General features: G+C 38.1%; 1 protein-coding gene, 2 long non-coding RNA genes and 1 other non-coding gene across 12 annotated transcripts; 2 read left to right on the forward strand and 2 right to left on the reverse strand.

Annotated features, from left to right (window-relative positions):
* Positions 1-9,861: 9,861 nt before the first annotated feature.
* On the reverse strand, positions 9,862-43,742 carry LOC109111364 (GTPase IMAP family member 7-like). Of its 3 annotated transcripts, none has more exons than XM_042722420.1 (3): positions 43,406-43,553; positions 11,286-11,321; positions 9,862-11,194 (listed from the first exon to the last, which is right to left on the reverse strand). In XM_042722420.1, the coding sequence occupies exons 1-3, from the start codon at positions 43,437-43,439 to the stop codon at positions 10,281-10,283; spliced, it is 984 nt and encodes a 327-aa protein (XP_042578354.1). In that variant the 5' UTR covers positions 43,440-43,553; the 3' UTR covers positions 9,862-10,280. The 3 variants fall into 3 exon arrangements, 1 of the variants encoding a protein (XP_042578354.1); XR_006154562.1 differs by lacking the exons at positions 9,862-11,194; positions 11,286-11,321 and adding exons at positions 27,783-28,035; positions 28,960-29,080 and having other exon boundaries at positions 43,406-43,742; XR_006154561.1 differs by lacking the exons at positions 9,862-11,194; positions 11,286-11,321; positions 43,406-43,553 and adding exons at positions 27,783-28,035; positions 28,960-29,080; positions 30,028-30,136.
* Positions 22,612-26,288, forward strand: LOC109089828. Of its 7 annotated transcripts, XR_006154565.1 has the most exons (6): positions 22,614-23,423; positions 23,893-23,937; positions 24,052-24,111; positions 24,208-24,298; positions 24,468-24,622; positions 25,758-26,288. It is a non-coding gene; the product is annotated as an uncharacterized LOC109089828 (long non-coding RNA). The 7 variants fall into 7 exon arrangements; XR_006154564.1 differs by having other exon boundaries at positions 22,612-23,423; positions 23,893-24,111; XR_006154568.1 differs by lacking the exon at positions 23,893-23,937 and having other exon boundaries at positions 22,616-23,423.
* A 28,663-nt stretch (positions 43,743-72,405) lies between the features above and the next one.
* On the forward strand, positions 72,406-72,573 carry LOC122137293. The gene has a single exon (XR_006154748.1). It is a non-coding gene; the product is annotated as a U1 spliceosomal RNA (small nuclear RNA).
* A 60,021-nt stretch (positions 72,574-132,594) lies between these two features.
* LOC122137059 lies at positions 132,595-133,642 on the reverse strand. Its single transcript, XR_006154572.1, has 3 exons — positions 133,531-133,642; positions 133,342-133,413; positions 132,595-132,840 (listed from the first exon to the last, which is right to left on the reverse strand). It is a non-coding gene; the product is annotated as an uncharacterized LOC122137059 (long non-coding RNA).
* Between the last annotated feature and the right edge of the window lie 10,537 nt (positions 133,643-144,179).

The following is a 144,179-nucleotide window of genomic DNA, read 5'->3' on the forward strand; positions in this document are numbered from 1 at the left end:
AAGAGTGTTAAAGTAAATGAGATAATTATGTGCATTATATTAATCATCTCCACAAACAGCATCACCATCTTCATGCAATGAATGTTAATATAGACTTTCAATGAATGAATCTCCTAATTAGTGTTTCAAAGATGAACGAATGCCTTATGGATTTATAAGTGCTAAGTGATAACAGCATTTTTGGATGAACTAACCCTTTAATGCTCTAAATATTTAATACTTTGTGTTTATATTTCATGTCATAAAACAGCTTCTGTACCTACTCAATGTTTTTGTTTTTTAGATGGAGAATTGTGCAAGCATGGGATCGGCATTCAATTTCCACAGAGCTTGGGAGGACACCACAGCAGTTATGGATAGAAGGGCAGTTACAGAACAGCAATCAGATTTGTGACCCACGGTCTGAGGAGCTCTGTTAATGAAGCTATCTTAAAATTTCAAATGTAATTGTTATGCTAAGTTAAGCAGTTTTTTTAGGCAAACGCTTGAACAAACCCAAAACATTGAAACAAAAATGTAGTTGTTGATACCCCCTCTGTAGAAATCGCTTTCCATGGGGCATCACAATATGACCAAAAAGGGCATTTCATGATTAAAGGGGCAGGAGCTCAAGCACCAGGGACCCAAAATGTAGGGCTGACACCATAACACATTAAAGATGGAGAATACACACACACACATAAATAAATGAAAGGGTTAAATGATAACACTTAATAAACTCTAATCATGCTTACACAAATTTATATTGTAGATATTTGAAATAAATTATAGGTATAAAATTCTTAGTGAAAGTCTCCTCTTTATAACACAAATTTCAGCTTTCCCATTTTATCCTAATGTGGCACAATTGTCAAAACTGGTATCTTTTAAGATAAATGAACTGATGAATTTTATCAGTGCGATTGTCGATGTTATAATAGTGATTTTATCATTTGTAAACATGAATCATAGCAGTGGTTCTCAACCACATTCCTGGAGGACCCCCATCACTGCACATTATGCATGTCTCCTTAATCAAACACACCTGATTCAGATCATCAGCCCATTAGTAGACACTCACATGCTGTGTTCAAAATGCCACACTATCATACTACTCTTACTATTTCTGCAGTATCCAGTATGTATGCTGTGCATAGTGTGTAAATTTTCTGTATACATGGAATACCCAGATGACCTATATTTACCAGAATCTGCTAAATATAACTCAAGTACACTGAAATCAGTACAGAAGCTGTGTTCGGAATGGCATACTACCACACAACTCCTACTATACTGCATTATGCTGTGTGCAGAGGTGGGTAGTCCAGGGGCCAAAGTGTAAAAGTCTTGCCATATTTTCACTTCACCCATGAACTCAGCAGCTGATTTCACCAGAGAAGGAACCAAGTCATTCCTTTCAAGTCACAAACAAGTCTTGAGTCAAATCCCAAGTTCTCAAAGAGTTAAAGTTAATGAGATAATTAAGTGACTAATTAAATGATGATTGTGCATTAGTGATGAACACCTGCTGTTATTGAAAATTACAAAGGATCAGATGTTGATGGTTTATTGGTTAAAATGATGGCACCATCACGGAGATCAGTGTTTGTTTTAGTTGTGCTCTTCACCCTGGACTTTCTGTGTTAGATCTTTCTTTGTAGCTTTGCGTGTAATGTTGTGAAGCAGAGAGATCGGTGATTATAAAGTCACGATGAGCTGGTTTGATTATATCCAAAATATATTTTTTTTGTTTTTGTATGTTTAGGTTTTGAACAATCAATCCTGTGTAACTACAGCATGCAAACAAAGTACTACTCTAATATTTACAGCAGATCAATTTTAAATCTATGTAACGCATATAGAAACTCCAGTACTTTTTAGACACACACACACATCAAGAACCATCATATGAATCTCAAGAATGGTGACAATCAACAAAACAGTTTTTTTTTTCTTAATATTGAAGCATTATGGTGGCATTTGCTTAATGAGGTTTTTCTTTTCTTTAATAATCATATGTCATTAATAAACCAAAGAGATTTAAATCAAGAACATACATTTATCAAAAGCATAAGTTAACCTGCTACTTCAAGGTTTGTTTCAGCATTATACAAATGTTTGCTGTGAAATAACATTGCAATTACTTAGAAGCAATTTTTTTAATTGTTTAAAGACTCAAGACCACAACTGAAGCAAACACTGACCACTATTATGGTGGCAAAGCTTCTTTTTTCTTCTTCCAGTTGATTTCATCCAAGGCTGTGCCTGGAGTCAGTTGTAGTTCTTGTGTTTCTATTTTCTTCAGTGATGTTGATTGTTAAAAGCAGGTGTTCCTTACTAATGCTCAATCATCATTTAATTAGTCACTTAATTATCTCATTAACTTTAACTCTTTGAGGACTTGGGATTTGACTCAAGAGTTATTTATGACTTGAAAGGAATAACTTGGTTCCTCCTCTGCTGAAATCAGCTGCTGAGTTCATGGATCGAGCAAAAATATGGCAGGACTTTTACTCTTTGGCCCCTGGACTACCCACCTCTGAGGTATACTTTCTTCTATACTTCTATACCGCAGGTATACTTGCTACTATACTGCTATACCGCAGGTATACTTTCTTCTATACTGCAGGTATACTTTCTACTATACTGCTATACAGCAGGTATACTTTCTACTATACTGCAGGTATACTTTCTACTATACTTCTATACCGCAGGTATACTTTCTACTATACTGCTATACCGCAGGTATACTTTCTACTATACTTCTATACCGCTGCTATACTTTCTACTATGCTGCTATACCGCAGGTATACTTTCTACTATACTGCAGGTATACTTTCTACTATACTGCTATACCGCAGGTATACTTTCTGCTATACTTCTATACCGCAGGTATACTTTCTGCTATACTGCTATACCGCAGGTATACTTTCTACTATACTGCTATACCGCAGGTATACTTTCTGCTATACTTCTATACCGCAGGTATACTTTCTGCTATACTTCTATACCGCAGGTATACTTTCTGCTATACTGCTATACCGCAGGTATACTTTCTGCTATACTGCTATACCGCAGGTATACTTTCTGCTATACTGCTATACCGCAGGTATACTTTCTGCTATACTTCTATACCGCAGGTATACTTTCTGCTATACTTCTATACCGCAGGTATACTTTCTGCTATACTGCTATACCGCAGGTATACTTTCTATTATACTGCTATACTGCAGGTATACTTCTAAAGTTTTAGTTTAGAATCTGTTACACTGTTGATTGTAATGTGTTAATAAACATTGTTTATCTTTACTGCATTATTTTCTCTTTTATTGCAGTCCTCTATACTTTACTAACTGAGAAACAGTCAAGGTTTAATACTTGGGCATTTAATTAACATAACATTTCACAATGTAAGGGGTAGTTCCTATGAAGTTATCATGTAAGAACACTGATGGCACACAGCAATGACCCTAACAATTACACCTGTCACCCTTGATTGACATGACAGAGGTGTGAGTAAATCAAAAGATCAAACAGATGTCAGATTTGACTTTTGATGTATTTATTACTGGATATATGATGGTTGTATCTCTAACCAGAGCTGTGGGGGGGGGGGGGTTCTGTGGAGTTCCTTCCTGAGCAGTTACTCACTTCCAGTCAGGAGGAGGTGTTTGGGTTCTTCCTGGAATAAAATGGCTGAGCAAACGTGAGTGTATTGACACCTTGACAGGATCAATGTTTGTTTGATCTATATGGTATATGTTAATACCTAGACACCAGCAGTGTGGCTACCGACTGGTCTACATCTAGCCCTAAGCAAGGAGGTTGTCTGGGCCTCTGGCTTCTGTGTTTGTGTTTTAGGTTGGAGGATATCCAGACACGTGACCATCTCAAACCTCTAAACGGTTCAGTTCTGCTTGATCTATAGGCTTAGCGTTAGATCCTTTAAAGAAGCGAAAACGTCTTTTAAATCCTTACAGCAATGATGGGATTATGGAAAGGTACAGATAAAGCAATTCACACAACATACTCAAAATGTTACAAAAGAATTTAATCGTTCTGTAGAATTTCGTGAAAAACAATTAATAGATTTACAAAAGTTGTATCAATCCTCGGGTGATAGTAATATTTTGGAAACTTAGGAAAAAAGCTTAACTTAAGGAGCTATTAGAGTTTAAGGCACAAGGTGCTTTAGTTCATGCTCATTTTTTAAACATTGATAAAGCACTCCATGATATGGAGTCCGTGAAAGCTCCAGGTATAGATGGGCTTCCAGTGGACTTTCTGAAGGTTTTCTGGTCGGATTTAGGTGCTGACCTGTTAGAGGTATTCAACGACAGTTTGCTGAAGGGTGGGCTACCGTTGAGTTGCCGAAGGGCAGTAGTTACTCTCCTTCCAAAAAGGGGGATCTTTCGGAGATCAAGAACTGGAGGCCGGTATCACTTCTGTGCAGTGATTATAAATTACTTTCTAAAACTTTGGTTAAGAGAATGACTAAGGTAATGACACAGGTGATCCATTCAGATCAATCGTACTGTATACCTGGTAGGTCAATATTTGACAATATTTCTTTAATTAGAGATGTTATACAGGTTTCCAAATTATTTAATATTAATTGTGGTCTGTTGTCTCTTGACCAAGAGAAAGCTTTTGATTGGGTTGAGCATGAATTTTTTATGGAACATGGTGTGTGTGTGTGTGTGTGTGTGTATCGGGTATATCCTGTGAAGAAACAAGCTTATAAATCATACAGAATGAAGTATTTTTGAAAATCTTAAAATGAACAAAGTTTTCTGTAAGGGGTAGGTTTATGTGTAAGGTTGGTGTTTGGTGATTGAAAATACAATTTATACAGTACACAGCAAAATCCCCAGTGTTAATTTAACACTCTGAGTGTGGACTCATATAAACACCGAAGTAGTGTTAAAAGTAACACTGAAGCAGTGTTGAAGTTAATGAGATAATTAGGTGATTAATTGAGTGATGATTGACCATTATTGAAGACACCTTATTTTAACAAGCAGAATCACTAAACGAGAAAAACACAATTTGTGTGTCACCATTATAGTGGTCAGTGTTTGCTTTAGTTGGGATCTTGACCCTTAAGTTGATAACTTTATATTTTGTGTGGCTCCTAAAAACCAAAAATAACATACATACAAAACATAAAAAAAGTGAAAAAATACAATTGATTATGTTTTGAACTAATTGTCATGTAGTGACCTGAGCACCTAAATTGGGTTTACTTTATGTAAATTAGGTGAAAAAATACAAGATCTGAAATTTTTGGGGTAGTCAGACATCTTTAAAAGTTACTTCAACATAAAAAATCAATAAAGCACTGTTTAATTTAGACACACAGACATCAAGAATCAGCATGAGCATCACAACAATGGTGACCATCAAAAAAGCATGTTATAACCAATAAAAACTCATCCATGGCTCCCATCATGCATTGTGGCATGAATAAATTATGAACTGAATTGTTTTTGTAACTTTTATTGTTACTATATTCTTTTATTTTTGCTTTTTTTATGTGACACTTTAATAGCTTGTTTTGTGATGTTCAGAGTTGATCTGTTTATCTGAATATGCTGTTTGTCACCGTTATTGAGATTCATACACTGATTCTTGATGTCTGTGTGCCATAAAACATAAAAATCTTCAAAATAAAAAAAATCATAAAAGTTTGCAAGAGACCTGTACCAAATGTACAAAAATTACACTTCCACTGTGGAATCAAAGCTGTTGTAATCAATAAAAGAGACATAACTCAGAGAAAAGACCCTGAATGAGTTCAGTGACTCAAGTCACATAATGATTACATTAAAACATAATCATCACAACCTGATGACTTTTACTCTCGGCTTATCTGTCTGTTACAACTCAGTCATATCAGCCAAACAAAATTTAGTGTTAAAAAGTCAAGGGTCAAGATCCCAACTAAAGCAAACACTGACCACTATAATGGTGACACACAAATTGTGTTTTTCTCGTTTAGTGATTCTGCTTGTTAAAATAAGGTGTCTTCAGTAATGGTCAATCATCACTCAATTAATCACCTAATTATCTCATTAACTTCAACACTGCTTCAGTGTTACTTTTAACACTACTTCGGTGTTTATATGAGTCCACACTCAGAGTGTTAAATTAACACTGGGGATTTTGCTGTGTATAAAAAACCATTACGTCTATGGGATGTCCCATTAAACATAGAAACCCAACGTGTGTGTGTGTGTGTGTGTGTGTGTGTGTGTGTGAGAGAGAGAGAAATAGAGAGGGAGAGAGAGACCAAAGAATTAGCTAAAGTGTTGATTTGTTTAAACCACGGCTTATTTAAAATTTGTTTTGTCTTGTCATATCATGTTATGTACTTTGATTTCTTTTAAGCAATATTGTTCAGCACCATGGTCAACCATTGTTGTTTTATTGTGCTTTATGAACTGAACTAAAGCATGATTCTGTGCGCATAATATAAGGTGGATGTTGTAAAGCCATTAACACAAGCACGTAGAAGATACTATTACCCACTGTCAGCTAGACACCTTCACAGTCAGGAGTAAATTGTTAGGTGAGGTGGATTTGGTGGATAGAGATGGTGAGGAAGGATGTTGAATCATTTTTAACTAAAGACTCCTCATAAGTTTATCTATTCAACCTATTCAACCAATGTTGTACATTCGTATTGCCAGAGCATTCCAGTATTGTTGCAAACAATCAAAACAGTGATGGCTTAGCTATCAATATTGAGCCTATAGATCAAGCAGAACTGAACCGTTTAGAGGTTTGAGATGGTCACGTGTCTGGATATCCTCCAACCTAAAACACAAACACGGAAGCCAGAGGCCCAGACAACCTCCTTGCTTAGGGCTAGATGTAGACCAGTCGTTAGCCACACCTGCTGGTGTCTAGCTATTAACATATACCATATAGATCAAACCAAACATTGATCCTGTCAAGGTGTCAATACACTCACGTTTGCTCAGCCATTTTATTCCAGGAAGAACCCAAACACCTCCTCCTGACTGGAAGTGAGTAACTGCTCAGGAAGGAACTCCACAGAACCCCCCCCCACAGCTCTGGTTAGAGATACAACCATCATATATCCAGTAATAAATACATCAAAAGTCAAATCTGACATCTGTTTGATCTTTTGATTTACACACACCTCTGTCATGTCAATCAAGGGTGACAGGACCCAGAGACATGACAGTCACTGTGACAGACAGGCCCTATAGCCATAAATCAACTCATAAACCTGACCATGTACACACTGGACATATGACAACCTGTCAATCAACACTGACTGGACCCTCCATAACTCAGGCCATAAATCAGGGTCATAAATCAAAGTGACACAAAGGATATGATAACACTACTGTTGTTACATGTGAGTAGTTACACAAGCATTACAGCTGTAGATAATGTGTACCAGTGTGTACTTTGGTTACATGCTACGTACACATCTAGTTACCATGTAAGTTCACAGGTATTAGGGACACTTGATATAAATTGGGACCAACTTATTTGTGATTCCTGCTGCTAATAATATCTGTCACTAAAATAAATTCTCACATAATTCAAGAAATATGTGCCTACAAGAACAAATATGACAAAACAACTGTACCAAGTTCTTTATTTACAGTATAAATGCTTATTTACAAGAAATATAACAAACCTCTGAAGAGATAAGAGAAACATACAAAATGTGGACTGGGATTGAGAACCACTGCTATTATCTATAATGCTTTAGTATTATGTGAAGCATTCATAGTTTGTATTTTTAAGTTTATGTATAGATAAACATTATATATAATATGAAAAAAAGTGAAATGGAAAAAAAGTGAAAGTAAAACAAAAAGTGCAAGTAATATATTTATAGTCAAAATCTGTCAGTAGGTTAGTTGTGTATAGGTTTAGTATTATGTGAAGCATTCGTGTAGTCTGTATTTTTTAGTTTATGTACAGGTAAACATTTATATATAGTATATTAATAGTCAAAATCTGTCAGTAGGTTAGTTGTGTATAGGTTTAGTATTATGTGAAGCATTCATATAGTCTGTATTTTTTAGTTTAGGTAAACATTTATATATAGTATATTAATAGTCAAAATCTGTCAGTAGGTTAGTTGTGTATAGGTTTATACTGTTTTACTTCATTGTTGATTGTCTGTATTTATGTAGCACCGTGGTCCTGTGAGGCACGACTCGTTCCACTGTATGTCCACACATGTAGCGGAATGACAATAAAACTCAACTTGAACTTGCTGTAGACTGTAGTTCATAGATAAATGGTACATATAAATGATAAATGGTAGTCAAATGGTACATATTACTAGAGCCCGACCGATATGGGTTTTTTGACGCCGAGGCAGATAACAATATTAGGGAGTAAAAAAAGGCTGATATTGATATACCGGTCAATATTCTTGGTGTATATTATAGTACAGTACCAGTCAAAAGTTTGACACTTTCCCATTTGTGTGTCCAAACATTTGACTGGTACTTTTTTGCAATGATCACCATGGTTGTTTAAGAAATGAAAAGCTACACACTGCTAATATACCTTTGTGAATAAATACAATTTAAGTTCACCCTCCGCGCGTCGGTAGCCCTCGGGATCGCTAGATCAGTCAGCGCCGGACCATGAATGTAACCACCCATAACTCCTGAACCCCGGGGGCTATTGATGTGGGGGTGGTCTCATTCGAAAGAGTAACCTCTAGACCTACACTTGTTCGAGAGGGTTCCTCGAGCTGAAGGGATCCCCTGAATTTGGTGCAGATTCGTCACGCTGTTACGGAGATATGGCCATTCAAAGTTTCAATGCACAGCAAAAAATCCAGAGTGAAATTAACTCTGCTGGGAGTACATGTGAGACCACACTCAAGAGTGTGAAAGTGTTAAAATAGGAGTGTTAAATTAACACTGAATCAGAGTTAAAGTTAATGAGATAATCAAGTGATTAATTGAGTGATGATTGACCATTATTGACGAGACCTGATGTTAACAAGCATAATCAACAAAGACAAAACTAAAAAAAAAATTATGTCACCATTATAGTGATCAGTGTTTGCTTTAGTTGGGCTCTTGACCCTTACGTTTTTAAAATTAGATTTGGTTTGGCTGTTATAACTCAGTTGTGATAGAGAGACAAGCAAAAATAAAAACATGATTATGTGATATTAGTTATGTTTTTACATAGTAATTATTTGACCTGAATCACCGAACTTATTTAAAGCCTAAAACATAAAGGAAATTACTAAGACAATCCAGGTAATAATTTATTCATGCCACAGTGCATCATGGGAGCCATGGATGAATTTTGATAGGTGGCACCCAGAATGCACTGCAACACAAGTCTCCTGCAACATGCTTTTTTGATTGTCACCGTCGTTGAGCTTCACAGGTTGATTCTTGATGTTTGCATGTCTAAATGAAAGACTCTTTTGAAAGATTTTTGAACAAACAGCTTTTAAGAAATTCCACAGATTGTATTTAAAATGCTGGTAATCCTATGCTGAAGAATCATTCGGCCGCAATAATCAACAATGAAAGTTTAACTCAGTGATTCAGGAAAACCAATATTTTTTGTTTGCCCGTCTGTTTTATAACTCCATTACAACAGCCAAAAAAAATCTGACTTTAAAATATTAAGGGTCAAGAGCCCAACTAAAGCAAACACTGACCACTATAATGGTGACATTAAAATAGTGATTTTCGTCTTTGTTGATTCTGCTCGTTAACATCAGGTCTAGTCAATAATGGTCAATCATCACTCAGTTAATCACTTAATTATCTCATTAACTTTAACTCTGATTCAGTGTTAATTTAACACTCCTATTTTAACACTTTCACACTCTTGAGTGTGGTCTCACATGTACTCCCAGCAGAGTTAATTTCACTCTGGATTTTTTGCTGTGTGGTATTCCATAGACTTAAGCTTTAAAGTGTTCACGCTCTGCTGGACAAAGTAAGTAATTACACCATTTCAAGCATATTATCTGCATTATATATTCTGTAAAAAAATGTTCATGTCGACGGCATATTCGCTGATACTGATATATTGGCGACAGGCTCATATCGGCTGATAAAATCGGCAAAGGATATATCGGTCGGGCTCTACATATTACAAATGTGACACATACTGTACAGCAGGGGTTTCTAAGCGTATTGTTCTGCAGACTTCTGTTCCAATGTAATTAACACACCAGTCTGTAATTATCAACAATCCTGTACACCTTGATGCTCCAGGTGTGTTTGACTGGGGCTAACACAGATAGACATATGACCAGAATGTGATTAAGATTTTATTGTGAGAATCTTCTGAAAGATCTTTTGTATTATATTTGGATGAGTACAGGTCTGTTCTGCCTGCTGTCTGGCCTCTCTGAGCTTGGTTTCATAATAACGCTTGTACTCTGTCATTTTACACTTGTTCAGTTGTTCCAGCTCTTTGATCTTGTCTTCTTTCTCTTGCTCAGACGCTGTCAGTGTCTCTATTCTCTCCTGGAGTTTCTTCATCTCTTCAGCAAATCTGGTCTCCAGGTCTCTCTGTATGTCTTGTAGTTTCTTCTCATACAGCTTCTTCAGTTCCTCTGGTTTAGTTTTCAGCATGAGCTCCACGTCCTGGTAAGAGTCACTGGTGTAATGTTCACCTCCATTAGCAGTGACTATAGCATCTACTTTCTGCAGGAGCTCCACCACCTGATTACGATCCTCCATGTCTTTATTGTTGAACACATGATGTCTTCCCCCACAGCGACTCAGGATTTCCTGCAGAGCCTCATTGGCTTCCATGAATTCTTCAATAGAGCCGGTCAGTTCATCTCCGTGAGTGAAGAGGACGATGGTGTGTTTATCTGCTTCTTCTCCAAATATGGCTCTGATCTTCTCCACTGAGTGTTTCTCTTCCTCAGTGAACATATCCACTTTAATGACCAGGATGATGGCGTGAGGTCCAGGTGCGGTCATGTTTATACACTTACTGATCTTCTGTATCAGAAGCTCCTCCTCTGAAATATCGGTGTCAAACATGCCCGGTGTATCTACTACTGTGATCTCTCTTCCAGCCACATCCTCTGTCTCTTTCGAGCACTCTTTAGTCACAGATGAAGGGCTTGTGAGGACTCTGAAGGCTTGTCTGCCCAGGATGGTGTTTCCGGAGGAGCTTTTACCTGCTCCAGTGATTCCCACCAGCACCAGTCTCATAGACACTGAAGAACAGTGAGAGAAAGAAGACGAGCTCATCAATGAGCTACAACAGACTGACTGAGAATCAAGTGATTTCTCAATGTTTATACTCACATTTCGGTGGTTCAAACATAGACGCAGGCCTTCTTCCTACAAAGAGAAGAAAATAATTGAATTCATTTTCTTTATCTTTTAAAATAATCAAAAGTGTCCGTGAGGCAGCTTTTTGATTAAATACAAAGTCTAGTTTAATGCCTGATGTAATGAAATAGAATCTACTCTAAAGATATGCTTCTTTACACATCGTGACAGTTCTATTTAGAAGCGTATCATTCTGAAGAACCGTCCATATGCCCAGATGTTCTTTGCATTAGACTTTATGGTCTTTTTGTTTTTCGAGTCTGTAACTGTCAAAGCCACATCATCACTGGTTTTCTGGAGCTCGAGACAGACAGTCAACAGTGTACTTATCTTCTCAACAGAAATATTGAACTTATGATCCATGTTGTTAGATCTATTTATTATTTTAAATATTACTTTATGCATAAGCATACATAGTTTGTCACTGAGTATGCTTATGCATAAAGTAATATTTATTTATGTTATAATCTTTAGTTACTTTTAAAAGTATTTCATTACAGATTACAGTATTTTGTTAGATTACTTCATTTCAGTAATTTAATCGAAACTCTTTAGAATACTTAAGGGGAATCCGTGTATCATTCGTTCTTTCGTTTTTCTAATTGAAACCAAAAATGAAAAAATAAAAAAAAACGACTTTTTTTTTTTAAATCTGTTTCCAAAACCAAAATCTACCAGTCAACCGGAAGTAATCGTTACCCGCGAAATACAAAAAAACAAGGGCTACCGAGCGAGTAGATTTGAGCAGAATGGCCGGGTTGGAAGAATGTTTTGAGAGTGGCAAAACTATTATACATTATTACAAATATTTATATGGTAATTTGAATAAACATTTATGTAGCCTATTCCAATTTAACCCTCTGGAGTCTAAGGGTATTTTTGGGGCCTGGAGAAGTTTTGTCATGCCCTGACATTTGTGCTTTTTTCAGTTTCTTATAAATATCTAAATGGCTAAAGTCTAATCTCACTGTAATCAGCAAAAACTAGGCTATAATAATATGTGAGCAGCATGTATGTACATGATGTGTGTTTTTGAGAAAAAAAAAAATGTTATGCGTGGTTAGTGAAAAACTAAAAATGTTAAATCACTTGAATAAGGCAATAAAACACATACAGAACATTGGTTCCCGGGACTTTTGAGAACTGGAGCTTGTAGCCTAGAATTTTTCTTTCTAAATGATGTGAAAATCATCTTGTTTACTCACTTACAGGAAACAATATATTGATTTAAATTTTCTAAGACACTTTTTGTTGGTAAAAGTCATATGCGAGTAGGCGTCAACTATCATGAATTCACACCTGAGAAGACAAAGGCCTGCATAATGAGCTGCATAATGAGCCATTCAGTCAGCTGTGTCACTGAGAGGGATGAGTTACAAGAAAGAATGTGAGGACAAAATAAATCTATATAATTTTATGTTTGTAGTTTATTTAGAATATATTTAATTATCCCAAAACATAATTTAATATTCACTGGTGAGTGCAGTTAAACAGTTTATTAGGAAAAATCAAAGCTGACTTTCAAACTGAATTTTTTGCATCATTACTCCAGTCACACAATCCTTCAGAAATCCTTTTAACAATCTTATTTTCTACAAAAAAAACATTTATTGTGATTATCATTATCATTATTATTATTATAATTATTATTATTAATGTTGAAAAGAGCTGAGAATATTTTTTTTAGGTTTTTTAGAGGGGATAAATTGAAAGAACAGCAATGAATGTTACATTTGTTACAGTTACATTTATTGGTACATTTATATTATGTACATCAAGCTTTTGAATGGTATAGTAGTGTATATTGTTATTGAAACTTCATAATATTTCACTTGATTATACATTTAGTCAGGAATTATAGTTTGGAAAAAGTCTTTGGAAAAAGTCTAACTAGTAAAATGTTTACACGTTATGTGAAAACAAGTACAAGTAAATAAATCAATAAAAAGAGACTTACTCATGTTTATGATCTCTGCTGAATAAAGTGCTTCATTCTTTTTTCTGAGGAAATCCAAATCTCAAATCCTCAACCACATCACATCTTTTTGGGGTGAATTATGTCTTATTCCTCTCATCGCGAAGCAAACAGTAAAATAAAAAAAAACTTGAAGAACAATCTCGCTGCGTTGTCTTCTGTTGCGTGGTCGCATTAGAAGATAATGAAGGGAGACGTGAAAAACGGACATCGCGTTGTTTTCATATGGATTACTTTATCACAGAATATTTGTTTTCAGCAGCACTTGTTTAGTTTAAAAGTAGACATGTCAGGCTTTCTATAGATATCTCTCTCATGTCTCTTCGTTGAGTATTCACAGAGTTACAGTTCATTTTAATGACGCATTTGTAACTGAAGATCAGCGCAGACAAAGGCTGCAGACAGCACTCCTTGTTTGTTATCTTTATTTTATAAGTGCACAAAGTTTTGTTGTTATTATGTCTGTATACAAAAAAAGTAGACCCTTTACAGATTCGATTGATGTATTGCACTTATCTGTACGATCAAAACTGAAAGTGTAATTTAAGTTCTTTTCGGGGTCATCAGGAGAAAATACCCCAAAACGCGTATACGCGTTAATCGACTCCAGAGGGTTAAAATTTTATCTGGTCTTCCAGATGCAACTTTCAGTGTTGTGATGTACTATAACATGTCCATATAACTGCACTTTTCCATTATCACTAATCTTATGCTGTTGTTAATATCCAGCAAGATCATCACGGTCACAAAGGTATTACTGTTAGTATAGTGGTTGTAGTACTAATTTCTATATTGTGGCACATATCTTCATTATGGTGAATGGTCTCCAATGTCTCCAAGATACTTCAAGAAACCCACCTGCAAAGCTACAGTACTGTTAACCGTTTTAGGCACTTGTGTAAAATGCTGTAAAAAATAGCACAATATATATATATATATATATATATATATATATATATATATATATATATATCAATTAAATTAGTTTGTCATGTTTCTTGTGGTATCTTGGAGACGTGGCCACAGTTCTTCTGGATTGAGTCTGTCTCTGTTTCTTCATGTCATTCCAGACAGACTGATGATGATCAGATCACATCTCTGTGTAAAGCACTGGCTGTTGTCAGACAAAAATCTCAGTGGATTATTACAATTAATGTCAAAATAAATGTTTGGTGTTTGGAAATGTATACTTCTATTTCCTACTGACACACTACAGCAGAAGAAATAATTGACATAAAGGCATTCCTGAGTCTGTAGAGTCCGGGACACTTCTGGAAATGACTCGGCTCGGTTCAGTCATAGATGGTTACATTAATATAGCAATAATTAACAAAACTGTTTTAAACTTGACTTAAGACCTTTACAGTATCTTATAATGTTAGCTACATGTTTAATGTCGTGAATTTGTCAGAAACTAAATATCTGCAATAAAATGTAAAAAAAAAAAAAAAGAAAAAACCTATATTAAAAGTGCTTTATAGGACAGAACATTCTCTAATATTCATAACAACAGCAAATCTATATTTACACAACGCAGCAGGTCCTTCTTATATACGCTTGCATGTATGTATTTTGAACTCTCTTATTGCGCTCTCAGGTGAATCATTCACCTTCACTCGCGCAGCGTGGGCGGAGTCTCGTACCTGTGCTCGTGAAAGCTATGTTTGTGCGGTTTGGATGCAAACACAACGATGGATTATTTACCAAGAGATATGGGTGTATGGACTCATTTTGATAAAACACTTCTGGATAAGTATCGTTGAGTATTTATTTTGAGTATTTTACTAGCGACGGCGCTTCCCAGACAGCAACATAGTGTTGGCCCAGATCTGGCCCTCGTGAAATCCATGCGAGCCAGATGTGGGCCGGACCTGGCCGACACTTGTTGCTATCCGGGTTATAAGCTCATAAAAGACTACAGAGAACGCAGCTTACTTGCTTTGTGTGAAAGTTAAAAATAAATGACCGATATGTTTTTCATCTTTGATCTAAGTATTGTTGTGTGGGTCTAGAGTGTTTATGCTGCAGAAAACTGATGAGCAACACTACGGTCCCTACCAAACAAACAGATGAGGAAGAGGAGGATGATGACGGTCCAGCATATACGAAGAGAAAGGTTTGTTTGTATAGAGAATACGAACCTACGTCACACTGCGTTGCACGCTGGGGCGGAGCCGTCATTATAGCAGGGTGCTCTGCTAGTGTTAACATCGATACCTTTGATTGTGCAAAGCGTTGAAATCTTGATGGAGAAGGAAGTATATGAAGAAGTGAAAAGAAAAGGGAAGTGGGCCCTACCAGGACAAACTAAATGTCAACGCCAAGCAACGGTATTTCCAAAAATGAAAGACGATTAACGTCGTACTGTAGATCCATACGTGTTGCCAGCCCTAGAATGGATACAGAAGGCACAACAATTTTTTTCTTTCCAGTTTCCCAAACAGAGATAATTCCACAACACTTCACAAAAAAGGTCTCTGGAACATCTTCTCCTCTAGGAGAAATCCAGCTGAATAATGTGAGAAAGACTGGTAACAGATGTAAAAAACAGAATGCAAAGAAACAAAAACAGCACATGACTTTCTTTCTGCAAATAAAGTGACGGACTTTACTACAAATATTTTTTCTTAAAATGTGTAAATTGGGGATGGAATGATGTAAATGAAGTAAATGATGAGAGAAATTTCATTTTTAGATCAACTGTAAGTTGAGTTATTTTGCACAATGTTGTGTTACAAACATTGCACCTGAGTTCAAAGTTATTACTTTGATTACAATTTATGTCTTCGGACCAAAGCTGTGATTTATTTATTTATTTAATTTGTACTTTGCATTTTATCATTTTTATTTTGGAATAATGGCGTGTTTGTTTTGCTTATTGTAAGGTAATTCTATAACAATCTGATATTTATGCATTTTTTTTTTGCTCACTTTAAAAGTTATTTTGCACATTATTACACAAGTGTTACAAACATTACACCTGAGGAGTAATCTATGTAGTACTACTGATCACAATGTCCAGCTTGTGTCCAAAAATGTCATTTGTTATTTATTTAGTATTTTATATTTGATTTCATGTATTTAAATGGTTAACAGGACACTAAGTAATTTTGGTTTGGTAATTGTAGTACCATATTTATGAATTTTTGATCAATTCTTGTTTTTGAAGAAATAAGATTTTGCTAATGTCATTTCAAATTTTTATTATGTTTGATTCATGTATAGAAAGTTGTATAATACAGTTCAGTCAAGCATTAAATAATATTTTTTCATCAAAAACATTGTACAACTGTTCAATGTAAAGCACACAAATTCACATGGCTTCAATGTTTAAAGGAATAGTTCACCCCAAAATGAAAACTGTCATCATTTACATACCTTCATGTTGTTCCAAAACTGCATGAGTTTCTTTCTTCAGCTGAACACAGAAGATAATATTCTGAAGAATGTTGGTAACCAAACAGTTGATGGTAGTAATCCACTTCCATAGTAGGAAAATAAAATTACTACAGAAGTCAATGGGTACCGTCACTGTTTGGTTCAGCTGAAGAAAGAAACTCATACTGGTTTGGAACAACATGAGGGTGTGTAAATGAGAGAATTTTCATATTTGGGTGAACTATTCTTTTTAGTAATTACTGTACAACACTTGGACACGTTTGTTAGCGCACAGCAAACCGTTACAACTTTGTCTAAAAATGTAACATCAAACAACAATCCCACACCCTCGATCCACTAATACCAAGTCATCTGGCAGTAATTTGTCCAGAACTCCACAGTTCTCAGTAGTTTGTTTCTCACTGGTGTACCCACCCCATTCTTCCTTTGGAGCTGAAAGAAATGACTCTTTGTGGAGTAATGCTTATTAGGTATGTCAGCGTGTGACTGTGCTTGTTCCTTGAAAATGTCTGTGCCCTTGCCTGAAGATCTGAGGGTCGTTCAATAAAAATCTCAAAGAAGTCCACGATTTCCAAATGCCTCCACAGACTGGTGTGGCATACTGACAAGTGGAGCTGTCGGTCTGTTTTCATTTAGCAGCGATTTATTTCATCATGTCGAAACTGACAGAGCTCACATTCCTGTGCTCTGTGGTCATGAGGATTGTGTACTGAGTCATCGTCCTGTCGTGTCCGCTTCCTCTCCACCACATCCTGTCTTCTCACTTCCCTCTTCTCATCTTCTAACTTTTTAAAACATTTTAAAACACAGCAATAACTTTACAATTTTGAAATAAAAAAAAGTTTAACTAAACTTTATGTATTCTAAATAAACCTACAAAGATGTTTGGAACATAGCAAAATTGGTTTTGAGTTACAACATAAAAAGGACAATATTTTTCTTTTGGAAAAGTTGTGTTCATATACCATGCTACATTTTAAACAATAACATGCATCTTCTCTTTCAGCTGTACCTCTTCATCATCTTGGGCTTTCTCCACTGCTTTCCTCTGCACCGTCATCCACTTCCTCTCCTGTCCGGACTCCAGACCTCCCATGACCTGCAAACCTGTTTCGGTCTGAAACTTTCACTTCACTGTGGCCCAAAAACAAAGATGGTGCCCAGTCAGGATGGGTGTCACATATTTCATACGCTGGCTGTCCTATACACATAGAAATTTCATATGTTATCCATGCTGATGGAAACCTTTACATCATTTCAGCAGTATCTCATGCTGACAGAAGACCCTAACAAAAATGAACCATGGTTTTACTACAATTAAAATATGTCAGCACCATTGTTTTGTCTCAAGATGCACACCAGTTTGGTGTTTTTTCAATGTGTTATATATATATGTTTCAATATATATAAAAGCTGCTTAAATATCCTAATTTTAACTAAGGGCTACTCCTGGCTTAAGCTAAGCCCTGTAAAAGTTTGTACTTCATAACGTCATAAAACCTGTTTCTTGAGGAAATTTCAGAACAAAATTGCAAACCATGGGACTCACCTGACTGAAAATGCAGAGAACACACTTTCATTGACTTAGAGATGTTGCTATAACTTATGTCTTCGTCTTGTTGCAATCCACGCCATGCGACGTCTTCTCGTTAACTCCTCATGTCTTCCTTTGTCTTGTCGGAAAAGTTGAAGAAGTTGGACAACAGAAAAACTTTCCCATTGTTGAGTGTTTTTCCTGAACGACTTTGAGACTTGTTATTGCACTTTTAATGCAGCAGGAATTACCAACCATAGCGATATTTTCCAAAATCGCAAAAGCAAATCTAAACTCCGCATCAAAAACACTAGCAGAAAATAAGTGACGTCACATTCATATTCTCTATTTCTAGCTTTCACATTCTTATTTCTGTTAATGCAGTTGCAACAAGCAAACATTGTTTTTCCCATATTTCTTAAAGTATGTACGAGTGAAGATTTCTTTTAGTGTGTATAAGGTCGTTGTTTTCAAATAACCTCAACTGAATTCTTAATCTAGATTCAGTTATTTTTATGATGAGAATGTACTGCAGTCATATATGCATCAGTATGTCTGAGATCATCTGCAATATCTCTGTTCTGCTTTTACTGATGCTAAATGTAAGCAGACTGTGTCTCTACATCCTGAGTGAAGAAGCAATTCAAGTAGCAACAAAGGTGATGAACTGTGATGCTGTGTTTGTGTTGTAGTCACATGTGTTTTGGCAGAGATGAGCATCTGTACGAGTATACACTCAAAAAAATGTTTTGGTCTAAATTTACATTTGATGTAATTCAATTGCATAACAATTTTCCATCCATTTAGATTACATAGTTTTAACATAAATCAATAAACTTAATGTGACTCGTATGCGTCAGTCATACGTGAATGAAACAGGTAAGATTTATTACAATGTCGTGGAAAAGTTCAGTGTATTAAATAAATTCAGTGCACACAGACTGAAGTAGTTTAAGTCTTTGGTTCTTTTAATTGTGATGATTTTGGCTCACATTTAACAAAAACCCACCAATTCACGATCTCAAATTAGAATACAATGACATGCCAATCAGCTATTTCCTTCCATTTAGATTACATAGTTTTAACATAAAATAAATTAATAAATTTAACGTGAATCATATTCGTCAGTCATACGTGAATGAAACAGGTACGTTTTATGTAATAGTTCACAGCAAAGTCCCCACACTGCCCAGTAGGGGTGGAACGGTTTCACTTTTTCACGGTTCGGTTTGTTTCGCGGTTTTAGAGTCACGTTTCAGTACGGTTCGGTATGTGCTAGGTTTATGGAAAAACTATACTTAAAAAAAAAAAGAAAAGAATATTCTATCTAACTATAAGCAACAGCACAAATAAATACAATAGAGTAAAGATACAAATAAAATAAACAGTGATTTTCAGGTTTTTTAGGGAGGTCTAGCATTAGTTTTTAGGTACAGAAATTGAATAAAGTTATCAAATGTAAAACAGCACTGCATACTGGACTGTATAAATTAAAGATTGTTCTTTATTAAAGTTACAAAAGCTTTACAATCAAGAGCAGTGAGTGATTTATTTGTTGTTGCTGTTCGATTTATATAAAGACTGTAACTCAAAAGACTCAAATTTGGATTATCTTTGTTTAACAGAATCCTGGCTTCACAGTAATATACCAAATAATATGATAAACATTGCTGGATATCAATGTTTCAGAAAGGACAGAAATACAGGCAAGGGGTGAGGAGTTTTGATATACATAAAAGATCAATTTAAATGTCACATAGTTGAATTGAAAACAACTCTGGAATGTCTAGCTTTGAATGTTATTTTTAACCTACAATGAATTTTAATGTTGTTATTTATAACCCACCTTCATATAACACTGCTTTTTATGATGAATTAAGCCTTGTAGCTAAACAACTTGATTCTTATAGAGAAACTGTATGGTATGGTGATTTTAATATTAATTGGTCGGGAAAAATTAAAAACAATTATGACAAAATTTAATTATCTACAAATGATTAAAGGGCCCACTAGGATAACAAGGCAGACCAAGACCCTGATTGATATGGCGTTTACCAATAAACCAGAACATATAACAAGGACTTACAATCTGATAACAGGTCTCTCAGACCACAACATGATTCTGACAGTTAGAAAACTGACCAGAAAGCGGCTACAGTATTTTGGCAAATCTGGTTGTGATAAATTATCATTTATCATTCCTGAAGCTAAAACTGTGCAGTTGGGAAGAGAACTTAACTTAAATTGGGAGCAGATCATGGCTGTGGATGATGTAGATGAGTGCTGTAATTCTATGACTACAGCTATTTCAGGATTAATAGACAAATTTCTAATAAAAAAAAAAGATGTAGTAAGAAAGACACTGTACCATGGATAAATAATGAAATCAGAAAGCTTATGAAGAAGAGAGATCTGGCTCTGAAAAAATCATTGTGCTCAAAAATGAATACTGATTTGTTAACCTACAAAAGTCTAAGAAATAAAGTGGTGTTAGAACTACGTAAAGCAAAAGTTTCATATTATACTCAACTTATAGGTAATGCTAAAGGCAATAATAATTCCATTTGGAGACACTTAAACAATCTGACTAATAAACCAAATAAACAGGGGATCAAGGAACTTAACATAAACGGAAAGAACATAAATAATAACGCCGTTATGGCTAATGAATTAAATTCATATTTTGTGCAATCAGTAGAAGAACTAATAAAAGATTATAATCCTAAAGACTTCAATAATACAACTGGAGTGACTTCTGTAGATTCGTTTCATATTACAGAGGTTCCGGAGACAAACATCTTAGAAATTATTAATAAATTGTCTAATTCCAAAACAAATGATTTATATATGATGAATAGTTGGTTTTTAAAAAAATATGTAACAGTGTTAGTTAAACCTCTTACATATCTTGTCAATCTTTCTATAAGAACCTGTACATTTCCTTTAGGATGGAAAAAAGCAGTAATTGTGCCAGTATTTAAATCAGGAAGTCAGGACTCTATGGTGTAACTATCGAACCATATCTATTTGACCTATTTTATTTAAAGTTATTGAGAAAGTTGTAGCAGCACAAATGGTTGATCACTTAGAAGCCAATCAGTTCCTCCACCCACAGCAGTTTGGTTTTAGATCAGGTTATTCCACTGAAATTGCAAACTGCTGTTTTATTGAAAATGTGAAGAAATCACTGGATAGGGGTGATGTGGTGGGAGCTGTTTTCCTTGACCTTAAAAAGGCATTTGATACAATCAACCATAGTTTACTTTTAACTAAAATGTCATCTTTTAATTTTTCTACTAAGGCAGTACAGTGGTTTGCGTCTTATCTTCAGGCTAGAGTACAGTGTGTTAAAGTTAACCAGGAAAAATCCTCACTCTTGAACATCAAAATGGGCATACCACAGGGCTCCGTACTTGGTCCTTTGTTGTTCAGTCTTTTTATTAATGACCTACCATTACACTGTTCAGGCGCCAGCTTCCAGCTCTATGCAGATGATGCAGTTCTTTATGCACCCGCTAAGTCACCAGAGTTGGCTGCTGATGTTCTCTCTGCATGTATGGCTGATGTCGGACAGTGGCTCAATCAAAATCAGTTGGTGCTAAATTTTACAAACACAGTCTCTATGTGTTTTTCTATTAAGAAACTTGATCTAAATAAAAGATTTAAAGTTCACTTGCAAAAGGAAAAAATTCAATCTGTAACAGAATTCACATACCTTGGATTGGTTATAGATCCTCAACTTAATTTTACTAAACATATCAAGAAAATCTCTAAAACAATACAAAGAAATCTCAACTGTTTTAAATTAATCAGACACTATATACCAAATCAGGCAGCCCTACTGTACATGCATGCTATGGTGTTTTCACATATTTCATTCTGCATGACAGTTTGGGGACAAGCAGCTCCGTCTGCAACAAAACACATTGGTTCACTTTACAATCGAGCAATAAAAATTATGGATAAAAAGCCAATCCGCTATCATCACTGTTACATACTGGAGAAAATATAAAATATTAAGCTTTGAAAGCTTTAGTAATTTATGTTTCCTAAAATTAATCTTCAAGTGTATTAATAATTTAGCACCTGAGCCTCTTAGTAAATTTATTGAAATACAGAACAACCAAAGAGTTACTAGAACTAGTACAAATCATAACTGTACAATACCATACTGTAGGACAAGCTTTGCACAGACTGCCTTTTCTGTTAAGAGCTGTAGGCTATGGAATGCATTACCATCTGATATTAAAAACTTTGTTTTTTACTGTAATAAAATGTTGAAATTATAAATATTTTCTGTGAAAACAAATAAATATGCATACATTTTACAATTAAATATTGTAATGTTGAAAATGTCTGAAAACCTTAGATTTTACGGTATTATTTGACTAAAACTACATCTTTTGGGGTTGTGCACATTGGAATTCACAGTATAAATCTGTAGATTTTTAAGCAAACAAAACATTCATTTTTACAGAAGCAAGATGTTAAAAAATAGGGTCCACCATAATAATACAACCAGTAAATACAATTTAAAAAAAAGCAAATATCAGCAGTAAAAGACAATAAAATTGATAGTATTTTTTATTTTAAAATTCAGATACTGATATACAGATTAAAAGTTAGGCCTGCAGTATATCATTGTTAACCTTCTGATAAAAAAATCAACAGCAAAAGAAGATGTTTAAAATAAAGTTCATGGTTGTGAATAAAATTGATTTCAATAATCTTTTTTAAATATTATTTTAAAACAACTTTATGTTATGTTTCACGCCATATTATCAGACCACCTTAAGTGGGTCCACCTTCAATTTTGAGTTTGTGTGATCGCTGTTGATTGGTTGCTGGTAAACTGTGTACAGACGTTTTACGTTCGAATTGCAGAGAAAAAATGTTTTCTGGTAGCAACATTGTGCAGTATGAGCGAACCATTTCACAAAAAAAGGGGAAGCAAGGCAAGACGTGACTTCTGATCAAACCTCCTCCTAAAGAAAGAAAGAGCGACATCACATTACGGGATGACGTCACCTGAAAATGACGCTGCTGAGCTGTGTGCCGCGCGCTTTTTTTTTCTTGCAGGAGACTTGTTGGCTTCGCTAACGGACGCAGTTTTGAACTCGTATTAGCGCCATTTATAGCTGCTTGGACCAGCATCTTCGGAATTTGTAGACATCCTGGCAACTTACAATTAATTCGAGGTGAGGTGAGTTCATGCAACTTCAAGTTATTTCTGTTATAAAAACCCACCTGCCCAGCTTTTATAGATAATTTTAGGAGTTCGTTTTTTATGAGTGAGGCTGTGAATTTAGTTAGAGTTTAAACTAACGTTATTTGAATTTTGTATTGCCCTAATTAGCAAACAAGTTAAGTGTTGCACTGAACTGTTAACATTACTTGCAAACATTACTTGACTTTAAGTGTTATTATAGCATTTTGTAGCTGTAAGGTTCTGCAAAATTGATGTCACAAGCTTATGTGCTTGATTACTTATGTAAAGTCATACTTTAAAAATGATGCTATTGCATTTCTTGTCATTTATTCATTGAATATATTTGCAATATATTTGACTAGCAGCAAGTGTGTCTAGGTCAAAATATGTTCAAGACAATAAAAATGTCAGTGAAGGACATCTGAGGTTTTGTTGCAGTGGTTTTCTGATGCATGTGTTTAAGGTTTAAGGGTGGTGACACAGCTAAGACCCCAGAGTCTCTTTCAAGGTTAGTAAAGTAAACAGATTCTAGAAGATATTTTACACATTTCTCTGTTGTCTCTAAATCTTATTTTGTCTTTATTATGATTAAAAAGGTTTGTTTTGTTCCTGCCCTTTTCAGACACTGAATTTGAGCAGAAACCATAAGGATACTCAAAGGACCTGTGACTCTCAGGAAATGGTGAGATTTCAGGTCATAATCTTTTTTTTTTTTTTTTTCATTAAATTAATTTTCCTTTGTCCCTTTACAATATTGCTGTTTTGTTTTTGTAAACAGCATCAAATGAGAGTGACAGGTGAAACCGTTTCAAGACAATGGCAGGAAAATCATGCTGAAGATTGAATCAAACCTTGGCTGGAAATATTTGGTATGTGTTTTACCGTAAATCAAATTGTTGAAAAACATTCAGCTACACTGCAACACAGGGAAACTTGTTTTGCGCTTATTTTCTTGTTACTTTAATTTCTTGTCTCATTATTTTTGTCAGTTATTATTATTTATGGTGTATGCCCTTTTTGTTTTCTTTCTGAATGCAGAAGGGATCTAGCCAGAACACAATGAAAGCTTCGTTGCCCCCCTGTGAGTCTTCTGGCAGAAATGATGGCACCTGTATATTTTGGTTTCCCTAAACATCACATCCTGTTTATACGAGGCTCTTCAATTAAGTCTGCACCCAAAGATTCAATAAGAGGTAAGCAGTGGTATTATTCAAGTTTTGCAAAAGAAAGATGGACAGGAGACACTAATCTTAATCAGCCGAGCTCAGGTTCATGTCCAGGTGAGCAGTTTCATACGATGAAAGAAACTGATGCTATAAAATGTAGATTGAATGATAGGTCTCATCACCATGCATTCAGTCATTAACTTCAAGTTCTATGATAAATCAATAGGAAACTTAAATACAATGTTTTCCAACAAATTATGATTGTGATTAGGGCTGCGTTGTCAATGTACATAAGTAGATTTAAAGAATTAGTTCACTTTAAAAAAAACTTTTGCTGATAATTTACTCACCCCCATGTCATCCAAGATGTCCATGTCTTTCTTTTTTCAGTCGAAAACAAATTAAGGTTTTTGATGAAAACATTCCAGGATTTTTCCCTATATTATGGTCTCCATAATATAGGGAAAAATCGTAATTGTGCGTAATTACGTTTAAAAGGTCACGCTTGAAAAATTTCTGTCCTGAAGAAAATTTTCTTTTAGGCTTTTTAATATTAAAGCACCCAGGATACGCACACGAAATGGGCATTTTAAACGTTAAACTGACACAAATACATTTGAATATGTGGTGCCGCACATTTGTAAACACGTCAACTTGACCTTTTCAACGTAATTGCGTATTACGTGACGTCACTAACGCGCATCACAGAACAGAGCAAGGCGAGCATTTGTGCTTATAAAACTTAAACTTTATTTATTTTTGAAATGAGCGATCGTTTCGCTAGATAAGACCCTTATTCATCGTCTAGTATCGTTTAAAGCCCTTTGAAGCTGCACTGAAACTGTCATTTGGACCTTAAACTGTTTGGGTGCCATTGGAGACCATAATATAGGAAAATATCCTGGAATGTTTTCATCAAAAACCTTAATTTCTTTTCTACTGAAGAAAGAAAGACATGGACATCTTGGATGACATGGGGGTGAGTAAATTATCAGCAAAAGTTTTTTTAAAAGTGAACTAATCCTTTAAGAACTGCATACTTTACACCTAAGAAATCATTTATCATTAGATCTGTTTTTGACAGCACGTTTTGTTCATTTCTGTGCATTTTGCTCAAGCACTGATCAAACTTTTGAAACTTTGTCAATTTTTTTTGCTGCAGAGGGGATCCTGCCAGTCCAAAGTGAACTCCTGATGGACATTGAAGTACTCCTGCAGAGCTTGTATCTTCGACACCATGCGCATTAGAAACTCCACTGAGTGCTTTCCTTCACCAAGGCAGGACCCAGTGACTCATTACTGTTGATCGGTCAGGGGCAGGTCATTTTATGTTTCATGTTTATTAATTTCTCCATGGATTACCAGCCATATATATGGACACATGCTGTATTCTCAAGATCTATGCTGTTTGGTAGGAATAGAGAAAATGATATGTTTAGTCTGTTTTCAAATGGTATGTCAAATTTTCTCATTGTTTATCAGTAATATTCACTACCTTGGTTATATATGAGCATCTTTAGATTTTTCTATATTTTTCTATATTTAGCGGTTGCAAATGTAAAATGTACGGTAAACTATTTATGTTCCTCATATTGTACTGTATTTTTAGCAGTAAAATACCGGCAGCTGTGGTTGCCAGGAATTTACCGTAAAATGTATCTGGTCAAAATAAAATGCTGTAATTTGTTATACAGTTTCACTGTGTTTTTTACTGTCAAAGGTTTTAATAAGGTTTAACATATTTCTGTTATTTTTACAGTTATTTACCATAATAGGGTCTATCCTATTACTGTTAAATTAACAACAAATTACTGTATATATTATTATATTATAACTTTTTTTTACTGCAAATATCCGTAAAAAGCTATGGAAAGTTGCATTTTTTACATAAAATTACTGTATAATTGACAACTATATTTGTTTTTTTCTACCATGATTTTGGTAAAAAAAAAATACGTTGTCTACTGTAAAATTTAGGGTTACAAAACCAGTATGCCGTATTGTCTTTTACAGATTCCACATTTTTTTCACGGTATATTCCTGGCAACCACAGCTGCCGGTATTTTACCGTAAATTTGACAGTTTTTTTTTAACAGTGTATATATACATAGTTTTGTAGTATTTCTTGTTTTTATGTATGTATTTGTTTTATAATGTTCTTAGAAATGCCCAACCAGGGACAGGAGTTGAAAATTAGCACTAGCTATAAACTCTATATGCTGCACATCAGTTACAGGCTTTGTATTGTAACTATGTTTGCTTGTATGGTCCCTGTTAAATAAACTTTAAATAAATAAATAACTGTAAGAGAATGCACTGATCCAGTGCACAGATACAGTAGGCCTACGTACAGCCGGCTATGTCTGCTATAACATACATACCAAGACGGGCATTTTGACATAATATTTGTCTGAATTTGTCCATTCAAACACAATACTTCAGAGAGAGTATCAAGTGTTTGTTTTACGTGCTATTTATAGCAAACCATATTACAGGTGCTTAATAAGGTTTAAGTTGAACCGCGGTCCCAGCGCGTGTCGAACCGTGTGTGGAGAACCGAACGGTTCGATTTTTTTCAGCGAACCGTCCCACCTCTAGTGCTCACCCTGCTGAAAAAACAATAGAAACCATTACAGAAATTCTAATGGTTTCCATTACAAAACCATTACAAACCATCAGCAATTAACCATTAAAACCATTACCAAATGGTTTCCATTACGTAGTGTGTTTTGGCATATTCCATTAGGATTTATTGGTTTGTATAGGTTTCCATCACAGTTTTGTAATGGTTCTGATGGTTCCATTACAAGTTTGTATTGGTCTTTATTTGCACATATTTAATGGTTTCCATCACAGTTTTGTAATGGTTCTGATGGTTCCATTACAAGTTTGTATTGGTCTTTATTTGCACATATTTAATGGTTTCCATCACAGTTTTGTAATGGTTCTGGTGTTTCCATTACAAGTTTGTATTGGTCTTTATTTGCACATATTTAATGGTTTCCATCACAGTTTTGTAATGGTTCTGATGGTTCCATTACAAGTTTGTATTGGTCTTTATTTGCACATATTTAATGGTTTCCTTTGCAGTTTTGTATTGGTTCTGATTTGAATGTTTACCTGATAACTGGTAATTAGGCCATTGATTAATTAAATAATTTAAATTATTAATACAACTATACACAGGTTTTGTCAAGAATATCATTTTTATTTATTTAAACTACATACCAACCTTTCAATAGCAAACAGTTCAGGTTGTTTTGCAAAGAATTAAGAATATGCACCTAAAATCAAATTATTCACAGAATACTCAACATAGCTGGAATTAACACAAAACCTTGACATTACATTTTTCTTTTAATTATTGTTATTCATTAATGCATTATAGAAATACAGGAACTATGAACTGCATTTGTGGCTTCATTGTAGCTGTCTTAGACCTGCAAAAGAGAAGGAAAATTTGTTAGGACAATGTACCACTTAAACCACATTACCCAGTATGTGAGATTATCCATACATATATTTATATGGCAATCTCAAAAAAGTTGCAAAAACTTAGTTGTTGACAAAAACATCATCATGTTTAAATTCGTCCAACACTTTGGGGCACTTCGAGCAGATTCAAATTCTTGACAGATATGAACTTTTGTCCATTACACATTTTATGTTTATAAAATGTGTAATGGACACATTTTTTAAAGCAGATAATTTTTAATTTATCTTATGCACTGCTTTAATAGATGCATATTTTCATTAATTATTGTCCGCTGTGTTGAATATCTCAATGGTTTAGGTGTAGTTCAGTGTTATTTGTTGTTATGAGTGAGTGAATAAATGTGCCCCTGGAGCACAAAAGCAGTCTTAAGTCGCTGGGGTTTATTTATAGCAATAGACAACAAAACATTGTATGGGACAAAATTATCGATTTTTCTTTCATGCCAAAAATCATTAGGATTTTAAGTAAAGATCATGTTCGATGAATATATTTTGTAAATTTCCTACCATAAATGTATCAAAACTTAATTTTTGACCAATAAAATTCTCTCAATATTAATATAAATATTTATCTAATTTTTTCAACATTTTTGCTCCCTCAGATTCCAGATTTTCAAATAGTTGTATCTCAGACAAATATTGTCCTCCTAACAAACCACACATCAATGGAAAATTAATTCTTAATATTATTGATATAAAAATTTAAATTTTTAAAAAATTACCTGTATAATTGGTTTTGTGGTCCAGGGTCACAAATAGTCTTGAATAAATTACATTGTCTACTTTTTATGGTACATAGTCTCTATTCACTTCAAATCATATAAGAGGTTGTAGTAATTACATTCATATATGGATATGTAAATACTTACCACTGACAGTTTTATCTGGTTTATGTCACTGATCTTCTCAGTCAGGTATTTCCGTACCCTTAGGAGGCGCTTATTTCCTCTGAGGTGTGGCCTCTTTTCTTCAGCTTCTGAGACAGACACTCTTGTTTCAAACACACACACACACACACATAAACAAATTGAAATTCAAGAACTGATGGACTAATCTCAGACTTTAAATCTGACCACTCTCAAGTGGAAATTAAGTAGCATGTGTGACCTGTGCTGTCACAATGAGCAAAAATTAGTTTTTTTTTTTTTTATTCTCATTAATAGTCCTTCAAAATGATGTATAATTTGTTGAAATCTGACAAAAAAAATTACTGAGCTACACCAGTTTGAAGTTGAAAGAGTTGGCAAAGTCAATTTTGAGAAAAATCAGGTTAAAGTTTTCTAAAGGTTCCAAAGCAAAATCACAGAGCAACATTGCATCTTTTCCTGCAGTTCTTTTCTTAATAATAATTCACTTTTTATTTTACATCTGAACAAAAGCATTCAAGTAAAAAAAATAATAATAATCCATTGTAAAATCCCTTTATTGTGTTCATTACAAATAAAGTAATTATTAAAACTATAAAAGCAGTTCAATAAAGATCAGAGATTGACTGTCATTCTGTGTATGGTTTATCAGGATATATATAATTGTGTATATATATCCTGATAAACATTTGAATGTCGGATTGAAATGAACGCTGTTTTGATAGTTAATTGTTAGTATAAGTGTTTAGTGTTAGTATAAGTGCAGCTAATAATAATAATAATAATAAAAAATTAATTAGCATGTTTTTGTGTTTTGCTTTGGTACTGAAATTGGTACCGAGTACAATGGATTTTCACTGGTACTGGTACCGAATACTGAAATTTTGGTACCGTGACAACACTAATAGTTGGTAAAACCTGAAGACCTTGATTAATGTGTTCAGGTGCAATGCAGGTTGGAGCAAAACTCTGCATATAAGTGGACCTTAAGAGACAATGAGAGATCTCCTGTAATATATTCTGAACATGACACTTCAAAGAGGCAGGATGACTTCTAGATTAATGACTTACAACACTGGTGTCCAGTCCTGGGCTGGAGGACCAATGTTCTGCAGAGTTTCTGGTGATCCTTGATCAGCTGCCCCGATCTGCTTAACTGGGGTTGGAGCTAAACGCTGAAAAAAGAGAAGACAACCAATATTATGATGTTAAAAAGATAAAAAAATTTGATTCAGAAATATGCACAACGTCTGAAAATGCACAGAGATGAGAATAAAGCTATGTGTTTAATGAGAACTTTCAACCCACTGAAAAATAAGAAGCAATATTACAGTAAGTCACAGATGCATTTTTATTTATTCTTATTAATATTGTTTAAATATGTTACAGTTACCTTGTGGTTTATCGATGAAATAGAAAAGATCTATCAGTGATGAATGGCATCATACATGAATCATATGTAATGATATTTAATAAGAGGTCTAACACTGTGTCTACACTGGACGGCACAACAAAATACAACAGAGCCTATTATAATCAGTAATGCTCTCTACACTGGATGTGGCACGGCGCGACACAACAAATCACAGACGGTAAACTGATGCCTCTTTCTATTTATGATGTACTGACACAAAGATTAAATGATTTTCAACAGTCACTTTGGTGCGTCCAGTGTAGACACGGTGTGAGAGTATGTAGCTTGGAGTTAGAGAATGGGAATCTACTTCATTGTGCATTGCATTCTGGGTATACAATACAAATCACCAAAGGAAAAAATTACTATTTACATTAATATTTGTAAGAGCTTCTTGCACTTTATTAGAATGGACTAATATTTGAAGGATTGTGTGACACTGGAGACTGGAGTAATGATGCTGACAATTCAGCTTTGATCACTTTTTAAAACATACTGAAATAGAAAATAGTTATTAAAAATGGTAATTTCACAATATTACTATTTTACTGTATTTTAATCAAATAAATGGAGCAGCGGTGAGCATAAAATATTTATTTTACAAATCTGACCCTTACATTTTTGAATGGTAGTGTATGTTTGAGGAATTACTTACTTTTTCATGGTTCATAATGTCTAAAAATGTTCTTCGACAGGAGATATGACTCTAGAGCACAGCCATCAGCATGGAAGAACCTAGAACATAAACATACTGTCACAGAGACAACAATATTCATTATACAATGACAGGTTTATTATAAATAAACTATAGCAGAGGTGAAGTGCAGAAAACATCTCCTGTGTCATAGAGGTTTTTTTTTTCTTTTCTGGCACTTCTGAAATAACAGAACAAGTGGTATTTATGTGTTTACCATGAAAGATCAAAACCTGAAGGTTTCAGTCCATTGTAAGTGATGTAACGTTAACTGTACAGTGCATACATTTAGGTTAAATTAATTAGCTTACTTCCATTCATCCGTTGAGATATATATATATAGAGAGAGAGAGAGAGAGGGAGAGAGAGAGAGAGAGAGAGAGAGAGAGCTCATCTACACACAAGATGACATTAAAAGCCCAAACTTAATAAATAAGAGCTCAAGTCTATCGTTACCTCTTGTAGTTAGCCTTACAGTGGAGATGCTAACGGACTTTTTCTCTGACGACACTAAACCATTTCTATAAAGTAAATATTAAACGGAAGCGTATCATTTACATGAAATAAAGTGTCAGAAACACTTTAATGTATTATCTGTGTAATTAAATAGACGAAACTTACCTAAAAAACAATAGTGAAAACCACACTATCTGCTTGACGGTTGGGCTGCCGCCTCGTTTCCATGGTGACGTCCTCCGCTCCAGTTCAGCGCGCGCGCCCATTACAGCACGTAGAAGTCACGCAGAATTTCACTGTTATTTCAACATCTATTTTTGGCCTAAATTTGGACCAAATCAGATGGACCAAACAAAACCTAATATTAAACATAGATTTTGGGGCTATATTTGAACCAAATCAGACAGACAAAACAAAGACCATTGCTGATTTTAGGGCAAAATTTGGACCAAATCCGACGAAACAAGCAAAGACCAACTTTCAACGTCAATTTTTGATCTAAAAGAAGGCCATGACGGGCCGAGATTTAGCAAAAAATGTCCGAATGACGTCTGGTGCTGGGTGGGTACCAGCAGAAGTTTCCAAAGGTGTTCTTTTGGTCCTTAACGGTATCCAATAGACAATACATGCCACCAATAAAAGAAAGCAAATTACAAATAGAGACCCATAGGGACCATTACAATGTCCATTAAAACCAACAGAATTCCCATTAGAACCATTAAAACCATTACAAATTCTGTAATGGTTTCTATTGTTTGTGTGTTAATTTTTTTTTTTTTTTTCAGCAGTCTAGCCACTAAGACCATTACAGTTTTCCAAAGAAACCACTTAATTTATTGGAGACATAATAGTTTCTACTTGTGTCCAGTAGATACCACCAGAAGTTTCCAAAGGTGTTCTGTTGGTCCTTAATAGTATCCAATAGACAATACATGCCACCAATAGAAGAAAGCAAATTACCAATAGAGACCAACAGAGACCATTACAGTGTCCATTAAAACCATTAGAATTCCCATTAGAACCATTTAAACCATTACAAATTCTGTAATGGTTTCTATTGTTTTTTTCAGCAGCAGTGTTCATGTGTTTCCACACTACAGAGTGTGAAAGTAGCATTGAAGCAGTGCTGGAGTTAAGAAGATAATTATGTGATGATTGACCATTAATGATGAACAGATGCTATTAACAAACAATCACTGAAGAAAAGAGAAACACAAGAACTACAACTGACTTCAGACACAGACGAAGATGAAATCAACTGAAACAAAAAACATTAAATCTGAAGCAGTGTTAAAGTTAATGAGATAATTATGTGATTAAGTGCTGATTGAGCATTAGTGATGAACAGCTGCTATTAACAAACAGAATCACTGAAGAAAAGAGAAACACAAGAACTACAACTGACTTCAGACAGACAAAGATGACATTAAATCTCTCAAGATCTGATTAAACAACTCCTAAAACAGCCTCACCAGCTTCTCATTATTAGCCAGATTGACTTTATTTCTGTCAGATGTCTAGAGAAGATCTTATTGAGAATTAACAGAGGTTTAGATTAGAAGTCAACCGATGTATCGGTTTTGCCGATTAATCGGCACCGATAATTGATTGCTGGAACAATCGGTTATCAGGAATTTTTTTTTTAATTGAAACGTTTGTCTTTTGCTCTAATAAAGTCTGTATGTTTCATTTATAGAGCTATAATATAGATCGCTCTTTCCGTTTGCTCCATTTTTTTAAACACTGAACTTCAAACTTATCTATGCCTCAATGTTCATTCTTGAAGTAAACTTGTGTCCGTTTGGTGAATAAATAAACAGTTTTAGACCGCTGCTCGAGTTGAACGCGACGCATCCGGAGTGTGTGATACCGGTGAGTTCTCTTAGACTCAGAGCTGCTCTTTTATTTTGATTAGATAATCATCAAGTGTTCAAGAATAGAAGCAGTTAAAGTGTGAGAGTATACATTGTGCTGGTATAATAGTAGTCCCCTGTGATTTCCGTGATGTGGAAAACACGACGGAATCCAGTCATAAAAACAGAATTCAGTTTAACATGGAATGTCACAGAATTGGTCAAATTTTGAATGAATTAATCAAAAGTAGGTCATTACACTTAAATCAAATCGTGATATGGACTAGTATCTGTAACTATTAAGCCGCAAAAGTCGATTCAAGTATGAATCCTGCATGTTCTGCGTGACTCTAATGAATGGCGCAGATGCGAGGTTTCATTTATACTGAAGCGCATGTGACGCTTGCGGTGATTTCAGCTTCTGTCATCTCTCTAAACGAGGACGTAAACACATGAACAACATCCCTAGAACTGCTCTGAGAGAGCTTTCATGAGCTTCTGACCGTTTGATTTGAGTAAAACTAGCCTCATATCACATACACAGAACTGTAAAGGTATTCACGGCAACCCGTCAAAATAAAAGTCCGGTCTATTTTTCAGTACATAGCCTACTACTAAAATGAAACAAACATGATTTTTTTTTAAGGAATAACCACACAATATTTCTTCCATGTTTTAATTTTAATATAGTAAGTCCCATTTGTTTGCAAAAAAAAGTTAGCTTAATTTTCAGTAATTAAAAGATAAATTAAATTAATATTTCATGCATTAATTTGGTAACCAGAAAAATTTAAATACACAACACAGAATTTTTGAGGGTAAAAAATCATAAGGCTTCTTAAATAAAAAAAATTAAAAATTAAGTTGTTTTATGCATTCATATAATTAAACATGCTAAAATGCAGAATTTGGTAACAATAAAAAAAAATGGTGATAAAAAATAAAACATTTCATAGGACCCTAAACATTAAATTTGTTCAACTTTTATTAAATTGATGTGAAAATGTATAAGTTTCATGGTTTTATATAATTAGACTTGCTTTATGATTAATACACTTTAATTTAACTATTAAAAAGGAAGTGGAAAAAAAAAAAAAAAAGAATACAGAAAAATTAAAACAAATAACGGAATTTGAAAAAAAAAATAAAACAGATTTCACAGGGCCCTATCAGAGTGTGGTAATTTCAACATTTACTATTACTATTATTATTACTTTTGTTATTACTACTACTACTAGTATGGTTCAGAAGGTTTTTTTTTTTTTTTTTTTTTTAAATGAAGCACTATTTTAGTTTTTGTTCAGAATGCATTTTAAAAACTATCGTTTAATTAATCGGTATCAACCACTGTGGTCCAACCTAGACTTTGTTATCGGCAAAATCTACTATCGGTCGACCTCTAGTTTAGATGTTATATTGTTTTATTTGAAATCACCATCAAGGAGATCGGTGTTTCCTTTTGTTGGACTCTTGACCCTTGAGTCGTTGGTGTTAATGTTCCGCTGCTTGTTTTAACAGTTCATAAAAACACATTTATCTGAGCCAGGAAAACAAAAAAAAAATTTGTGAGCAGATGATCCACTGACCTCATTTAAAGTCCAGTTTCTGATTAAATGAATGTTGTACTGCTTTATTACTAATACACTGTAAAAATGATTTGTTGACACAACATGACTTGGTCAAGTCATCTTGTTGCATTGACTCAGTTAAGTTTAGCCAACATTAGGAGTTAAGTTCACTCAACTTATATTAGCCAACATACTGTATCAATTAATAAGCTTTTAGATTTTTTTGTTAAGTCAACTTAAAAACATATTAGTTGAACTTAAAGGGTTAGTTCACCCAAAAATGAAAATTCTGTCATTAATGACTCACCCTCATGTCGTTCCAAACCCGTGAGACCTCCGTTCATCTTCGGAACACAGGTATAAGATATTTTAGATTTAGTCCGAGAGCTTTCTGTCCCTCCATTGAGAATGTATGTACGGTATACTGTCCACGTCCAGAAAGGTAATAAAAACATCTTCAAAGTAGTCCATTAGGATTTGTTGAAACATCGAAAATACAATTTGGTCCAAAAATAACAATAATTACGACTTTATTCATAGGGGTGTAATGATTCATCGATATGGATCGATACATCGATAAGATGTCTGACGATACGATGCATCGATGCCACACATAAAATATCGATATCTGTAGTATAAATAGGCACCTTATTTGGCACTTTCCACATTTTCACATAATGTCCATCTATGCATTACCACCAACGCGTGCATTCTCGCTCAAACTCAGGGATCAAGACTCGTATAAGGACTGCTCAAAGGCACAAGACGCTTGGGATTGTTTGTGGAACAGTCGAGCGCTGTGTGAGAAGTTTTCAGCGCACATATCTGAAGTGCACGCACACAGATAGCCGCACACGCAAATACTAAATTGAGCTCTCTTCCACTTTTTTTGTGGATGGATGAATAAATACAGACAAAATTACATCAAAATGCTCATTTTGGTGAATTTCCTAGTAAACAGTCGTTTAGTCATATGTCTTAACATAAACAGTTGAGAAAGAAAAGGCGTGTGTATATTAAATCCGTGCTTGGTTCTTAAAAGTGAAAGCAAACTAATAATAAATCTAATACTGTCAAAGAAAAATACAAGTGTTCACTGCTTCTGACTAAATAATAGAGTTGAGCCGGATACTCGGCTGAAACGAGTATCCGGTACGGATAAAGCACTTTTGCCGAGTACAAGTATTATACGAGTAATACGAGTCAATATCTGTGCTCGGATTAAATAAAAAATCTCATTGGGTTGCTGACCGTGTCTGCGTTCTGTGATAGGCTAGTCACAGTGCCCCTCCCCTACACACATACAGATTCACGCTCTGCTCACTCACACACAGAACACTGAGAAGAGAACAGCGCTCTCTCTCTCTCTCTGTCTCTCCCTCAGTCACTCAGGTTCGCGGGTCTTTTGGGGGTTTTCCGTTAACGTTTAGGTGTTCTTCAGCTTCAGGTTTGTTTTTTTACTTTGGTTTGTAGTACTTACTTATTAACCAGTAGAGTTTTGGTAAACGTGGGGTTTGTTTAGGCGTGGCGCTTGGTAGAATGCGACTCGCGTTGCGTCTCTGCCTGTTGGAGTTTTTTTTTTTTTTAAACGTCAGCTGGCTCTAACCAGTTTTTTGACTTCATGCACTGTGACACTTTCTTGCTCTATTTCATAAAAAAATAAAGGTAGTTGTGGTATAAATAATATTACAAATTAACACACACAAACACACACACAAACACCCCCCCCCCCCCCTCTCTGTGGTGGAGAGGAGAGGCTTCAAGACACTTGTTGGCTTTTTAGAGCCCAGGTATAAGATTCCTTCGAGGCACTATTTCAGTCGAACTGTAGTGCCTGAGCTGTATGAGGCAATGAGAGGGGAGTTGGTCCAGTCACTTAAGGCAGCTGAAGGAGGTGTCATCAACCTCACTACAGATCTCTGGACCAGCAATCACAACGCACATGCATATCTCTGTCTTACTGGGCACTGGTGTGAACGTGTAGGGGAAGCTTCAGTACAGAGGAAAGCAGGGCTGCTAAATGTTGGTGTGCTGGACATTGAGCACACATCAAACAACATTCTGTGCTGCCTTAAGGAAAAGATGAGAGAGTGGGAAGAGTCTGTTGGTCAGTCTGTCACAATACGGTTTGTTGTTTCAGATAATGCAGCGAACATGGTGAAAGCTTTGACTGAATATGGGCACATCCGTTGCGTATCCCATACGCTTCACTTGGTGGTGATGAAAGCACTGGAGAAGGACAGGGTTGTGACATCCCTTCTCTCCAAAGCCAGGAGCATATCTGGCCATGTTCATCGCTCAAGCAAAGCCAGCAACAGACTACATGAGCTGCAAACACAGTTGAACCTCCCCCAGCACACGCTCATAACAGATGTAAAAACAAGGTGGAACTATACGTTCTACATGCTCCAGCGGCTGGTGGAGCAGCACAGGGCTGTGCAGATCATGACACAGGAGTCTAACATGGGTAAAGCTCCAACAATCATCTATCCAAATGAGTGGGGGTCAGCATCAGACATGCTCACTGTTCTTAGTCCTTTAGATGAGGTCACACGGGCACTCTCAAAACACAGCGCCTCCATCTCTGAGGTCATCCCCTCCTGCATGGCCTGTGCTCCATCATCAGGTCACTGCATGCTGGTCTCTGAGGATGAATCTGATCAGTTCATGGCTGGTGATGATGATCAGGATGCCACAGTGTTGCTGGGCCAAGATGTTGCGGCTGAGTCCAGGGAAAGGTTAGGCACAGCAGCAAGGAAACTGGCAGCCAATCTGAGCAAAGAACTAAAATGGCGTTTTGAACCAATTTTTGCAAACTCCACATTTCTGCTTGCCACTCTCCTTGACCCCAGATATAAGGCCAGCTGTTTTCAATGTTGATGTGAAGGCACTGAAGAGGACATTACTCCTCAGGATGGAGCTCTGTGACCCTGTGGCTACACCTGCAAGAAACACAGAAGAGACACCTGCCACCAGCAGCACTTCAGTCTTGTCTTTCCTGCAGAAAAAGAAATCGGCTATTCCAATGAGGACACATTTACCATCAGGTGATGTGGAGGCCTACCTGGCAGATGGGGACATCAGCCTTACTGATGACCCAGTGAAATACTGGTCAGGCAAGCTTCAGTGCTGGCCAAATCTTACACGCTTTGCACTGCAGCATCTCAGTTGTCCACCTACAAGTGTCCAGTCTGAGCGTGTTTTTAGCACAGCTGGAAATGTGGTCAATCCACAGCGTGCAAACTTAGACCCTAGCCATGTGGAACAACTGGTCTTCATTAAAGTCAATGCAGATCTGAAAAACAGCGTCGGACTATTGATCAGTAGAACACAGTCCCCCCCGCCCCCCTCTCTCTCTTTCTCTCTCTCTCTATGTCTCTCTCTTATTCACTCGTTCACTCACACACACACACACACACACACACACATACCTGGTGTGAAAAAAAACAAACAAAAAAACAAAACAAAAAAAAAAAATCACACTGATTATAAAAAAATTAAAAGTAAAAAAAAGAAAGTTATGTTAAGATGAAAACTCTTGTTCATTACATTAACTTCATAATTGCAACCGCATGTGTTGTATTCATTGTTGAAAAACTTGTTCTGTATATAGTTCGTTTGTTATCGTGATCAAAACCATTGATCTGAAGCTCAATGTTGATGCTGTCATGTAAATAGTTTTCTAATCAGCAATAAATATAACAATTTCTGATCAACCCCTATCAATTGCATGCTTAAAATAACATACCGGTTAAAGCCCCGCCCGTTTTAAGTCAACCAGACCCACTTCCGGGTTAAATCCCGCCCACTTTCGGGTTAGGCCCCGCCCAGTCCGAGTACAGATACAGATAATTCATATGGTTAACAGATACAGATACAGATAATGCTGTACTCGCTCATCCCTACTAAATAACCTTTATAACATCAGAAATGATTAATCTATATTTAATTTATACAGTGAAGACTATGCAGATATTTTACATTTAATTACTACATTACCATACCTTAAAATGTATTTTAGACTGAGCTGAAAACCTGAAAAGCAGTTTATTTAACTGTTTTAAAGTTTATTGAACTTGTGTCTTTGTTGTATTGTAGTTATTTTCTACTATTGCTCATAATTTGGTTACCTGTAGAAAAGATTTTTAGCACTGAGCCCATAGTAGCAGCCAGAATAGTTTTTCCAATTGTTTATTTTCTGTATTATAAAAAAAAAAAAAAAAATGTGTAGGCCTATTTTTTTTGTTGTGAATGTCCCAACTGAGGTACAGAATGTGAAAATTTCAGATAAATGTTCTTGTTATATATTTTGTTTGCATTTGTGAGTTAATAAAAATGTAGATGGTTGTTTAAAATAGATGTATAATATCAAAATATCGATATATCGATCGATATACTTCTGTATCGAATCTAATCGTAATCAATGCTGAATAAAGTAGTAGTTTTTTATATTTTTGGACCAAAATGTATTTTCGATGCTTCAATAAATTCTAACGGACCCTCTGATGTCACATGGACTACTTTGAAGATGTTTTTATTACCTTTCTGGACGTGGACAGTATACCGTACATACATTCTCAATGGAGGGACAGAAAGCTCTCGGACTAAATTTAAAATATCTTAAACTGTGTTCCGAAGATGAACGGAGGTCTCACGGGTTTGGAACGACATGAGGGTGAGTCATTAATGACATCATTTTCATTTTTGGGTGAACTAACCCTTTAATTTTTTTTTACATGTTTTCACAACCATTAACCAAGTCTAATTGACATAAAATAGTAATTTTTCCTCAACATCACAACTTAACTTTTTGAGTTTACTAGACTCCATTGCTTGCTTTGACAAGAAGTTCTAGATATCTACCATGAACCAGATTTTTTTATGAAATCAACACAACTGCAAAATTGAAACTCTCAGTGTTTATTTTTTTAAACATGCATTGCACCCAAAAACACAGACAAAAAGAATTAGCTTGCAAAGATGTAAAAACATCACAAGAAAAACCCTCACATTTTTTCAGCTCACACAAGCACGTGCAAACTTCTTTATGCACAGACCCATCTTAGAGCCATTCTTAGAGGAAAGTACAAATAACTCTCCTTGTCACTATCACGTATTTTCATCGCAGGAAAAGGTGTACATGAAGAATTCACAATGAGCTGTGTTTAACAACTTCAAATAAAACAGTGTCTTCAATCAAACGTCAAACATGACAAGGAAAGAGGAAGCAGGACAAGGGAAAAGAAAACAGTCTGTCTGAAAAAAAATTCAAGAATACCAATGTTACACTTATAACAATGAGATCTAAAATAACAATGCTCTTAAACTTTAAAACAGTGTAACAGGGTAAGTGCTGTAGCAACCCCTAATTCCTTTGGGTAGTCAAGGTTTAATGTGTACACCAGGCCCATCAGGTTCAGAAAAGCATAAGGTTTATCACTTAGGTGACGCATCACCACTTCTTCCTCAATCACCAGAGCAACGTCATTGTAAAACGCTGGGAGAGGTTACATCACATTTTCCACAACCACTAGGATTCCGACACCACACCCTTGATCACATCCTCTTCACGGTCACTGGGCTTTGTAGAATGAAAACAAAATGAAGGTACTATTACTTAAAACCAATTCCACCCCCTCCCTCTGTCTTGAAAAATAAAAACATTGATTTCAAATATGTACACTTGTATACTTTTGTTGTAAATAAATAACCAATGATGTGGTGCAACAACAGTTGTTCGTTACCTTTTTGTTCAGCACCAAAATAAGATTTAATAGTGGATGTAACCAGCTCATGTCACTTAAACCAGGAGTGACTAAGGGTGCTTTCACACTGGGCTCGTTTGCTGCGGTCTGGACTCCGAGCCCGAGCGTGATTGTGATATAAAATTTTATAGTGCTGTAAATATAGCTCTTATTATGTGAAAATGTTTTATCTAACTAATGTAATCCTGAAATTCATGATTCTTCAGGGCTTCACAGGTAACACAACTGACATAAAAGTTTAATCATGTGATTATAAACTACAAAAAGTTGACTACATTAATACAAAATCATGGCAAGTTACCTATATAGGCCTACAGAAGACGCGAACAACTCACGTGCTCAAAAACATTCATATGGTATGTCATTAGAAAAAAATAACAACTGGGCGTTTAAGAAACATAAGTAAATCAAGCATTTTTATATCTTAATGGTAAACACAAATATGGACTGGCAGCGGTGCTTCAGATATTAACGTTACTGGTCATTCTGTGTTTCTAACATAAGGAGATCAGGCTAAAAAGTAACTTATATGTACACTTTTTTATCCGTTTACCAACATTAACTTATACTAGTCAAAGACGACTTCTGTTTCTGCTCACGTCTCGACAGCAGCTCGGTGTCTAACACACTGTATAGCTAGCAAAATGTGCCTGGCAGTGCGTGTGGCTCCTGATTACTAATCAAGTTGTCTTAGTTTGTCAAATGTGATAGCCTGAAATCAATACGCGGTTGGTGAGCGCAAACGAAACAAGCCTAATGTTTACATGAAAGAAAGCACAAATCAGGGTATACTTACTCATTATTTGCAGTCCATAAGAATCCACCTGTAGTCATTCAAATAAGAGCTCCATCGTCTTTTTTCTCGCATCAGCAACCCGTGTCATGATCTTGTGCAGAAAAGGGCGCGTTTGGCTCAAATTCGTTAAAATAGTACGTCATCATGACGAAGAGTTTCTGGCACATGGGCATTACGCAGAAAATGTTTTGTAGTTATATGAACACATTATTTTAAGTTTTCCCTTCAAGCTGAGGTTGTCATAACTCATCCTATTGTGTAGTGAGACACTGCAAGTTGGCAGGACATGATTTCACTTGTCCACCTGACTAAAACTCAGAGTCACTTTTTACAGTGTAGCTTCAGATCAAACAATATTATAAATACCAGATAACATGAAGTGTTCTTGAAATCGAGGATGCATCGAGTGCAGACTTCAGAGAATCCAGCCGTTAGAAATCCCAGGAGACACTGCGGGCGGCTGGTGTACGGAAGCCTGCAAGCTTTAAACTTGCTCTCGCAAATGCTTGACTGCTCTTGAAAGTAAACATTTATCGTTTAACTTAATTTTAATAAAGTTATAAGACCCGGAGAAAGTCTGCAGTATTTTTACTGGCATATTAAAATGAATCTTAACATAGTCATAGTTAAACATATAACGCTGTAAAATAAATCGATGTACAATTATACGGTATGTAAATATCATCTATAAAATAGTTTGAAAGGTTTTAATGAGTTATGACATTTGTTTGTAATGTTGTGTTATATTTACGGTTCACTGGCCGCTGCGTCTGCTGTGACTATGCGGTCAGATTCTCAATACTCATTAGGGTGTGTTCCCTGTTCTCACATCCTTCTGAGTTCGTTCTTCCAAGGAAGCTCGGCAAGACTCTTTGAGTGCTCTTTGAGTTGGCACAGATGAAAACTTTTTGTGCACAAAGTGATTTGTAAATGATTTAAATCTTATTTTTACAGTACTAGATCTGAAGCTATAAACAATGCTACAACAACACAGCATCCATTTAATCAGGAATTGGACATCAAATGAGGTCAGTGGATCATCATTTGTTTTGTTTTTGTGCTGGCTATGCTATGCTTTTTTATGAAGATACAGTTGTAACAACGAGTGCTACATTAACACCAAAGACTTAACATCTAAACCTCTGTTAACTCTCAATAAGAGCTTCTCTAGACGTCTGACAGAAATAAAGTTAGTCTGGCTAATAATGAGAAGCTGGTGAAGCTGTTATGAAATTGTTTGGACCTTAAAGCTCTTTGAGGGTTAAGATGTTTTCTTGAATACTTTTTTCTTTAGTTTTAAGAGGAAAACACCCACATTTCTAGGAATTTTCTTAGTGTTCTGTTACCAGGAGCAACTCTTAGCACTGAGATTTTTCATGAACACGGGCCCAGATCTTTAGCAGATATCTACAGAAGTACCTGAGCTATCTGAGCTAAAGCACAGATCTTTATGGAAGATTATAAAAAAGGCTTCTGTTTAGACTCAAACTACAAGATCATGAACCCTAATTTAGTACTGTTTGGAACCATGTTTCCTAAGCATACAACAATCAATTTTTTATACTATTTGCATTTAAAAGTGATGAAAATGCCAAATGTAAGACTCTTCTTGTTTTCAGAAATTCACAGCACATTTTGTTGCCGTTTTCAACAATACTTCATCTCAAATCTCTGCAGTTGATTTGCAGGGGTTCTCTAACATGCATTTAAATGAAATAACAACACGCTGCTGAATAACGATGAAGGAAAGCTGGATAAAAACAGGCTCTGTTCAGACTCGAGGTAAACAGCATCGCGTGATGAAAACAGAACTCTGGAGAAAACTCACACTGGTCTGTGATTAGTTAAGATGTTTGTTTCGATCAAAGTGAGTCTGAAGTGCTTCTTGAAGGCAGAAAGTTACCTGCTGTCTGTGTTGAGTCGCTGGACGAAGCCATGGTTCAGATGGTTTATCCGCGAATGTCTCTGCTCTCACCGGATGCTGAACACAAGCGCGCACACACAGTGCGCCCCATTCACACCGCTGACTGCCAGAGAGTCTTCACCAGCTGTGTGACGCTAGACTCTGTACTGTGAACACGCTCGTGGGCGTTCCTAATGATGTCGCTTTGTGGCGCCACTCACAGATTCTTCACTCCCATTGGTCAAAGATTTCTGAACTTTTGTCTGCTTGACTTTTTTATGTTTTATTTAAACATTTAGTTTACATTATGGAATGACAAAATTAAAGCATAACAGCAACAGAATAAATAAAATAAAAACCAAACGATCAGTAGTACAAAGCAGAAAAAAAAGGACTAACAAAAAAAGACAAAGGGGAGAAAAAATTGAAGGAAATAAGAGGGCACTACACAAATGAATAAAAATCACACATTAAATACAGTAAAATGAGTTTGTAGGCTGTGTAAACTGCACGTGTTTTGAGAGCTTTTTTGTTAAGCGAGAGTGAAATTGTAAGTAAATGTTTTATCTCTTGAAAGAATACTACAAAAATAGGTTTACAGTTCAAAAACGTACATTTATGAATATAAAATCTACATAGAAAGAGAATTAGGTTTATAAAAAAGCAGGCATTTGAATCCGCTTCAAAGAAACCGAAAATAACAGATTTATGATTCACTGAAAAACCTTGTAAGATAGTACTCAAAATAACTAACATCTTTCCAAAGCTGAGAAGTATAGTTGCACAACCAAAACAAATGAAGAAGTGTTTCAGTATCATTCTGACAAAAGGAGCATTTAGTGTCAAAATCTGATCCAAATTTTTCTTAAGCAAATGTTTGACAGGGTAAATATTATGGAGTAATATTAAAGTTATTTATTTTATTTTGTTGCTATTATTAATAATAATGCTATTATTTTGTAGTCATTATTTAGTAAGGAGATTGGGCACCAATTGTCTACGAGAAGGGGATCTTTGTTTGTTTTAGGGATTAGTGTAATTATTCCTTGACATACTGTGGGGGGAAGACATTTTTTTTTTTTTTTTTTTTTTTTTTCTGTGCTTTAAAAACTTCTAATAAAAATTTTTTTTTTTTTTTTTTTTTGCCAAATAACTTATAGAATTCTAATGTGAGTCCATCATTCCCCGGAGATTTTAACATTTTAAACATATTAATCGCATCAACAATTTCTTCCAGGGTTATAGGGCTGTCACAAAAGGCTTTATCTACAAATTCAACCGCTGTACATTCTGGGGGACTCAAAATAATCACTTGCATCTTGGCAGCAAAATTTGGATGTATATAACTCTTTAGCGCAAAATTTTCCATTAATTTTCTGATCTTCACTTAGTGTTCCATCAATTATGAGTTTTGTTAATATTATTTTTTGGCTTGCTCCGTTGTAATCTAAATAAATATGCAGAGCTTTGCTCACCTTCCTCAAGCCATTTTCTGCATGACCGTATGTAGGTATATTTTAGTATATTTTATCTAACTGATGTTGCTGTTTAGCAAGTTCAGCTTTTTCAGAGTCAGTCATATCTTCCATTTTTTTAGTTTAAAGATTGGCAATTTGAGAAATAACCGTTCTCACAGGATTTCTTCTTTTAAGCCAGCACTGATTTTGCGATACTTTCAGATATTTCAAAACTTTATATTTAGTTAGTTCCCAATTTCTGCTAAAATATGTTCTTCTTTTGGTTTTATTCCAAAGGTTAGTAATAATGTCATCAAGTTTGTTTCTTACTTCCTCTATAAGAGAGGATTGAATTATTACACTTCAAATAAGAGGGAGTTCTATACGAGTTTAACATTATTTAGGAGAGGGATTCGAATAGTAATGCATTTATGATCAGACAGAGATGAAAGTATAATGTCAGATGAAATATTATGCAGCTCCTTTTGAAGTAAAGCCATAGATCAATGCGAAACTTCCATCATAGAGAAAAAATTTAATATTTGATTATATACAGACATCAAATCTCCCTTTTCTTTCCAAGATACTAGAAAAGGTAGTATCCTCACAATTATATTCCTTCTTAGAGAAAAAATGGCATCTGTGAGGATTTCCAGTCAGGATTTAGACCGTATCATAGTACTGAGACTGCTCTCCTTAGAGTTACAAATGACCTGCTCTTATCATCTGATCGTGGTTGTATCTCTCTATTAGTGCTATTGGATCTTAGTGCTGCGTTCGACACTATTGACCACACCATTCTTTTGCATATACTAGAACACTTTGTTGGCATTAATGGAAGTGCATTAGCATGGATTAAATCGTACTTATATGACCACCATCAATTCGTAGCAGTGAATGAAGAGGTATCATATCGATCACAAGTGCTGTATGGAGTACCTCAAGGCTCAGTACTAGGGCCGTTACTCTTCACGCTTTACATGTTACCCTTGGGAGATATCATCAGGAAACACGATGTTAGCTTTCACTGTTATGCTGATGATACTCAGCTCTATATTTCTACGTGGCCCGGCGAAACATACCAATTTGAAAAACGGAATGCATAGTCGATATAAAAAACTGGATGACGAGTAATTTCTTACTGCTAAATTCTGAAAAAACAGAGGTGTTAATTATAGGACCTAAAAGCTCTGCATGTAATGACCTAGAACGCTGTCTAAGATTTGATGGCTGCTCTGTCAATTCTTCGTCATCAGTTAGGAACCTAGGTGTGCTATTTGATAGCAACCTTTCCTTAGAAAAGCCACGTTTCTAGCATTTGTAAAACTGCATTTTTCCATCTCAAAAATATAGCTAAATTACGGCCTATGCTCTCAATGTCAAATGCAGAAATGTTAATCTATGTGTTTATGACCTCAAGGTTAGATTATTGTAATGCTCTATTGGGTGGTTGTTCTGCACGCTTAGTAAACAAACTCCAGTTAGTCCAAAATAGCAGCAGCTAGAGTTCTTACTAGAACCAGGAAGTATGACCATATTAGCCCGGTTCTGTCAATCACTGCACTGGCTCCCTATCAAACATCGTCCTAGAATATCAATCTTGCTTATTACTTATAAAGCCCTGAATGGTTTAGCACCTCAGTATTTGAACGAGCTCTTGTTACATTATAGTCCTCCACGTCCGCTCCGTTCTCAAAACTCTGGCAATTTGATAATACCTAGAATATCAAAACATCAACTGCGGGCGGCAGATCCTTCTCCTATTTAGCGCCCAAACTCTGGAATAACCTACCTAACATGTTCGGGAGGCAGACACACTCTTGCAGTTTAAATCTAGATTAAAGACCCATCTCTTTAAACCTGGCTTACACATAACATACTAATACACTTCTAATATCCAAATCCGTTAAAGGATTTTTAGGCTGCATTAATTAGGTAAAACCGGAACCGAGAACACTTCCCATAACACCCGATGTACTTGCTACATCGTTAGAAGAATGGCATCTACGCTCATATTATTCTGTTTCTCAATTATTCCGAGGTCACCGTAGCCACCAGATCCAGTCTGTATCCAAGTCAGAGGGTCACTGCAGTCACCCAGATCCAGTACGTATCCAGACCAGATGGTGGATTAGCACCTAGAAAGGACCTCTACAGCCCTGAAAGACAGCAGAGACCAGGACTAGAGCCCCAGAGACAGATCCCCTGTAAAGACCTTGTCTCAGACGACCACCGGGACAAGACCACAGGAAACAGATAATTCTTCTGCACAATCTGACTTTGCTGCAGCCTGGAATTGAACTGTGGTCAGAGGAGAACTGGCCCCCCAACTGAGCCTGGTTTCTCCCAAGGTTTTTTCTCCATTCTGTCACAGATGGAGTTTTGGTTCCTTGCCGCTGTCGCCTCTGGCTTGCTTAGTTGGGGACACTTCATTTACAGAGATATCGTTGACTTGATTGCCAAATTATTGCACAGATTACTATTTAAACTGAACTGAGCTGCATGATGACATCACTGAATTCAATGATGAACTGCCTTTAACTGTCATTTTGCATTATTGACACACTGTTTTCCTAATTAATGTTGTTCAGTTGCTTTGACGCAATCTTTTTTGTTTAAAGCGCTATATAAATAAAGATGACTTGACTTGACTTGACATGTAAATACTTTTAAAGATGGGTGAGTTTCTCTCCAGCTATCAACCAAAGAAAATCTTTGCATGAACATCTTTAAATAGTTAGAGTTAGAATTATTAGATTATGGGGCCATCTATCAATAGTATTGTCCATAACCACATTGAAATTGCCCTTGCTGGGGTACCCTTGTGAAAAAGAAGTGCACTTAAGTATACTTTTATAAAGTGTACTTATTGCGAAAATAATATACTTTAAAAGAACACACATGCAAATTAAATATGTTATTTTCGCCGCTTAAGTACATTGTATTTGTAATTAATTTAAAATGTATCACATTTTAAAGTTATATTAAATGCAATAAGTTGAACTTTTTAGAGATTTTTTTAAACCCCTTTTTAGTGGGACTTTTTAGTACATCTTTATATGTACAATTATATGTTCATAATTGCTTATAGTGTCTTTAAAATATGGTTAAAGTGTACTACTAATGTACTGCCAAGCAATTAATGTGAACTAAAATACACTTTAAATATCAGTTAACAACACCACTTATGTGTGAATTAAATGTAGTGATTTTGACCACATAAATGCATATTATTTGTAATTTCAAATAACCCTACAGTTTAAAATTACATTAATTGCAATTAGTTTAACTTTTGAGTGATATTTTTGAACCACTTAAGTTGGACTTTAGTATATTTTATATGTACTTTGAAATATGGTAAATATGTACTTCTGAATAAGCAATTAATGTGAACTAAAATATACTTCAATGTTAAATATCTCTGGCAATGAAGTTGAAATTTAGTATATTTAAATAAAATTCAATTAAAAAAATCTCATGACGGCGCACTACTAAACGAAGCTTGAAAGGCAAGATGGGTCATTTTTTTAAATACTTAACATTTTAAAATAGATTTCGGGATATTTATCTATTTTTTGGTAATTGATATAGTTATGTTTTATTCCCTGTAAAGTATGAATAATAAATGTTTGTAAAAATGTTATCTATTTTTCAAAATCTGGTGAAAATCTGGCACATTATTTCAATCTTTCCATTTCTATTCAAGTTCAAGTTGTTCTAATTCGTTGTGTGGTTAGTCCAAAGACTATGGTTAGACAAATTCATCTTACTAAAAGTCAGTTTTACAGTGCAATGTAGCCTATAATACAACCCGATTCCAAAAAAGTTGGGACACTGTACAAATTGTGAATAAAAACAGAAAGCAATGATGTGGAAGTTTCAAATTTCAATCCTTTATTCAGAATACAACATAGATGACATATCAAATGTAAAAACTGACAAAAACATATAAACCAATGTAAAAATAAGTTGATTTTAAATTTCATGGCATCAACACATCTCAAAAAAGTTGGGACAAGGCCATGTTTACCACTGTGTGGCATCCCCTACTTCCCCTCTTCTTTTTATAACAGTCTGCAAACGTCTGGGGACTGAGGAGACAAGTTGCTCAAGTTTAGGAATAGGAATGTTGTCCCATTCTGTCTCTAAAACAGGCTTCTAGTTGCTCAGCTGTCTTAGGTCTTCTTTGTCACATCTTCCTCTTTATGATGCACCAAATGTTTTCTGTGGGTTGAAAGATCTGGACTGCAGGCTTGCCATTTCAGTATCCGGATCCTTCTTCTACGCAGCCATGATGTTGTAATTGATGCAGTATGTGGTCTGGCATTGTCATGTTGGAAAATGCAAGGTCTTCCCTGAAAGAGACAACATCTGGATGGGAGCATATGTTGTTCTAGAACTTGGATATACCTTTCAGCATTGATGGTGCCTTTCCAGATGTTTAAGCTGTCCATGCCACACGCTCTCATGCAACCCCATACCATCAGAGATGCAGGCTTCTGAACTGAGCGCTGATAACCAACTTGGGTTGTCCTTGTCCGGCTTTAGTCCGGATGACATGGTGTCCCAGTTTTCCAAAAAGAACTTCAAATTTGGATTCGTCTGACCACAGAACAGTTTTCCACTTTGACACAGTCCATTTTAAATGAGCCTTGGCCCAGAGAAAATGCCTGCGTTTCTGGATCATGTTTAGATATGGCTTCTTTTTGGACTTCTTTTTGACCTATAGAGTTTTAGCCAGCAACGGCGAATGGCACGGGGATTGTGTTCACTGACAATGTTTTCTGGAAGTATTCCTGAGCCCCATGTTGTGATTTCCATTACAGTAACATTCCTGTATGTTATGCAGTGCCGTCTAAGGGCCCGAAGATCATGGGCATCCAGTATGGTTTTCCGGCCTTGACCCTTACACACAGAGATTGTTGCAGATTCTCTGAATCTTTGGATGATATTATGCACTGTAGGTGATGATAACTGCAAACTCTTTGCAATTTTTCTCTGAGAAACTCCTTTCTGATATTGCTCCACTATTTTTCACCGCAGCATTGGGGGAATTGGTGATCCTCTGCCCATCTTGACTTCTGAGAGACACTTCCACTCTGAGAGGCTCTTTTTATACCCAATCATGTTGCCAGTAGACCTAATAAGTTGCAAATTGGTCCTCCAGCTGTTCCTTATATGTACATTTAACTCTTATTGCTACCTGTCCCAACTTTTTTAGAATGTGTAGCTCTCATGAAATCCAAAATGAGCCAATATTTGGCATGAACATTTCAAAATGTCTCACTTTCAACATTTGATATGTTATCTATATTCTATGAGAATAAAATATAAGTTTATGAAGATTTGTAAATTATTCCATTCCTTTTTACTAACAATTTGTACAGTGGTCCCAACTTTTTTGGAATCGGGTTTGTAGAAACCAAATGTAGACTATTTGAATGCAAATTAATTTTGTTTAGATTTGTTAAACTTAAATGTGTGTTTAGTTAATGATATTGAAAAGTATTCTGTACACAGATGTTAATTACGGTACTATTACATACAAATAAAGTTCTCTCATAAATGACACTATGTCAAATATTATGTAGAAAAATAAACTTTATAGAGTTCATAGTGCAGGAGCTGGTGAAATAAATTTCAACAATAAGTTTTATTGGAGTATACTGTATAAGAAGGCATATTGAAGTTTATTTAATTTTTTTTATTTATTAGATTAATGCACATAGTATGTATTATAGACTAAACCAGTTAAAAAACATTTAAGTAAGGAATAATTCACAACGGGCCGATTAATTATTAGAATAATAATGCATACCCGAGGTGTGCATTATTTTTCTAATAATTCAATGGCCCGGAGTCAATTATTCCCCTTATACTACGTTTACCACACCTCAAGACATCGATCCGATGATTTATTTAAAGGGATTCGTCTGGTTAATCGCTATTGTGAGTAGGAGATTGTGTTAATTAGGCTAACGTACCTCTGTGCATCTCTAAACACTCTTCTGCTGAAGCATCTCTAAACAGCGCTGTTATTACATCGATAGTGAGAAATGTCATGTGTAGCCTTTAAGTTGCTACACTGTATAGGCTAACTGATTAAATCGTCAGGGCAGCGCTGACAACACTTTTTTGTGCAATCTGCGTGACCATTATTATAGCTTTACTATATGCAAAGTGATATGGAACTGTAATGCGGTCAAGAGAGCTGCCTGGAACTACGTTTGCTGTGTGTTTCCCAGAAAATAATTGCACACCTCAGAATGTTCGTCAGCCAATCAGATTCAAGCATTCAACAGCCCCGTAGTATAAAATACATTAACAAATGTAATTTTCGAGAACACACTTAAGTTGAAATTAAATTCAATTATTTTACATGTGCTTTAGTATATTGATAAATATATAAAAATAAGTGTACTTATTTAAAACACAATAAAATCATAATTATGTAAAATGTATGTTTGTGTAATACTTAATTAGACATTATCATAAAGTGCATTTTTATAAAGTGCACTTAAGTATGTAAAGACCTATTGGTATTAAAGTGTACTCTCTTTAAGTTCAATTCAATTCAATTCAAGTTTATTTGTATAGCGCTTTTTACGATACAAATCATTGCAAAGCAACTTTACAGAAAATTAAGTTTCTACAATATTTAGTAGTAGCTTATCAGTGGTGACTGTCAGTTCACTTAAGTACACTTAAGTGGCCTTTAATTTAAATTATTTTATATTATCTGCAAGTGCAAGTGCTTTTTTAAAAAAGTATACTTTTAATACAATTAAGCACACTTCTTTTTCACAAGGGTAGTTATTTAACAGTGAAATAATATGTTCTTCCATTCGATAAAAAAATCTGTCTAATTGCAAACTGTAATCTACGATATTCTGTGTACTGTTTTTTGGTCCAATAAGTAATATCTCTGTCTTGTCTGAATTTAATAGGAGAAAATGATTGGTCATTCAATCTTTTACATTTTTAACACACTCTGTTAGCTTAGATAATTTAGAAGTTTCATCTGGTCTTGTTGAGATATATAGTTGAGTATCATCAGCATAACAGTGGAAACTAATTCTATATTTTCTAATGATATTACCAAGGGGCAACATGTATATTGAAAATAGCAGAGGACCTAGGACAGATCCTTGTGGCACTCCATATTTTACTGGTGATAAACAAAAAACTAAATGAGATGACTCCCCATTTAGATAAACAAAGTGGAAGCGATTGGACAGGTAGGATCCATCTTAAAGCCTGCCCTTGGATACCTGTATAGTTTTGTAATCTATCTATGAGTATATCGTGATCTATGGTGTCGAACGCAGCAATAAGATCAAGTAAAACTAGCAATGAGATGCAGCCTTGGTCTGATGCAAGAAGCAAGTCATTTGTAATTTTAACAAGTGCAGTTTCTGTGCTATGATGGGGCCTGAAACCCGACTGAAATTCTTCATAGCGATCATTTTTTAGCACAATTGAGCAGACACAACTTTTTCTTTGATTTGAAATGGGTCTGTAATTTGCCAGTTCACTAGGATCTAGTTGTGTTTTTTTAATAAGAGGCTTAATAACCATGTTGTTGGTTTAGATGCAGTGATAAGTTTATTTAGCTCTTCCTGTCCTATAGTTGTAAAGCACTGCAGTTTATCTTTGGGTGCGATGGATAAAACTAAAGTATTAGACTCTGTAGAATCTACATTTGTTATTGTATTTCTGATGTTACCTATTTTATCAGTGAAGAAATTCATAAAGTCATTACTATTAAATTGTGAGGGAATATTTAGATCAGGCGGTGTCTGGTTATTTGTTAATCTAGCCACTGTGCTAAATAAAAACCTTGGATTGTTTGTGGATATGCTCGGCCCTGGCAGTTTTTAGAGCCTGTCTATAGCTGGACATACTGTTTTTCCGCGCAATTCTAAAAACTTCCAAGTTAGTTTTTCTCCATTTGCGCTCAAGACTATGAGTTTCTTTCTTGAGAGCGTGGGGTATTACTGTTGTACCATGGCACAGTACGTTTTTCTCTAACCTTTTTCAGTTTGATGGGGGCAACAGCTTCTAATGTATTAGAGAAGATAGTTCCCATGTTGCCAGTCATTTTGTCTAGTTCATGTGTATTTATGGGTACACAGAGCAGTTGAGATAAATCAGGCAGGTTATTTGTGAATCTGTCTTTGGTGGCTGGAACAATAGTTCTGCCCAGACGGTAACGCTGAGCCATATATTTAATATCATTAATACGCAGAATGCACGATACAAGGAAATGGTCAGTAACATCATCACTTTGAGGTACGATATCTATGTCAGTAAGATCGATTCCATGAGATATAATTAAATCTAGCGTATGATTAAACGATGAGTGGGCCGGTGTGACATTTTGCTTAACTCGAAAAGAGTATAATAAGTCAGTAAACGCAAGTCCTAGTGCATCATTTGTATTATCAACGTGAATGTTAAAATATACGAAAATTAGCGCTTTATCAGTGGTAACCAACAGGTCTGAGAGGAAATCTCCAAATTCTGTATATGGCCCTGGTGGTCTATACACATATCTGACAGTGTAACATTAAGAAGTATTTCAAATGATTTAAATCTGTATTCTGTTTTCTGGGTAACATTGAGAATTTCACTATATATTGTTGCTACACCTCCCCCACGACCAGTCTGACGGGGCTCATGCTTATACAACCCAGTCTCATATAAAAACGTACCCTGACTATGTTGGTCCAAAGTGCAAAACTTAGAGGGGTTACAATAATAGCCCTTGAATTGTATGACTGTCACATTTTTTTTTTTTTTTTTTGCCTATTCAAAAATGCATAATATGCATAATATTCACTCAGTGAATGTACATAATCACTTGCTTGCTTGTTGTTGCGAAGATTTTTCAGACCTCGCTGAATAACTGCAATGTTTTGGTTGCTATGGACGCTGCTATCGCCTAGCATAGCTGTGGCCCCAGATTCCACATACTCTCCCTTGCGATTTCGCTCCGTCTGATGGATCAAACCCCCGCACACTATATGCGTGTCATCTGAGGTTGATTTGCTGATCAACACATTAATCCGTGCAAGTGGGAGAAGCTAATGTTGACAAAGTGACGAGTAAAGAAAAAGAAGTACTTTTAGCTTGGAATCATTGTTAGTCCAAGAATATGGACTGGCATGTTATTTGTGGTATTACTCCTCGATCACAATATTTCAGTAAATATCCAGGCAGTGTTCCACTGATGACGTTTCTTATGACATATTCAGTGCTACCACCACGTGTCTGGTCTTAGTAATAACTTATTTCTTGTGTATGATCAAGTTTTTCTCTGCATGGAGGTTAATTAATTGTATTTATATTATTTGAAGTATGCAATATCTATCTATCTATCTATCTATATATCTATCTATCTATCTATCTATCTATCTACCTATGTGTGAAGGAGAGAGATGATCTGTCGAGCTTTTGCAAACACAGCATGTGTTCTCTGGTTTGCTACAATGTGGGAGTCTTTCAGGCTTTTGAATTTTTTTTAAATATACTGTAGACAACATACACATAACTTATGGAACAAAACAACGGGATTGAACATTTCCTTAATTGGTGGTGTTCTCCTCCGTCACCCACTGTGGCGGCCAAGTTTTCTGACTGTAATAAAATGAGATTGTTATTAATTTAGGTCTTTACATCAGCCATGAATTAAATTCAAAACAAACATGACAAGGTTAAGGGCAATGAGGAACAGCAAGCCACCCCTTCATTCAGTAGGTTTATAAACTTACAGTAACCTGATAACAGTAAATTACCTGCCTATATTTTGAATATGCATTACCTACGGTGTAGTGGTTTATTTGAAATCATATACCTCTGAAAATAAGGTAACCAAAGAACAACACCCCTTCAATCAGAACAAAACAATAATAATCTCCAAAATATGTCCATGAAAGACCTCCCAAGTCTTTGGACTTTTGTAAATTCCTTTAACCAGTGTGTGTTACTTTATCATCCCAATGTCTACATCTAATTAAAATTCAATGTAAAGAAAAAGGAAATCCTTACTAAGAATAAATTGGTGATTATGTCCAACATACTGTATGTCTCTCAATTATGGCAGTCAGGTTTATCTGCCTTAAAGGTCCCATGGCATGGATTATTTCATTATTTTATAATGTTTGCTGGGGTGCCCTTATAATGTTAGTATGTTTTTTAGTTAAAAAATTGTCATAATTTAGAAATAAAAGTCATTTTTCCTAGCCTGATTTTAGCCTCTGATTTGAACGCTCTGTTTGAAGGGGCGTGTCTGCTGTGAGACCTCATTGTAAACGCCCACTCCTGTGAATGGCTGACATGCTTGCATTTGAAATAGCCAGCATTAGATGTGGAACTCTCTCGAAGAGTGCCCAAGGACACTTTGACACACTGAGCCACAGCCGCCCACAAATACAAGCCAAGGCTATTACTTTAAGTTTTGAAGTACTAAGAATTAGGCTATTCCAATCAAAACTATGATAAATTGTACATACCAGAGTGAACAGGGCTTCCATTCCACCAACTTCATATGGATTCCCTAAAAAAAACATCAAAGTTAGGGGGTTAAGGGGTTTCCAGTTGGGGTGCTGCAATTCCACTGAGTATATCTAAGACTTTTAATTATTGTAAAGCTAACCTTCTGCATTTTGCAGTGGATCACCCTCTTCACTGGGTAGTAAGGTTCCCCTTCTAGGATCCCATGGTTACATTCTGAAAGAACAAAAAAAGTGCATGAGTTTGACCTCATACATCTTCATCAATGAATTAAAAAATTATTTTGACAGGCAACACATGATATATTTATGACTTAATTATGTCTGGCTAAGGCAAAAGAATCACTGTATTTGAAGTCTGATTTGAAATGGTGAAATGTAAATCTAGGAAAGCTTAATAACCTTTGGGTGATTTTTCCCCCTCAGTTTCTTCCTTGTAGACATGTCTGAGGCTGCAGAATTCTTCTGCTTCTTTTTATTATTTGCAGACATATCTGTTGAGATTAAGGAAATGTATCTGTGAAGAGCTGTTATTACAATGAATACTGGTCTAAATACCTTTATTCCAATAACAAATATATAATATCACATTACAATTGGAAAGATATAGATTGTAATCTTTTGCAGGGCACTCATTGAAATACATGTAAATTGTTTAACCATATGCTGTATGGTCACTTCTTCGCTCTACCAAGGGTTATAGACTACAAGATGTACACACAGGTGACCAATTGAAGGAAAAGCCTGGAAGATGAGGGGAAAAAAAAAAATGAATGTAGTTCCTCCTACACATATTACCTTTATCCTATAACCTCAATATTGATGAGAGATGTGTCTTCCAGATTGATAATACTTCAATTCACAGAGTACAGTGCCTCACAGAATGATTTACTAAGTATGAAGATTTTGTCAATCTGATTCAATGGGTCAGCTGTAAAACAAAAATAAAAACATAATACAACAATTTGCAAATCATTTTCAACCTATGTTAAATTGAATACTCTACAAAGACAAGCTGAAAAACGTTATTGTTTTTTAGCTAATATTAACTCATTTTGAATTTGAGGCCTGCAACATCTCCTAAAAACCTGGGACAGGATCAAGACTGGGAATGTTCAGAACATTCCACAGGTGAACAGGTTCATTGGAAAGATGTGAGTGTCATGATTGGGCATAAAAGGGGCATCCCCGGAATTCATTCACAAGCAAGTCATCCTTGGTTGTGAATGACTGAGCCTTCTGGGGATGCTATGTGATGGTGGGAATCACTACTGTAAAGGATATTAACGTGGGCTCAGGAACACCTTGGAAAATAGTTTTCAGTTAACACAGTTTGTCGCTACTACAAGTGCTACGAGTGCTGTCCACATTTGAAATAGTTTTTGTAAATCATGGACGTCATGTTCCTCGGGATAAAGAGGAAAAGGACCACCCAGATTGTTTTCAGCGCTAAGTTCAAAAGCCATGGGGGTGTGTTAGTGTCCATGGCATACCCATGCCCCATGACATTCAAAATGAGTGAATCTTTGCAAACAAACAATAAAGCTTTTCAGTTTGAACATTAAATATCTTGTCTTCATTGTATATTCATTGAATATAGGAACTTCACTGGAATAGGTTTGTATGATCATCAGGGGCCTAATTTATAAACACATATAAACAAACTGAGAAATAAGAAACTGATTTACGATGACAGAAATCCACGCTCCCACCACAGAATATGAAAGCTTGCTAAGTTACACCATATTTTGAGTTTACATTTACATTTACATTTAGTCATTTAGCAGACGCTTTTATCCAAAGCGACTTACAAATGAGGATAATGGAAGCAATCAAAAACAACAAAAGAGCAATGATATATAATTGTTATAACAAGTCTCAGTTAGCCTAAACACAGTATACGTAGCAAGGGCTTTTAAATAATATAATAAATAAAAAGAAAACAGATAGAATAGAAAAAGAATAGAGCAAGCTAGTGATAGAGGTCTTTTTTATAATTGTATAATAAATGAAAATAAAAATAGATAGGATACAAAAGATTAGAAAGGTAGTTACATTTTTTTTTTTTTTAATAGAATTAGAATAGTGAGGGAAAAAGTTAGAGGGTCAAATAAAGATGGAAGAGATGTGTTTTAAGCCGATTCTTGAAGATGGCTAAGGACTCAGCTGCTCGGATTGAGTTGGGCAGGTCATTCCACCAGGAGGGAACATTTAATTTAAAAGTCCGTAAAAGTGACTTTGTGCTTCTTTGGGATGGCACAATCAAGCGATGTTCACTTGCAGAACGCAAGCTTCTAGAGGCACATAACTCTGATGTAATGAATTTAGTTAAAGGGGGGCAGAGCCAGTGGTGGTTTTGTATGCAAACATCAATGCCTTGAATTTTATGCGAGCAGCTATTGGTAGCCAGTGCAAATTGATAAACAGAGGTGTGACGTGTATTCTTTTCGGCTCATTAAAAACTAATCTTGCTGCCGCGTTTTGGATTAATTGTAAAGGCTTGATAGAACTGGCTGGAAGACCTGCCAAGAGAGCGTTGCAATAGTCTAGCCTGGACAGAACAAGAGCTTGAACAAGGAGTTGTGCAGCATGTTCGGAAAGAAAGGGCCTGATCTTCTTAATGTTGAATAAAGCAAATCTGCAGGAACGGACAGTTTTTGCAATGTGGTCTGAGAAAGTTAGCTGATCATCAATCATAACTCCAAGCTTTCTGGCTGTTTTTGAAGGAGTTTATGGTTGATGTGCCTAACTTTATGGTGAAATTGTGATAAAACGATGGGTTTGCTGGAACCACAAGCAGTTCTGTCTTGGCAAGGGTGAGTTGAAGGTGATGGTCCTTCATCCAGCAAGAAATGTCTGTTAGACAAGCTGAGATGCGAGCAGCTACCGATGGATCATCAGGATGGAATGAGAGGTGGAGTTGAGTGTCATCAGCATAGCAATGGTATGAAAAGCCATGTTTCTGAATGAACCTTATGATGCCATGTAGACAGAGAAGAGAAGTGGTCCAAGAACTGAGCCCTGAGGCACCCCAGTAGTTAGATGTTGCGACTTGGACACCTCACCTCTCCAAGATACTTTGAAGGACCTATCTGATAGGTAAGACTCAAACCACTGGAGTGCGGTTCCTGAGATGCCCTTAGTCAGTAGGGTTGACAGGAGAATCCATTAAATAACCATGACAAAAAAACCATACAGAACAATCAATATAAGTATTGAAGATTTGGATTTCGCTCTTGCCAGTCTTAGGGATTCAACAACTGAGAGCAAGGCAGTCTCAGTTGAATGTTGATTATCATTTATTATTACATGGCATGGTTAAATTCTAATCTAGAATGTGGTTTGTTATTTCTTGATAACAGACCACTGCTAAGTATAACACACCTTTGCCATGAAAAACAGAGCGTTGCCATGGACACTGTGTTCTTTAACGGAAGTAATACAGTCGTTTTAAAATCAATAAACTCCTTTTTAAATCAATATTTTGTGTCAAATTATTCATAAATCACCTAACAATAAACATAAAAATCTATATTTTTTTCAAATATAAATACATTAAATAAAAAACAACCCCTTCAGGCTGATTCAAGTCCCGATCAGCCTGTCGTGGTTGTATTCGCTATAACAACCGCCTCGCTATACATTATCCCTTACTTAACAGAAACCAGCATAGGATGGGCATTGTTACAGCCATGTATTTTGTTGTGTGTGTGCACATACTGAGCTTGTCCATATACACAGTAGGCTGAAGTGAATTCTATACAGCTAAAAATGAGGCACCAAACACCTACAGCAGACTTTGGATGTGCAACAGTGCTCTCCATCATCATCAGTTCCTACATAGATTGAAGCTGTTCTGGTGGTACGTTGTGGCCGATACCACCTCAGTAATTCACTTGCCAAAAGTTTGTTTTTGCTTTAGCATCTGTCAATCATCCTGTCAGAATTTTGAAACGTTATATTTCCCTTTAGTAATATTTGAAAGGCAAGTTATCCAGACCTACTGTACATATTACAGTAGTTACTGGTATAACACCTCAGAAGTCACCTCACACTAATCAGTCACTTGTATTTTTTTTTTTTTTCAAATTTAAATACATTTCCTTATTTAGAGTATTATTTCAGTTTAAGAAGGAGAGACAGATTAAATGTTTAACATGGTTATCATGTATCCCATGATTAAACAACATATAGAAACACGACTAGCAATTGAATCATGATTTATATGCTATTTGAAAATATCAGCAGAACTTACCGTGTTTCTGCTGAGGTGGTTCTGTGATGGGTAGGATGGGAGGACTGGTGGTGAGCTGGATGGTGGACTGGATGGGAGGAGGACTGGTGGTGGACTGGATGGGAGGAGGACTGGTGGTGGACTGGATGGGAGGAGGAGGAGGACTGGTGGTGGACTGGATGGGAGGAGGACTGGTGATGGACTGGATGGGAGGAGGACTGGTGGTGGACTGGATGGGAGGAGGACTGGTGGTGGACTGGATGGTGGGCTGGATGGGAGGAGGACTGGTGGTGGACTGGATTGGAGGAGGACTGGTGGTGGACTCGATGGGAGGAGGACTGGTGGTGGACTGGATGGGAGGAGGACTGGTGGTGGACTGGATGGTGGGCTGGATGGGAAGAGGACTGGTGGTGGGCTGGATGGGAGGAGGACTGGTGGTGGGCTGGATGGGAGAAGGACTGGTGGTGGACTGGATGGGAGGAGGACTGGTGGTGGACTGGATGGTTGGGCTGGATGGGAGGAGGACTGGTGGTGGGCTGGATGGGAGGAGGACTGGTGGTGGACTGGATGGGAGGAGGACTGGTGGTGGACTGGATGGGAGGAGGACTGGTGGTGGACTGGATTGGAGGAGGACTGGTGGTGGACTGGATGGGAGGAGGACTGGTGGTCGACTGGATGGGAGGAGGACTGGTTGTGGACTGGATTGGAGGAGGACTGGTGGTGGACTCGATGGGAGGAGGACTGGTGGTGGACTGGATGGGAGGAGGACTGGTGGCGGGCTGGATGGGAGGAGGACTGGTGATGGGCTGGATGGGAGGAGGACTGGTGATGGACTGGATGGGAGGAGGACTGGTGGGGGGACTGGATTGGAGGAGGACTGGTGGTGGACTGGATTGGAGGAGGACTGGTGGTGGACTCGATGGGAGGAGGACTGGTGGTGGACTGGATGGGAGGAGGACTGGTGATGGACTGGATGGGAGGAGGACTGGTGGTGGACTGGTGGTGGGCTGAATGGGAGGAGGACTGGTGGTGGGACTGGATGGGAGGAGGACTGGTGGTGGACTGGATGGTGGGCTGGATGGGAGGAGGACTGGTGGTGGGCTGGATGGGAGGAGGACTGGTGGTGGGCTGGATGGGAGGAGGACTGGTGGTGGGCTGAATGGGAGGAGGACTGGTGGTGGACTGGATGGGAGGAGGACTGGTGGTGGACTGGATGGGAGGAGGAGGACTGGTGGTGGACTGGTGGTGGACTGGATGGGAGGAGGACTGGTGGTGGACTGGATGGGAGGAGGACCGGTGGCGGGCTGCTCGTTAGTACAACCTAAATGGTACAAAAAGAGGAAATTATTCACCTCCTGTAATAAGAACAAATGTCACCTTCTTTCTAGCAGGGACTGTGCTCCATAAGGAAACATCCAGTACATTTGTCTTTTGTATTCTTCTGTCTATAAATGCTGGCCTATGGTATCTATGCTCTCTGTAGAACTGAGGCGAGGCTGATTTTGTACTCTGGTGCAAATTGTAGGATCTCATTATCTCATGTGAAGTGGAGATATGTGTTTATAGTTTTTTTATAGTTGAATTGAGCAATGCCTCTTGCTGTTGACTCTTTTGCTATGTATGGCAGACAATCAGTGAGCTATGTGGCTCACTGACTAGTAAAAGAAACTAGGTCTGCAAAGAACGGTTATTTTCATAATCTGTCAAACAATTTTTTTTTTTTCAATGAATCGATTAGTTGTTTAGGTCGATTAGGTCCATAAACCATCAGAAAATTGTAAAAAAAAAAATGCTGACCAGTGTTTTCCCAAAGTCAAAGATGATATATATATTAGGGGTGTGCAGTGAAGCCAGTATTTGTATCTGTATTTATTCAATTCAATTCAATTCAAGTTTATTTGTATAGCGCTTTTTACGATACAAATCATTACAAAGCAACTTTACAGAAAATTAAGTTTCTACAATATTTAGTAGTAGCTTATCAGTGATGACTGTCAGTTCATGTGCATATAGCAGAAATGTTCAGAAAAATCAATAAAAAGACGTAAACAAACAGACGATTAACACTATTAACAGCAATTATGCAATCAAACTTAGAGCAAAATGTGGTAGTTCTGTATGTTGTCTCTGGGTTAGCATCATCTGAGGTCCTCTGAGGGGCTGGCATCATCTCTTCTCAGGTGTTCTGGATCCAGACTGGAGCTTGTGTAAATCCTAGTTACCAAGGGATGTAAATCCCGTGGCAAAGCAGAGAAACAAATAGAGACATAATTAGCGTAGCTGCTGTTCCAGCCAAGTACAATTAATTTGTTTATCCCAAGCTAAAGAATAATAATGCACATTTGATCAGATATAACTGCAGTCCAAAATTATGAGATGCATTATTTGAATGCTTGGCCAAAGAGGTGTGTTTTTAATCTAGATTTTAAACAGAGAGAGTGTGTCTGAGCCCCGAACATTATCAGGAAGGCTATTCCAGAGTTTGGGAGCCAAATGCGAAAAAAAGCTCTACCTCCTTTAGTGGACTTTGCTATCCTAGGTACTATCAAAAGTCCAGCGTTTTGTGACCTTAGGGAGCGTGATGGGTTGTAGCGTGGTAGAAGACTAGTTAGGTACGCAGGAGCTAAGCCATTAAGGGCCTTATAAGTAAGTAATAATATTTTGTAACTGATACGGAACTTAATAGGTAGCCAGTGCAGAGACTGTAGTATTGGGGTAATATGATCATATTTTCTTGACCTGGTAAGGGACTCTAGCCGCTGCATTTTGGACTACCTGTAGCTTGTTTATTGAGGATGCAGGACAACCACCTAGCAGTGCATTACAATAGTCCAGTCTAGAGGTCATGAATGCATGAACTAGCTTTTCTGCATCAGGAACAGGTAACATGTTTCGTAGCTTGGCAATGTTTCTAAGATGGAAGAATGCTGTTTTTGTAACATGGGAAATATGATTTTCAAAAGACAAGTTACTGTCTAATATAACACCCAGATTTTTTACAGTAGAGGAAGTAACAGTATCACATCGTCTAGTTGCAAATTGTAATCTACGAGATTCTGTGTAATGTTTTCTGGTCCAATAAGTAATATCTCTGTCTTATCTGAATTTAATAGGAGAAAATTATTGGTCATCCAATCTTTTACATTTTTAACACACTCTGTTAGCTTAGATAATTTAGAAGTTTCACCTGGTCTTGTTGAGATATATAGTTGAGTATCATCAGCATAACAGTGGAAACTAATCCAGTATTTTCTAATGATATTACCAAGGGGCAACATGTATATTGAAAATAGCAGAGGACGTAGGACAGATCCTTGAGGCACTCCATATTTTACTGGTGATAAATGAGATGACTCCCCATTTAGATAAACAAAGTGGTAGCGATCGGACAGGTAGGATCTAAACCATCTTAAAGCCTGCCCTTGGATACCTGTATAGTTTTGTAATCTATCTATGAGTATGTTGTGATCTATGGTGTCAAACGCAGCACTAAGATCAAGTAAAATCTCCAAATTCCTAAAAGAATTTGGAGATTTCCTCTCAGACCTGTTGGTTACCGCTGATAAAGCGCTAATTTTCGGAGATTTTAACATTCATATTGATAATACAAATGATGCATTAGGACTTGCGTTTACTAACTTATTAAACTGTTTTGGAGTAAAGCAAAATGTCACCGGGCCCACTCATCGTTTTAATCATACGCTATGGCCCTGGTGGTCTATACACAGTAGCCAGAGCAAGAGATACAATAGATTTCTTTTGCATATCTGACAGTGTAACATTAAGCATAAGTATTTCAAATGATTTAAACCTGTATCCTGTTTTCTGGGTAACACTAAGAATATCACTATATATTGTTGCAACACCTCCCCCACGACCAGTCTGACGGGGCTCATGTTTATAACAGTAGTTTGATGGAGTAGACTCATTTAGACCAATATAATCATTTGGTTTTAGCCAGGTTTCAGTCAAGCAGAGTACATCAAAACTATTATCTGTGATCATTTCATTTACAATAACTGCTTTGGGTGTGTGTGATCTAATGAGCCCAAACTTTAAAAATTGTTTTTGTTCATTTATTTTAAATTTTTCTGGTTTAATCACGATAAGATTTTTTCTAGATCCTACATTAAATTTATATTTTGACCTCACTATTCGGGGAACAGACACAGTCTTAATAGATTGGACAGCGCAAGTACTTCTATTTAAGTGGGTAGAACAAAAGCCATCATAGCAGTTATTTGAGAATTGGCTTACTAGTCAAATGGAGCGTAGAGTCCTGGAGATGTTGTCCGACAGCAGTCCTGCTCCGACTCTGCTGGGGTGCAGGCCATCAGCGCGAAAAAGCCTAGGTCGCTCCCAGAAAAGATTCCAATTATTAACAAAGAGCAGTTTCTGTTCTTTACACCATGACAATAACCCATTCATTTAAAGCAAAAAGTCTACTGAACCTTTCGTGGTCCTCGTCGATACGTGGGCAGCGGTCCTGACATGATGATCGTCGCCGCGGGCGTCGTGCTGCGAACCGTCTCGATCAGGCTCCTGAAGTCCCTCTTCAGCGTCTCCGTCTGCCGCTGCGTGGTGTCGTTAACCCCGGCGTGAAGCACGACCGCTCTGGGGCTCTCGTCGGCCTTCAGGATCGCGGGTATCTGCGCAGAAACATCGAGAACACGAGCACCAGGGAGACAGTGAGTGTGCACTTTACCCTTCAGCTAACGTAGCACGGACGTGTCGGACGATGGAGTCTCGACGATCACAGCGTTGCGTTCCGTCTCGCGGAGGGGAGAGAGAAGCGGTTCCGTGTGGAGATCTCGAAGACCGGAGGGGGAGAAGTCGTCTCCCGGGGCCTGGCTCGCGTCCTCCGCTGCGTATGCACCCAGGGTCCGTGGTGTCCCGGCGCCGGCGTGAAGGACATCTGGGCAGATCGCGTCCTGGGTGCACCGGGCCTGTGCAGAGAAACACACGGGGTGGAGGTGGTGGGGACTGTTAGCAGCGCGCTGTATACTTACCCTGGACTTGTGAGCGTCAGCCCGGGAGGTTTCCAGCGCGGCTCTCCGCTCTCTCAGCTGGGACTGCCTCTGCTCCAGGACCCAAATCTGCTTCTCCACGGCCTCCAGCTCGAGCTGCACCGAATGCAGCTCGAACGTGTCGTCACCTGCACTCAAAGGTAGACAAACATCCGCCATTAAAGCAAGTAACAGTGAGTGAGTAAAGCACTTGTAATGTGTGTGTGAATAGAGTATTAGCGATGCACGCGGGTTTAGCGACAACCACGTGTGGTGATGCTAATGGGCTATAAGCTACTAGCGGACTCGGGAAATCAAAATAAAACTAGTGATAACAAGGCGCTCTTATGTTTTTGTTGTAGAATTACGATAGAGGATATATTCACACGTTATAGAAACGAAAAATGATGGTGTATAAAATAGATTTCAACAATAAAAAAATAGAAGATAGAGAATAACGTGACGGAGCTCAAACTAGAGGCATACGACAGCAACAAACAGCATGTAATTTATATCTGTATCAATCACAAAATTATTCGTATCTGTATTTGTATTCGGATAATACCGGATGTAGGCGGAGCTTGAACGCCAGAACTGAACAAATATGCAGTGTTTAAACTAAATAATATATTTTTTTATGATTATAACATTTAGCCTATTTAAACATCTTCTAACAGTCGGAGCCGATTTCCTTGTATAGGCGGTGCTTCGAGATACAGTGCGGTTGTGCTTCGAGCAACGTGAGTTTAAATCCCAGCTTGGGGACCTTTCGTGATCCAATAAATAGATATTTAAGTATCTAAATTAAAACAGTAAGGGTTCCTACGCAATTTAGAAATATAGAAAATGATTTAAGTCATTTCCAGGAAATGCATGGAAAAAGGCAACAGCAACACTGCTATTTTATTTGAGCTTATTTCATTTATAAACTCATTTAGCTACTTGACACACTCGTTACTGTTTTGTAATTTTAGAGGATTATGTAAAACAACATGAATTCCTTTGGCTCACCGGTTCCTGCGGATTTTAAAATAGCCACCAGATCCAGTCTGTATCCAAGTCAGATGGTCACTGCAGTCACCCGGATCCAGTATGTATCCAGCCCAGATGGTGGATTAGCACCTAGAAAGGACCTCTACAGCCCTGAAAGACAGAGGAGACCAGGACTAGAGCCCCAGAGGACAGATCCCCTGTAAAGACATTGTCTCTGACGACCACCGGGACACCAGACCCCCACAGGAAACAGATGATTCTTCTGCACAATCTGACTTTGCTGCAGCCTGGAATTGAACTGCTGGTTTCGTCTGGTCAGAGGAGAAGCTGGCCCCCCAACTGAGCCTGGTTTCTCCAAGGTTTTTTTTCTCCATTCTCTCACTGATGGAGTTTTGGTTCCTTGCCGCTGTCGCCTGTGGCTTGATTAGTTGTGTCACGGTGTCTGGTTTGTGTATCCCTGGGTGTCCACTAGAGGTCTCACTTATTGTCACCCCCTTCAGAACTTCATTTCCCACTAGCCTTAGCTGCTCATCACTGTTCATTGTATTCAGCTGTCACCACTTACATTGTTTGCACCTGTGTATAAATACCCTGGTTGTTCTGTCATTGTTACGGAGTCCTTGTTGAATGTCACCCTGCGTTTTCCTGGTTCCCTGGTTTTTCGTGTTTCTGAATGTTGTCTATGTTTCTTGTTTTGGACGGATTACCTGGATTTTGACCTTTGCCTGGATGTTTTCTGATTTTGGATCACCCCAATAAACATACTGCTTTTGGATCTACCTGTCTGTGTGCGTGTCGTGACAGAAGGACTCCGTCACAACCTAGATCCAGCGATATGTTTTTTGAGGATTCTCCCCCAGCCATCGAGCGGGGAGAGAGGGAGTCAGTTGAGGGAACCCGCCTGGTTTGTTTTTCCGTGGGACCCGGGGAGGTCGCAGAGGAGGGAGTGGTCGAGAGGAGGTCCGGCATCGCTCTCCACCATGGCCCCCCGTCGACCCTGGGCTCGTGAGGGACGGATCGGAGCCGCCGTCTCTCCATCACGAACGGAGAGGGGGGAGGAGGCACACGTCCGCCGAGACTGTGTCTGCGGAGAAGAGGGGGACGACGGAGACGGTTTTGGATTATTTTACTATGCTGTCCAAAATCCAGACGTAGACGTTCCCAAGGGGGGTTAACGTCACATCGGCTGAGCCAGCGCCACAGCACAAGATGGCCGCCAGCCCTGCGCCACAGCACAAGATGGCCGCCAGCCTGCGCCAACAGCACAAGATGGCCGCCAGCCACATCGCCAGCGCCACAGCACAAGATGGCCGCCAGCAGCGCCACAGCACAGAGGGCCGCCAGCCCAGCGCCACAGCACAAGAGGGCGCCAGCCAGCGCCACAGACCAAGATGGCCGCGGAGACATTGCTTTTGAGTTACTTTTCCAGGATGTGCCAGATCCCGGAGATTCCCCAGGAGTGTTCACATCACGGGCCGCTGAGCCAGCGCCAATGCCCAGGATGGCCACCAGTTCAGCACCACAGCGCAAGATGGCCGCCAGCCAGCGCCATTGCACAGGATGGCTGCCAGCTCAGCGTGCCCAGCACCACAGCACGGGATGGCCGCCGGCCCAGCACCACAGCACAAGATGGTTGACTCAACGCCTAAGTCTTCCGTCAAGGAGCCACCGGCACGCCATCATAGAGGCCGCAGGAGGAGGAGACAGGCGTCAGCCGTTCCTCAAAAGCCCGGAGGACGTTCCCGAGCAGGCCGCTGCCGTCCAGGAGGGAGTTCCCGAGCAGGCCGCTGCCGTCCAGGAGGACGTTCCCGAGCCGGCCGCTGTCGTCCAGGTGGACGTGCCCGAGTTCCCGAGGCGGGGCTACGAGGGGTTCCCGAGCGGTGCCCGTTGCGGAAGCGGTGCCCGATGCGAGGCGGTGCCTGAGCGGTGGCCGAGGTGGTTCCCGATGCAATGTCCGATGCCGAGGCGGTGCCCGATGCCGAGGCGGTGCCCGAGGCGGTGGTCGAGGTGGTTCCCGATGCGATGGCCGAGGCGGTGGTCGAGGCAGAGGCGGTTCCCGATGCGATGCCTGAGGCCGAGGCGGTGGCCGAGTCAGAGGCGGTTCCCGATGCGATGCCTGAGGCCGAGGCGGTGGCCGAGTCAGAGGCGGTTCCCGATGCGATGCACGAGGCCGAGGCGGTGCCCGAGGCGGTGCCCGATGCCGAGGCGGTGCCCGAGGCCAGGGCGGTGCCCGAGGCGGTCCCCCGATGCCGAGGCGGTCCTCCGCTGCCGAGGCGGTGCCCGATGCCGAGGCGGTGCCCGAGGCGGTGCCCGATGCCGAGGCGGTGCCCGAGGCGGTGCCCGATGCCGAGGCGGGTGCCCGATGCCGTAGGCGGTGCCCGATGCCGAGGCGGTCCCCGATGCCGAGGCGGTCCCCCGATGCAATGCCCGATGCCGAGGCGGTGCCCGAGCGTGCGGTGCCAGAGACGGTGCCAGAGAGACGTTCCCGATGTAATGCCCGAGACCGAGGCTGTTCCGGAGGTCGAGGCGGTGCCCGATGTTGTTCCCGATGCCGAGGCGGTGCCCGAGGCCAGGGCGGTGCCCGAGGCGGTCCCCGATGCCGAGGCGGTCCCCGATGCCGAGGCGGTCCCCGATGCCGAGGCGGTCCCCGATGCCGAGGCGGTGCCCGATGCCGAGGCGGTGCCCGAGGCGGGTGCCCGATGCCGAGGCGGTGCCCGAGGCGGTCCCCGATGCCGAGGCGGTCCCCGATGCAATGCCCGATGCCGAGGCGGTGCCCGATGCGGTGTGCCAGAGACGGTGGCCAGAGACGGTTCCCGATGTAATGCCCGAGACCGAGGCTGTTCCGGAGGTCGAGGCGGTGCCCGATGTTGTTCCCGATGCCGAGGCGGTGCCCGAGGCCAGGGCGGTGCCGAGGCGGTCCCCGATGCCGAGGCGGTCCCCGATGCCGAGGGCGGTCCCCGATGCGAGGCGGTCCCCGATGCCGTGTAGGCGGTGGGTGCCGATGCCGAGGCGGTGCCCGAGGCGGTGCCCGATGCCGAGGCGGTGCCCGAGGCGGTCCCCCGAGGCCGAGGCGGTCCCCGATGCAATGCCCGATGCCGAGCGGTGCCCGATGCGGTGCCAAGAAGAGACGGTGCCAGAGACGGTTCCCGATGTAATGCCCGAGACCGAGGCTGTTCCGAGGTCGAGGCGGTGCCCGATGTTGTTCCCGATGCCGAGGCGGTGCCCGAGGCCAGGGCGGTGCCCGAGGCGGTCCCCGATGCCGAGGCGGTCCCACGATGCCGAGGCGGTGGGTCCCGATGCCGAGGCGGTGCCCGATGCCGAGGCGGTGCCCGAGGCGGTGCCCGATGGTCCCCGATGCCGAGGCGGTCCCCGATGCAATGCCCGATGCCGAGGCGGTGCCCGATGCGGAGCCAGAGACGGTGCCAAGAGACGGTTCCCGATGTAATGCCCGAGACCGAGGCTGTTCCGGAGGGTCGAGGCGGTGCCCGATGTTGTTCCCGATGCCGAGGCGGTGCCCGATGCTGTTCCGCAGGTCGAGGCGCTGCCCGAGTTGGTTCCAGAGACCGAGGCGGTGCCCGAGGCGGTGCCCGATGCGCAGGCCGAGGTCGTTCCCGAGGCGGTGCCCGATGCGCAGGCCGAGGTCGTTCCTGAGGCGGTGCCCGAGGCCGTTCCGCAGGTCGAGCGGTGCCCGATGTTGTTCCAGAGACGAGAGGTGGTGCCCGAGTTGCTTCCAGAGACCGAGGCGGTGCCCGAGGCGCAGGCCGAGGTCGTTGACGACGAGGCGGTGGCCGATGCGCAGGCCGAGGTCGTTCCTGAGGTGGTGCCCGATGCAGAGGTCGTTTCCGATCCAGGCGGTGTCCTTGTCCAAGGCCGTTCCCGAGGCCGTGCCCGATGGCCGTTCCCGAGGCGGGGGCCGTTGTCCAATGCCGTTCCTGAGGCCGTTCCTGAGGCCGTTCCTGAGACCGTTCCCGAGGCGGTGTCCCGGTCCGATGCCGTTCCTGAGGCCATTCCAGAGGCGGTGGCCGATGCTGTTCCGGAGGCCGATGCGGGGCCCAAGATGGCTCGCGGGAGGCGATACCCGTGTCCAAGGCCGTTCCCGAGGCGGTGCCCTTGTCTGAGGGTCGTTCCTGATGCCGTTCCCAATGCCGTGGACCGGATGCCATCGCCACAGCCTGCTCCTTACTGGCTCCCCGATGGCAGGTTCCCGTTCGGGGCCACTCAAATGGCGAATTCAACCCTGGCCGTCTGCACAACGAGAATGGACTGATCCACCGTGGCCACCCTGAACTGCCTGGCCCCTCGTGGTCCCCTGAACTTTCGGGTCCACCGTGGCCACCGGAAACTGCCTGGTCCCTCGTGGTCCCCTGAACTTTCGGGTCCACCGTGGCCACCTGAACTGTCTGGTCCCTCGTGGTCCCCTGAACTTTCGGGTCCACCATGGCCCCCCTGATCTGACGAGCCACCTGGGCTACCAGGGGAGCCATCGCTGCCGGTCCCCGGTTCCCCTACACGGGCCTGGCCCGCCATCCCTCCCCTGTTTCTGCCTCCACCAGTCCACCTCCCTCCTGGTATCTTTGTTTTGTGTTTGGTTTGTTCTGAGGAGCATCTAGAAGCTGCTCCTTAGAGGGGGGGGTAGTGTCACGATGTCTGGTTTGTGTATCCCTGGGTGTCCACTAGAGGTCTCACTTCCCCTTATTGTCACCCCCTTCAGAACTTCATTTCCCACTAGCCTTAGCTGCTCATCACTGTTCATTGTATTCAGCTGTCACCACTTACATTGTTTGCACCTGTGTATAAATACCCTGGTTGTTCTGTCATTGTTACGGAGTCCTTGTTGAATGTCACCCTGCGTTTTCCTGGTTCCCTGGTTTTTCGTGTTTCTGAATGTTGTCTATGTTTCTTGTTTTGGACGGATTACCTGGATTTTTGACCTTTGCCTGGATGTTTTTCTTGATTTTGGATCACCCCAATAAAACACAATACTGCTTTTGGATCTACCTGTCTGTTGTGCGTGTCCGTGACAAGTTGGGGACACTTCATTTACAGCGATATCGTTGACTTGATTGCAAATTATTGCACAGATACCATTTAAACTGAACTGAGCTGCATGACGATCATCACTGAATTCAATGATGAACTGCCTTTAACTGTATCATTTTGCATTATTGACAGGCACTGTTTTCCCTAATTAAGTTGTTCAGTTGCTTTGACGCAATCTTTTTGTTTTTAAGCGCTATATAAATAAAGATGACTTGACTTGACTTGACTTGAAAAAGTATTTCACTTAAGTAATTCGCAGGTCTGGAAAACCTTATGGGGAAAAAGAGAGAACAGAGTATGGAAAAATATTTCCCTTTTTTTCTTTTCTTTATTTTCCCTATTCATTGTTCTTAAATATAAAATTAATAATTTCTAAAATACATTCATCATTACAAGGTTGGGAAAGATTTTCATGACAAACATTTAGTGCATGAATTAATTTAAGGCTAACATTTTATTATGCAGAACTATTTAAACAAGTTTTTTTTTTACTTCACTAAACAAATGTGCATTTGCCACGCACACCAGCAAAGGTTAAGGAAGCAAACATGTAGACCTAGTAGAAAATGTATCTGTATTTAAGTTGATTATTAGCCTATACTCTTGACAGAGAGCTGATTTGGTTTTTAAGAGACGGAGACACGCAGAGACGGCAACTCAGCTGTTTGATTGGCAGTCGCGCTGTGCTTATTCATTCGTGTATCATATTGTAGCCTATAAGGTTTAAATCATTGCCTTTTATATAAACACAAATAGTAGAACGTGTAAGATGTAATATTTTAGGTAATATTAGACCAGCTCTTGCCAAGCTCTGATTTCTGAGAGATGCAAGGAGTGGCAACAAAAATGCGGTGTGGTGATTTGCGCTCTTTTAATTCATAAAGTTTATGTTAATTTCACTTCACACACTCATTGAGTGAATTTAGAGGTCTGTGTAAAATATTGCGCTGATCCCCGGGCTCACCTGTGAATCTAGCAAACACCAGACTGTGCTGCAGCCTTAGCCGAATATTCGGGCAGAACTATTCGTTATCCGTTATTCATTTTTGAAGCCTATCCGTGCCTTTCCGAATAAGGTATTCGGCTTCGGCCACACCACTAATATATTAATTTATTAACCTATTAACCTGCAACCCGACGCCGGCATCCTTAACTCCCCTTGTTTGCACTTGTCAGTATTTACAAATAGATTAAATGAAACGGGACAAATTTAATCTTGATAAACTATGTATCATTATAAAGATCTAAGCCTCAAGCATTGACGACAGATCGCTGTTTTTTTAATGGAAAGCTTATAAAGAATGTATTTGCTAAATTTGTGTAAGCAGTACACATCAAAACATGAAGAATGAAAATGCAGTACATACCAGATTCGTCGTAATAATGAGTCATAAACACATCCACAGCTGTAAATCCCGGTTTAGTTAGAAAGGTAAGGGTCCACTGACAGTGTCACAGACAGAATGAGACGATCCACAAAGAAAAAAGTGATAGGCGGAAGATTGTTTATTTGAATTCTGGCGCTCTCTCTTGACGCGTGCTGTGAAGCACCTGTCATCTGATGGAGGCGGAACTTATCGATCGCCTTTTCTTTATTTTTTTATTTTTCAACATTTTGTATATATGTGTGAGTGTGTTTTATGTTGAATGTGCCTGTATCTGGATGAATACCATCTGTTTGAGCGCAAATCAGCACGCTATTACTGTGCTATTACTGTGCTATTACTGTGCTATTACTGTGCTATTACTGTGGCTATTACTGTGGCCTGGCAGGGGAGACACCATGATCAAGAAGGCGGTTCACCCCAGGGCGAGGCTCGTCCATTGCACTCCGGCCGTGCTGACCCCTTGCGAATTCCTCAAATGTGGGAATCTCGACTGCATAATTTATGGTAGTGGGGGACTGCGTTCGCGCTCTCCCCTGAATTGTGGGGAAGTCGTGGCCTAATGGTTAGAGAGTCGGACTTGCAATCCACGGTTTGTGAGTTCGAGTCTCGGGCCGGCAGGAGTTGTAGGTGGGGGGAGTGAATGTACAGCGCTCTCTCCCACCCTCAATACCAACGACTGAGGTGCCCTTGAGCAAGGCACCGAACCCCCAACTGCTCCCCGGGCGCCGCAGCATAAATGATACCCACTGCTGCCCGGGGTGTGTGTTCACGGTGTGTGGTGTGTGTTTCACTGCTGTGTGTGTGCACTATGGATGGGTTAAAAGCAGAGCACGAAGTTCCGAGTATGGGTTACCATACTTGGCTGTATGTCACGTCACTTTCACTTTCACTTTCACTATTACTGTGCTACAACTTTAAAGACCATGTCTCAGACGACCACCGGGACAAGACCACATGAAACAGATGATTCTTCTGCACAATCTGACTTTGCTGCAGCCTGGATTTAAACTGGTCAGAGGAGAACTGACCCCCAACTGAGCCTGGTTTCTCCCAAGGTTTTTTTCCTCCCAAGAGCTTCCATTCTGTCACTGATGGAGTTTTGGTTCCTTGCTGCTGTCGCCTGTGGCTTGCTTAGTTGGGGACACTTCATTTACAGCGATATCGTTGACTTGATTGCAAATTATTGCACAGATATTATTTAAACTAAACTGAGCTGCATGATGACATCACTGAATTCAGTGATGAACTGCCTTTAACTGTCATGCATTATTGACACACTGCTGCTTTCCTAATTAATGTTGTTACGTTGCTTTGATGCAATCTTTTTTGTTTAAAGCGCTTATATAAATAAAGATGACTTGACTTGACATTGTGGGATTTGTAGTATGAGTGAGTGGTGGGAGTGTGATTACCGCAGGCCATTAATAATAGACGTATGAAAATTTCCGGCCACGGAAAAATATTGATATATGACTTAGTCCATATCGCACAGCCCTACTACAGATTCTGTGCAACAATTACCCATACTCCATAGTTTCATATAGCTCCAAGTTGATTTCTGTTTTTCATCTAGGTATTGTATTGTATTTTTGTATGATTTTACCCACTTGTCTTACTGTAGCTCCTATCTCATTAAGATTCTGCTGCAGTGACATGTGAATTTGGAATCAATAAAGTTTTCAACTTATCATATCATTCTGACCTCTATTACCACATTGCCGCCAACTGCAGCTAACGTTAAATGCGGTGGCTAATGTAATGCTGGATAAACCCCTACAGTATGTCATTTGGACACATCCCTATAAATTCATGGTGATAAATAATTAACGAATGATGGCGTAGACAACGTTAACTAACTTTATTATTCAGGTTCCGTTAGCATATGTTGATATCACTACGTGTATTCATTACCTACCTTTGAGGATGTACAGTATGAATGGTGGGTGGCGGAGAGAGCGGACACCCCCTCACACACTTGTCAATCTGCTGACCTCTGTGCCTCTGTGATAGGGCAACCCATGTGTCAAGCAATGACCTCTCGCAGCTAAGTTGCCCACATGTAAAAACGTGATGCCACTTTTGTGACACTGTTAAATTTAACCCTTGTATGGTGTTCGGGTCTGTTGGACCCGTCTTCATTTTTTATCAAAAGAAAAATTATACGATTAATTATTTGTTCAAACTCAGACACTTTGGCCTTGGCTCATTTTCTGTGAAGAATATATATTTATTTAATCATTTAGCAGACGCTTTTGTCCAAAGCGACTTACAAATAAATACAATATTTAAAATAGAAAATATATCTGAACACATTTTCAATGACCACACACCACATTTATATTACACACAGGATGTTCGGGTCCACTGGACTAATAAAAGACCAGGGGCTAATAAAGTGTGGAAATTGTAGGTCCTGTGTACCTTTACTTTGTCCGCCTCCTGTCAGGGCCCGCTGTTAGTGTGTGTGTGTGTGTGTTTGTATATGGTTTATGAGGACAAAAATTTGCATAATGACATGGGTATTACAATGAAAACAAACGGCTTAAAACTAACAAACTAAATGGTGTTTTTTGAAAAAAAAAAAAAAAAGTTTTCTGTGATTGGTAGGTTTAGGGGTAGGCTTAGTGTAGGGGGATAGATACAGTTAGTAAAACCATTACGCCTATGGAGACTCCACGTAAACCACATATCCAAGTGAGTGTGTGTGTGTGTGTGTGCGTGCGTGCGTGCGTGCATGTGCGTGCGTGTGTGCACTGCACACACTTTTTTTGTCTACTTAAATCTAACTATAACATTAGATGCATTGTGTAGCCTATTTGCTGTGGCAGATATAAATGATTTGAATGACTGGGTTAGGTCATCAAGTGTATGATCAGCTGATCATACACTTAATTAATGTGTCAGAAGTTAAATTATTATAAAGAGAATCCTGATCAGTGTAAAAGTGCTGACTAGACTGTTGTATTCTAAGGGAGCACCTATGCATGGAACTCTAAAATGGAAAGGCCGAGCATCAGTGTTCAAAAACCCTTGGTCTCAATTTGGACACAACTATACATGAAAAATGCTTACCGGCTTTAGACATGTACTTGCAACATATGGCTGCTCGAGAGAGGAAGCTGTTAACCTATTCAACCTCCTCCCCGATTGTTGTTCCAGCTCCTTCTTGATTGCGCCCCCCCCCCATTTTAACTGTAACACATTATAATTTGGAAAAACACCAAGTAGGGGCAGAGGACAGACAATCATAATGTGTGGTGCAAATGGTAAGAAATACATCTAATTGTCATTATTACATCCATGAATGCACTTTTGCATGCATGATGGAGAGAAATGGGCGCATGTTCAGCAAGGTCCACTGACCTACACCACATCTCCCTTTCCCTGGATGCTTAAACAGATGAGGGCAAATACAGACATTTACACAGTTACATTTTACAAAATAAGCTGTAAATCATGGATTTATGGAATTTGATGCAAACCAAATAATGTTTAAATTTTGGGGAAAAAACTGGCAAGCATTCATAAAAATTTTAAATTGTGGTGTACACATGAAGAAATATAAATTTAGCTTACATGTCCAGTTGTTCCATGGATGTAATCAACAAAGGAGGACACCTCAGCATAATTGGCCAAAAAAAACCCATCAGGTCTTGAAAGAAATATATAGATGTGGGTTAAATTTACTGTATAAAAGTAAATCACTAGCATTTCATTGTACATGAATTTTACACACCCTGGTTGGCTTTTGAAACGATGTAATTTGTGGTACCCATCCACTGCAACTGCCAACATGGAGGGTGTGCATGCAGGGCACTGAAAATGCTGGACCTGAGACAGCTTGTCAACCTCAAATTTGGCATAGGCCCATTCGAGGAAGGCCCTCTGCATTGTGTCCCCACATATCTTACCACTCTTAGACCAAAAGTGAAAAAACAATACAAAACAGTAAGTAACTGTTTCGAAGGTTGGCTTTAGACCGTGGTCATGACGAAGAAAGGGCTCTGTCAAGAAATGTGTGCTGACACTTTGGGGATTGTAAGAACAAGTCCTAACAATGAATCCGTTATTTAAAAGGTGATCCAGACAGGATAACTTAAATGATGAGTCCACTCACTCACCCGAAGAGTTTTGTACGACACTCAAGCATGCTGACAAAAGTTTTGTACGACACTCAAGCATACTGACATCCCTGGGGCAGTGATTTTTTAGATCCTCATACGTGGTGAACAAGTCCACCAAGTAAAAGGTCTCAAAATTGACAGTGGCTGGCCAGTAACCACTTTCAACCAGATCACTTATGGTCACTGGCGAGGTTTTTTCCACAGGAGCAGTTTACTGATGGAAGGAAGAGGTTGTATCTTCCTGAAATTTCAGAGAAAAACAATTATCTCTTTTTCACAAGAAACAAAAAACACAATATGAAGAAATAATAATAATAAAAAATGTTACCATTCATTCCAATTAAAATAACTGGGCTTTCCCTTGGAAAAGCTTGTTTGCCCAGTGGAGCAGTCACAGCAGGGAGGAACGTTTGGTAAACATGCAATCTAAAAAGCAGAATTAGCAAAGACATAAAAAGACGTCAACTGGGACGTAATTTTGCCCAGTGGGTATATATATATTAGTGCTGTCAAAATTTACGCAGGTGCACAGCAAAAATCCAGAGTGAAATCAACTCTGCTGGGAGTACATCTGAGATCATAATCAAGAGTGTGAAAGTGTTAAAATATGAGTGTTAAATTAACACTGAAGCAGAGTTAAAGTTAATGAGATAATTAAGTGATTAACTGAGTGATGATTGACCATTATTGACGAAACCTGATGTTAACAAGCAGAATCAACAAAGACAAAAATCAAAAATTTTATGTCACCATTATAGTGGTCAGTGTTTGCTTTAGTTGGGCTCTTGACCCTTACGTTTTTAAAATTAGATTTGGTTTGGGCTGTTATACTCAGTTGTAATAGAGAGACACGCAAAAATAAAAAACATGATTATGTGATATTAGTTGTGTTTTTACATAATAATTATTTGACCTGAATCACCAAACTTATTTAAAGCCTAAAAACATAAAGGAAATTACTAAGACAATTCAGGTAATAATTTATCCATGCCACAGTGCATCATGGGAGCCATGGATGAATTTTGATAGGTGGCACCCAGAATGCACTGCAACACAAGTCTCCTGCAACATGCTTTTTTGATTGTCACCGTCGTTGAGGATCACAGGTTGATTCTTGATGTTTGCATGTCTAAATGAAAAACTCTTTTGAAAGATTTTTGAACAAACAACTTTTAAGAAATTCCACAGATTGTATTTAAAATGCTGGTAATCCTATGCTGAAGAATCATTCGACCACAATAATCAACAATGAAAGTTTAACTCATTGATTCAGGAAAACCAATATTTTTTGTTTGCCCGTCTGTTTTATAACTCCATTACAACAGCCAAACAAAATCTGACTTTAAGATATTAAGGGTCAAGAGCACAACTAAAGCAAACACTGAACACTATAATGGTGACATTAAAATAGTGATTTTCATCTTTGTTGATTCTGCTCGTTAACATCAGGTATCATCAATAATGGTCAATCATCACTCAATTAATCACTTAATTATCTCATTAACTTTAACTATGATTCAGTGTTAATTTAACACTCATATTTTATTCCTATTTTAACCCTCTGGAGTCTAAGGGTATTTTTGGGGCCTGGAGAAGTTTTGTCATGCCCTGACCATTTGTGCTTTTTTCAGTTTCTTATAAATATCTAAATGGCTGAAGTCTAATCTCACTGTAATCAGCACAAAACTAGGCTATAATAATATGTGAGCAGCATGTATGTACATGATTGTGTTTTTGAGAAAAAAAATGTTATGCGTGGTTAGTGAAAAACTAAAAATGTTAAATCACTTGAATAAGGCAATAAAACACATACAGAAAATTGGTTCCCAGATATTTTGAGAACTGGAGCTTGTAGCCTAGAATTTTTTTTTCTAAATGATGTGAAAAATCATCTTGTTTACTCACTTACAGAAAACAATATATTGATTTAAATTTTCTAAGACACTTCTTTGTTGGTAAAAGTCATATGCGAGTAGGCGTCAACTATCATGAATTCACACCTGAGAAGACAAAGGCCTGCATAATGAGCTGCATAATGAGCCATTCAGTCAGCTGTGTCACTGAGAGGGATGAGTTACAAGAAAGAATGTGAGGACAAAATAAATCTATATAATTTTATGTTTGTAGTTTATTTAGAATATATTTAATTATCCCACAACATAATTTTAATATTCACTTGTGAGTGCAGTTAAACAGTTTATTAGGAACAATCAAAGCTGACTTTCAAACTGAATTTTTTTGCATCATTACTCCAGTCACACAATCCTTCAGAAAATCCTTTTAACAATCTTATTTTCTACAAAAAAACATTTATTGGTTATTATTATCATTATTATTATTATTATTATTATATTATTATTATTATTATTATTATTATTATTAATGCTGAAAAGAGCTGAGAATATTTTTTTTTGGTTTTTTATGGGGGGATAAATTGAAAGAACAGCAATAATTGTTACATTTGTTACAGTTACTGGTACATTTATATTATTTACATCAAGCTTTTGAATGGTATAGTAGTGTATATTGTTATTGAAACTTCATAATATTTCACATGATTATACATTAAGTCAGGAATTATAGTTTGGAAAAATTCTTTGGAAAAAAGTCTAACTAGTAAAATGTTTACACGTTATGTGAAAACTAGTACAAGTATATAAATCAATAAAAAGAGACTTACTCATGTTTATGATCTCTGCTGAATAAAGTGCTTCATTCTTTTTTTCTGAGGAAATCCAAATCTCAAATCCTCAACCACATCACATCTTTTTGGGGTGAATTATGTCTTATTCCTCCCATCGCGAAGCAAACAGTAAAATAATAAAAACTTGAAGAACAGTCTCGCTGCGTTGTCTTCTGTTGTGTGGGCGTATTCAAAAGCCGCGCGCTTCAGTGAAACATTTGAATCTCAAAAGCGCGCTCGGCGCGCGGGGGGCGTGGTCGCATTAGAAGATAATGAAGTGAGACGTGAAAAAACGGACATCGCGTTGTTTTCATATGGATTACTTTATCACAGAATATTTGTTTTCAGCAGCACTTTTTTAGTTTAAAAGTAGACATGTCAGGCTTTCTATAGATATCTCTCTCATGTCTCTTCGTTGAGTATTCACTGAGTTACAGTTCATTTTAATGACGCATTTGTATCTGAAGATCAGCGCAGACAAACACTGCAGACAGCACTCCTTGTTTGTTATCTTTATTTTATAAGTGCACAAAGTTTTGTTGTTATTATGTCTGTATACAAAAAAAAAGTAGACCCTTTACAGATTCGATTGATGTATTGCACTTATCTGTACGATCAAAACTGAAAGTGTAATTTAAGTTCTTTTCGGGGTTATCAGGAGAAAATACCCCAAAACGCGTATAACACTTAATCGACTCCAGAGGGTTAACACTTTCACACTCTTGAGTGTGGTCTCACATGTACTCCCAGCAGAGTTGATTTCACTCTGGATTTTTTGCTGTGTAGTATCTCTCCGTTGATATGAATGGGAACATGACCCTCTCTCTGTGACTTCCTGTAGTCCCACGATCATCTCCTTGGTCTTGATGACGTTTAGAGAGAGATTGTTATCAGCACACCGTGCTGTGAGTGCATTAACCTCATCTCTGTAGGATGTCTCATCGCCATTAGTGATAAGTCCTACACAGCAAAAAATCCAGAGTGAAATTAACTGTGCTGGGAGTACATGTGAGACCACACTCAAGAGTGTGAAAGTGTTAAAATATGAGTGTTAAATTAACACTGAATCAGAGTTAAAGTTAATGAGATAATTAAGTGATTAATTGAGTGATGATTGACCATTATTGACGAGACCTGATGTTAACGAGCAGAATCAACAAAGACGAAAATCACTATTTTAATGTCAAGTCAAGTCAAGTCATCTTTATTTATATAGCGCTTTAAACAAAAAAGATTGCGTCAAAGCAACTGAACAACATTAATTAGGAAAACAGTGTGTCAATAATGCAAAATGACAGTTAAAGGCAGTTCATCACTGAATTTCAGTGATGTCATCATGCAGCCCAGTTCAGTTTAAATGGTATCTGTGCAATAATTTGCAATCAAGTCAACGATATCGCTGTAAATGAAGTGTCCCCAACTAAGCAAGCCAGAGGCGACAGCGGCAAGGAACCAAAAACCCCATCAGTGAGAGAATGGAGAAAAAAAACCTTGGGAGAAAACCAGGCTCAGTTGGGGGGCCAGTTCTCCTCTGACCAGACGAAACCAGCAGTTCAATTCCAGGCTGCAGCAAAGTCAGATTGTGCAGAAGAATCATCTGTTTCCTGTGGTCTTGTCCCGGTGGTCGTCTGAGACAAGGTCTTTACAGGGGATCTGTCTCTGGGGCTCTAGTCCTGGTCTCCGCTGTCTTTCAGGGCTGTAGAGGTCCTTTCTAGGTGCTAATCCAACCATCTGGGCTGGATACATACTGGATCCGGGTGACTGCAGTGACCCTCTGACTTGGATACAGACTGGATCTGGTGGCTACGGTGATCTCGGAATAAGAGAGGGTCCGGTGTACCTAATTAATGCAGCCGAAAAATCCTGTAACGGATTTGGATATTAGAATTGTATTAGTATGTTATGTGTAAGCCAGGTTAAAGAGATGGGTCTTTAATCTAGATTTAAACTGCAAGAGTGTGTCTGCCTCCCGAACAATGTTAGGTAGGTTATTCCAGAGTTTGGGCGCTAAATAGGAGAAGGATCTGCCGCCCGCAGTTGACTTTGATATTCTAGGTATTATTAAATTGCCAGAGTTTTGAGAACGGAGCGGACGTGGAGGACTATAATGTTACAAGAGCTCATTCAAATAATTAGGTGCTAAGCCATTCAGGGCTTTATAAGTTATAAGCAAATTTTAAAAATCTATACGATGTTTGATAGGGAGCCAGTGCAGTGTTGACAGGACCGGGCTAATATGATCATACTTCCGGGTTCTAGTAAGAACTCTAGCTGCTGCATTTTGGACTAACTGGAGTTTGTTTACTAAGCGTGCAGAACAACCCCACCCAATAGAGCATTACAATAGTCTAACCTTGAGGCCATAAACGCATGGATTAACATTTCTGCATTTGACATTGAGAGCATAGGCCGTAATTTAGATATATTTCTGAGATGGAAAAATGCAGTTTTACAAATGCTAGAAATGTGGCTTTCTAAGGAAAGGTTGCTATCAAATAGCACACCTAGGTTCCTAACTGATGACGAAGAATTGACAGAGCAGCCATCAAGGCTTAGACAGCATTCTAGGTCATTACATGCAGAGCTTTTACGCCCTATAATTAACACCTCTGTTTTTCAGAATTTAGCAGTAAGAAATTTATTCGTCATCCAGTTTTTTATTCGACTATGCATTCTGTTAGTTTTTCAAATGTGTATGCTGTAAACAGATGAGACACAGCACCTGAGTGAGCAACATCAAAACAACAGTGAAGGCTAACACCGTGTTTCCTGATGATATCTCCCAAGGGTAACATGTAAAGTGTGAAGAGTAATGGCCCTAGTACTGAGCCTTGAGGTACTCCATACTGCACTTTGTGAACGATATGATACCTCTTCATTCACTGCTACGAACTGATGGCGGTCATATAAGTACGATTTAAACCATGCTAATGCACTTCCATTAATGCCAACCAAGTGTTTAGTCTATGCAAAAGAATAGTGTGGTCAATAAGTGTTGAACGCAGCACTAAGATCCAATAGCACTAACAGAGAGATACAACCACGATCAGATGATAAGAGCAGGTCATTGTAACAGAGAGCAGTCTCTGTACTATGATACGGTCTAAATCCTGACTGGAAATCCTCACAGATGCCATTTTTCTCTAAGAAGGAATATAATTGTGAGGATACTACTTTTTCTAGTATCTTTGAAAGAAAAGGGAGATTCGAGATCGGTCTATAATTAACTAGTTCTTTGGGGTCAAGTTGTGTTTTTTTGATGAGAGTCTTAATAAACAGTCAGTTTGAAGGATTTTGGGACATACCCTAATAACAATGAGGAATTAATAATAGTCAGAAGAGGATCTATGACTTCTGGAAGCACCTCTTTTAGGAGCTTAGATGGAATAGGGTCTAACATACATGTTGTTGGTTTAGATGATTTTTAACAAGTTTATACAATTCTTCCTCTCCTATAGTAGAGAATGAGTGGAACTGTTCCTCAGGGGATCTATAGTGCACTGTCTGATGTGATACTGTAGCTGATGGCTGCATGGTTACAATTTTATCTCTAATAGTATCGACTTTAGAAGTAAAGTAGTTCATAAAGTAGTTACTGCTGTGATGTTGAGAAATGTCAACACTTGTTGATGCTTTATTTTTCGTTAATTTAGCCACTGTATTGAATAAATACCTGGGGTTATGTTTGTTTTCTTCTAAAAGAGACGAAAAGTAATCAGATTTAGCAGTTTTTAAAATGCTTTTCTGTAAGATAGGTTACTTTCCCTCCAAGCAATACGAAATACTTCTAGTTTTTGTTTTCCTCCAGCTGCGCTCCATTTTCCCGGTCTGCTCTCTTTAGGGTGCGAGTGTGCTCATTACACCACGGTGTCAGACTGTTTCCTTAACCTTCTTTAAGCGTAAAGGAGCAACTGTATTTAAAATGCTAGAAAAGAGAGAGTCCATAGTTTCTGTTACATCATCAAGTTGTTCTGAGGTTTTGGATATGCTAAGGAATTGGGAATACATCAGGAAGATTACTTACAAAGCAGTCTTTTGTGGTAGAAGTGATGGTTCTACCATACTTGTAACAAGAAGTGGAATTTACAGTTTTAGCTATATGAAGTTTGCACAAAACTAAATAATGATCTGAGATATCATCGCTTGGCTGCATAATTTCAACACCATCAACATCAATTCCATGTGACAGTATTAAATCTAGAGTATGATTTCGACAATGAGTAGGTCCTGAGACGTGTTGTCTAACCCCAATAGAGTTCAGAATGTCTATAAATGCTGATCCCAATGCATCTTTTTCATTATCAACATGGATATTAAAATCACCAACAATTAAAACTTTATCTGCAGCCAGCACTGTCACCATTATAGTGGCCAATGTTTGCTTTAGTTGGGCTCTTGACCCTTAATATTTTAATGTCAGATTTTGCTTGGCTGTTGTAATGGAGTTATAAAACAGACGGGCAAACAAAAAATATTGGTTTTCCCTGAATCACTGAGTTAAACTTTCATTGTTGATTATTGCGGCCGAATGATTCTTCAGCATAGGATTACCAGCATTTTAAATACAATCTGTGGAATTTCTTAAAAGTTGTTTGTTCAAAAATCTTTCAAAAGAGTCTTTCGTTTAGACATGCAAACATCAAGAATCAACCTGTGAACCTCAACGACGGTGACAATCAAAAAAGCATGTTGCAGGAGACTTGTGTTGCAGTGCATTCTGGGTGCCACCTATCAAAATTCATCCATGGCTCCCATGATGCACTGTGGCATCAATAAATTATTACCTGAAATGTCTTAGTAATTTCCTTTATGTTTTAGGCTTTAAACAAGTTTGGTGGTTCAGGTCGAATAATTATTATGTAAAAACATAACTAATATCACATAATCATGTTTTTTTTTTGCTCGTCTCTCTATTACAGCTGAGTTATAACAGCCAAACCAAATCTAATTTTAAAAACGTAAGGGTCTAGAGCCCAACTAAAGCAAACACTGACCACTATAATGGTGACATAAAAAATTGTGATTTTTGTCTTTGTTGATTCTGCTTGATAACATCAGGTCTCTTCAATAATGGTCAATCATCACTCAGTTAATCACTTAATTATCTCATTAACTTTAAATCTGCATCAGTGTTAATTTAACACTCCTATTTTAACACTTTCACACTCTTGAGTGTGGTCTCACATGTACTCCCAGCAGAGTTGATTTCACTCTGGATTTTTTGCCGTGTAGGATAGTTGTATCGTCAGCAAATTTGAGGATGATGTTGGAGCTATGCTTAGCAGAGCAGTCATAAGTGAACAGGGAGTACAAGAGAGGACTGAGTACACATCCCTGTGGGGCGCCAGTGCCGAGTGTAAGTGAGGAGGATGTGTGATTGCCAATTCTAACCACCTGGGGTCTGCCGGTCAGGATGTCCAATACCCAGTTACATAAGTTACTGTTAAGACCCAGATCTTTCAGTTTGGCTATAAATTTGGTAGGGATGATGGTGTAAAATGCAGAGCTGTAATCAACGAACAGCATCCGCACATAGGTGTCTCTTCCTTCCAAGTGTTCCAGGGCAGAGTGTATGGTCATTGCAATGGCGTCATTAGTGGATCTATTTGAGCGGTAAGCAAATTGTAATGGGTCCAAGGTGTCAGGCAGAGAGGAGCAGATGTAGGATTTGACTAGACGTTCAAAGCACTTCATGATGACTGATGTCAGTACTACAGGACGGTAGTCATTCAGGCAGGAAACAGTTGTTTTTTTGGGTACAGGAATGATGGTGGTTTGCTTGGAGCATGTGGGGATCACTGTTAGTCTCAAGGAGAGGTTGAAGATGTTGGTGAAGACAACTGCTAACTAGACAGCCCAGGCCCTCACGACACGTCCGTGTATGCCATCTAGACCTGGAGATTTCCGGCAGCTCACTCTCTTGAAGGCCTTACTCACTTCGAGTGTGGTTAGAACCAAAGGGCAGGTGTCAAGGTCAGCAGGTTTTTTTACAGCAGGGAATGTGTTGCCTGTCTCAAAGCTTGCATAGAATGTATTGAGCATAGAATGTTTTGAGAATGTATTGAGTGTTTCAGTATAAACACACCAAAACCGAGTTGTTTGAAAATGATGGCGTGGCTGCCCACATTCTCTCTGCGTATCCTTGATGACAGTGTAAACAATCACCTATCATGGAGACTGAACTGTAATCTTTGCTGGCTATGTTGTCATTTTTAGCCTTTCACATGCAGCATCTTATTTAATTACATTAACACCACCTGTTTACACTACACAGCAAAAAATCCAGAGTGAAATCAACTCTGCTGGGAGTACATGTGAGACCACACTCAAGAGTGTGAAAGTGTTAAAATAGGAGTGTTAAATTAACACTGAAGCGGAGTTAAAGTTAATGAGATAATTAAGTGATTAACTGAGTTATGATTGACCATTATTGACAAGACCTGGTGTTAACAAGCAGAATCAACAAAGACAAAAATCACAATTTTTTATGTCACCATTATAGTGGTCAGTGCTTTTTAGTTGGGCTCTTGACCCTTAAGTTTTTAAAATTAGATTTGGTTTGGCTGTTATAACTCAGTTGTAATAGAAAGACGAAGACGAGCAAAAATTAAAACATGATTATGTGATATTAGTTATGTTTTTACATAATAATTATTTGACCTGAATCACCGAACTTATTTAAAGCCTAAAACATTAGGTCTGAACATTAGAAAACAAACTGCTAAAAGTAGCATTGAAAACAAAAATAGAATAGTAAGAATAAAGGAAATTACTAAGACAATCCAGGTAATAATTTATTCATGCCACAGTGCATCATGGGAGCCATGGATGAATTTTGATAGGTGGCACCCAGAATGCACTGCAACACAAGTCTCCTGCAACATGCTTTTTTGATTGTCACCGTCGTTGAGCTTCACAGGTTGATTCTTGATGTTTGCATGTCAAAATGAAAGACTCGAAAGATTTTTGAACAAACAACTTTTAAGAAATTCCACAGATTGTATTTAAAATGCCGGCAATCCTATGCTTAAGAATCAATCGGCCGCAATAATCAACAATGAAAGTTTAACTCATTGATTCAGGAAAACCAATATTTTTTGTTTGCCCGTCTGTTTTATAACTCCATTACAACAGCCAAACAAAATCTGACTTTAAAACATTAAGGGTCAAGAGCCCAACTAAAGCAAACACTGAACACTATAATGGTGACATTAAAATAGTGATTTTCCGTCTTTGTTGATTCTGCTCGTTAACATCAGGTCTCGTCAATAATGGTAAATCATCACTCAATTAATCACTTAATTATCTCATTAACTTTAACTCTGAATTAGTGTTAATTTAACACTCCTATTTTAACACTTTCACACTCTTGAGTGTGGTCTCACATGTACTCCCAGCAGAGTTGATTTCACTCTGGATTTTTTGCTGTGTATTAATACTTATTGCAAACAGTGTGTGATGGGAAAAGATTACGCATTAGGTGGATTCAAACTCGGGTCGATCGTGTCAAAATCTTATCACCACGTGTCTCAAATAGCTGTTTTTAAACGATGTCAATCCATACCAGATTTGCTCTTAGTTTAAATAGACCAGAACCATTTTTGTTGGTGCTACAAAGCAAATCAGACAAGTCACTAAATATTAACTTTTGTTATGAATTTCATAAAATCAGCATCACATTGCAATTGTGCTAATATTTGGCTAAACAGCACACTTCTTCCTCGACTTATATTACTTAACTATACATAGATATAGAAAAACAAGACCTTGTACAAAACAGAGACAAAGAACATCTCCAACTATTTCCATGATTCTATTCACAAAACATCTTATGGCTAAAAGTAGCTCATAACTTGCTGATTTAGGAGAAAAGTAGTGAGGGGGACTCCTAAGTCACTAAGATCAAACCACAAACTATCCTAAAATAGCTTTATGGGCACCAGATCCTTTTTCTATTTAGCGCCTAATCTCTGGAATAACCTACCTAACATTGTTCGGGAGGCAGACACACTCTTGCAGTTTAAATCTAGATTAAAGACCTATCTCTTTAACCTGGCTTACACATAACATACTAATACACTTCTAATATCCAAATCCATTAAAGGATTTTTTTATGGAGCCAGAATGGTGACTTTAAAATTTGGCATCACAAATTAAAATTGTCATTGAAAACAAAAGCAGAACTGAAAAAGCATTGGCATTGGCATTGAAACATTTGCATTGAAAACAGTTGTATTGGCATTGAAACAAAGTATTGGCACTGAAAAAATAAAATAATTAAAATCTTACAATATTATTCTTTTTATTGTATTTGGATTTATTTGTATTTTTCAATGACAATCTTCAGATTTTTTCTTCATGTCACTCTTTTTCAGTGAGATTTTTTTTACAATGTCAGTTTTTTTTTCTCATGTCACTGATTTTCAGTTTCAACTTTCTGTCACTGTTTTGGCGTGGAGAGGGGAGGGGTCTGAGGGGAGGGGTAAGTAGAGCGTAGTTTGCATATAATTTGCATATAGGCATACCGAAGAAGTAGGCCTATGTCACTTTACTGGAACCCTTCGTCAGCTCTGAAGCCTCTGGCATGGTGGCGTGACAAAAATGTCCAGGTTACCTGGAACTTCCAAGCCGCAAGTAAGTCTGTTTTTTCTCTGCCATTTACATGTTTATATCACGTGCAACCTGGCCAGTTTGGTTAACTTTTAACGGCCGTTATGTTGTTTTTTTTTTCGACGTCGACTGGAACATGTAAGTTACTAACATTAGCCGTGTTGGTTAACTTAACCTTTGGTTAATGCAGGGTCAAAAAATAAACACCCGGTCAAGCACCATATGCACCGATTGCTTCAGGTCAAGGGAGGTGTTGCTGACAAACAGCATATTCAGATAAACAGATCAACTCTGAAACATCACAAAACTAGATACTAAAAAGTCAAATAAAAACGGCAAAAAACTATGGGTTTTTATTGGTTATAACATGCTTTTTTGATGGTCACCATTGTTGTGATGCTCACGCTGATTCTTGATGTCTGTGTGTCTAAATAAAGAACTCTTTATTTATGTAGAAGTAACTTTTTAAAAACATCTATCTTATTAGGACAAAAATGAAAGATATTGTATTTTTTTTCACCTAGTTTATGTAATCAATAAAGAAAACCCAACTCAGGTATTCAGGTCACTACATGACAATTAGTCCAAATCATAATCAATACCACATGATCACATTTCCTCTGGTTTGTCTGTTATAATTCAGTTACCACAGCCACACAAAATCTAAAATTTAACCACTTAAGGGTCAAGATCCCAACTAAAGCAAACACTGACCACTATAATGGTGACACACAGATTGTGATTTTCTCGTTTTAGTGATGATCTGCTTGTTAACATCAGGTGTCTTCAATAATAGTCAATCATCACTCAATCAATCACCTAATTATCTCATTAACTTCAACACTGCTTCAGTGTTGCTTTTAACACTACTTCAGTGTTTATATGAGTCCACACTCAGAGTGTTTAATTAACACTGGAGATTTTGCTGTGTATGTCTGTTTTTTAGATGCTTCACAGGAATTTATTTTCAGTTCTGCTTTATAGAGTATACTGAACTAGTTTATTGGTGTATTTTCAGTTTTCTTATGTATCAATTTGATAAAAAAGTAAATGTTTGTAGTGATTATGCAAGATTGTCTCATGTATACATATAACTGTTATTGATTCTTAGCAAACATTTCAATCAAGAAACGAGTGCACGACCAAGTGATGTTAACAAGGCGACTGCATGAGGAAACAAGAGTTTTGGTTTTGGAGATGGCACAACACTGCACATGGTTGCAGAGCCTGGCAATGGTTCTCAAGAACAAGTTGGCTGAGGAGGGTAAGTTTAATTAAAACCCTGTCCATCTAATGTGTTAAAAAACACACAAAAAAAACACATCAGTCACAAAACTTGATGGAGTAGAACGGTTATTGCTCTCTTTGCTGAGGTCCTTTAGCACGTACATAAAATGGGGATTAAAGTTGTTACTGTAGCTATGGTAACAAGTCAGTAAGGCTATAAAGATTCACATTTGCTTGAAAGATGTGCAGATTTGTTGTACTATGGCTGTTACTTGAAAGCGTAAATGAACAAAATAATTTGAACATTGAAATTTGTGTCCTGATGTGTTACACGTGGTTAGCATAACATCAAGATTAATCTTATTATTATTATCATCTCCTCCAGTCAACATAGAAAACCTTGCTGGTCAGCAAGTAACAAAATGTGTTATTTCAGCACACTCTAGTGATAGCTGTTTTAAGTTAACAGGTTTTATATATATATATATATATATATATATATATATATATATATATATATATATATATATATATATATATATATATATATATATATATATTAGTGCTGGGCCGTTATCGGCGTTAATGTGCTGCGTTAACGTGAGACTCTTATCGGGCGATTAAAAAAAAAATGTCGCCGTTAATCTATTCTCAAAGTTGGGTTGGGAGCTGGGTCTATACTACGCAAGCTTTGATGACTTTCACCGTGATAGTTTAGCGCGGATGTATACCTAGACGAATTGCACTGTAGGGGGTGAGAACGAGTCTTCGAACCTGTGTGTATGCCTACTGTGAAATTACCAACCTTCCCAAAAAAAAACCTCGACAAGACTCACGCCTGTTTCACACATACTCCGTCTGCAGTGCGTATGCAGTCAGTGTTCGTTACGTGTGTGTGTGGTGCTGAAGCAGCACGGACTCATTGTGCTTTCACACAGGACGCGTTTGCAGTCCGCTAGTGATCCGCGGCTGTTTAGTCCACAAACACAACATTTGTTCATCATTCTATATTTCAAACCATGTAAAAAAAAAAAAAAAGACTCTTATCACAGAACAGTAACAATCTTTCATAATCATAGACATTAGTTTAAACTTAATAAATATAAACAACATTATTCATGCATTTGACTTCTAGGTTTGTATAATAAGCTGCTCAAGCAAGCGGCAAATCATTTAAACACAACAATTAGCCTACATTTCTTGTTGGGTTATCGCAAATATTTAAAATTAATGCACCGCTGACAGAAACAGTCGACTCTCGTGCCTTTTGCATTTAAATCTTTATTACAAGCAATCACACGGTTGTTAATGAACTTTGTTTTTCTGCTTCCATAGAAGTGCATAGGCCTATATCATGTTGCCTTGTTTATCTAAAGGTGCTCTTTTTCTTGTTTTAAACCTAGCCAAGACCCACGTGTTGCGTGTTTAACACAGTAGGCTTTAATTAGTATTCATTTATTGTGAAATTACTGCATTTCCGTGTCAATCCATGTTAATTTTTTACCGCGAACAATGCGCTGTCATTTTAATTCAGCGCATGCAGCACAGCAAAAATAGACTCGGTACGTAAATGATCGCTGCACTGCTGCAGACGCACCGCTCCTGGAACGCACTGACGGACCACAACCGCGTGAACGCTGGAATCCGTTAACATGGGTGAGTAAAAAAAAAAAATGCAACGCATACGCACTGCAGACGGAGTATGTGTGAAACAGGCGTAAGGTTGTTTGCACCTTGTGCAATGCAGAATTAGTTTACTGTAGGAGTTCTTCCAGTCTCAAGTACCACCTAAACGCAAAGCAGCCCTTAGCTAATGCGGAAGATGCCGGGCCAAGCAATGTAGCGCAGGGGAAGAGTTGTCGTCAAACTACTATGTTTGAGTGCAGCACAGCTCTATCAGTACTAACAAGTACATCTTATTGAACATAATTTGAATGCCTTCGGAAGAATTCAAATGAGCCATTTTAATCTAGATTCATCTAGATTAATTCCAAGATTACAGTGAGATTAATCTAGATTAAAAATAATCTATGCCCACTACTAACAATATATATATATATATATATATATATATATATATATATATATATATATATATATATATATATATATATATATATATATATATATATATATATATATATATATCATATATATATATTTATATTTATATATATGTTGCTTTGGGCCTCCCTCCATAAAGTCACCTCAGTGAGCCATGTTGCCTTAAGTTGTTTTATACAGAAGCTAGCCTGGTCCCATGTCAGCGATACACATAAAAATGGCAATCATCCTGCTATGTAGATTTGAATAGGTGATATCTTTTTACTCCATTTAAGTTCTTTGGCCTTATGAAGCAATCTTAAAATAGTTTGTCTTTAATGTAATCTCGTTTGTATTTTGGAGACATAGACCAGGGAAATGAGGGACTTTGCTGTCTCTTAAGAAGTCTCTTAGGTCCTGAGGCCTCTGTCCTTCTACATGTTGAAGAGGAAGATCAAGTGAGGATGAAGAGGAAAACACAATTTAGGTCATTTATTTATTATTATGTATGTTCGTTTGTTTGTTTTTTGGAATAACCCTCTGTTGCTGTTATTCTTAATAATTAATTCAACTCCAGTTGAAAAATACCAAATTTTTTTTTTTCCCTCCTCTCATTTCGTTTTATTATTATTAGTATTATTTTTTTTTTTTCTTCTCAAACCTGGATCATCTCGAAGAATATATCGACGCGCACTACAGCACATTCTGCTGCACCATGAACAAGGACAAACAAAAAAAGTAAAGGTAACCTGACTCCAAACTCCAAGAGGCCTCGTCCCGATTCACCTTTTAGCCCAAGCACAACACCATCCACATCACCAAAACCACCGTGCTGCACTGAGGTAAGCGACATCTTGCTCTCAATCAAAAATAAACTTACCGGACTTGATACCAGGATTGCACTAATAGAAGTCATACACAAGGAATTTCAGGAATTGCGGCACAGCTTAGAATTCAGCCAAGAACAGATAGACACTCTCACTAAAGAAAATAACTTCTTAAAGGACTCCGTCCATGCACTGACCATTCAACTCACTTCCCTTTGTCGCCGAAAATAAAACCATGAAAGAAAACATGTTGGACTTACAATCGCGCAGTATGAGGGACAATTTAGTTTTCACAGGCATCCCGGAACAAACTCCAGACGACCCCGAAAAATCAGTCAAGGACTTCATGATAAAACAACTCAAATTACCAGCGGAAAACAGTCCAGAACATCACCTTTCACCGTGTTCACCGTATCAGATCCAAAAACAACAACAACCGACCACGAGCAATCATCGCAAAATTCGAACACTATAAACATAAAGAACTGGTTCAGAGACAAGGCAGACAACTCAAAGGCACAAACTACACTGTAAAACCTGACAAGTCACAGTAACTCAAACCGTTTGAGTAAACAGATATCCTTAAAAACCTGACAAGTTGGGTTTACTCTAACCGTTTGAGGAAACCGATTGCCTTAAACCATTTAAGTTTTAAAACTAACACACTGTAAAACCCGACAAGTAACGTAACTCAAACCTTTTGTGTAAACAAATATCCTTAAAAACATGACAAGTTGGGTTTACTCAAACCGTTTGAGGAAACCGATTGCCTTAAACCATTTAAGTTTTAAAAACTTAATAGTTGTGAGTACTCTGAACTTAATTCAGTTGAGTTCACTGAAAGAAGATATACAGTGCAATTAAGTAATTAAGTGATTAATTGAGTGATAATTGAGCATTAGTGATGAACACCTGCTGTTAACAAACAGAATTACTGAAGAAAAGAGAGAAAGGAATTACAACTGACTTCAGACACAGCCTCACTTAAACCTGACAAGTTATGTTAACTCAAACCGTTTGAGGAAACCGATTGCCTTAAACCATTTAAGTTTTAAAACTTAACAGTTATGAGTACTCTGAACTTAATTCAGTTGAGTTCACTGAAAGAAGATATACATTGCAATTAAATAATTAAGTGATTAATTGAGTGATGATTGTGAATTAGTGATGAACACCTGCTGTTAACAAACAGAATTACTGAAGAAAAGACAAACACAATAACTACAACTGACTTCAGACACAGCCTTAGATGAAATAAACTGAAATAAAATACATTAAATCAACCCCACAAACAGCATCACCAGCTCCACTTATTAATAACCAGACTGACTTTATTTCTGTCAGACGTCTACAGAAGATCCGATTGAGAATTAACTCAGGTTTAGATGTTGATTTATGTTTTCATTTAAAGCAACCATGTTAGAGATCAGTGTTTGCTTTAGTTGGGCTCTTGACCCTTGATTTCTGTCTTAGTTTTTTCTTTGGCTGTTGTAACCATTTGTTGTAACTCAAAAGCCCAGAAAAAATATCATCAGGTGTTATACGCACACTCACACTCTTAGAAGCTGCTTTTTTCCAAAGCAACTTACAGTGCATTCAAATTATTATTTTTTTTATCTAACCTGTGCCTAGATGTTGGTTGTTATACTGTAATTGATGATGATAATCATTGATTATTGAACTGTTTGGAGTCTAATCTATGATGAAATTGGTGTTGTGTAATTAGTTGGATTGATTACAGTAAAAGTGATTCTAGGAGCCAGTGGTTCTGTGATAATCAGTTAATATAAAGAACTTTCCAAACAGTTTGGTTTTCTATGATGTCACTTAGTCACACACAGACATCAATAATCAGCATATGAACCTCAACAATGGTGACCATAAAAAAAAAAAAAACATTCCAGCAGAGCATGCTGGGAGCCATGGATGAGTTTTGTACTACAATAGTACCCAGCATGCATTGCAGCATGTTTTTTTTTTTTTTCTTCACCATTGTTGAGGTTCATATTCTGATTGTTGATGTCTGTGTGTGACTAATTGACACCATAGAAGACCAAACTGTTTGGAAAGTCCTTTATATTAACTGATTATAAAAGAACCACTGACTTTTTGAATGGCTTTCATTGTAATCAACTGAACTAACTATAGAACACCTATTTAGTCAGATTTTGAACTCTGAACAGCTCCGTAATTGATGATTATCATCACCAATATGCTGTATAACAACCAATACCTGATAATATTTTCTCTGGGCTTTTTGAGTTATAACAAAACATGTTTCAAAAACACATGGTTACAACGTACAAAAAAAAAAAAAAAAATCTAAGACAGAAGTCAAGGGTCAAGAGCCCAACTAAAGCAAACACTGATCTCTAACATGGTTACTTCAAATGAAGCAATAAATCAACATCTAAACCTTAGTTAATTCTCAATAAGATCTTCTGTAGACGTCTGACAGAAATAAAGTCAGTCTGGTTACTAATAAGTGGAGCTGGTGATGCTGTTTGTTAACAGCAGCTGTTCATCACTAATGCTCAATCAGCACTTAATTAATCACTTGATTACATAATTGCAAAGTTTTAAAACTTACATGGTTTAAGTAAAGGCAATCTGTATACTCAAACGGTTTGAGTTACTGTGACTTGTCAGGTTTTACAGTGTATGGACTCAATGAACAATATCCTAGGGACATTCTCGAACGCCGGAAACAACTCTTCCCAATCCGAAAACAGAAAATAAATGAAGGAAGAAAAGCACTCATTACAGTGGACAAATTATACATAGATGGACAACTATATCGCGATAAGGACATTACCCCCTGGCTTTTCTGAACACTTCACTTCCATTCCTAAGTTAATAACTGCCGTAATCATAAATTGACTAAACACTCATTTTCTGAACTAAACACATTTATTTTTTCTCTCCTCCCCTCCTTTAATCTATTAGATGGTTCCTCTTTTGCACCTAGGTCTCGTGTCCCTCCTCCCTATGTTCCACCATATGTTTGTATCTAATGGTTTTTGTTTTGTTGTTGCTGTTCTGCTGTGTATATTCTGTCAGTTGTGTTTATGTATTTTTGTTAGTCTACCAACAACATTGCATCACTATGCACACACACATAAACACTTCTACACTCACTTAAATACATGCACTCACATGTATACATATATAGTACTAACAGGCCCATACATTAATATACATTTATGCCTATTTTTCTCTAAAACATGTCATCTATCACTTTTGTAACCTGGAACGTTCGTGGATTTGGTTCTCAGACAAAGAAGGTCAAAGTTTTTAATCATTTAAATAAACTACAAGCCGACATATGTCTCCTGCAAGAAACACATCTATCCGAATCAGATTATAACAAAATTAAATTATCAAATTACAGTCATTTATTCTCAGCTCACTACAACTCAAAACAAAGAGGAGTATGCATTCTAATAAATAAAAAAATCTCTTTTGTTCATAATACCACCATTACAGACCCTGAAGGACGTTTCATTATCATAAACATCTCCATTAATAATAGCCCAGTCACAATTGGCAGCTTGTATGGCCCAAACACAGATGACCCATCCTTTTTCCAGACCTTTTTTCTCCTCAATTTCAAATTTTTCTAATTGTCCAGTCATAATTGCAGGTGATTTCAATACAGTTCTAGATCCAACAATAGATAGATGTAATAGTTTAGGCAATAAACGCATTTGGAAATCTGCAAAAACCATAAAACAGTTCATGAGTGATTTCGGTCTTGGCGATAGTTGGCGTCTACAGCATCCTAACAGTAAGGAATACACATTTTTCTCACCGGTACACCACTCATATTCCCGCATTGACTTCTTTCTTACCAGTAATTCTATCATATCAAATATTTCTGAATCAAAGATCCATCCAATAGCCATTAGTGATCATGCTCCGGTAACATTACAATGGAACACAACTAGTCAACATAAACCCACTACCAGATGGCGATTTAACACATCTCTTCTGAAAGACCATGATTTTGACAGTTATCTCAAAAGAGAATGGGCATGCTTTCTGGAGTTGAATGACTCCCCAGAAACATCTCCATCTCTTCTGTGGGAAACAGGGAAAGAAGTATTAAGAGGAAAAAATAATTTCATTCTCAGTTTACAAAAAAAGAAAAGAAAAAGATCAACAAGCAGAACTGGAACAAAAGATCAAATTACTAGAAGACGTTAACATAAATAACCCAACAGAAGAAACACAGAATTCATTAAGGAAATATAAACTCAAATTGAACAAATTAATCAATAAACATACACAGTTCCTAATTCATAGGCTAAGACAAGAAAACTTCCATCATAGTAACAAATCTGGTAAATATTTGGCAAATCAAATCAAACAAAATAAAGAAAAAGCTACAATACCAGTGATTATAGACACAGCAGGGAAATCCACCAACTCACCAGAAGAAATAAATCAAATCTTTGAAAAATTTTACAGTAAATTATATTCCTCTGAAAAAGACCCAGATCAGAAAGACATTGATTCATTTCTCAATAATATCAACCTACCACAACTCAGTAAACATCAAATAAATACTCTTGAATCTCCCTTATCAGAACATGAACTTTTTAATGCCCTCAAACTTATGCCAAACAATAAAGCACCAGGCCCCGATGGATTCCCTGCTGAATTCTACAAATATTTTTGGTCCATTTTATCACCACTTTCCATCCGTATGATTACTGAATCAAAACAAAAATCAAAACTCCCAGATAATATGAACACAGCCACTATTTCACTCCTTCTTAAACCAAATAAAGACCCAACATCACCGTCAAGTTATCGTCCGATCTCCCTAATCAATGTAGACATTAAAATCATCGCCAAAGCACTAGCACATAGAATAGAAAAAGTCACACCATCTATAATCCATCCAGATCAAACCGGTTTCATCAAAGGTAGACTCTCGTCCAATAACACACGCAGACTTTTTAACCTAATGCATTATTCATCAACTCAAAAAACCAAAACCATCATAGTTACTCTCGATGCAGAAAAAGCTTTTGATAGGGTCAATTGGAAATTCCTGTTTTCCACATTAGAGAGGTTTGGTTTTGGGGAGTCATTCATTAATTGGATCAAAATTCTGTATACATCACCTTCAGCCACTGTCATCACCAATGGACTAACATCACATATCTTCACACTACAACGGGGGACTAGACAAGGATGCCCACTCTCCCCTTCATTATTTACCATTTTCATTGAACCATTAGCAGCAGCCATCCGACAAAAACAGCTACATTGAAGGAATTCAAACACTAAACATGCACCACAAAATTAGTCTTTACGCGTGATGATATATTACTATATTTACAAGACCCCCCATCATCATTACAAGAAACAATTAAACTCATTGATTCATTCTCAAATATCTCTGAATACTCCATCAACTGGAGTAAATCGGCCATACTTTCATTACATTCCAACAGCATGGATGTGACATCCCAAACACCACCTATTCCTTTGTGCACCAACTATATCACATACTTAGGGCATAAATTTTCCACAAAACTTACAGGCTGTCTGAGCTTTTTGGACTTAACTTTTCTCCATTACTTAAAACAATAAATGATGACCTTCATCGCTGGATGAATTTACCACTATCCATTATGGGCAGAATATCAGTAATTAAAATGACTATACTACCTAAATTAAACTATTTATTTACAATGATTCCAGCACTACCCACCCTCACCTGGTTTAAATCGCTAGATTCAATCATCACTAAATTCTACTGGAAAAATAAGACCCCAAGAATTAAATTATCTACACTACAGAAACCAAAAACACAAGGAGGACTTGAAGCTCCACATTTATACCACTACTTTTTGGGCCAATCAGCTCCAAAATATATACAAATGGATTCATCCTAACCCATCAGAAAGCACATGGCTAGATGTGGAACAGTCAGTTTGTAAGAACATTAACATTTCAGATTTACCCTTCTATAATCAGACAATCAAAAAGCATAACTGTTTTAAAACACCAACAATAGCCACAGCTCTGACAGCCTGGTGGAAATTTCATCAAATCACAAACACACCTCTTGCACCATCTAAATACACCCCGATTTGGAATAACCCAGATTTCATAGTTAACAAGAAGCCACTCAACTTGCGCACATGGGTAGATAAGGGCATCACACAACTTCAACACATCCTCCTTAATAATAACTTGGCACCATTTTCCCACTTGGTCCAGAAATACGGCATTGGGAGTAATTGTTTTTTGGAAATACTTACAAGTCAAATCATCTATTCAATCAAAAATTGACACTCAGACAATTAATCTAGACCTTCCCCCTCCAATCTCAGAGCTAATTAATATAACCTCCCCAAAAAAACTACTCTCCAAAATATATAAAATAAATATCCAAATCAGACAATACATTAAGCTTACCCAGTGCTAAATGGGAATCGGACTTATCCATTACTCCCAATGTCGCTTTCTGGACACAAATCTGTAAAAATATCACCTTCATGACAAAAAACGCCAACTTACAACTTATACAATATAAAGTACTTCATAGATCACACCTTACTGGGCAGAAATTATTTAAAATGGGTTTTACTGCAGAAACATGCTCACATTGCACACAAAACACTCCAGACACCTATTTACACGCTATTTGGGATTGCACCTCAGTTAAAAAATTCTGGGAAAATGTTACTAACTCACTATCCAAATTTATGGGATGTCACATCCCGCTGTCCCCCTCCCTTTGTATATTAGGTGACATATCCATAATCAATCTAAACAGAACAAACAGTCAATTACTCCTAGTAGCTCTAACTATCGCCAAGAAAACTATCCTCATGAACTGGAAATCAAGGAACACACACTGTTAAAAATCGCTGTAAAAAAACGGCCAAATTTTGACAGCCATGGAAAACTTGTCTACCCTCAACTCAAAATAGTATACTAGAACTACACCCTTCTTGGTTATCTCTCCTTATCTCCTTACAGTCATGAATCCACTGACCTTCTTTGTCTGGAGCCATCTTCAATTATACACCATCAATATTCACATGATTGGGGGGAGCAAGGTCAGGAAGAGGTAACAACACCAACTATTAAATATATATATATATATACAGTACAGACCAAAATTTGGAAACATTACTAGTTTTAATGTTTTTGAAAGAAGTTTCTTCTGCTCATCAAGCCTGCATTTATTTGATCAAAAATACAGAAAAAAAATGTAATATTGTGATATATTATTACAATTTAAAATAATTGTTTTGAAGTTTATTATACTTTAATTATCATTTATTTCTGTGATGCAAAGCTGAATTTTAGGATCATTATCACATGATCCTTTAGAAATCATTCTAATATGATGATTCATTATCAAAGTTGGAAACAGTTCTGCTGCTTAATATTTTTTCAGAACATGTGATACTTTTTTAGGATACTTGATGAATGAATAAAAAAAAAAAAAAAAAAAAAAAAAAAAAAAAAGAAGCTATGTTTTTAAAATATAAATATTTTGTAATAACAATGTACACTACTGGTCAGTAATTTGGGGTCAGTATTTTTTTTTTCTTTCTTTTTTTTAAATAAAATCAATACTTTTATTCAACAAGGATGTGTTAAATTGATAAAAAGTGATAGTAAAGAAAATATATTATTAGAATATATATTATTAGAATTTTTTTTTCTTTTAAATAAATGCAGTTCTTTTTAACCTTTTATTCATCAAATATATTAGACAGCAGAAATGTTTTCAACACTCATAATAAATCAGAATATTAGAATGATTTCTAAATGATCATGTGATAGACTGGCTGTTACATGTGACACTGAAGGCTGGAGTAATGATGCTGAAAATTCAGCTTTGCATCACAGGAATAAATAATTTTTTTTAAGTATATTCAAATAGAAAACTATTATTTTAAGTTGTAATAATATTCCACAATATTACTGTTTTTTCTGTTTTTTTTTTTTTCTGTATTTTTGATCAAATAAATGCAGGCTTGATGAGCAGAAGGAAACTTCTTTCAAAAACATAAAAAATAGTAATGTTTCCAAACTTTTGGTCTGTACTGTGTATATATATATATATATATATATATATATATATATATATAGATTAAATATATAAAAATATATAAAAAATACACATAAGATTATATTGAAATTTCTCTCTCTCGCTCTCTCTCTCTCTCTCTCTCTCTCTCTCTCTCTCTCTCTCTCTCTCTCTCTCTCGTCTCCGCTCTCTCTCTCTTGCTTCTCTGGACCCGGGCTGGCTGTAGCATACTGGTCCCTACCAGGTATGGTTTTGATTAGCTGTGGGGGGGGTGTGATGTGGGGTCCTTGGGCTTTCGCCCTCCAGCTTGTACTTTTTAAACTGGGATTTCTCGTCTCCGGCTGGATCAGCACTTGCCTCGCTGTTTAAATACATCACATGTTAGATGAAGTGCACACACAGTCATTTGGACCATAAAACAAGCCAAAAAAAAAACACATAGGGTAAGTGTGGTGTGGGCGTGGCAGCTTGGGCTTGTACTGGGCGCTCCATGTTGCACGCCATACTTTTTTTAAAATGCATTACACACTAGTTGACAAAACATATCATGAGTATAACAATGAAAGCAGCCATATTTATATAAAAAAAAAAAAAAAAAAACAACACATAGGGTAAGTGTGGTGTGGGCGTGGCAGCTTGGGCTTTGTACTGGGCTGCTCCATGTTACACGCCATACTTTTTTTAAATGCATTACACACTAGTTGACAAACATATCATGAGTATAACAATGAAAGCAGCCATATTTATAAAAAAAAAAAAAAAAAAAACACAAGACAGGGTAAGCGTGGCATGTCTGGGACGGCTGGGAATGAGTTAGGATTTGGTGACCCTGGGCCCCGAAGCACCTCGCCTTGATAACCCCTTTGCAACTTGAGCGCTGGCGGGGGTCTATCATATGCCATGGCCCTGAGGGATGTCAGAGGCAGCTTTAATAGTTGTATCAATATTATTATTATTATTATTATTGCAACTACTACTATTATCATACTTTTCAATGGCTGTGTCAATATTATTATTACTATATTATATATTATTATTCTACTACTACTACTACTATTTATTTGTCCTTTTCCTGATCCTTTAACCTCCCCCTCATTCTGGAAGAAATATTTGTTAATATATGTTTATCATTACTACGACTGCTAATACTATTATTACCATTTGTCTTTTCTTATTAATTGGATTTATCATCATTATTATTATTATTATTATTATTATTATTATCATTATTATTTTTAGTACTATTGCTATTGTTATGTGCGTATATATGTATGTGTAATTATAATTTTTCTTTTTTTTTTTTTTCCTCTCTGGTTAAGTCTGTTGTACTTCCCTACAGCCCCCTTTACTCATATATTTCTACTCCCTCATCCAGTTACACTAACACACACGCACACATACACACACACACACAAATCGTACTGATATGTATGTTATGTTGGTCTCTGAATTTGTTTTTTGCATTTAATTTGTTTTTTGTAAATCTTGTAATAGTCTGTTTGCATAATAAAAATAAAATAAAAAAAAGAAACAAATCATTAGTGGATATACTAATGATTGCCACTTTGTGACCTGCAAAGTCATTTAACTCAGTGTCAAGAAAAGTAAGCTGAAGGGGTTGTTGATGCAAATATGACAATTCATACACATTCACACTTTCACACCTACAGTAAAGACAATTTAGCACTCCAGGTCCAGCTAATCTCTATGTCTTTGGACTGTGGGGGAAACCCATTCTTACACTCAGAGAACATGCAAACTCCACATAGGAGAGTCTTCTGGATCAACAATGACTCAAACCAGTTTGCTTTTTGTAAAATATATTAAATCCCTAGCTATTAAAACAGATTATTAATTTCTGTAGTGCAGGCTTGATTGTTTTTTTAAGACAGTTCATTTGCTTTTGCAATTCAGCTTGCTGTAAGAGCAAATTCATTTTGTGTTTAGTTATTAACTTGCACTTGTTGTGTTTCATTGTTTGTAGTACTGAACATGAAGAGCCTTTTTCCAGTCCAACATCCTCTTCAAAGTAAGGCTTTATTTTTGTGTAAATAAGTATTTTACAACATTTTCAAATGATGCATGAAAAAACATAAATAATTAACTCATCTTAAATAGTAGACATGTTTGGATTTGCTCATACTAAACACAAATAGTTTAGGGCAATATTTTAAGATGGAGGGCAAACAAGGCTTTCCTCCACTGACCGCCAGTTATTTTTAGGTTTGCAATTCTTAAAGATGGCTAAGGACTCAGCTGCTCGGATTGAGTTGAGCAGGTCATTCCACCAGGAGGGAACATTTAATTTAAAAGTCTGTAAAAGTGACTTTGTGCTTCTTTGGGATGGCACAATAAAGTGACGTTCACTTGCAGAACGCAAGCTTCTAGAGGCACATAAGTCTGAAGTAATGAATTTAGGTAAAGCGGTGCAGAGCCAGTGGTGGTTTTGTATGCAAACATCAATGTCTTGAATTTTATGTGAGCAGCTATTGGTAGCCAGTGCAAATTGATAAACAGGTGTGACGTGTATTCTTTTGGGCTCATTAAAAATTAATCTTGCTGCCGCATTCTGGATAAATTGTAAAGGTTTGATAGAACTGGCTGGAAGACCTGTCAAGAGAGCGTTGCAATAGTCTAGCCTGGACAGAACAAGCGCTTGAACAAGGAGTTGTGCAGCATGTTCCGAAAGAAAGGACCTTAATGTTGAATAAAGCAAATCTGGAGGACCGGACAGTTTTAGCAAAGTGGTCTGAGAAAGTTAGCTGATCATCAATCATAACTCCAAGGTTTCTGGCTATTTTTGAAGGAGTTATGGTTGATGTGCCTAACTTGATGGTGAAATTGTGATGAAATGATGGGTTTGCTGGAACCACAAGCAGTTCTGTCTTGGCAAAGTTGAGTTGAAGGTGATGGTCCTTCATCCAGCAAGAAATGTCTGTTAGACAAGCTGAGATGCGAGCAGCTACCGATGGATCATCAGGATGGAATGAGAGGTAGAACTGAGTGTCATCAGCATAGCAATGGTATGAAAAGCCATGTTTCTGAATGATAGAACCTAATGATGCCATGTAGACAGAGAAGAGAAGTGGTCCAAGAACTGAGCCCTGAGGCACCCCAGTAGTTCGATGTTGCGACTTGGACACCTCACCTCTCCAAGATACTTTGAAGGACCTATCTGATAGGTAAGACTCAAACCACTGGAGTGCGGATCCTGAGATGCCCTTTGTCAGTAGGGTTGACAGGAGGATCTGGTTGTTAACCGTGTCAAAAGCAGCAGATAGATCAAGCCAGATAAGTATTGAAGATTTGGATTCCGCTCTTGCCAATCTTAGGGCTTCAACATCTGAGAGCAAGGCAGTCTCAGTTGAATGTCCACTTCTGAAGTCAGATTGGTTGCTGTCAAGGAGGTTGTTCTGTGTGAGAAAGGTAGAGACTTGGTTGAATACAGCTCGTTCAAGTGTTTTTGCAATGAAAGGAAGAAGGGGAACTGGGTCTGTAGTTCTCTAAAAGAGATGGGTTGAGGGTGGGTTTCTTAAGTAGTGGAGTTATACGAGCCTGTCTAAATGATGAGGGGAAAACACCAGTGTGGAGGGATATGTTAATTATTTGAGTGAGTGCAGGTACAACTGCCGAAGAAATGGCTTGAAGGAGATGAGATGGAATAGGATCAAGCGGACAAGTAGTAGGATGATTAGAAAGGATGAGTTTGGAGACTTCTGCCTCAGAGAGTGAAGAGAAGGATGTGAATGAGTGTATGTTTGCTGGTGATAGGGGTTGCACGAATACTGATTTCTGCTAGTCGATTACTTATTTAAAAAATACTCGAGTTACTCGACTACTCGTGGTTCATGCTACTGTAAAAGACTAGACATTAAATAGTTTTTATCAATAAACGTTTATTAATTAACTATTAATTAATAGCCTAATGCAACATTTACATAACATACGTAAAACTGTCAAAAACTTTATAATTATGACAATACATATTTTAATTTTCATGTAACCAGTATTTGTATCTGTAACAGTCACAAAAGTATTAGTATCTGTTTTCGGATAAAACCAGGTGTCGTACAGTTACCTGATAAGACCGTTATGACTATCTTTTTTTCCCGTAGTTATCACTGAACAAATATGCTGCATTAAAAAAAAATAATTCATCATATAAGCAGAGACGTCATGACAAACGTTTAGTGATCATTTGAACACTACTGAATGAATTCAAGGCGCACATTTTCATTACGCAGAATTCTCTAAGCGAGTCTTTTTGAACTTACTAAACAAATGTGCGTGTGCCACGCAAACCAGCAAAAGATAAAGAAGCAAACATAGAAAATCTATCTGCATCTAAGTTGATTATTAGCCTACTTTTAAGAGAGAACTGGTTTGGTTTTTGAGAGACTGGGGCGCGCAACGCGGCTGTTTGATTGGGGCTTATTACATTGTTAATCCATTCATTCATGTATCATTTCGTAGCTTACGGTTTAAATCATTGCCTTTTAAATATATACAAATAATAGACTGTGTATGATGTATTATTATAGGTGATATTACTCTTGCCAAGCTCTGATTTCTGGGAGATGCACGGAGGGGCAACATGCGGTGTTTGATTTGTGCTCTTTTCGTTCATAAAGTTTATATTCATTCACTTCACACACTCATTATTGCGTGACTTTAGGTCTGTGTATAATATTGCGCTGATCCCCTGGCTCAACTGTTATCTAGCAAACAGCAGAGTGTGCCAGCCTCAGCCGAATATTCAGGCAGAATTATTCCTTATCCGTTATTCGTTTTTTAAGCCATTATCCGTGCCATTTCGGCTTCGGGCACACCCCTAATTATTAAATTACATATTTTAATTTTACATGTAACATAGAGAAAGTGATAGAAAGTAACAGCTACACGCAATATTGTAATCTTACAATTTGCGTTGTAGGCAAACTGTGCATGCTTTATGGTTACTGCACGCTCGAGTAGTCGATTGTTTCCGACAGCGCCGACTAGTGGTTAAAGTAGTCGATCACTTGACTACTCGACTAGTCTATGTAACCCCTAGCTGGTGAGATGTGCTTGATGGATTGTGGTGTGGAAAATTGTGCACTGATGTTTTTAATTTTATTAATGAAAAACGTGGCAAAGTCGTCAGCTATTAGAGATGAAGCAGGAGGAGAAGGAGGAGGACAAAGGAGTGAGGAAAATGTTTTAAAAAGCATGCGAGAGTTAGACGAATTGTACATTTTGTTATGGTAGTATGTCCTTTTAGCAGTGGAGACATTAGCAGAAAAGGAAGAGAGGAGTGACTGATACACATTAAGGTCAGTAGTATTTTTGGATTTGCGTCACACCCTTTCAGCAGCTCTAAGCTTAGAACGGTTAACACTTAAAAACAAAGGATCAGAAAGAATCTGAAGAAGTGGTACGGGCTTGCCTGCAAGACAAGGGGCAAACAGTGTCTAAACAAGATGTAAGAGTGGAGCAGAAAGTATCAGTAGCACTGTTAGCATCAATAGATGCTAATAGTTTAGGCTGAGGAAGCGAAGATGAAACCATTGCAGATAGCCGGGAGGGTGAGAGTGAGCGTAGGTTACGTCGAAAGATGACATGTGAAGGGGTAAGTGATGTGTCAGGAACCATGTTGAGGTTAAGAGTGAGGAGGAAGTGATCTGAGGTGTGCAGTGGAGTAACCAGTACATGATCAGTGGAGCAGTGTTGTGTGTAAATAAGGTCCAGTTGGTTGCCTGATTTGTGAGTAGCAGTTGTTGAGATCAAAAGAGGCAAGCAGAGTGTGGAAGTCAGCAGATAGAGGTTTATCTAGGTGGATGTTGAAATCTCCAAGCATAACTAGGGGAGTGCCATCCTCAAGAAAGGTTGAGAGCAGCACATCTAATTCATCCAAAAAGTTACCTAGTGGTCCTGGGGGTCGATACACAACTACAAAATGTATTTTAAGAGGGTAGGTAACAGTAACTGAATGAGATTCAAAGGAGCTGTTGATACCCAAAGATGGTAAACGGATTTAATTTCCAATCATTAGAGATGAGCAGACCAGTACCTCCACCTCTTCCAGTCAAACGGGGGGAGTGGGAAAATGAGAAATTATTGGAGAGTGCTGCAAGTGTAGCAGTGTCCTCTGGTTTGATCCAGGTCTCTGTCAGGGCCATGAGATTTAGCTTTGAATGACTAATAATAGAAGTAATGAAATCGGCTTTGTTTACAGCAGACTGGCAATTCCAGAGACCAATAGAAAAATATAGTGTATTAGCAGGCATAGGCAGAGTGTGCAGGTTGTTAGGATCACTTTTGATCATATTTAAATTAAATACCTTCGACCATTAGAAAGAGACTCAGAGGGACTCCTGCTACCACTGTGTGTCAAGGATCGAGATTGAGGGCTTGAGGGGATGTCCATTTGGGTTCTTTCTGCGTTTTTAAGAGGGTTTAGACACTGTGAAGGGTTTATATGTCAATAATTCAAAATTACTTTACACGTATTTGGTTAGTCAACATAAGAAACATTAACAGTTTACATTAACAAAAGACAATTGAAATTTATATTTTGTGGCATTCAATTGAAGTTGTAACCTTTCAGTTCTGGTATGGCATACTAAACCTTAAAATATTTGATACCCAATCATAGACAAAACTGGTTTCCCACAACCAAATACCAAACTGTGACGTGACAAAATTAGTAAAAGTGCACTACATACCAATTTGGTAGTCAGATTAATTTTTTTTTTTGGCCTCCTCTTTGTTGGTAACTCCTCTTCTGAGCCACTCAATTCAGCAGTTGTAGTGAAATCCTACTTCTCGCATTCATTATTGTCATCTGAAAGTACATACAGCAATGGTAAAATGCATACAAATGAGTAAGTCTTAATATACAACAGCAACTGGCTAAAAATGGAGGTTTGGCTATTATAAAATACTTGTTTCATTTATATAAGCGGATATCATCTTGCATGCCAACAGTCAACAATAAACAGGCTATTGAATGACAGTATTGTTCTTTTGATTGTATATGATATAATTTTGTGAGGAAGGGGCAGGACTAAATAAGCTTTTTGCTTCCTCCTGTTCCCCCTCGAACATATTTTGTTGTTTTTTCCTGGATGAGACTTTTTATTTGTGTTGTGCTTCTGACATTTAGGTACTTTTAATTTTATGGTTATTTGCTGTTGTTCGAGATAAAACCAAACAATAAAACAGGCTCCCCAAAATACACAAGCAAAACTGACATAATAGCAGTCTAGAAATTACCAAACATACATAAGGGACAGATAGAGATACTTAAATGTTCATGTAAAAGAGAAAAATTAAGAAATGTCCATATGTATGTGTTGACTATTTGAAATTTGCCTTACGTTCATATATGACAAAAGTCTTTGCCTTACAAAACACATACCTGACTGAATCTTAATTTTTATTAATGGGAATTTCGTCCATGACTCTTCTGGTTCTTTGCAGGCCTTCAATGCTCTCACAGCTTGTGTAGGCCACAATACACCACCATTCTTAACCCAACATGATGGTATCACTTCCTCCATCTCCATGGTCTCCTCTCTCCACACCGCTCTGGTCCACATTGTTCTGGTCTATAGAAAAAAACAAATGAGAAAACAAATGAGAACAATGCTATCCAACAGTTGAAGTGAATAACCATCATTACATTATAACTAAAAACTTCTAACATTAAAAGATTAACAGCTATTAGTGGAGTTACTCTCATCTTCTTCTGTCACTTATCCTAGGCTGGTTAGTTCCTTTCACTGCCATGAAGCAATGGCATGAATACGTAGCCACTTTTGTATGGTAGACAAACTGCCTTGTGCTTCAGTTTTTTCTCCTCAATCAGCTCTCGTTTTTGGTTCCCTCTTTCATCACGCAGTACAGCAATGTTAATCAGTTTTGAGTCGCATGGACTGGTGAAGAAACTGTCCAAAGTGTTGAGACTGTACACATCACACACACGTCTTTTCTGGCCTTCTTTCCTTTACCAAGGCAAAGGCATGTCCCAAAAAAAACAGGAGTCCTTCTTCTTAGTTGACAAAAATGTCCCAAGTGTTGCTGGTGAGACATGATTCTGCTATCCTCTTTGATAGTTGTGCAATTGGGTTTTTTGCATTTCTGACACTTTTTTTAGTTTTTGCAGGTGGTTTTCAAACTGAAAGGCAGAGATGTCATTCAAAGATGTTTCAAAGTGCCTTGAATCTTCAGCCAAGTGGATCAGGGCATGGACATTATAGGATGGAAAGATTGGGCTGTAGAGCTTGGTAGATGTTCTATAAAAATATACTAAAAGCTCTTCAGCGTAGTCAATGGATGACATCTGTGTAATGCCATTGGAGTCCAACAGTACAGACATGGCAACTGACAGTGTCAAAAAGTGATGGTAAAAACTGTCTTGCAGAATGCCACGGAGAACAACAGGTCCAGTATAGAGTAAAAACTGCCTGAATTCCGTCGCTTTCCATCTGTCCAAATCAGTTAGACTTCATGGCTGTCGGGCAAATTTTCTTGGCAACTTTGCACTGAGGGACAAGAGTTTTGTCTCCAATTTGCCTTGAGGACAGCCTACACTCTCTAGGTCCCTGTTTTAGAAGGTTTAGCAATCGTCTGACAACCCCTAGGTTGCAACATGCATATAGTCCAGCACAAACGGTTGTATGCACTGCAAGCCTGCAGCGATCAGGGGTGAGCAACCAGTTTGGATGGGATACGCCTGTTTAATGAAGTCATCTTCTTTTCTTGCATCAATCTTCTTCTGCGACTGGTAGTTGAATACAACCCTGTGACTTACATAATGTCCTTCAATGGTGCACCGCTCACAGCTGCTGTAGGCATTGTGGGACTTGATGCATTTTAGGAATGCTCTCACTGAGGCATCACAAATGAAAGCATTCACTTTTACATTTAATGTTCCATTTTGGAACTCAACCCCATGTTGTTGAAGTGCCTTCAGTTCTGTTAAAAAACTAGACGTGTAATCAGTAATGCTGTTTGGCTTTGCAGTTCCACAAAATAGTGCAACAATAAATGGCTCAAACTTTTTCACACTACAAAGAATGGGCCAAATTTGTACATTGGATGATTTAAACAACACAACACCATCTACACTGAAATTTAGCAGTATCTCATTTTCTGTTGAAAAGAAATCGGGATATTGTGAGCACATTTTCAAAAGTCCCTTCTCCACACCGAAGAAGAGGAATTGGCCACCACATAGATCCCTGACTTCTATTTGAGGTGGAGTTCCTAACAGGGTTCTGGCATCTTTTGGCAGCCGGTGGCCATGTTTACATAACACCAAGAGCAGCTCATCAACCGATGTGCGCGTTGCCTTATTTTTTACAGCCCATTTTGCCAAATCACTTCTTAGATCACTTGATTCCTCCTCGGACAAAGTTCCAATTTCTGAATCACTTTCACCATCACTGTCTGATGGGTGATGATCATCTCGATACTCGTATTCTCCTGTATCAGACTGCTCTGGTGTCTGTATGTCTGTTGGACTATCAGCAAAAGAGGGGCCAGGATTCAAATTTGAGGCACCTGGATTCTCATCTGAGTCACTAGAATCCACCTATGCACGTAATTGTGCATTTTGTCGTCTCCATTTTTTGTGATTACATCTGGGAGTGAAAATATGAAAACTAAATATTTTTAAGCCTAAATGTTTTATAAAGAAAATCATTCAATTTGAAATTAAGTCAAAAAATCATTCAATCAAAATAGGTAAGCTGTGCTCATCATTTTTTTTAATAATATTTTGTTGTTTGGATGTTGGAACAATGATATTTTTCTACTGATATATTTAAACAAAATGTTTAAAAGTCATAAAAAAAAATTTAGTTGTACGTCAAATCAACATAATTTTTTACAACCATATTTCTTTGTCGAAACCGTAGTGAGTTAACAACACCACTTCAACTATTTGGTGTTCAACGTTCATTATTTCAACAACATTTAAACATTTAATGTCAGTCGAATGCCAGCTGGGAGGTGTTCCCTATTACCACTCCCCTATTTAAACTGTGTTTTGACTCTCATTCAACGCAAAGTCTTGTTCTAGCCCAGTCTGTCAATTCCGAGCATTTCGCCTTGTGTTTGTTCCTCCCGTGTCTGACTTTGGATTGTTTATACTGCCTGTGATTCTCTGCCGCCTGCCCCGACGTCTGCCTGGTATTGTTGCTGTTTCTGGATATCCCTTGACACACTTGATGCTGTTCCTGATTTCTGCCTGTCTGACCATTCTTTAATAAACTACTGCATATAGATCCGAACGTCTCTGACTCCATGTTACACAATGAGTCTGTTTTCAACCTAAGCAAACGCTCAAATCTTCAGCACAATGGTAATCTCATAAAAACCACCAACATAACAGAAACACTTTTAAATACTAAAAGAACCGAACACTGAACATTAATAAATCTTCTCCTGTTCTGATATTGAATAGAAATGCATAAAATATGAGTTTATTTCTACATTACAGCTCATTATTCAGTCACATGCAAAGCATGCTGGGAACCTGAAACATGAACTTGAAAAAATGAAGTTATGGAGCTAATTACATCGAGTTAGTACAACTTAAATAATGTTTTAAACAAACTAACACAGATATTTAAGTTGAAGTTACACACAGTATTACGTTGATGTAATTATCAACATTAAGATGTCAGGACAACTGACAAAAAAAAAAGTTTAACACTTCAAATGTTTAATTAAATCAATAAATTGGAATTTTTAACTTGCACTAATCCATTAAATTAAGTAGTGGCAACAGATCCACTGAATTATTTTTTAGAGTGCAGGTTTTGACTGCGAATGTCAGGTCAGTAATGATGGAATTGGTAATGAAAGTAAAAATAATTAGGCCTACATGATGTCTCAGGACAGTTTCTTATTACTGCAATATATTTTTACATTTGTATTGCCAAAACTACTGCAGAGTTACCGAGTACAATTAAAACTGAAAATAGTAGCTACAAAGCAACATGTACATTAAGAACAAACGTTTTTGTCTCTTTGGCAGATACGCGTCTCTTTCGCCAGCTTCTTTGTCTTTTTCTCAGAGGCGCCTCATCTCTCCTGAGAAAAAACAAAACCATATTATATTGTATGTAATACTCTGTATGCAGTTGCAAAAATTACAAAAGCCAAACCAAACGAGGCATTTGTACTAAAACAAACACTTTGCCTAAAACTGCTCTGCAAGTTTGAAACCCTCATCAGCCACTGTCCATATGAAAGAGCAAGAGATTCACACCTTTATTTCAACACCCACAAGCTATAAAGAACTACCCCCAAACCCCTCTAGCTGGACTGAATTCGGTCTTTTTTTTTGGCTGTGAGGGCTGGTGTGTTGTCATGCTACTGGGTTGAAATATGCTGCCTGCACTCACAGCAGCCCTACTCTTTTTATTTATTATCTTCTCGCAGCCCATATTATTATTTTCACCAGACCATAATAATAACAAATTCTCAATTGATAATTAATCATTCTTTTTGTAAAAATCATTGTTATTTGTGAACCTAGGCATTTGAGGAAGGCTTTAAGACCAAGCGGAATCCTCTGCCAGCTGCTCCCGCTTCACAGCGAGTGTGACTTGCGCTAACTGCACCCTGGTTCACCTTTCTGTGTTTTGATTTTACAGAATCAGTTTGGGCGAATGCAACTTATTAATCATCACAACAACAATCAACAATGCAAAAAAACACACACTACACATAGAAAAATATATATCATTATAATAAAATAATGCTAAAAAAAGAGAGAAAAAAAAAAAAATAAAAAAAACAAAAAAACAGAAGAAAAAAAAAACGCTGCGGCCTATTCTTAAACTTGGACCTCATTATAGAAGTACAAATCCAAACACCAGAAGCAACCTACACTCTCAGTGTTCTTTCATTGAAAAGTATGCGTTTTTATTCATTCACAGGAAATATGGTTGAAATAATATTTTAGTTCAAAACGTTAAGTGCCATTGTTTAAAAAAATGCTTTATTGACTAACGTTTCATAGACCTTCAGTTGTTATGCTTTAAAATTCCTTGCCAGTTGTAATTTCACAGTATTTTCACCTTCTAAATATTTTTAAGTTAGGCTACTTTTATTCATAGAAATAATTTAAGCAATTTAAAGCTTTTTTTAAATACTAGATTCAACTTAAATCTCAATACTATTAAACAGTTTAAAATCTCAAGGAGTTTGTAAGTTGAAACGAGTGAAAACGTCACGGTTCATGTTAAATAGCCTAAATGAACTTGTATCTTGTATAGTATCCGAAGACCTCGACTGTGTGTTGCCATGAAATAAACAATATAATCTGAATTTTTTAAAATTAACAATTCCTGTATAAAATGGGACAGCAACCTTTATATCAAACATTTTTAAAATCGTCCACAGCTGAGCAACGCGGGAGGCAGGTGTATGGGCATTCACAATTTTTAGCAGGAAGGGGGGGGGCACTCTTTTGTTTCTTAAAGTAATTTTCAGATGCAATAAAAAAAAAACTGGATTAAAAAAAACATACACGGAACTTGTAAATAGTTAACAACATAGCCTAGATTAGGCTCAGACTCTGTTGCTAAGTATAATATAATGTAAATTTGTTAACCTACAGTAACACATTTTAACCAATTAATTGCCTATTTTCGTTTGCTGCATGTTTTTTTAAAAACATAAGAGGAAAAAAATATATCAGTCATGTATAATAAATAAACAAGAATTAAAATTATATCATTCTAATGGATAAATACAATTGCAGTATATAATAATAACATAGGCTTAGCTATAAAATAAAATAATAATAATAATAATTTAAAGCAAAACATAAGGTAAGGTTGGGCTTACCTCTCTCTTTCGGGACAAATCCAAACGTTTCCATATCCGTGATGTTGCCCGTTTGCCCAGTGGTTTTTAAGTATGTTACAATGTTATATTATAATGTTATTGTTGTTTTACTTTGTTGTTTCATCTCCATTTACGAACCAAAATTTTACAATTACGCTCAGTTTGCAACCCGTGCCTTTGCGCCATCTGGCGGTAGTTTTGCGAATAACTTTAACACGCGACTGACTTGCAGTTAACATTCGGCCCTGCGGCAGCAGTACACGCGGCGGTATTACCCATTCTGGTTGTCCAACTACTGTATGCTTGAACTGTTTTACATCTATAGATTTTATTTTAGGCAAGTCGTGATGATTTGCCACTTGGTTGTTACTTAAAAAAACCTAAAACTTATATTTAATGAACAAAAAATGCTACAAACGTTTTTCTTAACTTAATAAAGAAACAAAATGAAATATAATCACTTTCCTATTACATACAAAACTGAACTATTTTAATAGCTGAAACAGTAGCATAAGCTGTTTAGGGAGAAGGGGAAGAAAAAGACGGGCTCGGGTCGGCTCAGGGGTGCGTTTCCTGTACAACGACGTAACTCGCTGATTAACCACCATAGTACGATGCATTGTTGAGGAAACGAACTAGCTAGTCACGACTGTTTCCCGAAACCATGGTACCTGTGTTGCAGATCCATCGTTTAAACCACGTTGGTTTGAGCTGTCATTATGACGTTGTTCTTCTTCTTCTTTGATCTAATAGCTGACTGGTGCCATGAGCACATACTGCCACCTACAGTAATTTGGTTTTATTTTCTCTTTTCTTTGACTCGAATATACTCTCTGCACGGCCCACCGCCTACGTATTTTTCTGGTAAAATCTCAGTTGTACGCGAGTTGTCTCAGTTGTATCATGACATTTTAGTATATTATATTAAAATATAACATTTTATTAATGAGTTATGTGAATCCCATTATGTGACACATCCTCAAGGTGTAATTCTGTGGTTAGTTTCCATACTTTTCCTTTGGACAAGGAAACAAAAAATGGATTCAACTACTCCACTTTAAAATCAAGGCGCATGGCAGAGGAGAGAAGTTTCTCCTCCACTGAACGCAGATCCTGTGCCTATGGACCTCCAGCATCAGGAGCATGACTATTGTTCATTTCCCGTTCCTGGGGCTGTCAATCTTTCTTTAGATCAGACTGAAGATCTCCGAAAAGAAGTGGAACAACTGAAGAAACAGGTGGAAGAACTGTCTGTCCGTCAGAGATTTTGTTTGGGCAGATTTGCTGCATCAGACGATGACATATGTTTCTACACTAGGTCAGATTTAAAACTTATAAATTATATTATATTGTATCATTAATAAGATGCTGTATTATAAACCAAAAACGAATTTTCTAATTTTCTAACTATGTCTTTGCATAATACAGTATGAAATTAGATATTTTATTTACTTGTCAGTAAACCCGTATACTATACAAGTAAGCTACAATACAGTATAAAAGCTAAAACTGTTGGTCATTTTGTGATGTATATTATCTTCTACAAACCTACATAAGATGTGGGTCATGTTTCTTAAAATCACTTAATGCCATTCTGGAGACTCATTGAACCTGCATCCCACAACATGGTTCGTGTGACCAGAGCAAGAACAGCTACAACTAGGAGTGAAGGTCCTGGAACTAGTCCTGCCAATGCATCTGTAAATATGTTTTTCATTTATCATTCCTTTCTAATCTTGTATATTATACAGTACATATATTATACATTGTGTTATGAATGTGTGGGGGGGATGTGGAAGAAAACAAAATGTAAATGTTACAAATGCTACTTTCTCTGTGTATAAACACAAAAACGTTTAAAAATTCTGTTTTAACAGGGTCAATGCCTGCAGCCCATAGATGAGTTTTTTTCTCTTCATGGTTGATCTGTCGGTTGGTCTGACACAAAGGGACCTGGCTCACAGATTTGATATTCATCAGTCCACCGTGAGTCGAATTAAAACAACCTGGTCAAATTTTCTTTATACCGTTCTTGGATCAGTGTGCATCTGGATGTCTGAGGACGTGGTCAAGGCTCACATGCCAAAGGAGTTCCAGGACTATCCAGACACACAAGTGGTGATTGACTGCACAGAGCTGCAGTGCCAAACTCCATCCTCTCTCCTGCTTCAAAGTGAAGTGTTCTCCTCTTAAAATCCCACTGCACCTTCAAGGGGTTAATTGGCATGGCACCACATGGTGCAGTCACCTTTGTTTCATCCCTGTATGCAGGATCCATCAGTGACAAAGAGCTTCTCAAGCAGTCTGGGATTGTGTCTCTGCTGAAACCTGACATGGCTATTATGGTCGACAAAGGTTTTCTTGTGGACGACTGTGTGCCATGCAAAGTCTACAGACCTGCTTCCCTGTCGAAAGAACAGATGTCGGCTGGTGAGGTGAGGGAGACACAGTCCATTGCTCGACTGATGGTCCATGTTGAGCATCTCATCCGCAGTGTGAAACAACACAAGCTGTTTGATACAGTCATCCCTCTTTCTATCACAGGGAGCATCAACCAGCTATACACCATTGCTTGCCTCCTTGTGAACTACCAGTATGGCCCCTTGGTAAAAGCATGGGCAAAGGATTAAAGACTAGACAAGACACTTGCTGTAGGGGATGGATCAATTTGAATTTATTTGTAGATAGTGTAATGTAAATATGTTCATTAATTGTAAACTATTTTAATAATATGTCTGTAAATAAATAATTTTGATACAGCATTTCAGTAAACATGTAAGTATAAATAACTTTGATAGTGTTTCTGTAAATAAATAACTTTGATACCGTTTCTGTAAACATGTTAATATAAATAAGTGTTTCTGTAAACATGTAAATATAAATAACTTTGATGCAGAGTTTCTGTAAAAATGTAAATATAAATAACTTTGATACAGTGTTTCTGAAAATTTGTAAATGAGTAACTTTTCACAATGCAAAACAACTTTCTTTTTTAAGTTTTTAAAGATCTTGACAGGTAGAAATAAAAAAAGAAATGGTCAGCCCTCTCTCTAATGGTTTTAAACATTCTACAGTCTTTGTAGATGTGCTGGATCATCATGTCATCCTGTGCGTACACAACAAAATCACACCAGTCCAATCCCGAGATCAGCATCTGACCTTGCACTTGCCAGTAAAATGCATGCTGTTGTTTTAGCTCTGGTGTGCCATTCTGCAACTTCAGGCAGTCAACATAACTTTTTACATTTGGGCACTTTATCTCCAAAAGGCCAAAAACCTGGTGCTCTGTTGGGTCGTAAACAATACCATCAGGAGAGGAGCCAAGGTGCATCTGGGTGAATTAAGAACCCAGAAGGGTAGAAGTTCACTCTGTGCAACAGACCGTATTCCTCCACCGCTGCAGATTCCAGTTCAAGGCCTCTCTTCATGTCTGCTGTCTGGCGAGTTCCCTTGTAGATTCTTTCAGCCAAGTGTTCAGCAGAGCTCTGACCCTGTACATGGCAAATCTCTCTAAATCGGGATGATGTTACTCGTGGCTTTCTAACGGAGTGCCAATCCATCGATGCACTCTGGTCTTTGGTGGCATGCTCAATCTTGTTTGCTGTTTCCAGAGATACTGCCAGTGACTTCATGTGGAGCAGTCCATGTTTGCTATGTACATATAAGCACACAGATGGGTCAAGGTTGTAACCATTTAGTGGCAGAGGTGGTCGTGGTGGGGCATCTTGATGGGGAGTAATGTTGTGTGTTGTTGCTGCTGGCTGTTGGTAAGACAGAACACTCCCAGACTGAACTTTACCAAAAGATTATAAGATTATATTATAATTAGATTATAATACAACTTCAGGTAAGGGCATGCTTACCTGAATATTATAATATAAGATTAGATTATAATACAAGATTATATTATTTTTCAAAATTACTATCTTTCTTTTAAAGTGCTGAACTTTTTTACTAAACAGACTTGTTATGCCTGCATTTCTAAACTTACTGTCGAAATTAATAGAAAATTAATTTTAAAAAAGTTTACAAAATTTAGAAACATTATTTTAAAATATAAACAATAAAACAGTCTCCCTACTCTCAAACTATGTGGCTGCTCTGTCTTCCTCATAGATCTGAAACAAGTCGCCCTCACGCTGATCTCTCCTGACACCTGATCCTTTTCAGAAACTGAAAAAAAATTATATTTGTAGCTTTAAAGGTTCATACTGATCGTATTAACATAATAATAACATTAGTGAAACTATAAAAACAGAAAATCTTAAAAAGGTTAAGTAAACAGAACACAGACTATAAGAGTATGCACAGTCATAAACGAAGCTACCTAACGTTAGCTTGTTACCTTGAGAATGCGTACTTTCAAAGTTGTCGATATAACTCGAAATATAAAATTTGAAGCCCTTCTTTTTACTTGAGTGGAGTGACCGATGCTAATCTTACAGTTCGACTGACATCATTCACTGTAATCTGTGGAAGTTATTGCAAGCAGCGTGTGTAAAATGCCATGCTGAAAGCCCTCATTGAAACGGTAGGTAAAAACAGTTTCCGGTGCAGCACCGGAAGTTGCGGAGCAACTGAGACGAAACGCGGAAGTATGCATAGAGTCTATTCAATATCCTACACTTTTGAAATGACGTTACATAGGAGTGGAGTAATAACACAACATTAATTTGTTCCGCAATAAATTATATACACACGGTTAAAATGTGCTCTTTTCTGATCCCAATGTCTATAATTTCACAATTTCATTTCAAAATACCATTTCTTATTTAATATTTATATATAAGCACAATAGAAAAAAAGGATTTTTAAAAAAACTGTGATGTAGGCTACTGTTGTGGACACCTGTTGCTTATTTTGCTCAATAATTTTTCCTATTTAAGTTCCCTTGCCTTTCAACCATGTGTTAATGAAAATGAAACGAAAAGCCCAATTTTCCAAAGCATGAAATTGCAGTTCTTTTGGAAAGCTGAAAAACAGCATTACAAATGCTGACAAAAAGAAAATCTAGGCAGAAATCACTCAAAAAATAAATGCTGCTGACTATGGGTACGAATGAAGCCCAGAAGTCAGAAATAAATGGAGGGACTTTGCAAGTGTGACAAAACGGAGGGCCAAGGCACATAAGAGGGAAGCAAACAAGACTGCTGAGGGTATCAATTCAGTTCTTCCTCTCACTACAGAGGAAGAGAAAGTTTTGGCCATTATGGGGCCTGAAGCATTGGAAGGATCCTTGGAGGTATAGATGCATGTGCATCAACCAAGCCTTTGCCTTCAAAGTTCTGAGCAATGTCAGCCACTGTATATAAATGCCTGCATAGGGACACATTTTACCCCCTTTGACTCACTATCTGATGATGCCATCTTAAGAAAATTACGGCTTCCAAGGGCCAAGATCCTTGAACTACTACAGGTTGTGAAACCACATCTTCAGAGGGCAACAAGAAGAAACTGTGCCTTAAGTCCAGCGGTGCAGTTGTTAGCTACACTGCATAATTATGCTGTTGGAAGATTTCTGGAGGTGGTGGGTGATGGCCTTTGGCTCAGCAAATCTTCAGTCAGCAAAACTGTGACAGCTGTAACACCTTTGCTATTACAGCTTATAAAGAACATCCTGATTTTCCCCCAAACTCCTGAAGAAATCCAGCTGTGGGCCAATTCTGCAGTTTGCAGGTGGCTGAAGAGTGTGGCTTTGGTGATAGCTGGCTGCTGGGAGACTGGATATTCTCTTTGCCCATACCTCCTGACACCTGTGCAGCATCCAGCCACCATTGCAGTTTAAACCATTTGTTTAATCTTACATAACTTCTGTTAAATATTTGGTTTATTTGCCAATATGCCCCCCACCCCTGTCCCACAGACTTAAATAAACACTTAAAAAATGTAAAATACTTTTATAAACAGTATATATACTGTGTGTTTGTGTGTGTGTGTATATGTATGTATATATATACACACACACATACATACACACACACATATTTGTAGAGAGTATTCTATATTCTAATTTTGTAAAAACAACAAACTCACTCACTTATTTATACATTTTCTTGTTACTTTATTTGGGTACATTCATTTACTATAAAAAAAACTGTGATTTGAATGTTAACATTTAATATAAGTGAAAACCTCTAACATACTGTTTTACCAATATTGTTATATGAGAAATATGTCTTTAAGAATGTTTTAACAAAGATACTCACTTGACAAACTGCAGTTTGCAAATGTTCGTTTGAACTATGGTTTCGGGAAACACCGAATCGTTGAACTATGTTGGTAATGACGAACTTGTGACCATAGTTTGCTAACAATGCTTTTGGGAAACGCACCCCAGGCCGGTAATTCTGATGAGCTGTCGGACACGGGCCAGGCTAGGGCCTCAATTTGAGGCCCGTGCAGGGCTCTACTCTGCTTGACTGAAACCTGCCTAAAACCAAATGATTATATTGGTCTAAATGAGTCTACTCCACCAAACTACTGTTATAAGCATGAACCCTGTCAGACTGGTCATGGCGGAGGTGTTGCAACAATATATAGTGATAATCTCAATTTTAGCCAGAAAACAGGATACAGTTGTACTTTGTAACCATAAATATCATTTCCACCACATGCTGTCATTTCCACCACATAGGGCAGTGTGGTGGAAATGACATTTCTGTATTTTTTTGTGAAAAAATGGACTTATTAGCTTGAATTAATGCTTAGCATTTTATGTATGCAAAATATTGTTATTTAACTTAAAATTTTTAGCTTTTTAAATAGGGATGCACCGATCATGATTTTTCATGGCGATTCCGATACCGATTTTTTACAAGCAAACTGGCCGATTCCGATACCGACAACAAACTTAACCATCTTATCTTTAAGCAACAAACAAGAAAGAAGGAAAGTATGCATAAACAAGATGTTTATTTGGTATTTAATAGGCCAAACTGGCTTTTGGCTTTTGAAAACAATAACCGTAACCATCTGAAATTAATGGCAGTGACTGCACAGTAAGTCTACATTCAATACAAACATAGATTTTTGTTTTTGAATTGTGTTGAAACTACATAGAACTGGCCTTAAATTTAAAGATTAACTGTAACCATGTGAAATTAAAGGCAACAACTGCATAGTTCTTCAATCCAAACAACACAATCAACACACATTCAATAAGATGTTTAATCAGCATTCAGTATTTGTTTTAGTTTTTAAATTTGGTTTTAAATAAAAAAGGTCTTTGCCAGTGAGACTAAATAAAAGTATGCTATATAAATAAATTATTCCAAAATGTTAAAATCATGCAAATAAAACAAAGATGCAAAGTTTTTCATTCGTCCAATTTAAAAAAAAAAAAAAAAATAGGGTAATGATTAACATCTATATTTTTTTACTTGAGCAATGAAAAATAAATAACTACTGGCTTAAGTTAAAAAAAATATAGATGTGAATCATTACCCTAAAAAATTTTAATTGGCTGAATGAAACTTTTTTTCAGTGTGCTACAGCAGGTGAATTTTAAATCAAATTAAGTCAATGTAATTTTACGGTAAAATAAAAATAATCATCCTATACAGAACTGACGTTTACTTCTGGCTTCTCAAACGTGTATGCAAGTTCTACTTTACCAAAAAAAAAAAAAAAAAAAAAAAAAATTTCAGTGTTGTCACAGTTTAGTACGTTTCGTTTCTCATCCAACACGCAAGAAGTTGAGCTGAACATCCCTTCACAGTCTCTGCTTGTGCAGGGCGCGGACAGGTACAGTACGCTCGCGCAGGAAAGGGGCTCATAATTGAGCACAAATACACCAACAGAAGATCACTTCCTGCTATCTGTGTCTCAGACATGTAACTCTGCACTTCCAGTGCTGAACAACTGCCCGTGTCCTGCGCACAGATTTCGAAATACTTCCACACAAATGACATGATAGCGAATGATTACAATGTAGTCTGTGCACGCAGGCGCACTTCCGGAAAAATCGGCCGAAAAAATACCAAAAACCAGCCGATTGCCGATCGCGTATTTTAAGCAAAAACCGGCCGGTTCCGATTTATGGCCGGTCAACCGGTGCATCCCTATTTTTAAAAACACCCTTGAAGCTACAGCATGTGTTGAAATGACGTAGAATAAATATATTAACTGATCAAGCAATACTTACCTTGATTTTTGTTCATTTGTTGTTGATGAAAATTTAAACGTGCTGTGATGTCACTGAACATTTCCCAAGAAACCACCTAAACAATCTTTCCCACAAACTTTTTAAAGGGACATTACAGTGTTGTGGTGGAACAATACACTGTGTGACAGCTATATAATTGTAATTATTTTACTAGTGTTTAATTCAGGTACATTAAATAGTTACCAGATAAGTCATATTTTTAAAATGTATTTTCATTATTGAAGTTTAAAAGTCTGGGTGTGCGACAAGGAGAAAACAGTGATTTTTGACACCTGTAAGGAGGTTGAAAAGTATGAAAAAATCATAATAGAAAGGTAGTAAAAGGTTGGTTTTATTGTTAGTTTAACAAAGAAAGAGGAATTTGTCCAAAATGTTATGTATTTTAAAAAATATGACCAAAGAACATAAAATGCCCATAGTCTAAGGCTGCATTTACACTGCAGGTCTTGATGCCCAAATCCGATTTTCTGACTATATCCGATTTTTTTGACGACCCGCTTACATCATCTTTTAAAAGTGACCCGTATCCGATTTTTGCATTTACACTATACACTGCTGAAACTACCAAACTTAGACGTTCTGACCCGGAAAAGGAAGCAAAACAGCACGAAATACAATGTATGCAGATGCAAATAATATTATACAGTGTTTTCCTTTCCACAATATTTTGAAAAGTCAACAAAAAAATCAGCAAAACATTGGTCTCGTACGGCACGGCGGAGAAAAAAGCGCTTAAACCGTGCCTCCCCATATCTCGTGAAATGTCTTCAAACACGGATTTATTTCTGTAACAACCCTGCATTTTTGCCTGCACTGTCTCTTCGCCCTAAAGACTTAAAAGACATGAAACCTTGGCATTGCTCCACTGTGTGTATCCTTCGTCCTCCATCGCGCCTATAATTAGTCATGTGATCTCAGTTGGTGGTGTCCACCTGAGTTGACGTCACTTTTTTAATAATGTACGACTCGCATTTACTGGGGAATATCCGATTTGTCTGCTTACATGGCACACGCAAATGCACGTATCCGATTCATATCCGATTTATTATTACCACATATGAATGAGGCCTGAATCCGATCTGAGAAAATCGGAATCCATGCGTTTTTTTCCTGCTTACACCTTCACCGGTCATATCCGATCTGTGCCACGTGAGAGGAAAAAAATATCGGAATTGGGTCACTTGAACCATGCAGTGTAAATGGGGCCTAAGAAATGACTGCTTGCACACACATAATTTGTACACACACACACACACACACACACACACACACACACACACACAGTAGTCATCATCTCTGTCTAAATGATCCTCAAACAATGTTTGATGCACTAAGGTGTATAATTGAACTGTTGTTAATGTACAGTAGGTGGACAAACAGAATGGGTAATACCACCACAGGGCCACAGGGTCTTTAACATCCTTAAAGACCATTAGAAAATTTATAGTGAGTTAATTTCAAGACATTGGATAGTCTTAGGCTACAGTCTATTCATCAAAAATTAAAAGATAGAACTTTACACAAAGGCTTTTATGCATGCTATTGTTATTTAACAGTCATTACATATATAGGCCTATCTATCTATCTACCAAAATATACATATATATACAAAAAAAAAAAAAAATACATACACAAAAAATTAGCATAATATAAAAAAATATATATATATACAGGTCCTTCTCAAAAAATTAGCATATTGTGAAAAAGTTCATTATTTTCCATAATGTAATGATAAAAATTAAACTTCATATATTTTAGATTCATTGCACACCAACTGAAATATTTCAGGTCTTTTATTGTTTTAATACTGATGATTTTGGCATACAGCTCATGAAAACCCAAAATTCCTATCTCAAAAAAATTAGCATATAATGAAAAGGTTCTCTAAACGAGCTATTAACCTAATCATCTGAATCAACTAATTAAACTCTAAACACCTGCAAAAGATTCCTGAAGCTTTTAAAAAACTCCCAGCCTGGTTCATTACTCAAAACCGCAATCATGGGTAAGACTGCCGACCTGACTGCTGTCCAGAAGGCCATCATTGACACCCTCAAGCGAGAGGGTAAGACACAGAAAGAAATTTCTGAACGAATAGGCTGTTCCCAGAGTGCTGTATCAAGGCAGCTCAGTGGGAAGTCTGTGGGAAGGAAAAAGTGTGGCAAAAAACGCTGCACAACGAGAAGAGGTGACCGGACCCTGAGGAAGATTGTGGAGAAGGACCGATTCCAGACCTTGGGGGACCTGCGGAAGCAGTGGACTGAGTCTGGAGTAGAAACATCCAGAGCCACCGTGCACAGGCGTGTGCTTTTGAACCAGAAACAGCGGCAGAAGCGCCTGACCTGGGCTACAGAGAAGCAGCACTGGACTGTTGCTCAGTGGTCCAAAGTACTTTTTTTCGGATGAAAGCAAATTTTGCATGTCATTCGGAAATCAAGGTGCCAGAGTCTGGAGGAAGACTGGGGAGAAGGAAATGCCAAAATGCCTGAAGTCCAGTGTCAAGTACCCACAGTCAGTGATGGTCTGGGGTGCCATGTCAGCTGCTGGTGTTGGTCCACTGTGTTTTTATCAAGGGCAGGGTCAATGCAGCTAGCTATCAGGAGATTTGAGCACTTCATGCTTCCATCTGCTGAAAAGCTTTATGGAGATGAAGATTTCGTTTTTCAGCACGACCTGGCACCTGCTCACAGTGCCAAAACCACTGGTAAATGGTTTACTGACCATGGTATTACTGTGCTCAATTGGCCTGCCAACTCTCCTGACCTGAACCCCATAGAGAATCTGTGGGATATTGTGAAGAGAAAGTTGAGAGACGCAAGACCCAACACTCTGGATGAGCTTAAGGTCGCTATCGAAGCATCCTGGGCCTCCATAACACCTCAGCAGTGCCACAGGCTGATTGCCTCCATGCCACGTCGCATTGAAGCAGTCATTTCTGCAAAAGGATTCCCGACCAAGTATTGAGTGCATAACTGAACATAATTATTTGAAGGTTGACATTTTTTGTATTAAAAACACTTTTCTTTTATTGGTCGGATGAAATATGCTAATTTTTTGAGATAGGAATTTTGGGTTTTCATGAGCTGTATGCCAAAATCATCAGTATTAAAACAATAAAAGACCTGAAATATTTCAGTTGGTGTGCAATGAATCTAAAATATATGAAGTTTAATTTTTATCATTAGTTTTGAGCTTTCAGCGAATATTCATAAATAATGTTTTCATACTTATAAAGAACATTAAAAAAACATATATATAAATATATGTGTGTACACACAGATTAAAAGCTAAATGTTTTCATTTCGGTTCATTGTTGGTATAAAAAATAAAAAATAAAGTCCTTCAGGTTCCATATGCAGAGCGAAATGAGAACGGTCCAGCATTTAGAAATAATTCTTATTAAATCTGCTATTTTTCTTGATTTTTCAAACTGCTAACACTTTGCAGTATCGAATTATGCCTTTACTGTGTGACCAAAAATGGAGTATTATCTGTATCAGCTGTTTGGTTGCGCTGGTGCCTCGTGCACATATTCATTAGAAACAGCACAGCCGTTCACCATGCCATAAGGCGTGTCACACCCCTGGACTCATTATGTTGTGTTTTCCCCTCATGTGTTCCATTCCCTATGTTCTCTGTGACCCAGTTTCTGTCTCCCATAAATGTCTCCTTAGTTCTCAGGTATGTCTACTTAGTTCCTAGGTGTGTCTCCTTTGTTCCCAGGTGTGTCTCCTTAACTCCCATGTTAGCCTGTCTTTAAAAGCAATGTCCTTTCAGTTTAGTTTTTTTTCGGGTCTACCAGTTACATACGTGTGTCTTCCTCCTGTGTTCCATGTTGGATTTACCCCTGTGTTGGTTTAATAAAGACTATCTCGATTACTCTCCACTCCGTGTTCCTTCTGGCAGCGTAGTGTGACAGAAGACCTGACCTACAAAAGTTTAACTTGTGTGTCTACTCTCCGTTTGTTTTCCAGTTTTCCTCAGTCCTTTTTCTTTCCATGGTGTTGTGTTTTATGGATCCCCTCCTTCACCCTGATTTCCTCCTCCTCCTGCTGGAGCAGGAAGGACGTTCTCTTGAGGACCATACGAGGCAGTTCCTGTTGCTAGCCCATCTCACCACCTACCCAGACGACGTGCTCTGTGCGTTCTATAACAACAGCCTCAACACTGCATGCAGAGCGCCGTCATCCGAAGATGGTCCTCGGGAGGAATTCACCGCATCCATGGAGTGGACTCTGGCGAGAAACGGGTCACCTCTCACTGTGTACCCCATGGAGGATCTCGCCAGGTCCACTCCAGACCCAAAGCCCAGCCCACCATCTCCCCGGTGTGCGGAGTGCATGCCCGAGGCCACCGCTGACGGAGAGCCAGAGCCCGCTGCGACCGACGAACAATCGCCTCATAGAGCGACAGAGCTGAGGGTCGCTGCGGAGCCAGACGCTGTGACGTCAGACCAGGTGTGTGAGCCAGCAACACCACTTGCCACGAGGGAGAAGAATGCGGACAGGGTGAGTGCGGAGAGGTGCTCCGCCCCCTGCACCGCGGCTGAGGGTGAGCTGCGTATTTACATTTACATTTACATTTAATCATTTAGCAGACGCTTTTATCCAAAGCGACTTACAAATGAGAACAGTAGAAACAATCAGATCAACGAGAACAACAACGGTATACAAGTGCTATGACAAGTCTCAGTTAGTGTAGTACAGAACACGTAGCCAGGGGTTTTTTTTTTTTTTTTTTTTTTTTTTTTTTTTGGAATATGATAGAAAAGAAAAAAGGTAAGTACTAGTATTAGTTGGTTAATTGCAGGCGAAAAAGATGAGTCTTTAGATGTTTTTTGAAAATGAGTAAAGACTCAGCTGTTCGAATTGAGATCGGGAGGTCGTTCCACCAGCTGGGAGCAGTCCAGGAAAAAGTCCGTGAGAGTGATTTTGAACCTCTTTGGGATGGCAACACAAGGCGTCGTTCACTTGCAGAGCGCAAACTTCTGGAGGGTGCATAAGATTGAACTAGTGAGTTTAGGTAAGTTGGCGCCGTGCCAGTGGTCGTTTTGTAGGCAAGCATCAGTACCTTGAATTTGATGCGAGCGGCTACTGGTAGCCAGTGTAACCTGATGAGGAGAGGAGTAACATGGGCTGTTTTTGGCTCATTGAAGACAACCCTCGCTGCTGCATTCTGGATCAGTTGTAGAGGCTTGATAGTACATGCAGGAAGGCCCGCCAGGAGAGCATTGCAATAGTCCAGTCTGGAGAGAACAAGAGCTTGGACAAGAAGTTGGGTGGATTGCTCTGACAGGAAGGGTCTAATCTTCCTAATGTTGAATAAGGCAAATCTACAGGAGCGGGGTCGTTGTAGCAATATGGTCTGTGAAGCTTAACTGATGATCCATCACAACTCCTAGGTTTCTGGCTGTCCTGGAAGGAGTTATGGTTGACGAACCCAGCTGTATAGAGAAGTTGTGATGAAACGATGGGTTAGCTGGAACCACCAGCAGTTCAGTCTTAGTAAGGTTGAGCTGAAGGTGATGGTCATTCATCCAGCTAGAAATGTCACTCAGACAGGCTGAAATGCGAGCAACTACCGTCGGGTCATCTGGTTGGAATGAGAAGTAGAGTTGAGTGTCATCAGCGTAGCAGTGATAGGAAAAGCCATGCTTCTGAATGACAGATCCTAATGACGTCATGTAGATGGAGAAGAGAAGAAAACCAAAAACACATCCTAAAGGAACCCCAGTAGCAAGTTGTTGTGACTTAGAAACTTCACCCCTCCAAGACACCATGAAGGATCTATCAGACAGGTAGGAGTTAAGCCACTGGAGTGCGGTTCCAGAGATGCCCATCTTTCTGAGGGTGGACAGGAGAATCTGGTGATTAACAGTGTCAAAAGCAGCAGACAGGTCCAGCAAAATGAGTACTGAGGATTTTGAAGCTGCTCTTGCCAGTCGCAGGGCTTCAGTAACCGAGAGCAGGGCAGTCTCAGTTGAGTGGCCACTTTTGAAGCCAGATTGATTGCTGTCCAGGAGGTTGTTCTGTACAAGAAACATAGAGAGCTGGTTGAACACAGCTCGTTCGAGTGTCTTTGCAATGAATGGAAGAAGGGATACCGGTCTGTAGTTTTCTAGAAGTGCTGGATTTAGAGATGGTTTCTTCAGCAGTGGGCTTACCCGAGCCTGCTTAAATGCTGAGGGAAATGTTCCAGAGTGAAGAGAGGAGTTGATAATGTGAGTAAGTGAAGGTATGACTGAAGAAGAAATCGCTTGAAGGAGGTGAGTGGGGATCGGATCCAGAGGGCAAGTAGTAGGATGACTGGACAGGATAAGTTTGGAAACGTCCGTCTCTGAGAGTGGAGAGAAGGAGGAGAACGAGTGAGCATTAGTCGTTGTGAAGTTATCCTCAGTCTGCGGCGTGGAGAATTGGTCACTGATGGTTCTTGTCTTATTTGTGAAGAAAAAAACTGCAAAGTCATCAGCTGTAAGAGTCGATTGAGGAGGAGGTGGAGGCGGATTAAGAAGAGAAGAGAAGGTTTTGAAGAGTGTCCGAGCGTCACCAACAGTTGTTAATCTTGTCGTGGTAATATGATGTTTTAGCAGTGAAGACGTTTGCAGAGAAGGAGGAGAGGAGAGACTGATACACACTGAGGTCGGTAGAGTTTCTTGATTTAAGCCATTTCCTCTCTGCAGCCCTGAGTTTAGAGCGATGTTCACGGAGTACATCGGACAGCCAGGGGGCAGATGGGGTGGTGCGTGCTGGTCTAGACGACAGTGGGCAAAAGTTGTCCAAGCAGGAGGTCAGAGTGGAACAAAAAAGTGTCCGTAGCACTGTTCGTGTCCAGAGCTGAAAACTGCGAGAGTGAAGGAAGTGAGGATGCAACCACCAGAGGATAGGCGAGATGGAGAGAGTGAGCTTAGGTTCCGTCGAAAGGTGACCCGCGTTGGAGCGTGTGCCGCTTCAGGAGTAAGTGTTAGATTAGCAGTAATGAGGAAGTGGTCTGAGGTGTGCAGTGGAGTAACTAAAGTGTTGTCCACTGAGCAACAGCGCATGTAGATGAGGTCCAGTTGGTGCACCAAAAGGGCCAAAATGAGGAAGTGGTTCTTATAGACTGGGAATCTGAACTGGAGGATGAAATGCCCCCTCTCCTCTCTCTGACGTCTCCGCTGGTTCCATCCAGCCCTACTTCATCCTTGGTTTCCTCGTCCAGCCCTGAGGGGGCTTCCAATTCTCCAGTGCCTGTTCCTAGAATGTGTTCTCCAGTACCAGTTCCTGAATGTGTCCTTTAGTACCTGCTCCTAGATTGTGTCCTTCAGTACCAGCTCCTAGAATGTGCCCTCCTGTGGATGCTCCTCAAAAATACGCGCCCTCCCACCCGCTCCTGCCTCCTCCACCGCTGTCGTCTGGCAGCCCCTCTGCTCGCCCTCAGCCCACCATCATTTGGTGCTGCCATCCTCCAGCGTCGCCATGCTCAGAGTCTCCCTCACCTCCGCCTCCAGCCTCCAGCCTCCGAGGCCCGGACTCCGCCTCGGCCCATTGACCAGTCGGCTCCACCATGGCTCCAAGCTCCCTCCTCTCCGCCGTGGCCCGGCAGTCCACAAGCTCCGCCTGGCTCCCTTGTCCCTCCGGCTCCACCTTGGTCTGGCGTAGACCAACCCGCCCCTCTGGACTCCACTCCTCTGGCTTTGCCTCGTCCCTCCATCCCTCTGGCTCCGTCAGGCTCCTTCATTCCCTCGGCTCCACCTCAGTCCTCTGTAGCTCTGGCTCCTAACTCCCGGATCCACATCTCTGCATCGGTCGCTGGTACCATCGGCTCCGCCTAGGACCACCACATCCACACCCTCACCCTCACCCCTTCATTTAGGATCTCTGCCTCGGGCTCCTCCTCCACCTGCTCCGCCACTGTTGGTCGGCCCCCTGGAGTTGCCGACCATTCTTCCTCCATGGCTCCTCCCACCGTCAGCTCCACCGTCAGCTGTGGCCTGGGTCCTGCTGGGCTCCTCCTGCTCCAGGTCCCTCCTGTCTCCTTCCTGGTTCCTCCCTCCGTCGTTTCCTCCCTTGCTCTTTCCTCCGTGGTCTCTGTCTGCTGACCCCCTCCTGGGAGTTCATCCTCCACTGGAAACTCCTCCCAAGTTCCCACCCACACCTCCCTCTGTTGTTCCTATGGTGCGAAGTCGCACCTTCCGGGTGGGGGGAGTAATGTCACATCCCTGGACTCATTATGTTGTGTTTTCCCCTCATGTGTTCCATTCCCCATGTTCTCTGTGACCCAGTTTCTGTCTCCTGTGAATGTCTCCTTAGTTCCCAGGTGTGTCTCCTTTGTTCCCAGGTGTGTCTCCTTAACTCCCTTGTTAGCCTGTCTTTAAAAGCAAAGCCCTTTCAGTTTAGTTTTGTCGGGTCTACCAGTTACATACATGTGTCTTCCTCCTGTGTTCCATGTTGGATTTACCTCTGTGTTGGATTAATAAACTCTCTGGATTACCCTCTAATTCGTGTTCCTTCCAGCAGCGTAGCGTGAGTAGCGGTCCACTTTGGCACATTTTTGCTAATTATGATTTTTTTCGGTTTGATACTGAAACACACTTGAACTACAAAGCCTATTTTCCCTAATGAATAATAGTTAAGCTTCAAATGGACAACATCAAGAATATGGAAACATTGGGATTTGTCCTGAAAGAGAGAGGTAAGCCCAACCTTACCTTATGTTTCGCTTTAAATAATTATAATTTATTTTATTTTATTTTTAAAGCTAAGCCTATATTATTATTATATACTGCAATTGTATTTATCCATTAGAATTATATATTTTTAATTCTTGTTTTGTTCTGATAGTTAAATTTAAAGGATTCGTTGTAAAGTGAGGGGATCTAAAAATATCCTGTTGGTACATTATGACATTATTAGGCCTGCCGTTATTATTTCTGAATGTAATAAAATACGAAGAAACAAAAAAAAGCCTCCCACCTCTAAAAATTGTGTATGCCTATTCACTTTGTGCTCTCTGGCACAGAACCTGCCTCCCGCGTTGCTCAACTGTGGACGATTTAAAAATGTTTGATATAAAGGTTGCTGTCCCATTTTATACAGGAATTGTTAATAAAAAAAAATAAAAAAAATCAAATTATATTGTTAGTTTCATGGTAACATGCAATCAAGGTCTTCGGTTACTATACAAGATACAAGTTCATTTAGGCTATTTAACATGCACTGTGACATTTTCACCCGTTTCAACTTATAAACTCCTCGAGATTTTAAACTCTGTTTAATGGTATTGAGATTCAAGTTGAATCTAGCATAAAAAAAGCTTTAAATTTCTTAAATTATTTCTATGAATAAAAGTAGCCTAACTTAAAAATATGTTATGACTTTTCATCATATAATTTTTTACAGTGTGATAACGAGCTGCAATTGTTTTCCATTTCGGAAACCAAGCAACCACTTTTTTCTTTTTTAAATCTATTATTCGCTTGCATATCTCCTACAACTGAGTTTTTTTTGTTTTTTTTTAGGAAGGTGCCACTGTCAGAGGAATAAAAAGATAATTACATTATCATTAGGGTTGCCAGTTAACTTCAGAAATGGAAAATAAGGGTTAATTGTGATTCTTTCTCTTTTATTCTTTAAGAAAATAGTGTTTATTCTTGTAGAAAATAAGTTGTTTATTCTTTAAGAAAATAAGGGACAGAATAAGGGATGTTCCAAATATTTGTAATGTACAATAATGTAGACCTATATCTGCCTGCAGTTAAAAACTTATCAGAAATAATCATATTTGTTTTGCTTCACCCATAAATAAATAAATAAATAAATAAATAAATAAATAAATAAATAATGTCATACAAAAAAATGCCATCCGCCTGACTAAATTTTACCATTATAGAATTGTGACTTTACAAGGGTAGTAATTTAGGAGGTGAAAATACTGTAAAAGTACAAATGGCAAGGAATTTTAAAGCATAACAACTGAAGGTCTATGAAACATTAGTCAATAACGCTTTTTTTTTTTTTAACAATGGCACTTAAAGTTTTGAACTTAAATATTATTTCAACCATATAGCCTGTGAATAAATAAAATGCATACTTTTCAATGAAAGAACACTTAGAGAGTGTAGGTTGCTTCTGGTGTTTGGATTTGCACTTCAATATAATGAGGTCCAAGTATAAGAATAGACAACAGTAGGTATTTTATTTATTTTTTTATTCTCTATTTAACAGCATTAACTTACAATGAAATATGTCTTCCTTCAGGTAGACTGAATGTTTTCCTGCTTTGCTAAATGTTGGGCTCATGATCAATAAGTTGCATTCGCCTCAAACTGATTTTGTAAAAATCAAAACTTACGGACTGTGAACCTGGGTGCAGTTAGCGCAAGTGGCTCTGTCCCAAATGGTGCACTTCATGTGGACTTTCGGTCTCGTGGACTTAAATTGCGCGTGCTCGCCGAGTCTACGAGTCCGTAGGCCATGCCATTCAGCATTTTAATGCTCTGAAGTGTGCTCAGCAGCGCCCCCTTTGTACCCTTGAAGCGGTCTTCCGCAAAGCCCGCATGGATGCACACTTTAACTACCCAGGAATCCTTGCGAAATGCCAATCAGACAACAGATGGGAGGAGATTTTGCTCAAGAGCAATTGATGACATGGCTGAGAAGAAAATATTTAAGTGTAGGTATCATTATGGTTTTTATGACCTAGGTGTACATTTTACCAGTTGTTACCTACAGTTTATACAAACATTATGGTCACTGACCAGTGGTTAATATCTCAAACATAATAATAGCGCGTTGAATAATACAATCGCTTTATGATTCATTAAATAAATAGAACCAAATGTCAGGGCTTTACTGAGTCATATGTAAACCTAGTATTTATATTTAAACCTGTAAATTCATCTGAAACTCATGCACATGTTTATTATGTGTTAAAATTGTAATCTTAGTTCAAATGGAACATTATGTATTATTACAACTGTATACATTATTTAAATAAGCATGTATATATTGTCTAATGCCCAGGTGGCATAAGATGAAAGTTTCTCATTTTGCATATGCATAACAAAGTAAATCTTTTTTACATGCAATTATCCAAAATAATACCAAACAAGATTTGTAATGAAGATAATATATGTAGACAAATAAGAATAAATGCTGCGCGTTGCACTCAGCATCATGCACGCGTGCAAATCTTGCAATCTGATATTTTAAGGAATATGATACATGAATTTTCTGACTGCAGTTGTCAAATGTAACACATTGGCGAGGCAAAGCTGATGGCTATTTGAGAAAATGTGCTTTGATGTGGTTGTTTGATAACTTGTGGTTAATGCGCCACTCAGCGATCAAAAGCTGCAGACGCGGCGGCGGCAAAAAGCTAATTTTGGTTGGCCACCTACTGTATGTTACTTTACTCTTATGAATTATCATTCAATAACATTTATCAGTCATTTATTTTTTCATAATTTTTCACAACAAACCCGCAATAGTGACCATTAAGGACTACATGGCAATGATGTTAAATCAAAGGCCTCTTTTTGTCTTTTTACAGAAGGATGATACTTCCCAGATTAGCGTGATGTATGACTAGTGTAGTAAAACTATTTGCGCTGACGTTCTATTAAGCCTAATTACTTATTTTGCACTTTTTGCATGTTTTTTTGCTCTCCTCTTCCTGATCGCTGGTGTAATTGCCCCTACACCTGCCATGACACCAGCTTTTGCAACGAAAGCTAATCCTCCAGTAGCCACCGCTGCTCCTACAACAACTGCCCCGACTGCTACTGCACCAGCTCCCAATGCAACTCTCTTCAGGATCTTCTTTCGCCTTTTCTTCTTCAGTTCTTTCTTCTCTTCCATATCTCCTCTTAACTGTTCCTCAAACCCCTCTTCTTCACATGTGGATGGTAAAAGCATGATGTTAATTGCACCACAGCAGAAAGTTTTGTGAATCTATAGTAAGTTAATCGCTTGTATTCACATACCAGAGGTCTGGGGCCCCGCTAGGGTTTCTGGCCCCCCTGGACAATATATTGGCTCATTGGCTTGAAAACACAATTGTGTTTTTTGAGGGTTGGTTGGCGTTGGGACCTGTCTGGAGGAATTGCGTATGCGTTGGGCCCCATTTCTAGTCAAGGTGGTTGAAATCGACATAACCTTCCCGCTCCCAGCAGTCAATTTTTGGCTCATGTTATCTGAGGAAAAATCTTTGTCATCTGCTGTTTCCTCTTCTGGCTCTATAAATTTGCAATTCATATGGGGGAAAATATGATTAAGTAATTATAATTATTTAATAATGATCATTAACCATTTCTCCAATTATTTTCATTTATCTTATTCAATGAACATGTATCATACTGTGTGCAACTACATTATATGTTACATATGCAACTATGGGGCGGAGCTTAGTGAATGGTTGATAGATCAAAAATATATATTTTATATCTGGATCATGCAGGTTCCCAGAATTAAGAACATAAAAGCAAAAATGTCCTGAGAAGTTCTTAAGAAGACCAAACAGGCCAAACTACAGATTGAACACATTATTTCATGACAATCAACTGTTTCCTTCACAGAAATTAAAGTCAAATTCAAAATAAAATGTTCACAGAACTTGACGTGCCATGATGCAGAATCTTTGAATTTTTTTTTTTGTTTTTTTTTTTTTTTTTACAGTGTAGGCATTCTAAACCTGAACCTTTTCATCTGAAATACAAATTGTATTTGTATCCACATACCAGTGGTCAGTTCTTGACTCTCATCATCATCTGAGGATAAATCTTCATCATCTGATGTTTCGTCTTCCGATTCTATAAATATACAATTCATACATGGAAAAAAAATAAATAAATAAAATTGCATAAAATATTTTCAGTGTTTGTTTGTTTGTTTATATGGTTGAGTCTGAACGTTCACATTTCCCTCACCTGAATAACTCAACTCATCATCAGATGCAATCGACAGTCTGTCCAGGTCCTCAGCAATGTCATCTGAAATCACAAAAGACACATTTGCTATTTTGTGAGGACGCGTTTCTCAATACTTAGGTCGCTTAAAATAAATAAATAAATAAAAACTCTTCACACAGTTCTCCTAACTTTCAGCATAGCAGAGCAGTAAATTTCACATTTGAAATGCACTAAAAAAAACTTTATGCATGTCTTTTGCATCATCAAAATGATGCATAAAATGACCTTCTCCAGTTGGCGTTTTTGCATCCGTTAGCTGCTTGTTAATCAGACAACGCTTCTATGTTCGTTCTTGCCAACTGTGGAAAAATTATCAATAAAAAGCTTATAATAAACCGCTGAAGGTTTAACTGCAAGCGCTGCATTCAACTGTGTGATGTGCATGCACGCGGAAGGGGAATGCGATTTGTCCGGGGAGTGGGATTTCGGTACAACACATGTCGCTGTTACTTTTGTTTCCTCACTGTATTCTGTGACTGTCAGTGACAAAAAAATTGTTCAGGCAATCTGGCATTATCCCTCTTTTGGATAAAGACATGGCTGTAATGGTGGATAAGGGTTTCAGAATTGATGACCCAGTGCCCTGCAAAGTTTACAGACCACCTTTTCCAACTAAAAAGTCGCAGCTGTCTCTTGAAGAAGTGCTGGTCACTCAGGACATTGCACAGTTAAGGATACATGTAGAGAGAGCAATTAGGCCCATCAAAGAGAACAAACTGTTTGACATTGTTATTCCTCTGGCCATTGCTGGCAGTGTCAACCAGCTTTTTGCAGTTGCTTGCCTTCTTGCTAACTACCAGAACAAGCCACTGGTCAAGGCATGGGCAAAATAACCTGTAGCCATACAAGTTATGTTTTGGCTTGAGTGGTTTTCATTAACTGTCCTCTACTCTTGTATATATGTATAAATATGAATCTTATATTTAGAGTGAATGAAAATAGAAAACTTACAGTGAGTTTTTTTTATTATTTTGGAAATGTTTATTTTGTCATTAAAATAAATCTGTGGAAATCATTTTCTCTTTGTTCATTGTATTATATACAGCACAATTGTTGCTTTTGAAAAAAGTAGTTTTTAAAAATGTTACTTATTAAATGAAACATTTAATTTTAACACATAAGAGCTCACAAAAAAGTATTTAAAATATGAAATGTAAAAATGGTCAAAGAAACCAATTTAAAGGGTTAGTTTACCCAAAAATGTCCCCCAACCCCCAAATCATTTATTCACATTGAAGTTGTTCCAAACCTGCATGAGTTTCTTTCTTCTGTTGGACACAAATAACATATTTTATATAATACTACAACAAGGAGTTCACTGTAGCCTTTGACTTCCACGTAAGAAAAAAAAAAAATACTATGGAATGCTACAGTCAACTATCTGGTTTCCAGCATTCTTCAAAATATTTTGTGCTCAGCAGAAGAAAAAAAACTTATGCAGGTTTGGAACAACTTGAGGGTGGTGAAAATGATGGAAAGAAAAATTGTGTAAACTGACTCTTTAACACGCAAGTAAGCCTATGGATGAGTCTTCTGGTTCATTAGCCGCTACAGGGAAATAACGAGAAGAATAACAATGTGCAGAAAACAATAAAACTTCAAACCGGTGTGTTCATAATTAAGATAATACATTTAAATACAGTAAGATACACCAATTTGCAATATCAAGCAGCAAAATTATCTGGTTTGTACAGTTAGAAATAGCTGGATGCAGATGAGACCAGAAGCCAGACCCATAAAATTTACAATACTGTACTATAATAACTTTTACTATACTGCCTAAGACCCTGTAGACTGTATAACCATCCATGAAGCATGCAGTATTTACAGTGACGGGAGCTAAAGGAAGTCACACACTACAAGATAATCCCAATTCTCCATTTCTGACAATCCTAGGTAAGAGATTTTTCGAGTTGTGCCAGTGTTAGCAGTCAGGACTCTGGTTGTTTGTAAATGGAATCTGTTAGTGTGTGGTGTGCAGTCTTGATCACATTGCAGCACTCCACACTAGTGGTCTTCACAAAGGTCCTGAGACCCGAGGAACTGGGTTGGGTCCCTGGTGTCACATTTCGCTTGGGGAAGGAACCAGGAGATATAGGAGAATGATGACGTAGAATATTTAATTAAACGCACACGGCGATACAAACAGATCACTGACATATAATGACATACGACAGCAGACACTGAACCAAGGACAGAGGACACTATTTAAAGACAGACACTGATGGGACACAATTGGAATCAGATTAACTAAATGGGGAACACCTGGAACTAATGGAACTGATGACAGGAACAGGAAACATAACCAAATAAGGACAACAAGAACTAAGACTGGGGTAAAACAAGGAAACTCAAGTCCACAACACTGACACCGGGTCTGTTTAACTATGGCTGCATTTACACTGCAGGTCTTGATGCCCAAATCCGATTTTCTGACTATATCCGATTTTTTTGACAACCTGCTTACATCATCTTTTAAAAGTGACCAGCATCCGATTTTTGCATTTACACTATACACTGCTGAAACTACCAAACGTAGACGTTCTGACCCAGAAAAGGAAGTAAAACAGCACGAAATACAATGGATGCAGATGCAAATAAAATTATACAGTGTTTTGCTTTCCACAATATTTTGAAAAGTCAACAAAAAAATCAGCAAAACATTGGTCTCGTACGGCGGAGAAAAAAAGCGCTTAAACCGTGCCTCCCCATATCTCGTGAAATGTCTTCAAACACGGATTTATTTCTGTAACAACCCTGCATTTTTGCCTGCACTGTCTCTTCGCCCCAAAGACTTAAAAGACATGAAACCTCCGCATTGCTCCACTGTGTGAATCCTTCGTCCTCCATCGCGCCTATAATAAGTCATGTGATCTCAGTTGGTGGTGTCCACCTGAGTTGACGTCACTTTTTTAAGACGTACGACTCGCATTTACTGGGGAATATCCGATTTGTCTGCTTACATGGCACATGCAAATGCACGTATCCGATTCATATCCGATTTATTACCACATATGAATGAGGCCTGAATCCGATCTGAGAAAATCGGAATCCATGCGGTTTTTTCCTGCTTACACGTTCACTGGTCATATCCGATCTGTGCCACATGAGAGGAAAAAATCGGAATTGGGTCACTTGAACCATGCAGTGTAAATGGGGCCATTGTGTGTAATACTCCAGTCCATCTGAGAATACTGCTCCCGCTAGTGATCAGTGTCAGTCAGCACTTTGCTTGTGTTTTGTAACTTGTAAAATTAGGATGAGAAAAGTGTGAGTGGGAAATAAGGTGAAGAAAGAAAAAAAAAAACATGTGACCTCAGCCGCCAGAAGCAGAGTGCGGGCGGAGTTAATGTTAGTACTGCAAGCGGACAGTGATCATGGATTCCTTCATGAGTGATGTGAAAGAAAAAAAGAAAATAAAAATTAGCAGGCAGGTGTTACATTCAGTGACTTTCAGTGCCTTATTTGGTCTGTTTCCTGTTCTTGTTTTGTTAATTGATTAATCCCCACCTGTCTCCATTTCCCTGATTACCTCCTGTCTGCTTAAATACCCTGTCTGTTTAGTTCTTCCTCGTCCGTGATTGTTGTAGTATTGATGTTGTTCTAATGTTGTAATGTAGTTTATGTTGGATGTGCCCTTGTTCCTCTGCGATCAGTAAAAGAAACCCTTTGTATATCGTCCTCCTTGTGCGCCTTCATTACACACCAGCTAAACCATAACAGCAGGGACAAACAGTAGTTTTTTCTGAACTTGTTTATTGACTTGTTAATAGTAGTTTGCTGTGCAATATGTGCCAATCAGGTGCAGTCGGGTCTGTGTCTTCCCAGCCGGGTTCGGATCCAACTTTTGAATAATGGTCGGGTCCGTGTTGTACATTTAAGGCATTTCTCAGGTCTGCATGGGTTCGGGTCCCACTTTCAAATAAAATACGGGTCCGAGTCGGTAAGCTCAGAATAATGTGCTGTTTGCAACAGCAATGCAACAATGTGGTTGTACGCAGCAGTCCCAGCTACACATGAGCACCGGTGTGAAACCAGGAAGAGAGGATCTGCATCCCGAAGAAAAATCTGTACAAAATATAAGAAGAGAATGTTTTTTTTTTTACTACAAATAATAACATTGACTTGAGTATCAGTCTAGTTAGGTTGCTGGGGCAAGTTTGACAATGCCATTAATACCAAAAATAGAATAACAGAATTTGTTAATTTTGGAAATACCTGATTGTGAATAACATGGAAACACAATCAAACTCAGGACTTACAGTGTCAGCTATACCCCAGTGACCTCACTATCCTCATCTTTTAACAAGTAGAAAAAAACAACAATGAACTTGGAACAACCCTTATGAAAATTAACCATAGTTTTACAGTTAATAAAACAAAAAATGGTTATTGTAGTTTTAAACCATTGTAACAACAAATTAACCATAATTTTGTTACACTAACCATAGTTTAACCATGGTATTAATAGTAAGGTAGTAGTAATACAAATGGTATTCAATTTGCTAAAAAACTATGGTTACTTAATATGGTTAACCTACTTACACTTAATACTATAAAAAATCCATGGTTAATTTTTGTAAGGTAACTCTGCATGCATTTACCTAGCCTCTCAGGACAATAAAGAGATCATGACCACAGATTCGTCTATTCTTATTCCAACTCCGAATGGCTAAATAAAAACTATCCCTGAACCGGAACAGACATAACTCGAACAGAACACCCACACAATCCCTAACATTACTCTCAGGCTGTGTGGCTTCTCACTTTTCCTCATAGACCTGTGCCATGCTGCCCTAATACTGACATCACCAGTCAGCTTGTCTTTATTAGATACTGGGGAAAAAAATCACAACGCGTTAATGTGAATATGTAGATCCATCCATACATAAAAAAGACTAGGCAGATTATGTTAGCATTAGCTAGCTAGTGACATTGTACAGCATTTCCGCTCCGCTAGCTTACATACCCTCGTAGTCCATAGTGTAAGAGGAAGCATATAACTTGAATCCCTTATCCATTTTGGTGGCTGGAGTTTTAGATGTTAGTGAGCATATCCGATGGACATTGGTTATTCACATCTTTGGTAGCTCCTGAAGGCTTCGTGTATAAAACAGCACCATGTCAGCGTAGAGTTTACAAAACCAGAACGATCTACTATGGTTTGCAGAATGCAGAAGATAGATGGCGCATATACCCTATTGAATAACTTGAGCTATAAATGTAAAGTGCACTGTACAGAAAAGAGTAGATTGGGATTTGGTAAAACAGCTTCAGAACAACATGAGTTCAAGACAGTTTGGTGAACCACATCATTCTCTTTTAAGTAGCAATATTGGTATTAACAAACTAACACATACACACACTTAAGTTCAATGCATGGACATCTCTAGTTCATTCCTATGGATTGTTCTGATCAGCCTAAGTTAGCAACAGTATCTAAAGGCAGGAGCTTAGCAAAAGGTCAGTTGATCAATAATACATATTTTAAATATATGCATACTGAACAATTATGTAGGTCATGTAAGTTAGAGAATATGTACAGCTCTTGCCCAGACAACATTTGTATGTGGGGCCCATGTGGGTTTGAAATAGGCTCAAAAAATGGGCCAAAAATTGGATCGTCCGCGGGTTCCATAATATCCCTATGCCAATTGCCCACATGGATTTCATGTGGGATTTGCACTTGCCACCAGGTGGGCCCCAACTAGGCAACATGCACAAGACCCATCTTGTCCCCAGCTTTAGATTTTATGTGGGTACTACAAGGTTACTACATGGGCTGAAATATGGGTTTTTACGTGGTTTCGTCCACGGCTTCCATGTTGGCCCCATGAAATATACCAATGTGGGTTTTATGCATGATTTCACTGGGCTTTAGGTGGGCCCAACTAGGAAACATATGCAAAACCTATATGGATCCCATGTTCAAACTCTATGTGGGGACTACATGGGATAAACTGTGGGTTGCAAGTGGGACTGTCCATGTTGTCCCTAAAGGGGAAACTTATCGTTTTGCGTCCAGACGTGTCTCGCACACAGTTGCGTCCGGGCAGCTTTCAAAGCATACTCATCCGCAGATGCTGATTGTTGAGTTGGACATATGCGCAGAACAATTGTTTTGTTTTATACCAGACATAACATGGCCGCAGAGGTCTGAAGTATACTTTGGCCATAATGCAGTCATTAAAACTGTCCTCATGGATTACAAGCAGGATTACATTGGGTTTTAGGGCGGGCCCAACTAGACAATATGCTTATGGCCCATCTGAAAAATAAAATTGTTTTCTATTTCAGGGGTCCAGTACGACTGCAGGTTTTCATTCCAATCGAGTAGCAACATTACACAAAACAAGTTTTAAAGCATTAGAGCACACAGTGAGATTGAAAACTTTTCAAATTTAAATTTTATTGAAACTACCTATCATATAATGCTATATTCTGATAACTAATTGTTAAAAGTGAATGTAATTGTTAAAGTTAACACATATTTTTAACCTGTATTTGAAACAGTGTTTACTGAAAGCTTTGAAAATTTGCACAAGAAATAAATTGGGGACAGTTAGAAGCAGCAGCAACTATACATTTTTCAGTACTGCTTACACTGCAGACAGACTTTGTATTCTAGCATTCTAAACACCCTCAGTCCTCCTGTATCTTGTGCCAGTGAACCATTTTGAGAGTTCCCTCTCAGCCTCTTGCCAGTTGATCTTTGACATCAGTGCAGTCTTCTTAAGAGCCTCTGTAAAACATTTTTTTTTTTAGATATACAGGGTAACACTTTAGATTACAACCCACAAAAAACTACATAAGTATACAGAATTTACTGTGTACGTTTCTGTAATTATATTGTACCTATAAAGAACATACGTGTAAGTATAAGGGAACAATGTGTTACGTTTGGGTGATAAGGGGGAAACAACTAGATATGCAACCTGCAAAGAACTGCGTAAGTAAACTGAAGTTACAGCGTAACTTTTTTTTAATTATAGTGTAACTATTCAGTACCTCCATGTAGGTATAGGGGAATACTATGCGACTTTTGGGGAATAAAGGGGTAACAACCTGTAAAACTACAGTTCATTTATACTGTTAGTATTTTGAAACTAAGGGGTACCTATTTGTAATATTACTTGGTATGTATGGCCTAAACAATAATCTTATGATTGGGAGTGATTTAGAAAGACAATATACATTTTATGATTTTATATTTTTTTTTATTATTAAGTATTTTTAACCGTTCTATTATTAAAGGAAACATGATGGAGATTGCTGAACAATAAAACTGGACATTTAGTGAAATGAGTTAATGAGTTTCTGCTATGACTTATAATTCACAAGTCTGCTTACCTTATGAAAGCTTATTCGTCGATCTCAGCAACTTCACACTAGCAACTTCCCAACACCACTATCACCAAATAACTTTGCATGATATACAATCAAGGTTCAATGCAGCTTAAAACAAGCTTACCTCTTTCCAGCTGTTTGCAGAAAAAATACATGACACAACATTTGTATTTCAGTGGATGTATACTGTGATGTTTTTATAGTACAAAAAAAAGGTTTAATTTGGCCATCAAACAATTAAATTAAAACTAGTGCAATATTTTACTCTGTAATTATTTTGCAAATATACACTTGTTCTATGTTTAAGCCTAACTTGTTCCTCCCTTATTCCATGTAGTTACAGAATAAATACAACAGTTGCAGGCTGTAAATTAAAGTGGTGCTTGTACATGTAGTTACAGGGTAAGTGGCTACAACAAATTGCTCTGAAACTACAAACCCGATTCCAAAAAAGTTGGGACACTGTACAAATTGTGAGTAAATAGGGAATGGATTAATTTACAAATCTCATAAACTTATATGTTATTGACAATAGAATATAGATAACAAATCAAATGTTGAAAGTGAGACATTTTGAAATGTCATGCCAAATATTGGCTCATTTTGGATTTCATGAGAGCTACACATTCCAAAGAAGTTGGGACAGGTAGCAATAAGAGGCCGGAAAAGTTAAATGTACACATAAGGAACAGCTGGAGGACCAATTTGCAACTTATTAGGTCAATTGGCAACATGATTGGGTACAAAAAGAGCCTCTCAGTGTGGCAGTGTCTCTCAGAAGTCAAGATGGGCAGAGGATCACCAATTCCCCCAATGCATGAGTGTGTGTGGCATGGGCAGCTTACACATCTGGAAAGGCACCATCAATGCTGAAAGGTATATCCAAGTTCTAGAACAACATATGCTCCCATCCAGATGTCGTCTCTTTCAGGGAAGACCTTGCATTTTTCAACATGACAATGCCAGACCACATACTGCATCAATTACAACATCATGGCTGCGTAGAAGGAGGATCCGGGTACTGAAATGGCAAGCCTGCAGTCCAGATCTAGAAGCATATATTAGACAAGAATGGGACAACATTCCTATTCCTCAACTTGAGCAACTTGTCTCCTCAGTCCCCAGACGTTTGCAGACAGTGGTAAACATGGCCTTGTCCCAACTTTTTTGAGATGTGTTGATGCCATGAAATTTAAAATCAACTTATTTTTCCCTTAAAATGATACATGTTCTCAGTTTAAACATTTGATATGTCATTTATGTTGCATTCTGAATAAAATATTGAAATTTGAAACTTCCACATCATTGCATTCTGTTTTTATTCACAATTTGTAGAGTGTCCCAACTTTTTTGGAATCAGGTTTGTATTGTTTATACAGTAAGTCATACATACATTATATATCAGGCAATATATCAATAAACACAGTGACTTTTGTTTAATTCAAATATTGTTTGAAATCTGGGTTTTAAATTAAAATCACACACAATATGACAACAATATTTTCTTAACCCAGCACCGTTGGGTTACTTATTACTGATATCAACCCAAACTGGGTCAAATCAAGTCAGCTTCCTAACCCAAGTCTCATCTGAGCGTTTGGATTGAAACAATAACCCAGCGTGTTTAAAAAGTAGGCCTATGTGTATGTTTTTGCTAAATCACTTGCAAATATAATATTGTTGTAAGGTAATACCACGTTATATTAGAGTAGGTACCCCTTAGATTCAAAATACTTACAGTATAAATAATTTGTATTTTTACTAGTGGTGGGGCGTTATCGGCGTTAACGTGCTGTGTTAACGTGAGACTCTTATCGGGCGATAAAAAAAATATTGCTGTTAATCTATTCTCAAAGTTGGATTGGGAGCTGGGTCTATACTACGCAAGCTATGATGACTTTCACCGTGATAGTTTAGCGCGGATGTATACCTAGACGAATTACACTGTAGGGGGCGAGAACGAGTCTTCGAACCTGTGTGTATGCCTGCTGTGAAATTACCAAGCTTCCCAAAAAAAACCTTGACAAGACTCACGCCTGTTTCACACATACTCCGTCTGCAGTGCGTATGCAGTCCGTGTGCGTGTGGTGCAGAAGCAGCACGGACTCATTGTGCTTTCACACAGGACGCGTTTGCAGTCCGCTACTGAACCGTGGCTGTTTATTTCACAAACACAACATTTGTTCATGATTCTATATTTCAAACCATGTATAAAAAAATTTTAAAAAGTGACTTATCACAGAACAGTAACAATCTTTCATAATCATAGACATTAGTTTAAACTTAATAAATATAAACAACATATTATTCATGCATTTGTCTTCTAGGTTTGTATAATAAGCCGCTCAAGCAAGCAGCAAAACATTTAAGCACAACAATAGCCTACTTTTCTTGTTAGTATATCGCAAATATTTAAAATGAAAGCACCACTGACAGAAACAGTCGACTCGTGCCTTTTGCATTTAAATCTTTATTACAAGCAATCGCACCGTTCTTAATGAACTTTGTTTTTCTGCTTCCATAAAAGTGCATAGGCCTATATCATGTTGCCTCATTTATCTAAAGGTGCTCTTTTTCTTGTTTTAAACCTAACCAAAACCCATGTGTTGCGTGTATAACACAGAAGCCTTTAATTAGTATTCATTTATTGTGAAATTACTGCATTTCTGTGTCAATCCATGTTAATTTTTACCGCGAACAATGCGCTGTCATTTTAATTCAACGCATTCAACACAGCAAAAATAGACTCGTACGTAACGATCGCTGCACTGCTGCAGATGCACCGCCACACAATCAAGCTCAAAGTGTTCTGTTACCACTCTGCTAACATTTCAGTGATTCCACTAATCCAGTCTGTGTTTTCCCGCCCGCTCCGCAGCATCACTCACGATTTATGTGCCCGCTCTCTGGAGAGTGGAAACAGTTCCCGAAGCTCGTTGCATTAACAGGTAGACCACTGGTCTCAAACTCAATTCCTGGAGGTCCACAGCTCTGCACACTTTAGCACCAACCCTAATCAAACACACCTGATCCAGCTAATAAAGGTCTTCAGGATCACTAGAAACTTCCAAGCATGTGTGATTTGGAGCTGGTTGGAGCTAAACTCTGCAGACCTGTGGCCCTCCAGGAATTGAGTTTGAGACGCATTACAATCCACATTACAGTCAGTGGTTGATCCACTGAATTAGTTATTTGGTAATTTGTTTTTGTATTCCTGTCGGTAATGATTTGCTCTCGGTCTTCTAAAAGTGTTTATAACT

The sequence above is a fragment of the Cyprinus carpio genome, chromosome B4, assembly GCF_018340385.1.
Source record: "Cyprinus carpio isolate SPL01 chromosome B4, ASM1834038v1, whole genome shotgun sequence".
Lineage (NCBI taxonomy): Eukaryota > Metazoa > Chordata > Actinopteri > Cypriniformes > Cyprinidae > Cyprinus > Cyprinus carpio.

What these genes read in the sequence shown, in the direction of transcription:
- LOC109111364 (XM_042722420.1), bottom strand. Translation starts at nt 43,439, where the DNA reads ATGGCTTCGTCCAGCGACTCAACACAGACAGCAG. An exon ending in CGACTCAACACAGACAGCAG is followed by an intron (nt 11,322 to 43,405) that starts GTAACTTTCTGC and finishes TTCTCTTTGTAG; the next exon opens with GAAGAAGGCCTGCGTCTATG. An exon ending in TATGTTTGAACCACCGAAAT is followed by an intron (nt 11,195 to 11,285) that starts GTGAGTATAAAC and finishes ACTGTTCTTCAG; the next exon opens with TGTCTATGAGACTGGTGCTG.